The sequence below is a fragment of the Pteronotus mesoamericanus genome, unplaced genomic scaffold (genome assembly GCF_021234165.1).
Source record: "Pteronotus mesoamericanus isolate MK-2021 breed Mesoamerican mustached bat unplaced genomic scaffold, CSHL_Meso_final contig_73, whole genome shotgun sequence".
Taxonomy (NCBI): Eukaryota; Metazoa; Chordata; class Mammalia; order Chiroptera; family Mormoopidae; genus Pteronotus; species Pteronotus mesoamericanus.
In genome coordinates, this window is record NW_026555245.1 from 21,539,088 (window position 1) to 21,660,983 (window position 121,896).

The 121,896-nt window shown below is 40.1% G+C and overlaps 1 protein-coding gene, 2 non-coding genes and 1 pseudogene across 7 annotated transcripts; 3 read left to right on the forward strand and 1 right to left on the reverse strand.

Annotated features, from left to right (window-relative positions):
- The first annotated feature begins 14,241 nt into the window (after positions 1-14,241).
- Positions 14,242-109,849, forward strand: PDCD1LG2 (programmed cell death 1 ligand 2). 5 transcript variants are annotated; one of them, XM_054583095.1, is made up of 6 exons: positions 14,242-14,426; positions 37,438-37,503; positions 42,962-43,261; positions 54,191-54,460; positions 59,980-60,114; positions 109,718-109,849. In XM_054583095.1, exons 1-6 carry the CDS (start codon positions 14,306-14,308, stop codon positions 109,768-109,770), a joined length of 945 nt encoding a protein of 314 aa, XP_054439070.1. In that variant the 5' UTR covers positions 14,242-14,305; the 3' UTR covers positions 109,771-109,849. The 5 variants fall into 5 exon arrangements, with proteins under 5 accessions (XP_054439070.1, XP_054439071.1, XP_054439069.1 ...); XM_054583096.1 differs by lacking the exon at positions 109,718-109,849 and adding an exon at positions 106,539-106,643; XM_054583094.1 differs by lacking the exon at positions 109,718-109,849 and adding an exon at positions 79,493-81,608.
- On the forward strand, positions 15,777-15,847 carry LOC129078530 (small nucleolar RNA SNORD50). Its single transcript, XR_008529979.1, has one exon. It is a non-coding gene; the product is annotated as a small nucleolar RNA SNORD50 (small nucleolar RNA).
- Positions 92,957-93,061, forward strand: LOC129078525 (U6 spliceosomal RNA). The gene has a single exon (XR_008529975.1). It is a non-coding gene; the product is annotated as a U6 spliceosomal RNA (small nuclear RNA).
- LOC129078306 (40S ribosomal protein SA-like) lies at positions 103,844-104,729 on the reverse strand (annotated as a pseudogene).
- Positions 109,850-121,896: the final 12,047 nt, after the last annotated feature.

Sequence of the window (121,896 nt, forward strand, 5' to 3'; positions counted from 1 at the left end):
CAAAAGCCCCTCGTATGTTATATCCTTAGCAGGTTCCTCAAAAGTTAAGTAATATTTATCAGCCATTTGAACTTCCTTAACCTGATTTCCTAGAAAAGCAAGACATTCAGAGAAGTTGTAAGGGCACCGATGATCTAACAAAGAGATCAGCAAATTCTCCCACAGAGTCCCTTCTCAGGCCTGAAAAACTACCTGCCAGCAGAGGAACATGTTCAGACTGGTGGCAGGAACAGCTTCCAACTATTTGCCCTCCACAAACTGATCATTGGCTTAGTGGCACTGCCACAATTAGGTGCTGAGTTGCTACAAAAGCCACATTTATGTAAATCGAGTTGTAACGGGACGTAGCCAGGACCCCCAACCCCGGGGGGTATTTGTGACAGGGTCTAGAGATTGGGGTGTCCAAAAGAAAATATATTCTCCCCACCACAGGGTGGGCTGCCATGGGGGATGGGAGCCTTGAGCAGGGCCATTGAGAGTCAGTTTGCACGTCAATAACAGGACAGCTTCCTTCCTCATATACAAAAAGGGTTATTTTGCATATCACCAAAGCTAATCAAGAAGGTTTAAAAGACTTAATGCAGAATGTAGCTGGGAGAGGGAAGAGGAGAGACAAGGACCTGCTGGACAAAGGGACATAGACTCTGGGAAACAATGTCAAGACCAGACGGGAAGAGGGGAAAAGGGACTCTTGCTAGTGGACCATGAGAAGTTGCCACATGGTTTTGGTTTAAGAACTGGTGACGCAGCAGATAGTGCCTAGAACCGCGAGAGGCCTTCCTAGCCGAGTCCCAGACTTCTGTTCTTTTTCTTCTGAAGGACAGTACCCTTGACTGGCCTGACTGGCCTAACTGGGCAAAGTGGGGGAAGGCAGGACGGTGTGTGTGCTGGTGATTATTTTAAAGGGATTTTGAGGTGTAAGGGTGACATTTAGCCATTAATCAAACCTATATAACTTTTGAATAAATAGTTCCTTTCCTTTTCACCAGACTGCTATTCAGAGCCATAATTTCAAGGGGGGCAGGCAAAGGACCTACAACCAAGGGACTCTGGAGATGGGGGGAGGTCGTTGTTTTGGTAATAGCATCTGGGCAACCCCCCACCATGGGTCCATTTGTTCGGTAACACTGTCATGCCAGCTGACTAACCAGTCTATTTTCCCACAATATGGCTTACTCTACAGGGGCGTGTGTCTTCAGGCACACACCTTCTGATCCAGAGATTCCACTTATAGCAATTTTTCCCAAGGAAATAATTAGACCAAGGTTCAGAACCAACTATACAGGGTCATTCATGGTACCATTGTTTTATAGTATCAAGAATATTGGAAAATAACCTAAGTGGCCATCACTAGGGGATGGCTAAAAATTATGGAATACCCATACAATGAAATACTAATTAGTATTTAGGAAGAATCATGGGATCAATAATTATTTAATGGAAAGATGTCCACACTATCTTTGATGAGTGATAAAAGCAGTTCACTGAGCAGCATTCTGATATAATGACACTTTATTTTTTATTTCTTTATGATTTATTTATTTATGTATTTATGTATTTATTTATTTATTTTTAGAGAAGGCATGGGAAGGAGAGAGGGAGAGAAACATCAATCTGTGAACATCAATTAGTTGCCTCTTGCACACCCCCAATTGGGGATTGCACCCTACAAACTAAGTGTGGGCCCTGACTGGGAATCTAACCTGCGACCTATCAGTTTGTGGGATGATGCCCAACCCACTGAGCCACACCAGTCAGGACAATATAATGACACTTTAAATTGAAGTTGCATTCTATCCAGAGACCAATAGAGAATTATGTTCACTAAAATATTAACAACAGTTATATCTAGGGTTAGTTATTTGGGTAATTTTTCTTTTTCTTTTTTTCTCATTTAAAAATTATTTTATAATAATGCACTGTCATTTTACAATCTGAAAAAAACTAAGCTTTTTACATTTTAATTCTGAGGAGAAAATGAGCTAGGTTTTTTTGGATTTTTTTTTTTTACTTTTTTTATTGAATTTACTGGGTGACATTGGTTAATAAAATTATATAAGTTTTAATTTTATAGTAAATCATCTGTATATTGTACTGTGTATTTACCACTCCAAATTAAGTGTCCTTCCATCACCATTTATCCCCTTTCTTTGAGGTAGATTTTAATCATGTTTTGGGAGTGTAATCTTGTATTGGCCACACCAACCAGGTTATATAGCATGCAAATAATACAATTAATATTTATTGAACACATACTACATGCCAATAGGCCCTGTTCAAGGCACTTTCCCTGCCTGAAATCATATATGATAATGCTGAGACAAGCCTTTTATGATCTATATTTTATAGCTAATGAATGAAAGGCAAGGCTCTCAAGAGCTGGTAAAAGATGGAACAGAGATTGGGGCAGAGGTCCCTGCTCATGACCTCTGTGCTGCTCCACAAACAGTTCACCTTATCCATATCTTCAGGGAGGTATGAGTGGGGCTGAGGGAGCGATGGGACCAGGATTTTATCCTCTCCTTCCTGCCCTTCCAAACGGTTCTTTAGCCTAGCCACTGGCCACCTATTTACTTAACCCCTCTAAGCTTCAGTTTCTCTTTTGTAAAACAGGGAAGTCTTCTCAGGCCACCCGACTTAGAATTAATTAGTCCCCTCTCTACGCCATGCATGGATCTAGTAGCTACTTACTTTGTGGCACTCATATTTGCCCCACTTTCATTACCAACATCTTGTCTCAGGCTGAGAGACGGACCCCAGCGAGCCCAGTGGGATTGTCTTTAGAGTGGCTGGAAGACAGTGGTCACTCTCTGCATCTCCATTTACCACTTTGTACAATAATTCCGTTCATTCGCCATTCCTCCACACTGGACATGAGCACGTCATGGCAGAGACAATGTCTTGTGTCCCTCTGCATTCTGGGTAATAACATTGTTCAGTTAATAAACATCACTTGTGGAGTAACTGGAAATTAAAGCATTGTGGCCTTATGATTCCACAGGACTAGTTAACAAAAGCAATACTTACATATTAATTTCTTTATTTTTTATTTTCTGTATTCTACGACATCTGGCAAGAAGTGTAGAGACATTGCTGTTAAATTAAGAAGTCATTGATTTTTACATATGTCTATGCAAGAAATGTCTAAACCAGTAGAGAATTTTTCTAAGTTCATTTGAGCCAAAATGAGGACAGTTGCCTGGAAGCAAAATCGCAAAAAACTGATGAAATACTCCAGAGAATGGCATTTTGTGGCTTATAACACACATTAGAATGAAAGAAGGAGATAAAAGTAGGGTAACATGAAATCCATAGGTAGTAGATTAAAGGGGTAGGAGAAAGCAAAGTGAAGAAATCTGGAGGGTTGGATAAAACGCAAACTGCAGAGACACATACTGCTTTTACGCAGGCGGGTATAGGGTAGTTAATAATTAACCTTTACAGCACAGAGAGGTGGGATGCAGGGAACCAGGTGACAATGCAAGGTTCTGTGGCAGGTGTGTCCTGAGGGTCTGGGGAAAATGATTACTCTGAAATTTCAAAGGTATGTTATCTGAGATGCAAAAAGACAACAGACAGGCTCAATTAAGGCCAAGACTGACCTTTGTCAAGGAAGATACTGGCCTAGCACGTGACTACCAGCGGCCGCTTTGAGTTAGGACTTTGTATGTTCAGTCCTTCCTATGGGTTACTTTCCGTCTCCTGAGTTGGTAAGGCCTCCATGCAGGCCTCCCCTGAGCTGGTCAGGTCTAGTCAAGTGGCTGCTTTCTCCTCCAAACCTGCATTCTCAGCAACGCGGGCCAACCTGAGGCTCAGCTCATCCTCCATCTGCATGGGAATACGTGGACTTGGGTCCCACCATCCAACAGAGCCATAAACATTTGAGTCCCTCCTCTCCCCTCCCTGAAGTGCCCCAGAGCCCTCAGCCTTCCCCAAAGCAGCTGAAGTTGGGAGAGAGACAGCTTCTTGCCAGTAAGCTAGCCTTTGAATTTAACTCTCAGTTTCACAGGGCCTCCCACCACGAGGCTCAGCAAACAAGTTTCTAATGTTTTTAGCCTACCCAAAGTTCTGTAACCTCAGTGCTGACACCATTATTTCAGCTTTGGAGACCCCTTGACCCATCAGCCACAGCGGCTCTGCATACCTTTGGACTGAGGTGTGGAGCTTGATGCTCCATTGTCATGGTAACAGTCTTCCCTCTCCCACCCAGAGGAGAATGTGCCAGGACCAAAGTACCACCTGGGTGGCCTGTTTCGACCCTACCTTTTGTAGCTCAGCCTCATTAGACACACAGGAGAGTGAGAGACCCTTACTCTCCCTCCGACCCTCACCCCTGCCTAGGTGAGAGCATTTTCTGCCTGGTCGCAGGGGTCTGGTTATTTCCAGGAACCCTCCAGTGAAGGCTCTTGTCCTTTCTCTTTCAGAATGCCGTGTTTCCATCAGCACCTCAGCTTTGTCGCCACAACAGGCAGGCGCTGTGAAGGGTCTGGGATTTCACCCTACTAGCAAGTTAACCAGTTAGCTTAATACTGTTTTGGGATGCAGGCAGAAGACTTTGTTACTCTCAGCAGCAAGCAGCACGAACAGCTCATGATGAGCAGGAGAGGTTTTCTATGTGCCCCAAGTCCCATGGAGGGCATGGAGCTAGGCCTAGCTGGACGCTGAGTGGGATGCCGCAGGTTTGTGACTGAACTGAGTTCAGTGAGCTGTGGAATCTGCCACTTTGATGGTGAGTGGTCAGCAAGGCTGCTCTTTGGTAAGAGAGCTTACTTCATCCCTCAAGGTTGCTCACTGCAAACACAGCGCTGATAAACGGCCCAGGGCAGGAGCAGTCAGGGCCTGCATCCTCGGCCCATCCGGCAAGAAACGACAGGAATGCTCAGTGCCCATGCCGATCGATTCTCTCAACGTGTGTGCTGGTTAAGATGAATTCTCTGATTTCAAGGAAGGAGACATGGGAATACAGATCCACGTGGTTGAAGCAGCTTTCCAGCCCTAAAGCTACTTGAGCTCTGATCCCAACTGGGAAAGCCTAGAGAGGAGCACACTCACCTGCAGCCATTAGGGAAGATCAGATTGGTCCTTGAAAGTTCCCCATTTAAAGGAATTAAACTTCTAGCATCATTCTTAGGGTTTAAGCTATCCTTCTTTTGGAAAAAAAGGTATCGTGAACTATTTGATATGTATGTATAGGAGACCATAGTTATAAGTTTTGAAGCATAATAAAATGAATACCGATGGACCCATCACTAAATTGAAGAATTACAACTCACAATACCCCTGAAGCTATCTGTGGGTTCCTCCCAGCATGCTCAATGAACCCAAACAGCTAAAGCGAGGCTGGAGTTGAGTTCATGGCCCAGAGTCCCGAGGACTGAGGAGGACTCTGCAAACAGAAGAAATGAGCCACTGGCGTGGAAGACAATGCATCTTTTCAGCACTTCAAAGAGCAGATTTTTTAAAATCCCAACTGAACACCATGCATACCATTATCTTTAGCCTACTATAATCTTGGGCTCTTTTCTCCAATATAGAGCGCCTGGATAAAAAGGGTAAATGGAAGAAGTAAAGCAAGAAAGTACAGTGTTGACTTTACAGACAGCCTTGTGGTGACAGGGAACACAAACACTAGAGTAGGCAGTGAAGAGGAGAGGGAAGCAGGCAACTCTGCATTTCTAGGCAGCGGGATAAGCAGCCTGAGTTGGTTCAAGAACCAGCAGTGTCAGAGGACTTTCCCAGGAAGAGCCTTGAATACAAGAGGTAGGGGGATCCCCACAAGTTCACACAGCGGGGCTGCAAGGAAGCTGCAGTGGCCCAGCTCTGGTGCTTGCACTCAGTCACCTTCCCCATCCCCACTCCCTGCGGGTGGCCTCCCCGTGTCCCACACCTGTGATCATTCTCCTGAAGTTCATTTTCTTTATTTTGGTAAAATACGTAAAATATAAAACTCACCGTTTTAAAGTGCACGGTTCAGTGACACTTTTACACATACACTGCTGTGCAGCCATCACCACTATTAAATTCCCTGACATTTTCCTCACCCCAAGAGGAAACTCCGTGCCCATGAAGCAGTCGCCTCCCATCCTCCCTCTTCCCCCCCGGAACTGGCAATCACTGATCTGCTTTCTGTTTCTATGCATTTGCCTGTTCTGGACATTTCATATACATGGATTCATGTAACGTAAGGTCTTTTGTGCCTGACTCCTTTCACATGACATTACCTTTCCAAGGTCCATCTGTATTGTAGCATGTATCAATATGTTACTCCTATTATGGCGAAATAACATCACATGGTATGGATATACCACGTTTTATTTACCCATCTGTTGGTCTGTAGAAATTAAGATTCTTTCCCCCTTTTGGCTATTCAGAATAGTGCTGCCATGGAAATTTTTGTACTGATTTTTGTTTGAACACTTACTTCTCAGTTCTTTTGAATGTATACCGAGAAGTGGCATTGCACGATCATATAATAATTTCCTGTTGAATTTATGGAGGAACCATCAAAATGTTCAAAATGGTACCAGCCTGCTGGTATCTTTCTCTCCAAAGCTGGAACAGATGGAATAAGTTAATTTAACTGCATCATGAAGGACGTCTGGAATCACACCGAGGAGTTAATGAAAATGCCATTTAATTAATTATCAGTATATACTGTATGTTCAGGCATGGTAGGAAATGAAAGTAAAATAATTAATAAAGGCTGTTGGTACCATAAGCACTTACTTCTACAAAGGTAGATGAATGACAAAGACAGGTCAAGCCAGCAAGCCAATCCTTTGCTCCCAGGCCTTCCTTGCCAACAGTGGGTCCAGGAACCTCCCTACACTCAGTTCTCCAAGAGGGACACACTGGTGTTCAGTTTGTTCACAACTTCAATGAGACCAATAAACCTGGTTATTGACTGCCAGATGATTTTCTTTTTCTTTTCCTCCCTCAACTATAATTCTATTTTCATAAACCTGTTCAGGGTGAATTTTAATTCATAGAGAGTTCTTCATTGCTTGGGCAAGAGGGGTCATGCATTTTTGAACTCAGTAAAGCATTTACTGAATGCCTAGTGTATCTCGAGCTTGTAGCACAAAACTATTAAGAAGTTATCCTGTAGCTTTAACAACTATTTGTTTTCTCTAGAAACCTTCATACTATGTACACATGCACACCTCCCACACATTTTTCCTACAAGGATTTCAGGTAGGCTGCTGTTAAGATTTTTAGGCTTCTCACATGTGTCTTGTTTCTACTTCATTTTCTACCCTAAGACAATTGGGAAATCGAGGGCAGCGGGGAGAGGAAGAGTAGCCTCTGTAAACATCCTTAATATTTAACATAAGGGGGAAAATCCCAAGTGTCTCTACTCTTGAATAGATTGACTAAATGCAGAATAACAATGAATCCACATTTTAAGAAATGTTTTAGTTGAAATAATTTTCAATTTGCAGAAAAGTTGCAAAACTAGTACAGAAAGTTTGCATATAGCCTTGACTACCTAACGATTTACAGTGATCAAAACCAGGAGTTGAGCATCAGTACAATACTACTAACTAAATTACTGAGTTTTCTGAAACTTCACTAGTTTTCTCATACTGTCCCTTTTATGTTCCAGGACCCAGTCCAAGATCTTATATTGCACTTAATTGTTGTGTCTCATTAGTGTCCACCAGTCTGTGATATTTGTCCTTCTTTCCTTGGCTTTCATGATAAGTACTTCTGATAAGTACTGGTCAGTTATTTGGAAGTTCTCTCATTTTGGGTTTTCCAATGTTTTCTCATGATTAGACTGAGGTTGTGGTTTTGGGGTTTTTTGGGGTTTTTTTTTTTTTTTGGCATATTGTTCTTAAACCACAGAATGCTGTTGTGTCTTTGTCATTGCACCATATCAAAGGACACCTGATATTATGTCATATTTCTGGTGATGTTAATCTTGATCTCTTCGTTAAGGTGGTGTCCACCAGGTTTCTCCACTGTAAAGTTACTATTTTTTCTTTTCTAACTGGTAAATATCTTTGCGTAGATATTTTGGGACTGTTAATATCTTGCTTCTCTTCAGTCTTTTGCCCACTCATTTTAGCATCTACCAGTGGCATCTTACATGCAACAATTATTGCTGTAATGCTTGCCTACTTGTGATATTTTTATCTCCTTCATTTTATTTATATTTGTTCATTGGAGAAGCTACAACTTCTCCATATATTTATTTATTATACTAGTTATATAAATATGGTGTCATGGACATTTTATTCTACAGGTTATAGTCTAGTACCATCATTATTTATTTTATGGCTTAAATTATTTTGGCTCTCCTTCCAGTTGGCTCCTATGTCCTTTTGACACACCCCTTCTTTTACTGAATTCTCGCTTATTTTCTGTTTTCCTAGGATATTCACATATATTTTCCCTGTCCCAGGCCTCGAATTAACCACTTATTCAAGGGGTTCTGATTCCTTTTGTTAGAAAATGGTATTTAGAAATCAGTGCCTGGGCTCTAGTTTTGCTTATTGCTATGTCCATTTTTCCTAGAACCTCTCAGCAAGGACATGCATATATACCAACCATGCATATTTGTATGCTTATACCTGTTTCTATATCTACCTGTAAGTATACATATTCTAAACCATGATTTCATTCCAATACCTCTGATTCCAATCCAGTATGACATTTCCTTCCAGCCCTTTCCCTTTCTTTTTGCAAGTTCTTCGATACTGAGAAACCTTTTTTAGAGGCCACCTGAATTCCTTGGCTTCTGTTCCATTTCTTGTTCTCTTAGCCATCAGTTTTTATATTTTTAATATAAAAATATTTTTTATTTTATATTTTATATTTTTTATATTTTTGTGCTATTGAAGGTATATCTTCAGGGAAGACTTCTAGAAGTGGGATCGCTGGATCAAAGGCAGGTGCCTCTAGTTTTGTTAAGTATTGCCACATTTCCTTGCCTAGGATGTGACTACCACCATGATCCACTTTTAGTCAGGAATTTTTATGTTCAGACCACCTTATTTGGTCACTTTAGGTCTCTGAGTTTAAGTCCCACTGTAACCAAACAAACTGGGATGTGGCCACATGGCACCTTGACACATGACCCAACAAGTAGTGTTGAAGGAAACAGGTTTTTATTAACAGGGTTCCTACCCCTGGGGGCTGAGCGCACTCCTGCTCAGAGCCCTCCTCTCCCATGACACCCAGCACTTCCCTTGTTTCCCAAAAGGCTACAGGCCAAAACCATGCCCAGAAGTTCCTCACATCCTTATCTGCTCTTAAGCCGGCCATGCAAACTGATCTCCATCCCCTCTGGAAGGTGCCCTTGTGGGTCTCGGAGTCGCCACCTCTCGCAGCAGCCCTCTCCTTCAGGACCGGGGGTGCACTGTTCTCAGCCTCCATGCAGTGGTTCAAGGAAACATATGCCGTGTTACACTGGATCATGGTGGGGTCCAGGGTGACACAGTCCCAAGAGATTGTCTTCTCCATACATCCTTCAGAGAGGTAGAAGTCTGCAACTCAACATTCCCAGTCACAGGTCATCTCCAAGCATCTCCCATGAATCTGTGCTTGGTTAAACAGGTCCCCGCAGCTCCATCAGCTCTACCACAGTATTCTGTAGTCTGACCTTCTCCTCCTGCAGACCTCGTAGTGCCCTCCTGTGTCTCTTTTACTCACTGTGGACCTCCTTTTTTTTGCAGTGGACTCTTCTACACCCTTTCAGCCCACCCTCATTTAAATGCTCAGCCCAGAACTTCCTATGTGACCTCATATTTGGCCCCTCCTATAGTGTATTAATGTCCCTCATTTTTGCCAGCTCTCCCATATATTTTACCTTCTTTTGGCTGCCATCTTTAGTCAGTGCAAGAGTTTCCAGTGACACAGTGGCACCTGGAGTGTCCATCTGCCTCCCCTAGCTATGTCACAAGTCACTATATACTCTTAAAGTTACATACACCTTTCTCCCTGGGTGGCAGTCCTCTTCCCTTCAGGAAAGTCACAGCTATTAACTTGCCATTGCTACGCAAAGTATCTTAAATTCAGTATCATCCACTTCCCTCTTCCCCCAATCAAGGGTTGTGGAGGATACACTCTGCTATTTTCAGGGGACCTCCACTCCATAACACCACTATGTAGACCCCCCACCAAACTTTCACATTTTGTAGGTGACCCTTTTTTGGTCACACATACCACTCAAGCAAAAGGGACAAGGAGATCCTATTTTATGTTCCTTAATTTGAGAAATTCTAGTCATTCTATGTAAATTATAAAATCTCAAACTTTCTTCCTCAGTTCAGGCATTTTACCACCAATGTAACCGCATACTAAAATGCCATTATTTGTCTTTTGGTTCTCTCTTCCCTCCTGCCCTTTTACTCACTTTTCTATATAACAATTAATGTGACCAATGCCATCAAACCCACGGATTCCCAAAGACTGAGCCACAAATTAGGGCATGTTACTTCAGAACCACCTGATCAGAGTTTCAAAAAAAATGCAGATTTCTGGACCCCCCAACCCCTGCCCCCGGAAATTTTGAATCAGGATGTCTGGGGTACTGCCCAGATGTTTCTATGTTTTTAAAGTTCCCCAGGGGATTCTGATGCACAGCCAGGTTTGGGAACCACTGATCTGACCTCAAAACGTGAGTCTGCTGTTTTCTTCTGCTCTTGATGATATTTGAGGAGATGAATTCTCATTCGAGTAAATGTGAGAACTGCTCATTTCTTTTACCGAAGATCAGGTTCTGGTGTTCCCTCTACTTGGACCCAGCAGTGCATCTGCTTCCCCAAATCTTAAGGCCAAAGGACATTGGTTCAGGCTTTAGGAGTTAGATTCCCCTCTTCATTTAGTCCTAGGAACATGTTGTAGTCCTGATCAGCCCTGGTCAGGGAATCCCTGGGTAAAATAGCTATACAATATGGTGATTTATTTTTTACTTTTCAATCCTCACCTGAGGATATGTTTATTGATTTTAGGGGGTGGGGGTGGAGAGAGAGAGAAATATCGATGTGAAAGAAACATTGATTGGTTGCCTCCTGTACACACCCTGTACAAGGATTGAACCCACAACGTTTTGGTGTGCATGACACTCCAACCAACTGAGTCACCCGACCAAGGCATGATACTGTGATTTATAATAAGAAATATATATTTGGTTTTGTCTCTATTTCTGGTACAGAACTCTTAAAGCCCTTGGAACTTCCTAAATGTTGAGAGCTATAAATGTGTCTTTCATTATTTTAATGAGGTAACACAGTTGGACACACCTAAGGTTGGGGACTGGTTGCCAGAAGAACCAACCATGAGATTAGAGGGTAGGCACTTTCAGTTCTAGCCCCCTGACCTCCTGGCAGGGGATAGGGGATGGAGGTTGAGTCAATCACCAATGGCCAATGATTTAATCAGTCATCACTGTTAGTGAAGCTTCCATAAAAACATGAAAGGGTTCAGAGAGCTTCCAGTTTGGGGAATCAGAATACCTCCTTGTACCACTGTGCTGGGCCCAAACTTCGTTGTTTGGGAAGCTCCTTAATTTGGGATAGTGCCTTATGTATCTCTTCATCTGGCTGTTGATTCATATCCTTTATTATCCTTAGTAATAAATCAATAATTTAGTAAGTAAATGGTTTTCCTGAGTTCTGTGAGCTGCTCTAGAACATTAACAGAACCCAAGGATGGAGTTGTGGAAACCTTCCATCTGTAGCTGATCAATCAGAAGCACAGATCACAATCTAGACTTGTGATTGGCATCTGAAGTAGAAAGTGTTATGGGTCTCAAACCTCAACCTGTGGAATCTGATTCTATTTCCAGAAAGATAATATCAGAATTGATTGGAATTGTGAGACACATAACTGGTGTCCAAAAATTGCTTCATTGGTGGTATAGGAAAAATCCACCCCACACACAGACACTGGAGTTGGGTACAGAATTTTTGGCTGGTTCTGGGGATCCTTCGGTCCCAAGTTGCCGGGACCATACCAGGTTCATCTTGCAGTCAGTCCACATGTCTGGGTCCAACAAAGATGAGCCAGGATCAGGAAAAAGAAGAGACTTTGGAAAGCACGTAGCTTATCTGGTGCCTTGGGTCTGCCTTGTTCTTCTCCAACTACCTGAAAAATGAGGTCAGGCCTGGATCAGCATTAAGCAGTAGGTGCATCTCAGGCACTTACACATTTTTTGTGTTTCGGAACTGTCTGAAGGAGCAGAGACCTACTTGGGCATAAGCCATATCTCCACTCAGGGATCTAGATAAATCTGAGGCTAAGACCACAACCCAGAGTGTGGAAGGGACTAGAAAAAGGACCAGGATGCCAGTCTGGGCTGTGTGCTTCTTTCTTCAGTTACTCTCTTAAGAACTCTCGGGGTTACATGGTTAAAGATGATCTCTGCGTTTCCACATACACATGCGCTTCCACAGTTCCATTCTTGTACTTTCTTTCATGTGAAGTAACTAACTTTCTCTTAGATCCACTTCAGATGCCTGAGGAAAAGAATCTGAAAAGCTTGGAGTCAAATGTTCATGGGGTTGTAAGTAAGGTGACAGAGCACAGATATGGCCACTCAAAACCAATTTTATCATCTGGAGAAGTTTCTAGAGAAGAGGGGGATCACTGTGCCCTAACAAGACACAAAGCTATCTTTTTTACCTTGGGTGAGGAGGAAGGGACAGGTGCCTGACCTTGTGCTCAAAACCAGAAGAGCTGCTGCAGTGGCAGAAACCTTCATGACTATGTGAACTATAATTGCAGCCCAGGGCTGTCATCCAGTCCTAGACCCTCACCAGAGGTGTCTGCCTTCCCCCTACTACCTCTTTGAGTCAAGTTTCAGAGTACCTGTCCCCTTTTGAGAGAAGTTTCCCTGCCTTCTCCCTTTGTCCAAAAGGGCACCCTAGAAAGCCAGGCTTCATTCTGCGTGACCCGCCTTCCACAACTGCTCAGTGGGCCAAAGAGCGGTCAATTTATAGGTGGGGTCATACCACAGGAGATGGCTGCTTCAGGTAAATGAGTCAGCAAATCAGATGCTCAAGGCAGAAGCAGTCAGAAGGTTATGAGACTCATCATGGGAGATGTGGTGTTGAGGCAGCAGAAACTCTGAGAAAGCAAAATCAACAAGGAGGGGAAAAAGAGGTTCAGACTAGAGAGAAGGAATGAGGAAATCAGCAGTGAGAGGTAACCAGATGGGAAGTGTAGAGAGAAGTAGAGACAGGGGGAGAGACAGCTCCATGAGGTAGCAAACAAAACAGCTGGTGCTGGTGTTGTCTTGCTTCTGAGGTTGAGATTTCTGGGCCCCATCCATCCTTAAGCCACCAAATTTGTTGGGGAGACTAAGTTCGTTGAAATGTTTTATTTTTTTAGTAACTGTTTTCAACAATATTCTGTTAAACCCCCCAGCCTGTGGGGTAGAGAGTGACTTTCATCATTACCTCAGTTCAGTTTCATAACATGCAGGTCACTTGTAATGGCTCAGTCCCATTCCAGGCTTCCTAATAGCTTCTTGAGACATAATTCACATATCATACAATCCACCCATTTAAAGAGTGCCATTCATTGGTTTATAGTGTCTACATAGAGTTATGCAGTGATGGCAACAATCAATTTAAAAACATTTTCATCATACCAAAAAGAAACCCCATACTCTTTATTAGTCGCCCTTCTGACTCTCCCCATACCTCCAGCCCTAGGAAACCACTAGTTATTTTCTGTCTCTATGGATTTGTCTATTATGGACATTTCATATAAACGGAATAATATAAAATGTGGTCTTTGTGACTGGCTTCTTTCACTCAGCATGATGTTTTCAAGGTTCATCCACATTGTAGCTTGTATAAGCCCTTCATTCCTTTTTAAGGCTGAATTATATTCCACTCTATGGATATACCAAAATTTATTTGTCCATTCGTCTGTTGCTGAAAAGTTTAACTCTTTCTACTTTTTGGCTATTATGAATAATGCTGCTGTAACCATTCGTGTACAGGTTTTCATGGGGACAGGTTTTTTTCCTCCTGGATCTATACCTCAGAGTAGAACGCTGGGTCATACAGTAACTCTATGGTTAACATTTTGGAGAACTGCCAGAGCTCAGTCCCATTTGAAATTCCAGTCATATTTCCTCTTCAGGTCTCCTCATTCTTCTCCCAGAGCTGGCTAAACTTTTGGCTCTGCCCTCTTGGAGTGTGGGAGGGACATATCCCCAGGCTCCACCTGGTTCAGTCTAAAGTCAGTGGCCTGCTGGGACCCATGACTGTACTTCGGACTTCCCTTCCTCTGCTTCATCTGCAGTCACAGAAACTGTCGTGGTCTTCTGAGAGTGCAAGGACCTGGAATGCCCCCATTTTCTTCATTCCTGAAAACAACCCTACAGGACTTTATACCCCCCGCCAGATATATTTCAGTGAACTTCCTCCATTCAGAAACTCAGGCAAGAAGCAGATATTCATCTCTGAGTAAGTACACTCTCAAACTTCAAGGATGTGTATCTAGCACCATCTTCTCCCCAAGACTGAGAGGGACAGAGAACAGTATACATTCCCTCTAGGCCCCCAGAACCTCCTTGTCTCTAATCCCTCTCTTTTATTTTTCACTGTTAAAGGCCACTGGACCAGTTCAACTTCTTCCATCCCTCTCTCTCCTCTACTCTTATTTCCTGGCCCGATCCTATTCCTGGGAGACTCCCCTGAGGAATTAGACCTCACTGAAATTTGAAATTTATGACTTCAGTAACTTTTTTCTCAACACGGAGCTACCTCCCCACTATTCCTTTCCTTTTCGGTAACATAGAGGATGCTGTGTAGGAATCGTACCTAATCAGAAGCTTACATCAATCCATTAGTATTTCAGTAAACCTCCCTTTTCTCCGATTTCCTGAAAGGAAATGAACTACACCTGATCCTCCTTTCTTCTTAAAAACACCCAGCCATCTCAGTTGCTCTGGACTCTATATCCATACCCTCTCTTCCCTCACTTTAAGGACAGGCCATCTTTAGCACGGACTGACTAGGACTCACAGAAGGCCAGTTTTCAGGGTGGCCGCCACGTGGACCCCTCCCTCCCCTAGCTGCGTAGGACTTCCTCCCACCTCTGAATCCCCTACTGCCATTTTCCAGAGAGGGGCCTGCCATCATTCCCTTTCATCACGTTCCAGATGAATGCCTGTCAAAACCTTGGTTCCTGCATTTGGGAAGGTTGCTAAGGGTGGTTCTAGATAAACTGCTAGCGTCTTGTCGTTCTCACCCCTTCTTGAGCTCTTCCTTTTGGCCCATGTTCCAGAACCCTGGGTGCATTTCTTTCTCACTCTTATGCTATGGGATTTTTGTCTTATTTATTCCTTCGTTCGTTCATTTGTTTGTTTGTTTGTTTTTTTCTCTCCTATAAGACCTAACACAGTGGAGTTATTTTTTGGACCTGAAGTAGTTAACACTGATTTAGTATCTGCTATGTGGAAAGCACTGTTCCCAGTGCTTTATGTAAACATTTGCATTACATTGCATTGCATTGCATTGCATACATTGTATTGTATTACATTGCATTTGGAGGAAAATATTCTGGGAAGAAAGTATAGAAATGGTAGGAGTAGTTCTTACCTCACTCTGCCTTGTACTCACAAGGTGATCCTGATTAAGCTGCATAATCCTGGTTAAGCAACATTTTTTTCTATAGAAAGGAAGGGGCCTTGCAAACTGGTTGTATACACTGGTAAGATCATTGTTACACTTAATATAGTGCAATATTTATGACCTAAATTCCAATTTTCCATTATCAGGTATCATCCTACACACTGTTAAAAACGAAATTCATGTTTATGACAATTCTATCCTAAACCTGAATTTCTGTTGAAAAAATTTAATGTGGATTTGGCTTCTGAGATAGCCCATTATAAGGAGAACAGCATTTTTTAAAAATAACTTTTAAGTAGGTTCTGAAAAAGAAATTAAAAATTAAAATTAAACAATTCAACTGAGTAAATCTTAATTGGCTTCTTTGTTCAATCATTCATGAACCCTGCAGTATCCAATTTAGCAAATAGAAAGGGGCTCTGAGGAGGGGTAAGAAATAAAAGATTTTCATGGGCAGGAGGGAGCAGGAACAAAGAAGTTATACTAGATGAGAAAGCAAATTTGTTATGACAAGTTCATTTTCCTTTAGGCCCTAAAGTTAAGGAGATGGCAGGGCCTAGCAGGCAGATTTTCTAAGTAGTGCTAATCAGGCAATTCTTGACTGGTTTAGGATTCTATTTGGAATTATAATTAAGTTAAATCTTGGTTTGGTGACCAGGGCTGGGTGGGGAGGTTGGGGAGAAGGGGTCATAGCCAGTGTTTTGTTTGTTTGTTTCTTCCTTTTATTAATAACTGACATCATTTTGAGCCTGTGTTCCTGTTTTTAGGAACACACACACACACACACACACATACAATTTAGCTATGCCTCTTGGTGATCTTTCATTATGAAGGGAACAAAGCTAAATTAAACTGCAAAGTTCTTTAAATGTTTTCTTGTTGCTATTGTTTAGCAATATAACTATACTTTCCATTACTGATTTTTAAAAATTATTTCCATGTCTTTACAAAAGTAATTTGTGCTCATGGAAAGTTATTTAGAAAATAAAATATAAGCAAAAAGAAGAAACTAAAAAATTGCCTGAAGGTCCTCTACCTAGATGCTTCTGTAACACTTTGGTATCTCCTCCTCCAATATTTTTTCAAAGCATACAGATTCATGAGGCAGGAAAACATGCTGAGATGTTAGTTTGTTTCACTTGGGTCCTGTTGTGAAAACACCTAGGGGCTCGCTGTGAAAACACCCTTGCTCTGAATTCAGTCTTTTTTTCCCAGCCTTCTGTTTATGAAGAAAGAGTCCAGGGGAAAGGGTAGAGTATGGAATGAGCAGGGAAGAGAGGGAACTTACCATATTTTACCATGTATAAGGCGCACCCACATTTTTGGCCTGAGCTTTCAGGGAAAAAGAAACTTCCATTTTAATTTTTTAATTCAATTTTAATTTATTTAGTTAGAAACAAAACCGATTATCATATTCCAGGGTATTGTTTTCAAATAAATATCATTATTGCTTTCTAGAGTTACACTTTTAAAACATACACCTAAATAAAATAATTAAAAACAATTATATAGATACAGAATTAGTACTTCCCATGTATAATGCACATCCTTATTTTTCCCTCAAAAATTTGAGCAGAAATGTGTGCATTATAAACAGCAAAATACAGTAGGTGAGATAGGGAAGGGAAACAGGGACGAGGACATCTCCCTCCTACAGAGGGACAGGCACTCTGGTGAGTGGTATGTGGATCTCATGTAGACAATGAACTCTTAGAGCCACGCAGGGAACATATGCCCATTTCTTAGGCCTCTGTGGTTCCATTCCACAGTGGGGCTTTTCAGTGGTGAGACTAGAAGCCGGTGGCAAGGAGAGGTCAACTCGAATATAGACCTGGACAACCAATTTCATTCCTAATGAGACAGGCTAGTAAGCCAGGACAAATGGAATAGGAAACTGAGACAGTTTCAAGCCCAAGCAGTACAGCCATTTAGTAAATCTCACAATCCTATCTTCTCTAACCAAGGACACTTAAGAATAAATGCCTTACACCTCTCCTCCCCAGCCAGAGGGTAAATAGCTTAAATCACCCTACTCAGGGAGATAGAACACAAAAATCCAATTAGTGTCATTTGTGCCAACCGCCCCCAAGGATGAAGTCAGGGGATAAGTGTCATTTTGATGCAGCACCATAAAGCTAACGAATATCCTATTGAGATCCTCCCCTGGTATCTCCCTTAAACACCCAGCCTTTAAAATCTTTAAGACAAAGGACCTAGTGGGCTCTCCCGCTCCTCTCAGAAGCATGCCCGTGCCTTTCCCTTCCCCTGTTTTCCCCCCAGGGATGCTACCTTTGCCCTCTCCTTCTCCCAAATTCCAAGGGCCCTCTTTTGGTTCTGTAACTTGTTTCCTGAGCCTCTGCAGACCAGTTGGCTCACTTCTACTACCTCTGTAACTTTCTAAATGAACTTTCTCTTATAATTTGAGTTCTTGGCTCTTAATTGATGAACTCAAGAACCGAGGCCCCCGCCTTGCCACTAACACCTGGTGCCATTTCACCACCAATATCACCAATAACACTGCCATCCAGTTCCCCTGGGCTCATAAAAGCGGAGTCAGCAGAGATGGGACTCCAGTGCGCGGACAGAGTATATACTCTAAAACACATTTTTTTTCATGTTTTCTTGTCTTCTCTCCATGTTGCCTCTAAGTCACCTGAAAAAGCAGTGTTCTCTTTTCCCCCTTCTGGTTCTTTTTACTCGATGTCTCAAATGAGTAACATTGAACCTTGTAGTAGCTACAACTGGGAGCGACTGCCTAGATGCCAAGAGTGGGTCTGTCTGTGCAGCTGAGGAAAGATTGCTTCATGGCAACTGTTTCTTTGTATATAAAATTGATAGGGGAACTCAAGAGTTATAGATTTTAGCTGTAGTCATAGTTGATAGGCTTAAGTGATTAATGCCTGTGGAAAGCTGTTATTCCAGGAACTGGAATGCGTGACTCCAACCTTTGTGCCCCAGCAGGTCTGCAAGTGATGGAGATGGTATCTGAATTGTTAATCAACAGGTAAAGAAGTCCTAGGAAAATTGCCCCTGGACTATAACTCTAGAGTGATGGGGTGCAGAGCAGGGGTCCCCTGAAAATAGAGCCTATTTCCCACAAACCTTGATTGGGAGAAGGGGGAAGTGGATGATACAGCCTTTAAGATTCTTTGCATAACAATGGCAAGTTAATAGCCGTGCCTTTCCTGAGGGGAAGAGGGCTGCTACCCAGTGCAAAAAGGGTACAGGACTGCAAGAGCATTCTGTGACTCGTGACATGGCCCGGAGAGCTTATACAGCACCTGCACGAGAGGCAAGGAGCAGATGCCCATCCTGGATGCCCCTGTGTCACTGGAAACTCTTGCTCTGACGAAAGAGGCAGCTGAAAGAAGATAAAAGTTCAGGGGAACTGGCAAAAAGAGTGGACACTAACATATCATAGGAGGGGCCAGATATAATGTCACATAGGTAGTTCTGGGCCGAGCTTTTAAAAATGAGGGTGGGCTGAAAGAGAAGAGAAAGGAGCCTTGTGGCCTGAGAGGGTGTAGACAGGAGTTGGCTACGAGGTCTGAAGTGAGAAAGAGAAGACCGAGGCAGAGCTGATGGAGCTGTCTGTGCAGGGGCCTGCCTAACCAAGCGCGAATTCGTGGGAGATGCTGGAGTTGAACTGTGACTGGGAATGCTGAGCTACTTCTGCTCCTCTGAAGGATGTACAGAGAAGTCACTCTCTTGGGACATGTGCCTCCCTGGACCCCACCATGATCCAGTGTAACACGGCATATGTTTCCCTGAACCACCGCATGGAGGCTGAGAACAGTGCACCCCCAGTCCTGAAGGAGAGGGCTGCTACGAGAGGTGGCGACTCCGAGACCCACAAGGGCACCTTCCAGAGGGGATGGAGATCTGTTTGTATGGCTGGCTTAAGAGCAGATAAGGATGTGAGGAACTTCTGGGCATGGTTTTGGCCTGTAGCCTTTTGGGAAACAAGGGAAGTGCTGGGTGTCATGGGAGAGGAGGGCTCTGAGCAGTGCTCTCAGCCCCCGCCCCCACCCCACCCAGAGGTTGGAACTCTGTTAATGAAAACCTGTTTCCTTCAACACTAATTGTTGGGTCATGTGTCAAGGTGCCATGTAGCCAAGCCCGGGTGTGCTCAGTTACATTATCTGATTAACATTTTTTCCAAACCCCTTACCTACCCCTTCTTCTCCTTATGAAAAGGTTGGCTTGAGAGGAGATATTAAGATGATTTTTGAGGGTGCATAACCCACCATCTTCTCAGCTCACCAGCATCTGAATAAAGTGTCTATAAAGATTCAATCCTTCTCTCTACTTGTTGGTTCTGGTAGTGGTAGGCAGCATGAACGCTAACTTTTCAGGTGTTACAATGGCAACAGTGTGGTAATTGCAGGGGGAAAGGGGTGGGTGGAGTTGGAAGAAGGTTTGGGGGGAGGATAAATGTAGTGGGTTGAATAGCGTTCCCCAAAAATTCATGTCCACCTGGAGCCCAAGAATATGACTTTATTTAGAAGTAGAGTATTTGCAGATGTAATTATTGAAGATGAGGTCATATTGGAATATGGTGGGCACTAATCTAATGGCGGGGGTGCCCTCGTAAGAAGAGGAGAGGACACTCGAAGACACACTCAGGGAAGAAGGTCATGTGAAGATAGTGGAAGAGTGAGTGATGCAGCTGCAAACCAATGAATGCCAAGGCTTAAGGGGAGCCAGCAGAAGCTAGGAAGAGGCAAGTAAGCATTCTTCCCTGGAGCCTTTGGAGGGAGTATGTCCTGGAGACACTTTGATTTCAGCTTTCTAGCCTCTAGCACTGTGAGAGAGCTATGAGGGAACTGTGGGAGCAGCGTCTGTTGTGTTAAGCCACACAGTTTGTGGTCATTTGTTACAGCAGCCATAGGGAACTATTAACAATACCCACGTAAAGTTTCTGGCACACAGCTAGAATGTGCTGTTGTCCTTGCCCTCCTCTTCTTTTCTACTCTTAATTGCACCAGTTCTCCCATGGACACATGTCGAAGGTGAGTCTAACATGAAGCTGCTATGGGAGAAACCTGGTTCTTGCTGGTGCATTAAAGAATTACAGATCAGCAAGTCCATTAGTACGCAAGCAAGGCTTATTAGTGATACATTCTCATGGAAGAGAATGGGCTTTGCTGAGGTAGAGGAGAAGGGAATAGGTTCAAGGCGTGGTAAGGGCAGAAAGAGCAGGGGCGTCAAGAGGCAGGGTGGCAAGAGCATCAGGCTCTTTGTTCTGAGGACTTACATCGTTGGCAGGATGGGGATAAAGAAGTTACATATTGATTGACGGGTAAATGTGGGGCCAGGTTTCCTGAGGGGGACGTGACTACCCAAACTTAGGTATGTGTGCAGGGCTGTTAGCCCTAATCCTTATCTTGCTCCAGACCACATTTGTTCATTTTGTTGTAAAACAGATACATGACCAGAGGCAGTTAATTAAAGTTGGAGCAGTTCCCCAAAGTAATTTATGGGCTCTTTCTGTAGTACATTAGGGACCCCTTTGAAAACAGATAACGACCAGAGGTAGGCAATTAACCAAAGTTGTTTTATGGGCTTTTTCTTTGGGCACTGTGGACCTCCTCTCCTTCCCCCTTTCAGACCTTGGAATGAATACACACTTTCAAGGCTTTGTTTCCAAGATAGAAGAAATGATACATAGAATTTCAAGGACTTCCCTCCTTCCCTGCTAACATAGTGTTTCTTGTAATGTTGGAACACCTGCCAATTTATCAGAACAGGCTCAGGACTGCTGAATTAGTGGGTGAGACATGTCTCCCTTCTCCTCCTTGCCTTGGTTTACTATCCCTTCTACCTAAGTGCTATAAGGCATTTTCTGTCAACCAGGATGCTAGACACTGGACAGCAATAGCATTGCAGTCTGAGTTCTTCCAATAATAACTTCTGCCTCAAAGCAATTGTGAAAGCAAAATCAAAACTCAGTAGGTTGGGCTTCAACTAGTTCCTCATAAACAGTTCCGAGCTAGAATGTCACAATGTCATTTCTTCTCATTTCGTGCACATATGACCACTATCTGATGACTTTCTGTAAGCCATCCTTGTTCCTTATGTGTGTCTGCCAGTTAGAAGGAATCCTGGCTCAGAGTTACTGGTTTTCGCAGTGGTCTAGACAGCAACCTAGGTTTTTTGTTTTTGTTTTGTTTTCTTCTGGCTGTTTGTTTAGTTGGCTTCTAAAAAGGAATCTGATGCAAAGAGCAGCTGTTATTGTTTTCTTTGTCTTTCTTTTTCTTTGCCTGAGGACAAAGTGCCAGGCTGTCCTGTGATTATTGAATGGGTTGGCATTCTCTGGTACTTGGAGTTGGTGTTGTAGAAAATGAAGAGGCTGCCACAGAGGGGTAAGTGTGGATACCCTCTCTCTCCATATCATTGGAGGCAGGAGAAATTCTGCCTCAGACACGGTGCTCTGGAGCAGAAACAAGCTAATTTTCTCCTGTTTCCAAAATAACAGGATTGTTTGTCCTATTCTTGTTGGGTGGTTTTATAAGATGAGCTATTGGGTGGACCAAAAAGTCCTTTTGTTTTCTTCCTGTAAGGTGGCTCTAGTAGCACTTAGTTGTCTTTAACTTCATTTGAAAACATTTTGTTAGCTTGTATTGTGACAGTGGTCATATCAGTGTGCATTTTTATGTATTTATTTTTTAATTCTTCAACTGACTATTTTTTCATACTACCTTCCAGTTATGAAAACATATTTCACATGGTTATAGTAACAGCTACAATACCACCATTTATCTTTATTTTAATTTAACATATTATCAGAAACACTTTTAAGGTCTCATTTTCATAGTGTTATTTTAGTTATTTCTCTTGTGTTTTAAAAAAGTTTGTTTACCAAACCACATTGAATCATTTTTTTGAATTCTGAATAGACCTTTTATTTATTTATTTTTAATTAATTAATTTTTCCAAATACATTTATCTCTGCCTTCCCCCACCACTTTCCCCTGCCCCACCCACCCCCACCTCCCTCCCTCAATCCTTCCCCACTTTGGCTTTGTCCTTGGGTCCTTTATACACGTTCCTTGACTTGACCCTTCCCTTCTCTTTCTATGTCCCACCCTCCTCCTTCCCTCTTGACTCTGTTGGTTTGTTTTTTCTTTCAATGTTGCTGGTTATATTTTCCTTGCTTATTTGTTTTGTTGGTTTGGTTCCACTTATAGGTGAGATCATATGGTATTTTGTAGACTATTTCACAAAAGTGTGATGCGGGGCCTACTAAAAGGCTTATTTTCCTATATAAAATGTTGAGAGAAAGTAACTAAATGAAAGAGAACCACAACTATTTATTGCTTGCCACCTGGGTGCACATTGTAGAAAAGAGATGACAATGGTCTCATTTAAGAGAGGATTGAAATGAGGAAGTCAAGTTTAAGTGAAATTGCCTATTAATAATTCTTCTAACTTTGAAATTCTATGGCTTAATGGAAGAGATAAGAATAAAATAACCAAATGCACAGTAAAAATATTCAATGTGAGCAATAATCACACTGTTGCATTAGGAATCAAATGCTCCTAGACCTGGGTGTTCTCCAAGCTCCCTCCCTCCAAAGCCCAAGATTTTACAAATAAATGAACCATATGCCTTTTGCCATTCCAAACTGGTTTATTCACCTTCAGTACCTAACCTCTCACTATCAGCAGGATCTTGTCTATTGCTTCAAGGGGTCTTCTTCCTGGATTTATTCTGTGTGTGAGCCTTTCCATTAAACTGGAGTTCCTTGTAAGCAACACTCTGTAGGTTCCCTGAATCCCAAGAGCCTAGCACAATGCCTCACAACACACGTAGGTGCTCATTGGGTGCTTGCTGAGTTGTTTAATTAATTGATTTGATGAAATAGCAGGTGAATCTCCAGATGTGAGATATTTGTGTAATATACAGGAGGCAGTTTGGGGTTGATGCTCATGTCTTTGGAGATAGTATTATTGGCCATGCTTCAGAGCTGACTCACTTTACAATGCATTGGACAGTTATCCATAAGTCGTTGTGTGTCACTTTTATTCCACATGGCAATATCTAAATGCACTACGTGCCTTAATTGCTTCATACCTGGGTTACCATGTAATGAGGCAACTACAGCCAGAGCTATTGTCACACCCTGATCTACTGTAGCAGGGTTCCTTTTAGGTCATTTGTGTTCCTCTAATCTTCAAATGACTCACAGAACTGCAGGATAGATAAAGGAATTTGAAAGGTTATCCAGTCTCAATCACCTCAATGCCTTCCAGCTGTCTCTGCCACTTCTAGGGGCTTATTCCCAGTTCTTATTCTCCAGACGTCACTATTATCTTTTCAGGATTTTCCTCCCTTGAGTATGAGACACTGCAAAGGGGAAGCTTCTCATATTCTTAGGACCAGTTTTTAAATTTTTATTCATTGAGAGAGAGAGAGGAAAACATTGATTTTGTTCTTCCACTTATCTTTGCTTTTATTGTATGTGCCCTGACCAGAGAGCAAACCGGCTAACCTTGGCCTATCAGGATGACGCTCTAACCAACTGACCTATATGGCCAGAAGCTTAAGCCCATTTCTTTTCTCCCTTCCCTTGTCTCCTAACTCCTGGGGGCGTTCCTCAGAATTCAGACCTTTTCTTTCTAGTTTCACTTTTTATATTCTCCCCTACAGAGACTTCATTCATTTCCTAATGTCAACTAACATCTGCATATTTTTAAAAGATTTTATTTATTTTTTAGAGGGGGAAAAGGAGGGAGAAAGAGAGAGAATCATTGATGTGAGAGAGAAACATAGTTCAACTGCCTCTCGTACACGCCCTGATTGGGAACTGAACCTGCAACCTAGGAATGTGTCCTCACCTGGAATCAAAATGGTGGCCTTTTGCTTTGTTGGTTGACGCCTAACCAACTGAGCCACACCAGTCAGGGCAACATCTGCATGTTTGAAATAACTTCTTTATCTCTAGCCATGAGTTTTGTCCCAAACTCTACATGTACATTTTTCTTGAATATCTTGCATTACTTCATGACTCAAATCCAACTCATTGTCTTTCCTCTAAATATCAGCTCTTACATCTGATTTTCTTTTTCTTTTTTTTTTTTTGGCAAATGATTTATTTTTTATGTTTTTTAAAATTGTTGTCCACTTATGGTTGTCCTCATTTTCCCCCCATTGCTCTCCCTTGCCATGCCGAACCCCCACTCCCAAAGACAATCCCCTTCCCATTGTCCTTGTTCATGGGTCCTCTGTACATATTCCCCTTCTTTCCCCTGTTATCCCCCTACCCCAACCCTTCTGGTCCCCATCAGTTTGTTCTTTATTTCCATGTCTCTGGTTCTTTTAGTTCATTCATTTGTTTTGTTGATTGGGTTCCACTCATAAGTGAGATTATATGGTATTTATTTTCACCACCTGGCTTATTTCACTTAGCATAATGCTCTCTAGTTCTATCCAAGCTGTTGCGAATGGTCAGAGTTCCTTATTTCTTTCTGCTGCATAGTATTGCGTTGTGTAAATGTACCACAGTTTTTTGATCCACTCATTTACTGATGGGCAGTTAGGCTGCTTCCAACACTTGGCTATTGTAAATAACACTGCACAGTGTTCTTTCGAATTGGTGTTTTGGGATTCTTAGGGTACAATCCCAGCAGTGGAATTGCTTGATCAAAAGGCAGTTCCATTTTTAGTTTTTGGAGGAAATTCCATACTGTTTTCCACAGTGGCTGCACCAGTCTGCATTCCCACCAACAGTGTAGTAGGGTTCCCTTTTCTCCACAACCTTGCCAGCACTTGTTTGTTGATTTGTTAATGATACCCATTCTGACCTGTGTGAAGTGGTATCTCATTGTGATTTTCATTGGCATCTCTCTGATGGCTAATGATGTTGAGCATCTTTTCATATGTCTCTGGGCCTTCTGTATGTCTTCCTTGGTGAAGTGTCTGTTCAGGTCCTATGCCCATTTTATAATTGGACTGTTTATCTTCCTGGTGTGGAGTCATGTTAGTTCTTTGTATATTTTGGAGATCAAACCCTTGTCTGAGGTATCATTGGTAAATATGTTTTCCCATACAGCTGATTACCTTTTTATTTTGCTGATATTTTCTTTAGCTGTGCAGAAGGTTTTTAATTTGATGTAGTCCCATTTTTTTATTCTTTCCTTTATATCTCTTGCCCTAGGGGACATACCAGTGAAAATATTGCTGTCTGGGATATCTGAGAGTTTCCTGACTGTATTCTCCTCTAGGACTTTTATGGTGTCATGATTTATATTTAAGACTTTTATCCATCTTGAGTTTATTTTTGTGTATGGTGTAAGTTGGTAGTTGAGTTTCATTTTTTGCATGTACCTGTCCAGATCACCCAACACCATTTATTGAAGAGGCCATTTTTACTCACTTATGCTCCTGCCCCCTTTGTCAAATATTAATGAATCATAAAGACTTGGGTTTATTTCTGGGCTCTCTATTCTGTTCCATTGATCTATGTGTCTGTTCTTATGCCAGTACCAGACTGTTTTGATTACAGTGGCCTAGTACTGTAGTTTGATATCAGGTCTTGTGATCCCTCCTACTTTGTTCTTTCTCAGAATTGCTGAGGATGTTCAGGGTTGTATATGGCTCCATATAAATTTTTGAAATATTTGTTCTATGTCTGTGAAATATCATTGGCATTTTAATAGGGATTGAATTGAATATATAGATTGCTTTGGGTAGTATGGACATTTTAATGATGTTAATTCTTTAATCCATGAACACTGTATATGCTTCCATTTATTCGTGTCTTTCTTAATTTCTTTCTTCAGTGTTGTGTAGTTTTCTGCATACAGGTCTTTTATTTCTTTCATTAAGTTTATTCCTAGATACTTTACTATTCTTGTTGCTATAGTAAATGGGATGTTATTCCGAGTTCCTGTTTCTGATATTCCATTGTTGGTGTACAAAAATGTCTTTGATTTCTGAATGTCTTTGTATCCTGCCATTTTGCCATATTCACTTATTAGGTTGTATAGTTTTTTGATGGAGTCTATAGGGTGTTCTATGTACACTATCATGTTGTCTGCAAACAATGAGTTTTATTTCCTCCTTTCCAGTTTGGACGCCTTTTATTTCTTTTTCTTGTCTGACCACTGTGGCTAGGACTTCCAATACTATGTTGAATAGAAGTAGTGAAAGAGGACACCTTTGTTTTGCACCTTTTCTTAGGGGAAAAGCTTTTAGTTTTTGCCCGTTGAGTATGATGTTGGCTGTAGGTTTCTCATATATGGCCTTTATTATGTTGAGATATGTTTCCTCTATTTCCACTAGTGTTTTTTATCATAAATTGGTGCTCTACTTTATATATCTCTTTTTCTGCATCTGTTGATATGATCATGTAATTTTTGTTTTTCATTTTATTTATGTGATGTATTATGTTTATTGATTTGTGAATATTGTACCATCCTTGCATCCCTGGGATGAATCCGACTTGATCATGGTGTATGATATTGCTGGATCCAGTTTGCCAATACTTTGTTGAAGATTTTAGCATCTATGTTAATCAGTGATGTTGGCCTACAGTTTTCTTTCTTTCTTGTATCTTTATCTGGTTTAGGGATTAGGATGATGCTGGCCTCATAAAAAGAGTTTGGGAGTCTTCCCTCTTCTTGTTTTTTTTAAAAAAATAGTTTTAGCAGTATAGGGGTTAGCTCTTCCCTAAATATTTGATAAAGTTCTCCTGTGAAGCCATCCAGGGCTTTTGTGTGCCAGGAGTTTTTTGATTACTGGTTCAATTTCACTAGCTGTTATCTGTATTCAGGCTTTCTGCTTCTTCCTGATTCAGTTTTAGAAGATTATATATTTCTAGAAGTTTGTCCATTTCACCCAGGTTTTCAAATTTCTTGGCATATAGTTGTTCGTAGTAATTCCTTAAAATCCTTTGTATTTCTGTGGTATTGGTTGTAATTTCTCCTCTTTCATTTCTGATTTTATTTATTTCGGTCCTCTATATTTTTTCCTTGATGAGTTTGGTTAAAGGCTTGTCAATTTTGTTTATCTTTTCAAAGAACAAGCTCCTGGATTTATGGATCCTTTGAATTATCCTTTAGTCTCTATGTAATCTAATTCTGCTCTGATTTTGATCATTTTCTTCCTTCCACTCTCTCTGGGATATGTTTGTTGTTGTTTCTCCAGTTCTTATAGTTATAGGGTTAGGTTGTTTATTTGAAATTTTTCTCTTTTTTAAGTAGGCCTGCATTGCTATGAACTTCCCTCTCAGGACTGCCTTTGCTGTGTCTCATAGGTTTGGGGCTGTTGTGTGTTCATTTTCATTTGTTTCCAGAAACTTTTTGGTTTCTTCCTTGATCTTCTTGGTCACCCATTAATTGTTTAATAACATGTTATCCAGCCTCTATGAATTTGACTGTTTTTGAGTTTTTTCCTTGAGGCTGGTTTCTAGTTTCAAGTCATTGTGGTCTGAGAAGGTGCTTGATATGATTTCAATTTTTTTGAATTTGTTGAGACTTGTTTTGTGTCCTATCATGTGGTCTATCTGAGAATGTTCCATGTGCATTTGAAAAGAATATATATTTCTGCTTCTCTGGGGTGAAATGTTTTTTATATATCAATTAAGCCCATTTGATCTAGGGTGTCGTTTAGTGCCACAGTATCCTTGTTGATTCTTTGTTTAGAAGATCTAACTATTACAGACACTGCTATCAGTGTGGTGCTGTATATATCTTTCTTGAAGTCTTCCAAGATTGTTCTTACATATTTGGGTGCTCCTATATTGTGTGCATATATGTTTACAGTGTTTATATCTTCTTGATGAATTCTTACCTTCAATATTATGAAGTGACCTTCTCTGTCTCTGTTTATGGCTTTTGTGTTGAAATTTACTTTACCTGATATAAGTATTGCTAACCTGGCTTTTTTTCCTGCCCATTTGCTTGGAATATTTTTTCCAACCCTTCACTTTTAGTCTGTGTAGATCTTTTGTTCTGAGGTAGGTCTCTTGTAGGCAGCTTGTTATGTAGGTCACGTTTTCTTATCCATTCAACTACCTATGTCTTTTGATTGGAGCATTCAATCCATTTACATTTAAGGTTATTATTGATAGGTACTTATTCATTGACATTTTTTTCCCCTTTGTATCTGTGTTCATCTTGCTCTCATTCTTTTTCTTCGTCTTCTTAAAGCAGTCCCTTTAGCATATCTTGCAATGTTGGTTTTATGGAGATGTATTCTTTTAGCCTTCTTTTGTCTGGGAAACTACTTATTTCACCTTCCATTTTAAATGAGAGCCTTGATGGGTGGAGTAGTCGGTTGCAGACCTTTGCTTTTCATTACTTGGAATATTGCTTGCTCTTCCCTTCTGGCTTGTAGCATTTCTGTTGAGAAGTCAGCTGCTAGGCTTATTGGAGCTCTGTTGTATGTTGCTATCTGTTTAGGCCCTTTATGCCTTTTATTTGGTTGTAATTGGGTTTTGGTTGTTGTTGGGTTGTTCTTTAGTGGGTTCTTCCCTCTGGCTGACTGATTGAGAGTCACTTCACCCTCCATGTCTTGTATACTGTTGTACAAGTGCTGCCAGAACAAAAACCAAACAGCCCAGGAAACAGACCCACACCCACAAAGATATCCCCCACCCACAATTACACTATTAATAGCCAATGCACCAATATTAATAAAGTTGTAAAGAGATTAAGACTGTTATAAGAAAGGACAAAGGAATATGGGATGAGTAACTGAAAAAAAAGAGATTTTGTGAGGGTAGGCAGAATAGTGATAATAAGAGTGGGGAATGGTGATAATTAGAGTAGTGAATGGAGACAAGGCAAAGTGGGAAAGAAAATAAAATTTACTTCATAACTAAAAAAGAGAGGAGGGAAGATGTAATGGAGTAAAAAAGGAAGAGTGTATAGTATCTGGTTAAAAGCAAAACTTAAAGAAAGTATATGTATTTGTGTATATCCAGTGAGAGAAAAAACAGACAACCACAATAAAAAATATATATATGAAATAACATGGCCCCAATTGCAAAAATCTCCACCACAGAGATATCAACAACCAATGAGCTAAGATTTATACCATTGGAATGGGAATAAGAGGGCAGATGGAAAGAAGCAAGAGTTTATGGGATGTCTAGAGGAAAGAGAAATTATCTCAGAAGGATAGAGGGAGAAGGAATGTTAAGAGTACAGGATGAAAACCCAGCTAAGATAGGGAAAAAATACTGTTTAAAATGAAAAAAAGAAAGGACAGGAGGAAGGCAAAAGGGAGTAGGAGAGGGGAACAGTGAAATTTGAGATTTGAAATACAAAGATAGTCACTATCTAGACATGAGATTGAAGAACTGTAATAACAACTACCTTTTCCACTACCTGTGAGCAAACTGATAAAGGTGGAGAGAGAATTAGGGTATTAAAGGACAAGAGGGGGAATGTAAGATGACTAATGACAGTCACAAATGGTTTTGAGAGGCTGGAGAGAAGAGCAATAGTAATAATGAGGTATAGAAACAAGTCGTAGCAAGAGAGAAAATAGAATTTAAAACAAATATACAAAGGAGGAGGTAGTATGGAGTAAGAGAAAGAAAAAGCAATATATGAAATTTGAAATAACCTATATTATAAAACCTGGTGACATGCCCAAACTTGAAGGATATGAAATGAATATTAAACAGCTTTGCAGGAGGAGAAAGATAGTGTCTTGCGCCTGCCTCTATTTGCTCTGCAGGGTTTAGTAAATCAGGGCCTCTGAAAATTTTAGATTAAGTTTCTCTCTGAATCTTTTCCTGGGTGGTGGAAAGATCCCCTCAGCTCTACTACTACACAAGGTGGCGGCAGCGTGCTGCCTCTTCTCCCTCTGGTGGTCTTCAGCCTCTGGCCTGCCCGTTCCCACTGTGCTATTTCTGGAGCCCACACCTCCCAGGCTTTGCTTGCTGTCCAGGTAGTTTGCGGGTCCTGAGCCGATCTGCAGCCACCATGACTCTGCAGCCAGCAGTGCTGGGCTGGACAGCAGGGATGGTCCGCCTGGAAAGCCCAGACCGTCAGCCCCTGGGCAGGTGGACGGTTCCTGCATGCGCCTCTGCACTCCCACTGTCTCCTCCGCACTCGCTCTCACTCACAGATGCTTTCGGTTGCTCTCCGCTCTGTGTTCTGACTTTAAATCCGGTCCGTGTCTGAGAGCAGATGAATGGAGCTGCCCGTTACTCGGCCACCATCTAGGATCCTCTGATTTCTTTATACCTCCTTTTCTTTAAGTTTTGCTCCCAATGGCATCAATATTGTCTGGATAGCCTGCTTCAAAACTACAGTCAACTCATTGCTTCTCTTTCTTTCCTGTATGGCAGGCCACTCATCAATTTTTTTGTCCCTGGTCCTGTCAATGTCCTTATTAATTTCTTTTCCATGTCCTCTCCTTAGATGGAAACGTTGCAGGCAGAACTGGACGTTTCTGGACACTGGCTCTGCCAGACCTAGGCAACAACGGTTATGCAAATCCCCACATTGTTCTGTGTTACTAGTAACAAAGTTCCTAAATTATCAAAAGTTTAGCAAACAGCTATAAGGACCTTATAAAGTACAGAGAGCTCTTGTTCTATCAGGGAAACAGAAGTGTACCCATTTAACATACCAGTAATGAGTTAAGTGCTAACCCTAGAGGCGAGCTGCAGACACAATTGAGTCAAAGGAACAGCTTAAGACACTTACGAGAGGCTTATTCACTTGTGATGCATAAAAATGGAGGCTACTTAAGGAGATATTTAAGATACAATACTATTTTTTTAAGCACATGAAGAAACTGAGATAGAGGGAAAATATGGTTAGAAAAAAATGAGATCAGACATGAGAGATCAGAATTCTTAAAGAACTTGTAAGGTCCGTGTCATGAAAAGTGCAAGTATTTTTCTGTGACTAAGGCAAGAGGGGTCAAATCAGGGAAAGTTTCACAAGCCACACTAAGGAGAACTTTACCTTGTAAACAATGGGAGCTATTGAAGTCTTTTTAATAGGAGTGACATGGCCAGATTTGATTGTTCAATATTCAGGAGATTATTCAGTCTGCTAGGTAAAGGGACAATTTATTCAACAAATATTAACAGAGTGTTTACTTGTTGCCAAACAATGTTCTAGGGGCTGAAGGCATAGTAGTAAGCAAAACAGACAAAGATCCTAGATTTAAGTGATTATATTCTTATGAAAGATGGCAGGCAATAATAAACAAATACATCATATAGTATGTTAGATGGTAATGAATACTTTGGAAAAGAGAGACAGATAAGGAGAATTGGGAACGCTGAGGGGTGGTGCTGTTGCACTTTTACATAAGGTAGTCTGAAGCAGAAAGAGCAAAGAAGTGCCTGGTTATAGGGATATATACACTGGCAGAAAGGTTCATTCTTGGGGGATGGATCTGGGAAAGAAGGTACACAGGACTAGAAGTGGGCTTAGGACCACTGGGCAGGAAATTCCAGTGTCCCAAGGACCCAGACTGTGATGAGTAGTGGGGAAAGGTCAAGGGCTCTGCGACACATCCTGGCCCCGCAGACGCCTCACACTGCAGGGAGAAGCATGGCAACGGTGGGGTCCTCTAAGGCAGGGGGCTCAAAACAGTTTTCTCCTGCCTGGGCTTATGGAAGGACTTCAGATTTTACTCTCTGTGAAATATTGAGCCATCAAAAGGTTTTGAGCCACATGATTTTTTTTTTTTTTAAACATTTCTTCTGGCTGCTGCATTGAGAAACTGCAGGAAGGCATGGTTAGAATAACAGCATCTAGTTATCTGGCTACTGCAGTAATCACCACAAGAGATGATAATGGCTTGGGCTGATCTGGAAGCAGTGAGATTCTAGATGCATTTGAAGGAAGGGCCTATAGGATTTGGCAATGAATTGAAAGCAAGTGAGAGAAGGAAGGAATGAAGGATGATGCCAAGGTTTGTGTCCTCCAACTTGACAAGTGGAAGACAGAGCAAAGGGAGGCAAAACCAGAAGGTAACAATGACAGTGATTACCCGTGCTATGGTATAAGGAGAAATGAGAAGGAGCTGAATTAAATGTAATGGCAGGGGGAAGGTGCAAAGGGGAGGCATCATCCAAGAAGTTTCCAGGAAATAGAGTTAACAGGACTGGGGGCTGAACTGGATCTGCAAGATGAGAAATGAGTAGGTTTAAGATGATGCCTAAGATTCTGGCTTGAAGTGGGTGTTATTATTACTGGCATTACAGGAAAATGGGGCACAAAGAGTTTTTATAAACTGTCCAAGGTCTTAGAGGTCAATACAATAATTTCTAGAAACAGGAGTTGAACTCAGATGTATTTGACTTTAGAGTCTGAGCTCTTAACCATTGCATGGGGCATGTCTAGAAGGAAGGAGGCTGCTGGTTGGGAAGTATTTTACAACACTGTCTGTCTCTGTCTCTCAGTGAGCTCAAGCAGGCTGTGTATAAAGAAAGTCCTCTTAGACCGGCAAGGAAGAAGGGGAAGTTAAGGCCAGTGGTTGAGCCAGGAGTCCTTCTGTTGCCCAAACTATATGCTATGTGCTGTGCTTTTGTGCTTTAGAAATAAGAATGCTGGACAAGTCCCAGGCTTGCAGGTGCAGCTAAAGATGATATCTTCTGTGGATATAATAAGGAAGGGGATCTGCAAGTCTAGCTAAGGTGCGCCTTGAGCATTTTCCTATGGAAAGCACTTGATTCTGTTCCTGCCCCTCCTGTAATATCTCCTTTCCTAAATGAAAAGTAAGGATACAGCCTATTGTGGACCTCACATTATATTCCTGTCTAGCAACTGCCTCGTCACTCTTCTCTAAAAGGCAGCCTACATCCTGTTGTCTCCCTATCTTTGCCTGCTCGTTTCCTTTGAATCCACACAGGCTTTTGTCAGCACCAGATCCTCTGTCAGGCTATCTGTGACCTCCCTACTGCTAAGTTCAACTCTCAGGAGCTTTTGAATCAACTGACCACTCTCTTCTTGTAGCTCTTTGTTTGAAACTCTAGGTTTTACTGTTATTTAGCTATGGTAAGACTGACAAGTCAGAAAATAGCTGACACTAAAAAATATTTTTTTAGATTCTTTCCCAAGAGAAGAGGGCCTGCCATACCACAGGGGGCCACACAGGGAAGCATCAGGGTCAGACCAGAGGCAGAGGGAGAAGGGGGAGGTGTGGGCAGGCGCCTTTGTTGTGACTTTCACAGGGAGAAATGGGCAAGGTGGGGAAAGCAGGTTTAGGATTGGCTGGTTTGAATAATTTCAGCAGGCTCTGGGGCATTGGGGGTCTCCCTTATTATCTGGTACCTGAGGTGATTAGGGCAGGTAAGTAGTGGCACAGAGTATGAGAATCCAGTAAAAACGGTGGTTGGAGGTATAGGTTCTGGACTGGTTGGTGCACATTTGAAGAACGAACTTCTTTATGAAGAATTGGTTAATTCTAGGAGGGGCAATCCCTCTAGAATAGTCATATGCCACATATGTCAAAGCATCAGAATACAGAAAATAAAGGACATAATGAATTTGCCCTTTGATATTTACTCTCAATCCTCTTTTGCTACTAGCCTCCTTCTCATCAATGAATGTTGGAAAGCCCCACATCTCAGTCCTTCGACACTTTCTCTTCCCTATTTCTCTTTAGATAATGTCACGCATCCACATGGCTTTAAGTAACACACATTGATGACTCCCAAATTTATATCTCTACCCCCACACTCTCCACCACCTATTACCTGAGTGCCTATTGAACATCTTCATTTGGATGTTCAATAGATATCTCAAATCAAACATATTCCAAACATAATTCTTGATTTCTATTCTCTAAACTTCTTCTCTCTCAGTCTTCCTCATTTAATATATATTTTATTGATTGTCCCATTTTTTACAGTTGTCCCATTTTTTTTCAGTCTTCTTCATTTAAATAAATAGCACCTGCTTTGCCTTAGGACTCAAGCCCTAATCCTAGAAATTTTACTAGGTTTTTCTATTTTTGTCAATCTACGTATCTATCTTGTGAGCAACTCCCATTAGATCTTTTTTGAGAAATATAGATGGAAAGACATTATGTGTTGATGGATTGGAGGACTTAATATTGTTAGATGGCTATATATTTCCAATGGATATACAGACACAGTGAAATTCCTATCAAAATTCCAGCTGCCTGTGTGTGTGCGTGTGTGTTTGTATGTAAATAAATAAGCAGATTCTAAAATTCATATGGAAATGCAAGGAAGCCAGAATAGCCACAAATACATATACATCCCACATGCACACAAACATGAATACAGACACAGGCACACACACACAAAATCTTGAAAAAGGACAAATTTGGAGGTCTTACATTTCTCAATTTCAGAACTTACCATGAAGCTACTATAATCAAGTTTGTGGTAATAAAATAGATATATAATTCACTGGAATAGAATTGAGAGTCCAAAAACAAACCCACACACCTATGGTTAATTGACTTTTGGTAAGAGTGCCAAGACAATTCAATGGAGAATTAATAATCTTTTAAACAAATTTGTGCAGAGGCAATTGAATGTCCACATGCAAAAGAATAAATCTGGAGCCTTACCTCATATCACATACAAAAATTAACTCAAAATACCTCAAAGATCTAAATATAAGAACAAAAGCTATAAAATTCTCAGGAGAAAACACAGATGTAAATCTTTTGTTGCCTTGGATTAGTCAATGGTTTCTTATATATGACAGCTAAAAAGTACAAGAAATAAAAGACAAAATAGATAAATCAACTTCATAAACATGAATTGTGCTTTGAACTTAAATTAAATTAAAACATTTTGGTTTAAAAGGACTTATGTAGAAGCTGAAAAGACAGCCTGCAACCTGGGAGAAAATATTTGCTAACCATATATTTGATAAACAACTTGGCAGTCTCTCAAAACCTTAAACATAGAGTTATTAATACAATTAACCAAGCAACTCTTGTATATAAACCCAAGAGAATAGAAAACATGCCTACACAAAAAGTTGTATATAAATAGAATTATTCAGAATAGCCAACAAGTGGCAACAATCCAAATGTCCATCAACTGTTGAATAAATAAACAAGATGTGGTATAGTCATACAATGAGATATTATTCAACTATAAAAAGGAGTGAAATACTGACTGTGTGCTATAACACAAATGAATCTTGTAAACATTGTGCCTGGTAAAAGAAACCTGACAAAAAAAGGCCACATATTGTATGATTCCGATTATATGAAATATCCTAAATAAGCAAATTGATAGAGATAGAAAGTAGACTAGCAGTTGCCAGGGGTTGGAGAGACAGGGAAGGGGAACTGGGAAGTTTCTGCTAATGAGTGTGGGGTTCCTTTTTGGGCTGATAAAAATGATGTAGAATTAGATAGTGGTCTGGGTTGCACAATTTTGTGAATATACTAAAAACCACTGAATTGTATCATTGAGTCATCTGTGTTTTAAATATATACATGTACATACACACGCACACACACATGTAACTCTATGTCAATTATATTTAAGTAAAGATGTTGAAAAAATTAATAAATTTAAAGGACAAATTATATACATATATGAAACCTTCGACAGACTACTTCTCACCTCTGCTAGCCCCACAACTCTAATCCAAACTATCAACATCTCTGCAAAAATATTCCTCACTGAACATTCTGCTTCTAATCTTGCCCCACCCACTCTTCTTCCCCAAAATAGTCTATTATCTACATCAAATCTGAGTCATCTTTTAAAAATGTAAATAAGCCCTGACCAGCACGGTGTGGCTCAGTTGTTTAAGCATCTTCCAGCAAAGGAAAAGGTTGAAAGTTCAACTCCCCATCAGGACACATGCCTGGGTTGTGGCCCAATCTCCAGCTGGGGGCATGCAAGAGGAAACCAATCAATGTTTCTCTCCCTTTCTTTCTCCCTCCCTTCCCCTTTCTAAAAGTAAATAAATTTTTTAAATCTTTAAAAAAATAAAAATAAAAACGTAACTGAGATTATGCCATTCTGATTCAGATCCTCCACTGGCTTTTCATCGTACTCAGAGCTGCTCCGCTTTTACCTGATTTACATGTATGGCTCCAACCAATTTCCCTTGAAGAAATGGCTCCATGGCTAAGGCAATTTTGAAAGCCTCTTGGAGGACAAAATAGCTGATAGTCATGTATACTGTTCCTTTTTGCCTTCAACTATGAAAAGTCCTTGGGCAGGGAGCCGGGAGGGGGGGGGGCGGCGGGTAAAAAACTAACAGACAAACCTGGGAGCAAAGGTGGAAACGTAGGAAATGAATGAGGACCAAGGCTGGACACCCACTCAACAGAGCCAGTTCTCTGCTCTCTTTCTCACCCTCTTAGTAACAGTAGTTCAAGTGATGGCAAACTTGGTCACAGCACTCAAAAGAGCTTGGCTACTTTACCTGCTCAATCAACTATCAAATATTTATTGGGAACATAGCTCTGTGCTACTTAGCACTATCTTTGAGTGTCTGACGCCTAGAATTCTGGTCCAGCTGGGACGGATGGTATGGACTACTTATTTGACAAACAAGGCTGATTTTTCAGGGGCCTACTACTGAAACTATGGAAGGCTCGGTGGGAGAGACAGAGAGATAACCGCCAGTGTGGGTGAGTCAGAGGCCTGCTTCACAGTCCGTAAAGGCTGTTAGAAAAGGAGGAAGAGCCTCTAATTCAGGCTGATGGAGAGCCTCACTTCCTCTTATCCTATCTTCCCTCTCTTCCAAGGCCCACAGTTTCCCTTTGCAGCTTCATTCCACCAGGGCCCACTGACTCCCCTAAAGATCTGTTTGCAAGTCATTTCCCTGTTTTTATGAGTAAGCAAATCACCAGGTCATGAGATCCAGAAAAGCTTCCAAAGGCCCTGAGGCTTTCAATTGTCTGTTTCAGATCTGATACAGAACATGTTCCTCCTGCTAATTTTGAGCCTGGGGATGCAGCTTCATCAGACAACAGGTAAGAATGGGCAAAGGGAAGTAGAAGTTGAAGCGCTTTTTTTTTCTTTTTTTTTTTTGCATATGGATATTGAGTTGCCCAGCCCCATTTGTTGAAAACACTATCCTTTTTCCATTGAATTGTCTGACCAGTTGTCAAAAAATCAACTGACTATGTTTGTGAAGGTCTGCTTCTGGACTCTCTATTCTCTTCTTTCGACCTTCCACATACATCACACTCTTTTATTATTGTAGCAGTATAGTTTATTTTTTCTTGTAGTTTCTTGTAGTTTTATTTCAAAATCTAGTGACATTTTGTAACCCATCTTGTAATATATTTAAAAGAAAAATATTTATTTTTGTATTTTGTCAGGTCTTGGAGGAAAAAGTAACTCAAATTTTACTCTTTTCATTGATATTTCCTTCTTCAACCTCCAAAGTTGTAAAACCAGGAGGGCACATGCCCATGGTGATGCCTGAGTTCCCTCTGGAGCAGGGACTACACCCTGGCTGACTCCACTTACCCGAAAACTACTTCTGCTGACCCCTGAGATATAAAGCAGGAGAATCAGGGTGGGGAAAGGATTTCTAGGAGATGAGATGTCTCTATGCAGAATACCTACAAAGCAGACTTCTGTCTTCAGAAACTAGCATTTTCTGAAAACTATGGCTGTGTAAAGCAGCCCGTGCCTTTCAAGTGCATTAGGTTGGAAGTGTACACAAGCCTAAGGTTTGGTGTTAAATAGAAAAAGAAGTATAAAATTAGCTTAAAGAGAAAGCTATCTTGAGACGCAATGCAAATGATTTATTTTGTTTTTTTTCCTGGAACTGTGGCTCATGCCGATTTTCACTGATGCCTGATTACAAATAAAAAACAAAGTTACCCTAAGAACTGTCAAAAAGGCTCCAGCATTATCAGTGAACCCTAATCCTATGTATGTTTCACTGGATTATATGGATTCTTATCTTTTTTTAAAATATTTAGATTCAGTGGACCAATATAATATAAAATTATGTATATATTACATAAATTTTTACAAGGCTTGGGGAGCATTACTCAAGGCACCTGCTTTAATTTGGCTAAAGAACCAGTATATATGAATTTCTCATGCCCTGGCCAAGTCCTTTAATCATTTTAATATAGCCAAGGGCCCCAAATGAATGGGGGAAAACTTGTTCTGTCTGCTTAATTTTGTAGTCATAGAAATTTTCCAATTTTCTCCTTTGTTTGATAACTTCAGGAGTTCAATGCTAGGTTGAAGCTTATTTTAGTAATCATGAAGCATATACAATAAAAAAAAATGTCTTTTCCTTAGCATAAAGATGAAAAGTATATTTACCTCATTCATGGATGCAGTGTATGTCAGTGGACATATAGTCATATCTGTAAAGTTGTTAGGAGTATAGGTTTTCAAGTCACAGAGTTGAATTTGAATCCCAACTCTAGGAGCTACCACTCTTTGACCTTGGGCAAGTATATCAATTTTTTTTAAGATCTTATTTATTTATTTTTAGAGAGAGGGGAAGGGAGGGAGAAAGGGGGAGAGAAACATCAGTGTGCGCTTGCTTCTCCCACGTCCTCCAGCAGGGCCCCGGGCTGCAACCCAGGCGTGTGCCCAGATTGGGAATCAAACTGGAGACCCTTCGGTTTGCAGGCTGGCACTCAATCCACTGAGCCACACCAGCCAGGGGGAGTATATCAATTTTTTAAGCCTCAGTTTCCCCATCTGTAAAGGGGATAGTAACTTCTTCCTTGCAGAATTTTGGAAACATCAAATGAGATGCTGATGTAAAAGTTAGCCCTATGTCTGGCTCATTGTGTTTAATAAATGTTAACAATTACTCTCCTTACTATTAAAGGTCCAAATGCAGACCAGTGTATAACTCTGTTTCTCAAATGTTAATGTGCACATGAGTCATGCCAATGATGTTAAGATACAGATTCTGTTCTCTAGGTCTAGGGCTGGGCCTGACATTCTGCATTCTTAACTAGCTCCTAGGTGAAACTGAGGACAACATTTTGAATGGAAAGATGATAAAAGATGTTTGCAAGTGAAGGTGTTTTATTTGTCTAACCAATGGTTCTCAATGTTCTCTACCCATTAGAAGCTTCTAGGGAAATTAAAAACAAATTGATGCTGGCCTCATAAAAGAATTAAAATTTAATTTTAAAGAATCCTAATTGGGGCTAGGGCATTAGTTTGTTTTAAAGCATCCCCAAATAACAATCTTCTAGTTATTCTGAGCTATTCAGATACATGATTCATGTTTGCTAATTGCTCTTTGCTCTGTGAACACTTGCTGAAAAATGGCACCTATCTGAGAGGTAGCATACTTTATCCCTACAACCCCTGTACTCACACACCCTGTACAAGGCAGAGTGGGGAAACAAGCAGAAAACGGATTTTTGCCAAAGGCCCAGACAGTAAAGAGGGGAGTTCTGCTGTGTGCTATGGGGAGTTCCAGAGGAAGTTACAGGCGTTCTTCTCATGAAAGGAAAGCATAAGTGTGATAAATAATTTGTTAAATAAATTCAACAGACACTACCTCCAAAGTCCTCTAATTCTTCTTATAGCTCAGACTCAGCAACTAAGCTTCCTTGCAAGCCCCATTTCTCTTCCCTGTTTCCTGTTTTATTGTGCATATAAAATAAAAGGGAGTACTATGAAGAGAGTAAAAGTAGTGTAAATTTTTGAACCTGGCACATAGAAGATGGTTAATACATATTTGATAAATGAATAAATATTAATCTTCAGAGAAGAGCAAATTTGGTGTGAAGTGGCTCTGTCTATATTTATGTTTATAGACATATATACATATATTTTATTCCTCACCAAAGGTCATGTCCATTAATTCTAGAAAGAGGGGAAGGTAGGGAGAAAAACATCGATGTGGGAAACATCAACTGGTTGCCTCTCACATGCACCCCAACAGGACCAAACCTGCAACCCAGGCATGTGCCCTGACTGGGAGTCAAACCCGTGACCTTTTGGTTTACTGGACCGCACTCCAACAGAGTCACACCAGCTATGGCAGTGCTGTCTTAGTTTTAAGGGGACTCCCTAACTCAAGTATTTGAAGATGATTCTCATCATAAAGGGATATACCTTTAAGAAGGTCTTATTTTGGAGACCTGGGGTGAGAATTATAACAAGTGCTCAGTGGATTCCAGAAAATGGAATCATACAGGAAATTTGGAAGCACAACATCTCTTTTCACATATTTCATCCCAGAATGTTCTCAACCTGGTCAAGCAAATGCAGGTGTGATTAGCATTGTTTTACATAGAAGCACTCATGTTATATAGCCCTGCCTCACTCCTATCCCGCACAAAAGGATGCTGGGTAGATGTAACTTCTTTATGTACTATAGATCTCTGTTACAAAGGCACATTAATGTTCTAGTAATGGTTATAACAGGGTTTGGAGGCAAGATGTAAATTTTTCCATTGTTACTGATAAATCTTAAGTTTGTGGATAGCACTTATAATGAAGTATGCTATGTGGTGATTAAGAATGCCAATTTGTGTGATCTTGGGCAAGTCATATTCTGATTAGAGAAAAACAGAGGTGAATATGATTACACTTGTCTTTTTTTCCTCCGTCTCCCTCTTTCTGTCCTTTATTTTTTGCCAAAACCTTAACTGGAACTTAGTATGTGCTAGGCACTGGAGATATCAAAACAAACTCAACCTGGTCACTGCCTTCAAAGACTTGTAAGCTAGCAGGAGGAAAACCATGGGTAAGAAGAGAATTGCAATGCGAATTATTTAAGCAACTTATAAAAACCCAGAAATTACTTATACCATGAAACCTTTTGCCTAGGATGGTCAGGGAATGAATGAGTTTTCCTGGTTAAAAACATACTGTGGTTAATAAAGAATGGCCAAGCATTCCATATACAGATTACCACTTTCCCAAGGATTAAAACAGGGTACAAAAGAAAGGAACCAGTGTTTGCTGACCACCTACTACCAGCCAAAATAAGGTACTTCATATGTGCCATTTCTCTTAGTTTTTACAATACTGGGAAGTAGATGTTAATCCTGTGCTTTTACAGATTAAGAGACAGACTCATAAAGGTTAAATAACAAGGTCAAGATCAAAGGGCTCAAGATTCCAATACAGTCAGAATTTGAACCCAGGTTCATCTGTCACCAAATCCAATGCTCTTTTCATACCACATTTTATATGGAAACAACTCCTTGAATAGTATATGCTTGGAAGCCTCCCCAAATATTTGTTGTAAGGTCAGTTTGACGGATTAAATTAATGAATGGATGCAGCAAGCTCTACTGAACATAACTTGATCTAATCTTTGTCATGATTCAGAAGCTAGTTCAGGATCTTGCTTCTCATCCCCAGTTGGAATGACTATCCATTCATTAATGATGGAAACAGCATAATTTTCTACAGTTTCTCACGCTTGATTTGTGCATGTGCTGCCTTCATTAGCTTCCTATGTTTGCCTCCGTTTTACATTATTTTTATTTGTAAAATTCTTTAAATCAATGCAGCTTTTCTTTTCTTGAACAAAGTGATATGCTCTGTGGTAAATGGAAAACCAGTATCATTGGCACTGGTACATAGAGGATAAGAGCCAATATAAATGCAGTGGAAGTAAAGTGGTGTCATTAAAATCTACTCAGATACTATTATCTGCCTGGGAGCTTCCTGTTTTATTAAAAAGAAAAATATTCATTGTTAGAGATAGGAGACTCTGGTTGCAAATTTTGTGTAATTTCAAAGATTGAAATAAAACTGAAGAGGAAATAAATTCCTCTCTGAATAATCCAACTCCTTTCAGACCCTCATTCTACTCCACCTAAAATCATTTTTCATGTTTCTGCTAATATGTGCTTGGCATGCAGTAGGTACACACTTAATATTAGTTCTATTCTTCCTTTCTCCTTGTTGATAGAAAATAATCTTCTATGGTGGACTTGTATGATGTGGTGGTTAAGAGCAACTGGGACTTAGCAATACCTGGGTCTGTTCCTTGGCTGTGCAATCTTAGGCAAGTTGCTTAACCTTTCTGTGTCTGTTTCCTTTTTTAAAGAAGAGGATGGTTCTACTTCACTGATTTCCTAGGAAGACTAACTGAGATCATGTGTTAGCAGAGGCCTAACATGTAGTAAGAACTCAACATGTGACAGTTGTTATTATTACAGTCACTGGTGAAAGGTAGGTTATATATTGCAGGGAATTTGATCCACATGAAAACAAATGAGCCTGGATGACAGGTGGTAGGAGAGTGATCAGCTTTACGTACAGGTGGGGCGTGTTGAGGGAAAAGAACTATTTCAGAGCAGTGGATCAAGATTTCCACTCTTGCCCAGACTGGATGGGGAAAGGAGAGAAAAGAGCCCAAGTGATGTCCAGATAATGACAGGTATTTTCTAGAAAACAGGGGTGCTCCCACTCTGTACAGGACTGAAATGTGAAGGCAGACAATGGGAGAACATCCTGTTTTCTGTTCAGCTTTATTCACAGTGACGGTCCCTAAGGATCTGTACATAGTAGAACACGGCAGCAATGTGACCCTGGAGTGTGATTTTTACTCTGGAAATAATCTGGAAATTGAACATGTAACAGCCGCTTTGCAAAAGGTGGAAAACAACACATCTTCGCACAGTGCCACTTTACTGAAGGAGGAGCTGCCGCGGGGGAAGGCCTTATTCCACTTCTCCCAAGTGCAAGTGAGCGATGCGGGGAAATACCGCTGCGTGATCGGCTACGCAACCTCCTGGGACTACAAGTACCTGACTCTAAAAGTCAAAGGTGAGTAGTTTCAGGGACTGGTATCCGTGGAAGCACGGCTCCGACAAGGACCTACAGCGCGCTCAAGCAAATGCTGGGAGGATGGTTATAAAGGGACAGAGCTATCGCAAAGAAATGTGCCCATTCAGAAATAATTTCTGAAAAATGAGTATAAAGCAGCTGAGGTAAGGGCAGACGGGGGCAGGAGTTGCAGAAATAAACGGGGCTAGAGGGAGCCGGGAAATTAGACCTTGAAAGATGGGAGGGTGCCAAAGATTGGCTGTGCCTAATTCACAGTTTTTGCGAGGAACAATGCTAACTTGATTGAGCAACTCTTTCAGAACGACTTATTCCTCCAGTCCAGAGTTATTTAAACTATGGCTTGCCATCCGCTTATGGATTGAAATATCAGTTTAGTGAGTAACAAATCAGGTGGATGTTTTTCCCAAATAAAATGAAGAAAATAAGTATAATAAAATATATCCAGAAGGTATCACATAGTAGGGCTGAGTATTGTTTTGCAAAACTCTTGTTTCATAGGGTGTGTGTATGTTGGCTCATGGTGTAAAATATTTTCTCATTGAAGGGAGGCCCTAATAGAGTGAGCAGGTGATAATAAAAGAAAAAGTAATTTGTGCCATATAAATCATAAAGCTTTCAAAGAATGAAATGCATTACTTTCACGACCACCAACTTATTCTTATGAGCAAATTCCTTAGCCCTTATTGCTACAAAAAAAAATGAAAAATAGAAATAGAATTGATGCTAATCTTCTCTCATTTCAACAATAAGTCATATGCATCCTCAGATTCATGAACAAATAGAAAAAAAGCCCCATTCATCCTGTTAAAATATATTTCAAGTAAACTTTTATTGTTTGTTTAGTAATTATCAATATTCATATTTTGTTTTGATTTTACATGTGCTAATAATAATGGAAACTAGATTTCAAAGCAGAAGAAAGCTTTGAATGCTTAAAGTTTAAGGTCACAAGAAAAAAATTAATTTCAATAGCCATATATATTTTATTGCTGCAAATAACATGGAATAATCAATACAAGAGCTTTAAAACACATTACATTAGGATAAAATCCCATAGAAAAAGTGGAATGGGAACTGGGATTCAAGGAATAAAAAGAAACAAAGTAAAGCTCTGACCACTAGGGAAGAATTTTTGTATATATTTTTCAATGGATGGTGGTGTGTATAAAAAGCACCTTCTTTGAAATCTAGATGACATTGGATGCATATGTAAGAGTGAAATAATTGTTTTACTGAAAATATAAATGTTTCTGACTTGCTAAATATCATATATTTTCCAACCTAGAAACATGAAAAACATTAATCAATTTAATATGAGAGAGGGTGCATACTGAATCACAATCCTTTTAGGAGGAATAAAAGCAAAAACAAACAAACAAACAATCAAATTGAAGACCAACAAAGTATATTACCCTGATCAGGGATCTCTGAATGAAGCAGGGGGAGATCCGGGGCCCCATTTAGGGTTTGCCTAAATGAAATAGGGCTAAAGGAAAGATGAGCTTTTTTTCTTAAAATGCCTGCGTTAATAAATCTTGAAAACAGGTAGAGTGAAAAGAGAACTGATTAACTGATTTTAAAAGCATAGGGGGAAAAATATTAGGTAGAATTGCTAGAGTCCAGGGAGTGAGTATCAGGAGACTGCAGCTTCTGAAAAGCCAGGTTGCAACTGCAAAACTATGAGTAGTCTGTCTAAGGAAGGGCATGGAGCATGGCTGAGGAAAAGAGTGCAGTGGTCCTGAGAGACTGGGAGAGCCCAGGAACTGCCCACAGGTTAAGGACTGGCCTGTAAAGGATCCCTGACAGACACAGCAAGTACTAGGAATGGAAGGACCAAACCAACCCGAAGGCCTGGGCAAAGCCTAAGGATGAGGATGGAGTGAGCTGAGACTTACAATCCAAACTAACAAGTCCCAAGAAACAGAGAGTGCAAACTTTAGCAAGTGGAGGAAGGAGGCAGCATGGCTTCCATTCTTCCTTTAAAGAGAAATTGTTTTCACCCTAAGTAGGGAAGACAAAGGGCACAAGGGGAAACAACCCAAGAGAAGGATGTGGTAGTGAGAGGATAACTGATTTTAGTCTGTAGGCCCAGGCAAAGCATTTGCTGAAAAAACTTACTGATGGGACTTTGCTCTTGGAATTTTTCCTCCATTGCAGAAACAGAAGTGAAAAAGGAAAGAAACAATCAATTTCTAAAGCAGGAACAACTCCTGGGAATTATAAGCTGTTTAACTGGATGTTCCTCTCCAGGCCTTCTAACAGGCAAATTGAGAGTAACCTGCCCGGATTCTCTAAGGCCAAGGCATGCAGATCTACATTTTTTTTAAAACCTTAGTAACTGTCATTATGATGATAAAGCAGATAATACTATGTACAGCTTAATCTTTATTTCAGAGCTGCTAGAATTGCCAGTAACATCTGAATAGTATAGTCAGAGAAAACAGAAACCATTTAAACCAGTAGAAATTTAAATCAAGTAATAGTAATTATTTTCATGGACTAGACTAAGAAGCCAACCTGGGAACAGGGAGGCAAATCAGCAGTTAGCAATAGCAGGAAGCTGCTACCACTGCAGGCTGGAGGGAAAACGGGAAGGCAGAGTTAATGGAGCCCAGAGCAGAGTCACATGACAGACATGGGACTCCCAGTGGTCCTGTCCAGTGGTAGCTGGAGCCAGGGAAGAGAGGTAGCTGTAACTGGAGAGCCCATTATAGCATGGAGCATATGAGAGAAATACCCTAACTTTTCCCTCTTTCTTGCCCTACAATCTTCCCACCACGCTCCTATTGGCTGTCAGAAACCTGGAATATACAGCTAGTAGGTGTCAGCCTTCCTGCAGTAATAAGCGAAGTAAAATTGAGGGATGAATCTGAGCACAAATATGACCAGGACCCACACAGCACACACCTTTTTCATAAAGTAGTAAAATGTGGGCCGAATAATATATAGTTAACTGTAAGTATAATAGGTTGAACAACTAGTAGTTGTTGACTCAGGGCCAACAAATGGTGATTGGTGATCTTAGTCACCTGGAGATAATCTCCAATTGTCAAGAGGTCTCTTAAAGCCAACCAAGCTGGGTAGTAGTTCATTCATTTAACAAAATTGATCTTATGACCTTTGGCTGTGTTAAAACTCTGTGTTGGGCCTAAAGTGTGCTCAGCACATTAGTCACACTACACTTTGTACTGTTTAGATAATATCTGGAATATAGGTTATGTTACATTGGGAAAAATAAAGTGAGTCCAAAGACTGGTGACTAGAACTAGGTTAGGCAATTATGTCCTGTGAAAATAAATGAAAGTAGACATGATTTGACTTCTGGTCAAGTTGGCAACATAAGTAAACATTTCTCACCATCTTGCACAACCACCTCAAAATTACAGCTAAAGTATAGAACAACCATCACCCAAAACCATCAGAAATCAAGTTGCATGACAACTATGGAATTAAAGAAACCATATCCATCTAGACTGGTAGGAGGGGCACAGATGTGGAACAGATTGGTCCCACATCCACATGTGGTGGATACAAATTCAGGAGGGACATCTTAGGAGCAAGGAATCCCAGCACCACACCGTGCTCTCCAGCCCAGGATTCCAGTGCCGAGGAGATAAGTCCCCATAACTCCTGGCTGCAAAAACCAGTGGGGATTGAGTTGGCGGAAGAAGTTCCTGGAGTCCCAAGCAGTATGTCTTAAAGAACCCACACACAGACTTACTCAGACTCACTCCTTATGGGCTCTAGCACTGTGGTAGCAAATTGAAAGACATTAGTGGCATATAGGGAGGAACTAAAGTGTCTGGCACCAAGGAGAAGGCTGGGGGACAGCGTTTACACAGACAGAAAGGTGGGCAAAAGCCATTGTCCCTTTTCTGAACCCTTCCCTCCCCACCCCCTAGCAGAACCACAGAGCTGGCAGGCGGGTGCCATATCTGAGATTCCATCAACCTGGCTAACAGTGTTTGCACTATCCTGGAGATCCCCTGAGATTCCATCCCACCCAACTTATGGGCCCAACCAAGCTGTTAACAGTGACTTTTCCATATGAATGACTAGTCTTGGCTCATGCCTCACAACTTCTAAAATCTCTCTAACAAGCCACAGACAGCCTCAGTGAGCCCCCAGCCCCTGTACCACCTGCTAAGTGGCTCCGGGCCTGGCACTAGCAGCAGCCAGACTCGATTCACAGCTTGGCTTTGCCTGGAAATCTCTAAGCCCAGAACAAGTAGTAGCCATCTCAGACTGCTTTATAGCTCATGCAGGCTGGCCCTGGACAGAACACAAGTGGGGGCTGACGTTGGCCTTCACCACCCAGGAAACCCCAGAGCATGCACACCCACTGGACAGTTACAGACCATGTCAAGAGTACCACCACCCTGATCCTGCACAGCTGATCCTCTACAGAGGTCGGAGGCTGGTAGTCAGTAGACACAGCCAGTCCTTGCAGCTGACTGGCCTGGGTAAATCCCTCCTATTAACGTGCCAACAGCAATCAAGGCTCAACGACAAGAGGAGGATGTACTCAGCCTCACACCTTGAGTATCTAGCTTGGGTGGTAGGGGACACTGTGCCACTGCACCCTACAGGATGCCGACTACATTGGGCCACACTACCAAGACAAGGAGTCAAAGCAGCTCTCCCTAATACATAGAAACAAACACAGGGAGGCTGCCAAGATGAGGAGACAAAGAAACATGGCCCAAATGAAAGAACAGATCAAAACTCCAGAAAAAGAGCTAAACAAAATGCACAGTTTATAACACTGGTTATAAGGATGCTACAGGAACTTAGTATCCTCAGCAGCGTAAAATAGATCCAGTCAGAAATGAAGGATACACGAATTGAAATAAAGAACAATTTACAAGGAAACAACAGTAGAGTAGATGAAGCCAAGAATCAAATCAATGATATGGAACATAAGGAAGCAAAAAACAACCAATCAGAACAAGAAGAAAAAGGAATCCAAAAAAGTGAGGATAATGTAAGCATCCTCTGTTACAACTTCAAGCATTTCAGCATTCACATCATAAGGGTGCCAGAAAGAGAAAAGAAAGAGCAAGAAACTAGAAATCTATTTTTAAAAATAATGAAAGAAAATTTCCTTAATTTGGTGAAAGAAATAGGTGCACAAGTCCAGGAAGCACAGGGAGTCCCACAGAAGATGGATGAGAAGAGGCCCACTCCAAAATTCACCATAACTAGAATGCCAAAGGTTAAAAACAAAGAATCTTACAAGCAGCCAGAGAAAAGCAGTTATCTACAGGGGAGTTTCCAAAAGACTGTCAGCTAATTTCGCAAAAGAAACTGCAGTCTAGAAGCTTCCTGGACTTGTGTATCTATTTCTTTCGCCAAATTAAGGAAATTTTCTTTCATTATTTTTAAAAATAGATTTCCAGTTTCTTGCTCTTTCTTTTCTCTTTCTGGAACCCTTATGATGTGAATGCTGAAATGCTTGAAGTTGTAACAGAGGCTGCTTACAGAGAAGAAATATACAAAGTCATGAAAGGCAGGGACCTTCAGCCAAGATTGCTCTATCCAGCATAGTTATCACTTAGAATCAAAGGGAAGATAAAGAGTTTCCCGGACAAGAAAAAAATAAAGGAGTTCATCATCACCAAACCATTATTATATGAAATGTTAAAGGGACTTATTTAAGATCAAAACTATGAACTATAAAGAGGCAAAAATATATAGCTATCAACAATTCAATCTGATAAAAAAACTAAGCAAACAAGAGCACAGACAAAATCATGGATACAGAGAGAGTTTTGGTGGTTGCCAGAAGAAAAGGAGGTGTGGAGGAATAGGTGAGGAGGTGAGGGGATTAAGAAGTATAAATAAGTAGTTACAGAATAGCCATGGGGATATAAAGTACAGCATAGGAAATGGAGTAGCCAAAGAATTTATACGCATGACCCATGGACATGAACAATGGTGATGGGATTGCCTGAGGGAGTGGGGGATTGCTGGGTGGAGGGGGGCAAATGAGGAAAAACTGGGACAAATATAATAGCATAGTCAATAAAATATAATTTAAAAAGTAGTTCTGGCTAATAATCTACAACAGGAAAAAGTTCACAAGAATTTTGCCTTTTTGCCTTTAATTTTCTCATTTGTTTGTTTTGTTGATTAGGTTCCACTTATAGGTGAGATCATATGGTATTTGTCTTTCACCACCTAGCTTATTTCATTTAGCACAATGCTCTCCAATTCCATCCATGCTGTTGTGAAGGGTAGGAGCTCCTTTCTTTCTGCTATGTAGTATTCCTTTGGGTAAATGTGCCACAGTTTGATCCACTCATTTCCTGATGGGCACTTAGGCTGTCTCCAGCACTTGGCTATTGTAAATAACATTGCTATGAACTTGGGGGTGCATATAGGTTCTTTTGAATTGGTGATTCAGGATTCTGAGGGTATAGTCCCAGTAGTGAGATTGCTGAATCAAAAAGCATTTCCATCTTTAGCTTTTTTGAGGAAATTCCATACTGTTTTCCACAGTGGCTGCACCAGTCTGCCTTCCCACCAACAGTGCACTAGGGTTCCCTTTTCTCCACAACTGCACCAGCACTTGTTTGTTGATTTATTAATGATAGCCCTTCTGACTGGTATGAAGTGGTATCTCATTGTTGTTTTAATTTGCATCTTTCTAATGGCTAGTGATGTTGAGCATTTTTTCATGTGTCTATGGGCCCTCTGTTTAATGACTAAATAGTTAGTTGCTTCCAAGAGTTGCAAGTAAACCTTGAAATATGACTTCTTCCTGAAGGAGAGGCCATGTGCAGAAATTTTCAGAATATCCCATACTTCTTACAGCATTGTTTTATTTCATCTCAATCAAAGCTGCTTAAACAACCGTACGTTACTTACTGGCTTTTATTTCATTTGGTGATTTCCCTTGATAATACAAAATCAACAGAGTTTTTTAACTATTCCTCTAAATGTCTGAGTTCGAACTATCAAGTCAGACATAGAAAAACAAAAACTGTATCATCTCATTTTTATGTGGAGTCTAAAAACCAGCTAAACAGCCAATCAACCAACTACTGTCCCCCACCTCATAGATACAGAGAACAAATTGGTGGTTGCCAGAGGTGGGAAATGGGGAAAGGGGGGTCAAAAGATACAAACTGCCAGTTATAAAATAAGTAAGTAATGGGGATGTAATGTAAAACATGGTGACTATAGTTAATAATGCTGCATTGTATACCTGAAAGTCGCTAAGAGGGTAAGTCATAATAATTTCATCGCAAGAAAAAAAATGACTGATGATGGATATTAACTAGACTTATTATGGTGATCATTTCACTATATATGAATATCACATCATTATGTTGTATACCTGAAACTATTATAATGTTATATGTAAATTATATTTCAATGAAAAATAAAAAATACTATTTCAAAAATAAAGAAAGTAGACATGTTTTATTGAAGGGTATAAAGACTATATGGAGTCTCACCAATTATTTTCAAATACCTGAAGGATTGCCTTCTCACATGGACAAGGTAATAATAATTACTAATGTTTTAATTGAGTATTTACTATGTTTTAGGCACATAGCTCATTTTATCATTCTAACACTCCTGTTAAGGATAAGTACCATTTTACCTATATTATAAATGAAAAACCTGAAGGCTCAACAGGTCATGTAACCAGCCAATGGCCCAAATCTTCCAGACTCTGAAGCCAATGTTCTCAACTGCTATGTTTACCATATGTTGTTTTACTAAACCAGACAAGAACCAATGGTTGAAGCTACCAAGAGGCAAAATTTGACTTGGCATAAGGATGATTTTTCCAATGAAAGTTTAACTTTTTGTTGTCTAATCATGGCATTAACTACTTCTGGAATTAGGAGCTTCCATTCATAGATGTACTTAATGAAAAGTCAGTTATATAGCAAGTTACTAATATTAGAAAAGAATTATTATTAAAGATAAAAAGGGACATTTCATAATGATAAAAAATCAATTCGACAGGAAGAGATAACAATCCTAAGTGTATGTACATCTAACAACACAGCTTCAAAATATATAAAACAAAAGTTGACAGGCCTAAATAAGAGAAATAAACAAAGCCACAATCATTTTGAAGACTTCAACTCATCTCTATTATAATTGAACAAACAAAAAAAAGACAATACAAAAGTTGAACAACACAGCTGTATTGACCTATTCGACATACATAAAACTTATACCCAACCACTACAGAATATACATTATTTCCAAGTGCATGTGAAACAACTATCAAGGTATTTATCTAGCAAAGTGCTAAAGATCTTTCTCATTGAGCAGGAAGTTGGGCTAGTTTAATTTTAAAACCACTCCCACCTCTGAAATTCTAAAATTTACTCATCTCTTCCTAAGAATATTACCCTCAATCTAGCTTCCCTATTGTGTGTTGCTAATAATGATTCCATTTCAGCCACTTCCCAAATACAAAAGAAGATGTGGAGATAGCTTTAGGTTGTATAAATGTAGGTGTGGTCTCCTGTCCCTACCCCAAACCTTGTTTATTCTTTTAGTTGAACATCTCTCCCACCTGCTTTCTCATTTATATATCCCCAAGTTCAAGCCTTAGCCCAGCTCCTGGTTCCTGACCCTCCTATCTCTGAAATCACCTTTCAACTTGGCCACAAGATTAGCTTATCCCAAGGTACCCTGCGGGACCAGACCAGAGCTTCACCCACAAAACGCAACTCCTACGAATCCATTTATTCTCCTCCATCCCCCTCAAAGTCTGCACAGCTTCAGAAATAACCTACAATATAATAGAATAAAATGATTATTGTTCCAAGGGGGACAATAACAAATAACAAATAACAAAAAATAAGAGAAAATCACTCAGAATGCATGACTGAGATACTGTTCATACTATTGCTAGAGATAGACAAAATTTGGCTCCAAGGAGACTGGTGAGTCTGGCCAGTTCAAGTCCTTCAGTAGGCTGGTTCAGAACCTGATCCTCCTCATGTACTAGTTCAGGGCACTCCCAGTCCAGGAAAACATACCCTTCTTCTATATTGTTCTATTACCAGAATTGCAGTTTTACATAGAGAATCATCCCCTGTTGATGATTCCAATGTAGAATTCAGAATGTTGTAGCAGTGAAGGGGATGAGTTCAAGTCCGCCTCCCCATCCACCCCAGTTCAGCTGTTTTTTATTTACAAAATAAGAATATGAACTTTACCTACCTCATAGGGCCCTTGTGTAGTTTAAATGACCTAATGTATGTTAACAGGAGGGAGTCAGGTTTTAGAACCAGTCACCCCTGCTCCTCTCCAAGTTCTAGACTAAGTAAACTATATATGCACAAGAATCAATACCAAATAGAAAATGAACTCCATTTTTTAAATTAATAACAGAATGAACACAAGATTTTACCCTTTCCCTGCTCCCAATTTTGAAGCTTCTCTGGTAATTACACTGGAGAACAAGACTTAGAATAGGGGCCTCTTATTTATTGTTCCTTCATCGTGACTTAGGAGTCCAGGTTTGCAGATCAGGCCCTGAGGTCACTCCATCCATCCAGCCTCACAGATAAGATCTGCCCCACCTACCCATTCACCAGCAGGAGCTGGAAACTGTGAGCTGGGAAGATGTCAAGAGCTTTTTGAGGCAGGCAGGCAGCCCAGCAGGCTCAGCTAAGTCTGCTTTGCCATACGGAGACAAGAACTTCAACAGAGGGCCACAGGTTTTTGACACCATTTGAAGGTGCAGTCACCTTGCTCTCCAGTGACTCACGCATGACCCAGTGAGTGTCTTTGGCTATAACTAGTCAAATTAGAAACTCATAATATAGGGACACACAGGGGAGGTGCTTAATGGGCAGAAACTGGAGAGGAGCATGAACATTCCTCCTCCACAGTATGTAAAAGCACAGGGTATGAAGCTTAGAACCCAGAAAACAGTAAGTCATACATATTTTTCCCCCTACATGGCTTTTTATCACTATTTTAATGTAAATTTGCTTCTCAAAGTTTATGCCCATTTATACTCCCAACAATTTAAGGAAAAAAAAGTTTCATCACACAGGTCATTTATCTATCTTTACTGCAAAGGTCGTATTGAAATTCTGTTTCTTGGGGAAATATTTTCTGCTTAATAAAAGGTAGTGATCATTCCCTCTCCCCTTCTCCAAAAATCAACAGGTTACTTTCCACACTCTCTGGTATCTGCATATCTTAATACTCATTTATTTTTAGCTGTCATCTAAGATAACTGGACAATTTGTCTTTGTGTCCTTGTTCTCATGTCACCTGAGTCTATTTTAGATCTGTTTTCTAGAAGGCAGGCAGGGAGCCATACTGGATTCACTCACTCAGCATATACTGCACAAAACTCTGTGTGTGTGTGTGTGTGTGTGTGTGTGTGTGTGTGTTAGAGAGACATAAATAACAAATACACCCAATTTTTGACTATTTATACACAAAATCTTGGCCTTTATTTTTTCTCTTCCTAATCTGAAAGAGAACAGAAGCAAGGGGGAAGTGGAAAGAAAATTTCCTCCTGAAGATATAAGGAAAGAAACTCTAAAGTGAGATATGGCGTTAGCTAGTAATTGTATTTATGAATCCTCTTTCTTTAGTTTTTAATTGTGAGATAATGTGCAGTAACATAGGAGTCCACAGAAAGTGGTAGAATAAAGTACTGTTGAGATTTAAAACCAAATTTCTGTTGTGCAAATATAGGCTCCACTAGTTTACTAGCCCTATGATCCTCAGTTACCTCCAGCAAAAACTAGGAATATCAGCAATGCCATTTTTGTTGTAAGAATTAAGTAATTCAATGTCTGTAGAATAGCATAACATCTGAGCCAAAAGAAATGTTTTTAAAAATTAAATTACAGAGCTCTACAGGAATCAGAAAAAAAAGACATTTATTTTTCTTCTTCTATTTTCCAGCTTCCTACAAGAAAATAAACACTCATACTGTTTCGGTCCCAGGGACAGATGAGATAGAGCTCACCTGCCAAGCTAAAGGTTATCCCCTGGCAGAAGTATCCTGGTCAAATGTCAATTTTTCTGCCAACACAAGCCACACGGAGACTTCTGATGGCCTCTACCAGGTCACCAGTGTTCTGCGCCTAAAGTCACCCGCTAGCAGAAACTTCAGCTGTGAGTTCTGGAACGCTAACGTGAAGGAGCTTACGTCAGCCATCATTGCCCTTCGAGGTAAGAGCTGCCAGCCCTTCCTAACTCTATCGGTCAGGGTCCAGGTGAGAAATAGAGGACACATTCAGAATAAGTAATTTGAAGAGCATGTAATGAAGGGACTATTTATGAATTTTGTGGTCAGGATTTAGAGAAACTACTGAGGTTCGTGACAGACCCTGGGACTTCTACCATGGGGAGCCATTATCACTGTTGGAGAGGTGACTGAAACCTAGAGAAAGGAGCTAGGAGAAAGCACTGCTTGACAGGAACTGTGGCCTGCAGTAGAAGGGTGCTGCTGCCCACAGCAACTCCAGAGGGTGGGAGCTGGTGTATGAATACCTCAACCTCACTCACCTCCCACCCTCTGATCCCCTCCTGGTGCCCGCCATTGGCTGGACCCAGCTGGGGGTCAGAGAACAAGGAAGTCCCCTGGTAAGTCCATAAAGATCAACCCCTCAGAGCTCAGAACAGAGTGTTGAACTATAGATAATGGATCAGAACAGGAAACAAAATATTCAGCACAAAAGCTTATCACTGTGACTCAGGCACAATGACTTAAGTCAGCAGGATGAATATCATTTGTTGGCTTTGCCGCCAGCTACATGGTTTGGGAGTTTTACAGGAAAACCAGCCTCTTCAAAATATCCTGCAGAGTTTTCACTGGCTATGCTGAATCCATACTTTTGAACTTTGTACACTAGCAAAATGTCAGATTTTGGAAGTCTGACCATTTTTTTATGTACCAAGTAAGAACATTTATTTGCCAAACAAGAACAACTAACTTCTAGTATCACAATCATCTCATTTTAACACCAAGTACATATGTCTCCTATTGCTCCTGTAAAAAAATTACTGCAAACTTTGTGGGCTTAGGATGGCACAAATCTATTAATTCACACTTCTGGGAGTCAGAAGTCTGAAAAGGGCTTCACCAGGTTCAAACCAAAGTGTCAAGAGGATGGACAGCAGAAACTCTAAGGGAGAATTCATTTTCTTGGTTTTTCCACCCTTTAGTGGCCCCTGGCACCCCTTGGCTCATGGACCCTCCCTCCGCTTTCAAAGCCAGCAGATGCATTATGCAGACCTCTGCTTCTGCCATCACATCTCCTCCTCTAACTTCTTGCCTCCCTTTTCTACCTCTTGGGGACCTTTGTGTCTACAGCAGATGCTGGCCTCCTACCTCAACTCAATAATTCAGGATACTTTACCCATTTCAAGTTACTTAATATAATCACAGCTCCAAAGTCCTTTCGTGATATAGGGTAACATAGTCACAGGTCTCAGGGATTAGAACATGGACACCATTGAGGGGAGCCATTATTCTATCATACAGACAAAGAATATCATCTCAGGATAAAGAACAGTCCCTCATGCTGAATAGTTTGACTTTATAAAACGTTCACTATGCTCTTATATTTTTCTTTGTCTTAGACAAAACAGAGACTATGAGAAGGACTTGTTGGCATGCAAGTATTTAGCTAGTGATTCCAAGGAGTAGAAATGAGATGTTTGGGGGGAAAAAGGAAAAGCAAATGTAAGGCTACATTATTAAAGTTGATGTGGGCATCAGGAGCTCAAATGTTCAAGGACTCCCTAGTTAAGTGTAGGCCAACACTTTAGGTGAAATGCAGTTTTCTAGAAGGACACTATATAAGAATTTCCCCAAAGAAATACAGGCCTGGGTAAGATGAATTTGGAAGTGACTAGAATCTGCCCTTTACACCACTGATTACATCAGTGTCTTTCTTCGTGGTAGAGAAGTGGAAGGGCAGACTGATCATTTCTCTGGAAGCCTTCAAGCTATGAGAAGTTAAAAATGAACTAAAGTGACCCCTCTCTGCCTGGGAGCCAACATAGCTGACTGAATAGTCAACAGTTGTGGGAAGGGCCTATAGGCTCAGCATCGAAGCTTGTGATATGGCTCATGAATGCAACCAGCAGGGAGATGGAGAAATCTTTGTGCAATTCAAGTGCTCAGCCTAGTTTTACCCGTCCTTCCCAGCTCTACATTTACCCTACTACCCCCTGACATGGACCCTCTGCTGCAGTCAGCTCCCCTTCCTCACCACATACCCTTTGAACTTGCTTGACCCTCTCCCACCTCCATGACTTCATTGCTCAGGTACTTTCTGCCACATAAAATGTCATTATTCACCTGCTCAAGCCCAGCCTCTCCTGGGGGCACCTCAGATAACTGTAGGATACAAGCAGACTTCACTCATCTCGCCACCTAAGACCGATTGTACCACTTCTTTGTTTGCCTGTGACTGTACATATCTCTTCTCTTTCATTGCTATTTTATTTTCCTGGTATTTTAATTGTTCACATGAGTCTTCTTTATACTCAGACTTAAGCAAAAGCAGGGTGCTCTGTTCATAATAAGTGCTCAGTAATTGTCAGATTAAGGGGTTGAAAACTTAGTCTTAGATGATCCCAGACTCATTACCCCAGCGGCCAGGTGTGTGTGGACAGTCAGGTCCAAGAAGCCAAATGATGCCATAGCTTATGGTACAAGTACCACAAAATACAACAAAATAACCAAAAGTCATACATCCTCCCACACATGGGTTCCTAGCTTCTATTTCTCAAAAGCATCGTGAGCTGTCCTATGACTATTCCCTTTGTATTGTTTCTTATAAGTTGAGCAGCTCACTGCTGATTTCTCTGACCCACCACAAGCTTCTTTGGAAGTCAATGAATCAAACAAATACAGTAATGAAATTCTGGGGGTGGGAGGTGCTCCCAGAACTCTAGGATAATGACTGAACATCCTAACTTTCAACCAGGAATTAAGGAGCAGTGAGACAGTTTTCCTTTTGAATCAGAGTTTCTTCTGCTCTGTCAGGTGTTGCATTTTCATTAGGAAATATAGTGGGACTAGAGCACAGACCCTTACACGGCTGCCAGAGAAGCCCTCCCAGGAGGCCCGGCAGTGACTCTGGCAGTGCTCAAGCATCTGCGCTCTGAAGTCAGATGGACTTTTATTTCAAATCCCCTCTGCTACCTACAAACTTTAAGAACTTGAGCCAACCTAGAAGTGTCTCCTCTCTCTCATTTGTAGAACGAGTGTAAATAATGGTAGCTACCTTATAGCACTATGGTGAAGATTAAATGAAATACACTTATAAAGTCCTTAGCATTCAGAAAGGATAGAAACAGGAAAAAAATATGGCACCTTTAGCAAGAGACATGGCTTCCTTGTGAGTGGATAGGACTGTGGATAAGGATAAAACAGATAGCTGTCCCATTACAGCATCATATCATTGTTATGTAACATGCAAGTATTAGAAAACAATTTAGAAGAGCCTGTATTAGGACACTGGCTAAAAGACTGTAACAGATGGTGACTCTAAAATGACAAAAGTTATTTCTCTGTCATGCAATATTCAGAGAGAAGGTGGCTCAGAGCAGGTAACTGGCTGTATTCCATAAAGTCACCCAGTGCTCAGGTTCTTTCCATCTTGCTCTGTCATTTTTCCCAGGTGTTATCCTTATTGAATTGCCAAAGCCAAGTCACTGCCACATCCATGTTTCAGCCTTCAGAAAAGAAAAAGAAACATATTGAATGTTTTAAGGCCAAGGCTCAGAAAACCGATTCTCTTGGCTTAAAGTTAATTTACATGTCTGGTCACACTAACTATACAGGGGAGGCTTAGAATGTAGTTTCTGAGAAACCATGTGTCCAGCTAACACCTAGCTAAGACTGGGGAAGAAAAGGAGAGTGGATTTAAGAAATAAGCAGCAGTCTGCCACAGGGTAACCAATGGCAAGGAAGATTGGGTTAGATGCACTAAACAGATGGTGGTCAATTCAGCCCAGCAAATCCTCATGATACCATTCATTTAGTTGGTTCTTGGCTTTAAGGGGATTCAGAAGTTACTTAGATAAACTCTTTGCACATCAAATACTTACAATCTAAGCAGACTGATATCCTTTTGGATGTTTAACATTAGAAAGTCTTCAGGGATGAGTCAATTTTTATATGCTCAGAGGACTATGAGGGAGCCTGGACAGAACAAGTATTTGCATAAAGGCATGGAGGTAGGGACCTCTCCTGTCATGAGAACAGTGAGGGACCCAGGACTCCTTGACTCATGGCACTACCTGCAGCAAGTGCTTAAATAGCACTTCCTAGAAGTGAAGAAGAAGACTATAATTGTTATTGGTTATTCATTGAGGGATGGTAACTAGACTTACTTTAGTAATCGGTTCACAATATGTACAAACGTCGAATCATTATGTTGTACACCTGAAGCAAATATAATGTTGTATTGTCAGTTATACCTCAGTAAAAAAAATTTTTTTTAAAGTCTGTGTTATCCAATGTGTTGATAAGTCAGTATTCTTCCTCCTTTTCCTCCTTAGTGTTCACTACACTCTTTTGGATAAAAACAAGTATCGGTTGGGCCTAAGCTTTGGATCAGAGAGATCTGAGTTTGCAATCCTGGCTTTGCCACTTGCTTAATAGTGATGGCCTTAGATAGACTATTTAGCATCTTTGAGCTTTACTTTCTCAACTCTAAGATGAGGGGCTCAAATTAAATGATGCCTACTCTCTCCTCAGCTAAAACTGTCTATGGTGCTCAGAAGGCACTATGTTGGGGGAGGGAGGGGCAAGGCAATTGGCAGGACTGAGCCTTTCCTCCTGAGCAGTTTTGCCAGGTATTTCTAGAGCCAGGCTGTTATGTTTACTCTGTATAAGTTACTCCATGAGGCAAAATTCAGGCTTTTGGAAAAGGCCCAGCTCATCTTGGGTCCCCTTCCATCTCCCTGTAGTGATTCCCCCTCCAGCCCTGTCCTTTGTCAGCCTGGGGTCCTCATTCTAACCTTTAGATATCCAGAGCTCTCCTTTACCAGGTTTTCCGCAGGCTGCAAAATTACTCTTCTCATCCACCTCTCTACTAAACTCATCTTTCCCTCAGTGCCAGGACCTCGATTAGCTGTAACAAGGAAAAGGACTAGTTACTGTAATTCACAATGACTGGATTTTGTATATTAACACTATCTATAATATCTTATTTTGTTTAAAAGGACCCTGTGAGTTCTCAAAATTGAATAACTAATGCTTAAGATTCTAAGCACTATAAATACTTGACAGAGGACGGGGAAGACAGTTTTGGGCTGAGAGACTATCCAACTGAAAAGAGGGAGACGATAGATAGATAGATAGATAGATAGATAGATAGATAGATAGATAGATAGAATATGATAGATGTGTCAAAATGATGCAAAGCATGGACTCTATAACCAGACAGCCTGATTGCATATCAGCTCTGCCACTTACTGTATAACTTTGGGGAAGTTTTCTAGGCCTCACTTTCTTTACCAATAAATGAGGGTCATAGCAGAGCCTTCCTCATTAGTGGCTGTGAGGAGTAAGTGATCTAATACATACAATGCCCCTAGGACAGTACCTAGCATGAAGTAAGCACCCAATGTAAGTTGGCCCTGTTGTTTATAAACCACTCAGAAGGCGAACTTGTTCGTTTACCTCTAAGCTACGACGTACTTGATTCTGGTGCTTTTCTTTCACCCAGGTGATACGGAATCCAACGTCCCTCCACCTTTGCTGCGTCACATTTTCATCCCTTCCTTTATCATTGTTTTAACAGTCATAGTTACAATGATAATCCTAAGAAAACAACTCAGCAAAAAGCTTTGTTCAACAAAAGGTAAGCGACTTTATTCATGGTAACCATATGGACTGGGTGTCTGTTTTGTCAGTCTCTGCTTTGCACCACAGGCCTACTGTGTCCCAGTTTCACACTAAATCCACTCAGTGCTTATGAATTACTTTGGGTTTGTTTTGATTATATCTTTTTTTCCTCAGAAGAAAATGGCTCTAGTCTTCAGTGAGCTAAAACCCTTACACTGCTTATTCTTAAATTGAATGTCTTGTTCCTATGGTGGAAATTGTTTGCTTCGTTCTTTGAGTTGAGAAGTGCCATCTGCCCTGCAAGACTGGTGTTATTCTGGCAATGTTAGACAGCTATGTGGTCAGAGTTCACTGGTGGGAGGATGCCAGGATGCTTTCTGATGATACCTACTGTCCTCACCTCTTCTTTCCTCATTCTGGGTATGAGCTGGGCTATGGCCTCTCCCTACCTCCAGGAATCGGACTCTCCTAGTTAGGTAAGAAAAGTGTGTGAGGCCATTTGGGGATGGGAAAGCACCTGTTTGGCGGTGCCCTGAGGTCTATCAGCAGCTGCCCACTCCTATTGCACCAACGGGGACAGAGCATGCCTGCAGCCTTTGGGTCCTGGCCCAAATATTGGCAGTCCTATCCGGTGCTTTCCTAAATTGTCCCTTTATCAGCACCCAATGAGCTCCTCCCAAGATTGACACATGGCTTTGTCTTTATTTATTTTTATTTATTTACTTATTTATTTTTAAATTATATTTTATTGATTATGCTATTACAGTTGTCCTGACTTTTTCCCCTTTGCTCACCCTCAACCCAGCACCCTCCACTCCCTCAAGGCAATCCCCACACCATTGTTCATGTCCATGGGTCATGCGAATAAGTTCTTTGGCTACTCCATTTCCTATACTGTATTTTACATCCCCATGCCTATTCTGTAACTACTTATTTGTACTTCTTAATCCCCTCATCTCTTCACCCATTCCTGCATACTCCCTTCCCATTTGACAACCATCAAAACATTCTCTATATGCATTATTCTGTCTCTATTCTTGTTTCCTTAGTTTGGTTTTTAGATCAGTTGTTGACAGGTATGTTTTTATTGCCATTTTGTTGTTCATAGTTATGATCTTCATTTTTTTCTTAAATAATTTCTTTTAACATTTCATATAATAATGGTTTAGTGATGACAAACTCCTTTAGTTTTTTCTTGTCTGGGAAGCTCTTTCTCTGCCCTTTGATTCTAAATGATAGCTTTGCTGGATAGAGCTATCTTGGTTATACGTCTTAGCTTTTCATGACTTTGAATATTTCTTGCCAGTGCCTTCTAGCCTAAAAAGTTTCTTTTGAGAGAAATCAGCTGATGGTCTTATGGGAACTCCCCTGTAAGTAACTAACTGCTTTTCTCTTGGTGCTTCTAAGATCCTCTCTTTATCTTTAACCTTTGGCATTCTAATTATGATGTGTCTTGGAGTGGGTCTCTTCACATCCATATTTTCTGGGACTCTCTGTGCTTTTGGACTTGCATGCCTATTTCCTTCATCAAATTAGGGGAGTTTTCTTACATTATTTTTTCAAATTTCTTTGAAAGAGTTCAAATTTCTTACTCTTTCTCTTTTCCTTCTGGTACCCCTACAACGCAAATGTTGGAGCTCTTCAATTTATCCCAGAGTCTGCTTACGCTGTCCTCATTTTTTTGGTCGGGGGATTCTTTATTCTTCTTGTCCTGATTGGTTGTTTTTTGCTTCCTTATGTTCCAAATCATTGAGTTTATTCTTAGCCTCATCCACTCTACTGTTGTTTCCCTGTAAATTGTTCTTTATTTCAATTCATGTATCCTTTGTTTCTGACTGGATCTATTTTATGCTGCTGAGGATACTAAGTTCCTTTAGCATCTTTATAACCAGTATTTTAAACTGTGCATCTGATAGATTGCTTATCTCCATTTTGTTTAGCTCTTTTTCTGGAGTTTTGATCTGTTCTTTCATTTGGGCCATGTGTTTTTGTCTCCTTACCTCGGCAGCCTCCTTGTGTTTTTTTTCTGTGTATTATTAGTTAGGGCTGCTAAGACTCCGTATCTTGGCAGTGTATCCTAAAGTAGTAGGTGTTCTTTAGGGTCCAGTGGCACAGCCTCCCCTATCACCCAAGCTGGGTACTTGAGATGTGCCCTTTGTGTGGGCTGAGTACACTCTCCTCTTGTAGTTGAGCCTTGATTGCTGTTGGCAGATCAATAGGAGGGATTTACCCAGGCCAGTCAGCTCCAAGGATTGATTGTGACCACTTACCACCAAACTTTGTCCTCCATGGAGGATCAGCTGTGCAGGGGTATGGCGGTGGTGCTCTGATGTGGTCTGTAGCTATCCACTGGGTACACAAGCCCTGGGGTTTCCCTGGTGGTGCACGACAAAGTCAGCCCCTGCCTATGTTTTGCCCAGGGTCTCCCTTCCTGAGCTATAAAGCAGTCTGAGATGGCTGCTGCTTATGCTGGGCTTATAGATCTCCCGGTGAAGCCAAGATGTGAATCTAGGCTGGCTGCTGCTAGAGCTGGGCCTGGGGCTCACTGAGGCCAACCGTTGTGTGTTTGAGAGGATTTAGGAAGTTGTAAATCATGAACCAACACCAGCCATTCATATGGAAAAACAGCTTGGCTGGAGTGGAATCTCTGGGGATCTCCAAGGCAGGTCAAACAGTGTTAGCCAGGTTGATGGAGTCTCATATATGGCACCAGCTTGCTGTGTCCATGGGGGCAGGATTTAAAAAAGGGACAATGGCCTCTGTTCACCTTGATGCCAGACACTTCAGTTTCTCCCAGTATACCACTGGTGCCTGTCAAGTTGCTACCTAGGTGCTGGAGCTCAGAGGGAGTGAATCTGTGTATTGAGTTCCTTCCACCAACTCAATCCCTACAGAGTTTTTGCAGCCAGAAGTTGTGGGGACTTATCTTCCTGGCACTGGAACCCTGGACTGAGAGGCCTGGGACTCTTCACTCCCAAGATATCCCCCCCGAATTTTTATCCACCACATGTGGGTGTGGGACCAGCCTGTTTCGTGTCTGCGCTCCTCCTACCAATGTGGATGGATGTGGTTTTTTTAATTCCGTAGTTGTCAGACTTCTTTTCAACTCAATTTCTGATGGTTCTGCCTGATGGTTGTTCTATATTTTAGTTGAAATTTTGATATGGTTGTGCGAAGAGGCCAGCCATGTCTGCCTATATCATCAACTTGACTGGAAGTTGGCTTTGTCTTTAAAAAAAGAAATGACCTCTGGGAATAACTCAGTAGGAATTTGAAGTGGTCACTGTTTCAGGATTAGGGGGTGTTTAGCTGGTTGTTTTTCTACTTTTATATTCTAACTTCTATATTCTCATCTGCCACAAAATATTGTCATACTCTACTTTTGCCCATTGCTCTATGTAGGTGGGCATTAGCTTGGGCAATAACCACAAATCTCCCCACTGTTGAACCCAAGGAACTATTGTCAAAAGAATGGGAAGGGAAGAAGAAGGGGAAAAAACAGAGAAGAAAGGAGGAAGATAGAGAGAGAGAAATTACAGAAGTGGAGGTCAAGGGCACTTCACTCTAAATGAGGAATCCCAAGGTCATGGACAGAACTTTGACTAAACAGAATCACTTCTGCAAATATATGACCTCAAAGAGTCATAGCAAATGCAGCTCATTAGACTCTTATCTTCTGACATTCTTCTCTTGTGCTAGACCCTTTTCAGTTAATTTCACAAAAACTGCTTGAAGCAAGGAATAGTGTCTACTTCGTAGATGAAGACACTGAAACTCAGAAAATATTTCTAAAGTTATATAGGTGGGGCTTGAACACAGGTCTGACTCCAAAATTTGTGCCCTTTTGCTGCAAAAGCATTTAATAAAAATTGGCTCAGTCTGAATACATTTTATATTATACATTACCTTTGGGCAATGAAAAGAGAGAGACTCAACCTAGAGTAACTGAGTGACTTGTTCACTGACTTGCTGGGCTGATGGCAAAGCCAAGAGTAGAATCCAGTACCAGTTACAAGATATTGAGACCAGATCTCTAGAACAAGTCTCTAGATCTCTATTCTTTCACCATTCTCTATGATGAAGAACCAGCTTTGGTTTTTCAAATTTCTAAAATGTTAGAATCAATATATTATAATATAGGGTGAGGAAAAAGTAGGTTTAGAGTTACTTGTATGGAAAATAACACAAAAATTTAATAAATAATAATACAAGAATTACCTCTGTGTTCCACATACAACTGTAAACCTGCTCTTGTCACACCTGGTATATACTGAAAACAAATTACTAAAAAATGAAATGAAAAGAACAAAGACAAAAAACAATAAGCCCAATTTTTACTGGATTTAATAAATATACTATGACATTTTAGTAAACATGACCAGAAAAAAATATAACATAGTAAAATAATTACTATGAAAACTTTTTAAATGTTCGTACTCTATCTATATGCTTAGCTCATTGAGGACTGATCAACTGTTCCTACCAACACTAGCCTGTAGATTACACTTTCAATGGCGCTGTCCTAAAAGATTGATCAAGGACTTTACAGAGATTTAAACCAAAGGCCAATATGGCAGTTTATGGTGCAAAAGAACTGCAGAGAATGGCAGCACTGACTGGAGGCATTAAAGAGGCCTTCGCTGAAACTCCAACGTTCCAGGGCAATACTTATACATTAATCTTTGGGCTCCTTTCTAATACAAACCTTCTTGGAGGAGACTGCAATGCTGAATTAGAGGCCCAACACGGTCGCAAGGAGAGTTACTAAAATCTGGTACACTGAACAAAAGCAGAATTAAGGATGGGTTGAATTTGGGAACCCAGGCAAGTGCAGAAGATGGACATTAAGCCCTGGATGAAAATAAAGGTGCGAGAGAACATGTGAAATCAGGGACTGAGAAAGCTAAAGAGGGAAACAGCGATGAGCAGCATCCCATTATGTGAAATTTTGTTTCTGCCCCCTGAGTCACTTTGGACTAGTATCAGTCATTTGCACTTTAGTGCAAATTAATTGATCAGAACTTCTGCTCTGTATAGGACAGCAGAAGGAAGTAGCAATAATACTGAAACAGAAGACAGCGAGATAATTCTGGAAATAGACATTTCCTGGACTGGATACCCAAATTAGCAGTTACTCAGCCTCTGAGTGCCTGGGGGCCTTTTTTGTTCACAATCTTGCCTAAGAGTATGGTTTTACAGTATACATTATTCAGGCTGAGGTCTCAAGCTACAGCAGATATTTGGACTTCTATATGTGGATTTATTTGGATTTACTCTTTATAAATAATTTTCTTATTTTTAAATTACTACTGATGTACAATATTCTATTAGTTTCTGGTGTACAGCTCAGTCATTAGACATTTATATCACTTACAAAATGATCACCCCCACAAATCTAGTACCCATCTGACACCATACATAGGTATTACAATATTATTAACTATATTCCCTATGCTGTACCCTACATCTACCAATTTGTACTTCTTAATCCCTTCACCTTTTTGAACCATTCCCAAACACCCCTCCCATCTACCAATTGTCAAAATGTGATTTGTATATGTGAGTCTGTTTCTGGTCTGCTTGTTCATTATTTTGCTTTTCAGATTCCATACATAAGTGAAATCATATGGCATTTGTCTTTCTCCCTCTGATTATATCACTCAACACAATATCCTCTAAGTCTGTCTATGTTGTTGGAATTGGCAAGATTTCATTCTTTTTTTTATGGCTGAGTCATAATTCATTGTATATATGTACTACTTCTTTATCCATTTATTTATTGATGGATACTTAGGTTTCTTCTATATCTTGGCTAGTGTAAATAATACTGCAATGAACGTATGTATACATATGTCTTTTTAATGTATTGTTTTGGATTTCCTGGGACAAATACCCAGAAATGGAACTGCTGGAGTTTTTTGGTCTCATGATAGACTTTGTTTTAAAGTCTATTTGGCCTGGTGTAAATATTGGTATCCCAGATTTTTTTCATTTCCATTTTTATGAAATCTTTCCCATCCCTTTACTTTCAGTCTGTATGTCTTTCAGTCTGAAGTGAGTCTCTCATAGACAGCATATGTAAGGGTCTTATTTTATTTTCCATTGAGCCACCATGTGTCTTTTGATTAAAGCATTTAATCCATTTGTATTTAATGTATTTATTGATAGATACATATTTATTACCATTTTATTATTTATATTTTTATCATTTTTTTTTCTTCTTAAAGAAGACCCTTTAACATTTCTTGTAATACTGGTTTGGTAGTGATGAACTCCTTTAGCTTTTTCTTGTCTGGAAAGTTCTTTATCTGTCCTTCGATTCTAAATGATAGTTTTGCTGGGTAGAGTAATCTTAGTTGTAGGTCCTTGCTTTTCATCACTGAGTATTTTGTGCCAATCCCTTCTGGCCTGCAAAGTTTCTTTTGAGAAGTCAGCTGACAGTCTTATGGAAGTTCCCTTGTAGGAACTAACTGCTTTTCTTTTGCTGCTTTTAAGACTCTCTCTTTTTCTTTAACCTCTGGCATATTAATTATGATGTGTCTTGGTGTGAACCTCTTTGGGTTCATCTTGTTTGAGACTCTCTGGGTTTCCTGGCCTTGTATGTCTATTTCCTTTGCCAGGCTAGGGAAATTTTCCATCATTATTTCTTCAAATAGGTTTTAATTTCTTGTTCTTTCTTTTCTAGCACCCCCGTGATATGTATATTGGTAAGCTTGAAGTTGCTCCTTAAACTAGCCTCATACTTTTGGATTATTTTTCTTTTGCTGTTCTGATTGGGTGTTTTCTGCTTCCTTATCTTCCAAATTTCTACTTTGATCCTCTACTTTATCTACTCTACTGTTGATTCCTTGGAGTATTTTATTTAGTTTAATTATTATATTCTCCATTTCTGACTGGTTCTTTTTTATATTGTCTATCTCCATTTTTATGTTTCCCTTTTTTGTAGCTGAAGTTCTCACGAAGTTCCAAAGCATGATCTAAGACAGGCCATTTATATGGAAAAACCACTGGAAATGGCTTGGGTAGGCCTGCAAGTTGGGTGGGCCAGAGTTTTAGGGAATCACCACAGCAGGGTGAACAGTGTTAGCCAGGCTGATGGAGACTCAGATATAGCACCTGACTGCTGGCGCTGTGTGTGTGTGTGTGTGTGTGTGTGTGTGTGTAGTTGGGGAGGGTCAGCAAAGGAACAATGGCCTCTGCTAGTACTTTTGCTTGGGAGAAGGTTGCCCCTCCAGCTCTCACCTGGGTGCCAGATAGTTTAGTTACTCTTCATATGTCCCTGGTATCTTTCACGCTGCTGTACCACTGGAACTCAGAGGGAGTGAGTCCAAGTTCATGCATGGCCCTTTAAGAGGAATGCCTGCAACTCCAGGAGCCCCCTGTTTCACTCAGCCACAATTCCTGCTGATTTTCACAGCCAGAAGTTATAGGGAATTCTCTTCCTGACACTAGAACCCTGAGATGGAGATCTTGGTGTGGGGCTAAGATTCCTCACTCTTCATGGTGGACCTGAGCAATGAGAGCCTTCTGATTTTTATCCACCACACATGGGGGTCTGACCAGCCAGTTCTGCATCTCTTTCCCTCCTACGAGTCTCACTGTGGCTTCTTCTTTATATCCTTAATTATAGGGCTTCTCTTCAGTAAGATTTCAGGTGGTTCTCAATGATGGTTGTTCTGTAGTTCAGTAGTAATTTTGATGTGGTTGCGAGAGGATGTTGGTACAGTGTTTACCTCTGCCACCATCTTGACTGCTGGTCTGTTTTTAATTTACTTTTTGTTCTGCCTCTCTTGGCCTACAGACAGAACAATTGTGTCATTAGTTTTATTCCATCACTGGGATTTTCCTTTTTCAGACACAACAAAAAGATATGTCACCACAAACAGGAGTGAAGTGAATGGAGTTGTGAGTAGTACTGAATAGTTTAGACCTGTACAAAGTTTTCCTGTTCAGTGACATTTCAGCTAGTTGTTCTTGCAAACTTGCATTGTTCCATATCTTTCTTGGAGAACAAAGATGGTATCTGCTGCTCAGCTATAGAACAATTATATAGCTTTGGTCTGTCTATGTAGCTAAGGACTCCTAGAACACTGCACAGGACAAGCGAGGTCACATATTTAGAAATATAGTCAAAATTTAACACCGAGGGGAAGATATTCAGCTGTGATGCAACCAACAACTATTGTTTTTGCAATAATTATTAAGTACATTGGTGGGGGCTGTGGATCAAGGGTAATGCTAAGGGAATATAAGTTTCTTCATGAGGCTGACAGACTTGGAGCTAGAATTTGTAGAAGAAAAAAGATGTGATCTGCAGGTCAGGAGAAGTACGTTACTGAAATCATTCAGGCTGGTTGGGTGAAAAGCTTGGACTGTGGAAAAGCAGTGTGCTAGGGACTGACAGTCCTGGGCCATGTTGTGAAATGAGTGTTTTTAGCTTTCGTGGGAAAGTTGCCTATCCTTTTGTAATCTAAAAATCACATGTTGTGACACATGAATTCATGAGTTCACCAAAATGATGATAGCGAATCATAGAAATTTCTAAATAACTTTGTATCAGCTACTCAGAATATTTAGAATTATTCACTTTAGAATTTTGCTTAATATATCCCCAAAATTCCAGAGGCACCAATTATGAAAACAACCCTAGAAAATCTTCAGATAACAGGGTCTGTGTCTGGTTTAAATGTAAGATATGCCCGCTCAAAGGCACAAAATAGGACTCCAAGGAGTGAAATTGGCCTGTATATCCTGCCTATCTCTCACCACTTCCCTGAAAGCCATTTGTAAAAATACATACTATCACTGTATACTCATCCCTGTGCACAGAAATGTGGAAACAATTGCAGCATAGGTCTGGGCTTGAGGTCCAACTACACTGAACTCTGAATCAGCAACAAAATTTTCTTGGCTCAGAGAAATTTCAATATTGGCAGTTCTGACTGAAACATCCATTTCCTAGGGAAAAAAAAATCTTTCATTCCTGTAAATTGGTCTATTTGGCCTTTAGTTAGTTTCTATTGGAGAGGCCCCAGTATTTGCCTTAGTTTCATTAGCTTAAAGTCTTTGTATAAGTGACTCCTTCAGCTGTTCAGCATAAGGAAGAAATAGTGAAAGGCCTGAGAGGAGAGATGGTAAACTCAGATGCCCACCAGGGCCAGGCAAATGATGAAATGAATAGAAAAGGCCTAGTATAATCAAACAGGGAGTAGTGGGGGCAGCAACAAATTGGAGAGATTATTCCCTGTCAATTTATCACTAGCCTAACATTGCTGGAGAAGATACAAATTCAGACTTTTATATAAAGTGTCCTAGTTATTAAATGCTGGCTTTAAGTATTTCAAATACCAAACAAACCAAATAAAATGTGTGTATGGCTAATTGGTCCTGTCAATGACTAGTCCACAGTGTCTCTCCCAGAGAGAAAATAGTTAGGAAAGAGCTTAGGATTTGAGTGATAAAGGCAGAGCATCTATCTGAGGAATTGAGAAATGCTCGAAGGCTTGCTGCCATCCTAAATGTTCCACCCTATAGCCTGCCACACGATGTAAATATTGCACTATTATAGTGTCACTTCTTTGGATTAACAGGATATCATAACCATTTTTAAACAGTGCAGCTCCTTATAAACGGAAAAATTGCACACTCTCTTTTAATGGTATAAACAATTGAAAATAAAGTAACTATCTTAATAAAAAGGCAAATTAAAGAAATAGGACTAATTCCAGCCCCGCTTCGACCAATTATAGTCGTCCCCTGTACTTTCCAACCCGGAGAAGTGAGAGTCTGAGGGGTGAGAGAGTAATGTCTCCCCTCTCGACCTCACTTACTTGAGAACATGTAGTGTGATGTAAAGAGGTCAGGACCACTTATATAGACATCATAGAAATCACACATAGGAATATTCCTGGCATTGTATGTATAATAACAACAAATTAGAAATAATCAAATATGAATCAATAAGAGAAAAGATGAATAAGAAGACCATACAATGATTAAAATGAAAGCACCAAAACCAGAAGTATTTTTGAGATGGATAAATCTGAATAATATAATTTTGAGAGGAAAGATAGATTTCAGAAAGATATAAGCAACGTATGACCTATTATAGAAATTTTTAAACACATGCAAGCAACTGCTAAGCTATGTTTATGGAAACAGTCATGTGAAGTAAGAGTACAAAAACAGCACAGACACGATAAACACCACATTTAACATCTTAAACTGGGTGATGAGTATACAGATGTTCCATTGTATTATTCTCTATATTTTGGTTTATGCCTGGAATATTTATTTTTACTAAAAAACAGGTCATAACTAAAATTCAAGAGATTTAGATTCAAGTTTTTCTGTGAGCTAGATACATAATCTTAAGTTCCACCTCCTCTCTGGGCTTTAGTTCTGTCATCTGTAAATTAAGAAAGTTAGGTCAAATTCAGAAGGACAAACAGGCCTCATGAGGATGGTTTGGGAGGCCATTTCTGGGTGGGGAATGAATTGAATGATGTCTCTCTTGCGTGCAGGATGGAGAGAAGTCATGGACCTTGGCCATATATTTGCCAAATATGAAGTAGATGCTCTTTTAAAAAATGCTTATGTGTTTATCTGTTCTACATGTTTTAGTTGCATTTGAAGTTATTTTTTGATTTATTCTAGTCTTTGTAATCATGATTAAAGCTACATAAAATATAAAAATTGACTAATAGTCAATAGCAATGGAGTACTAAAGGAAAAAATGGCCCATTTTTACTTAGCATAAGGTTTTATGGTTTGTTGAGACAAATAACAATGTGTTAGATTTCAGCAGATACTATTTAAATTCCTCCTCTATGAAGTTGCTCACCAGCAATTTGCTCTTTATCGAGAACTAATTTAACATTTTGGATAATATCCCCTGGGAACAAGAGGGATCAGGATGTGGAGATATTGACTTTGGGAATGGAAAGAGGATAGATCTGGGGCCCAGTGTTCGGACAGCCAAGGAAACCTGGTCCCTGTTGTTGGAAATGATGGGCACTTCAGATTTCTCCAGAGAAACAGAACTGCTAGGAGACTGGCAAGTATGGAATCTGGAGGGCAGGCTGGCAGGCTGGCGATTCAGGTAAAAGGTGAAGGTGCAATTTGGAGTCCAAAATAAAGAGGTCAGATGAACAATCTGGGAACTCTGTATTCGGTCTTGAGGCAGAATTCCTTCTTTTCTGAAAAACCTCTGTTCTTAAGTTCTTCAACTGATTGAACAAGGCCCACCCATATTATGGAAGGTAATCTGTTTTATTTGAAGTCAACTGACAGTAAATATTAAACACATCTACAAAATACCTTCATAGCAACATCCAGAGTAGTTTTTGACCTGCAACTGAGCACCATAGTTTGGTTAAATTAACACATAAAATTAACTATTGGTGAGGGGGCACCAACAGATGAGGGGGCACTCTTGGCTGGAGTAAGTCAATTGGTTGCACCTCTCTGACCCTTTAAAATAGAGTTATGTTACCATCTATTATTTGGTCACTGGAGTTGTCCAAGAGGCTAGAGCTTTGTCTAATACCTGTTTACTCATGAACATACTACCCCAGATTTACATGCAAACTGTTTAAGGTTTTTTGTTTATTTTAACAAGATTTTTTCTCAGCTCACTGCTTCTCAATCTTTCAGCAACAAAAGGCCATCTGTGGTATCAGAATCAATGACTTTACAAATTTTTAATTAATGAATATCTGAGTAAATCTAGAGGGGAAAACATAAAACAATATTGTAGGCAAAATTGCTTGATAAAAGCAAATGGAAGATTTTGGAAATGACATCAGTAGATGATGAAGAGATTATGTGAGCTAGGTGTGACTTACCTAATATCTTGGTTTCTTGCTAATACTCACGCCACATGCAGACTCTCTCTCACAGCTTTCAGGCTCTCCATAATTCTGTTCCCATAAGGTGCTCATTTCCACCTTTGTGACTTTGCTCACATTGTGTCTTCTGCTGGCAATGCCTTCCCCATTCCTTCTTGCTTACCCAATTTCAAACTCCTGGCAGGGTCTTTGAAATAAAATAATAATATTATTATTCCCAACCACTGTTCTAAATACTTCAGAGGTACTAACTCATTTAATCCTCACAGTAACCCTATGACGTATATGTACCCCTCAACCCACAATTTTATAGATGAGGAAATACTTCTGCAAGGTCCTATGGCTAGTAAATACAAGGGCCAGTAAATGGGCCCAGCTACCTAGGTCCAGAGCCCGCACCTTATATACTACACTCCACTCCCTTGCTTAATCTGTCAGACACTCTCCCCAACCCACCCCTCTTTATTTTCCCTCTGCAATTGTGTACACATTGTATACACATTATTTTCTCACTCTTTCCATGCATCCATATTTTATGTCTACCTGGTCAAGGTAATGAAGTAAGATATTGAGGCTAATGCAAGCACTGGGCATTTGATGTTTGTCTTAATGTCCATTTGTCTGTGCTTCATTTAGTTTATTCTGTGATAAATTTTTAAAAAGGAAACTGATTTGGACCAAATTTGGCTCACTATGAGAAGATAAATCTTTTTTAATCTTAGTTGTGTCTGCCAGCTCAAAAAAGAATAACATATAATGATTTTTAGAACATTTTAAAAATTATACATATATTTTTCTGAGTATAAAAATAGAAAGTATAAAGAAATTAAAAATAATTTATAACCCATTGCCTGGAGATTACCATGGTTAATATTTAACATTGCTATTTAATTTCTAACATTTTTCACATTTAAATTTTTTACAAAATTAAATTATAATATCTGTACCTTGGGGTTTTTTTTTACTTAATTTATGTTATTAGTATTACCTACCTAGTAAAAATATAATTAATGGCTCTATGATATTTTATTGTATACAGGTATCAGGATTTACCTAACTCCTTATTATTGGATATTTAATACCTACCTCATTGAGTTATTTCATATTTTGGTTATTTAAACATTATCACAATTAATAGTCTTATATATAAATCTTTATGTGCAACTAGGAATGATTATTACCATATGATAAAACCTAAGATGTAGAATCACTGGGATAAAGGTATAGGCTCAAAAGGTATTGCTGAATTGCCCTCTAAAAAGTTGTACCTATTTATACTAGCAACATATGAAAGGACTAGTTTTATCAGTTGTCCTAATGCTGGGTATTATTATTGTTTTTAAATTTTACTAATTTGAAAATTGAAAATTGTAAGTCAATTGTATGTTATTTTAATTTGCATTTTAAAATTATTAGTGAGAAAAAACATTTTTCATATATTTATAGGTTTTACCTTCCTTTGGGAATTGCCTATGAATATCTTTTGTATATTTTTTTATTATGCCTTTCCTTACGGTTAACATTAACCCATTGCCTGCTGTATGTTTTATAAGTTTTTCTCTGACCAATCATTTACTTTTAAATAGTTTTTTCTTATCCTGAGAAAACAGGTATTAGATTTAGTAAAATTGGATTCATGGGACCAGGTTATAAACATTAATGTCCTGCATGACATATATTTATTAAAAGAAAATAAATGTATTAATTATAGTATCTTTGCTGGGTAAAAAGCTTACTTGAGTAACATCTGCAGTTTCCAAAGTACTAAATTATAAATTTCTAGAAAGCAGACAAGGGTCTTTCTCTTTCTTTGAAAGCCCATTACATCTTAGGAAGTATTGTACTTTCATTAAGCACCTATTAAATGAGCGTCAGCCAGAGTTAACTCTGCTATTCATTGACAAGTATCAACTAAAAAGAAGCCAATAGTTTTCGTAAAAAAAGTCTTATTGAAACAAAGCCATGCTCATTGTTTCTATATTGACCACCCCTACAATGTTCACACCCTTTCCCCTGCCTTTACTGGCAGAGTTGAACAATTCCAATAGAGACCATATATATAGCCCATAAAGTCTAAATTTTTTACAGTCTGGCCCTTTACAGAGAGAGTTTGCTGACTCCTGACCTAGAGGTCCTCCCTGGCTTTCTACCTTCTCCCATAGTCAACGTACTTGTTTCTGTACTAAATGATCTAATGCCATCCCACTCCTACGTTAGCTCCATGAAGCCTGAGGATAGAGCCCCACTAGGAAGCACTTAGGCCCAGCCAGCTCAGGGCTCTCAATCTCCCATTCCCATTCTGCCATTACAGCTCTGCCTCACCTGCAAACACTATGTTGGGACAGTGTTGAGTTCCAGGCTGTTCAGGAGCCATTGAGGGCCCTCACTTTCTTACTTAGCATCGCTTTGGGAGATGGAATCTTAGGACCCGCCCAGAACATGTCCGTCACACTTCTAATAAGACTTTATTCAGATATTTTCCCTTTCTACTTAGGCAGAGAAGGGCTTGCTTGTTTTGCTTCACTGACCAGAGACTGAAGTGAGTTGTGATTATCGTGGGTGTGCCCAGAAGGGCTCAGAAACTGAAACAACAGCTGCTCACAGCTGGGTTTTCCACTCCATGGCTCTGCTACTAATTTTCTGAGCAACTCTGGAAAAGGTACTGCCTGTTCTTATTCTTGTGTGAAGATGGGCCTTCGAGACTTTAATATTATAAAATAAGAAGACTTAGGTCAGACTAAGTGTGACCAAAGAGATAGCTTGTTATCTCTTCTCCTTCTCCTTCATAGATGTGGTGGCCATTACTATTATTTCACATATTTCCTGGAACTCTTGCTTTTGTGTACATAATAAGTTTGTACTTCTCTACAATTAATTGGTAGTTAAGTGTGGTCATGTGACTTGCTTTAGTCAACTAAATGCAAGCATAAGTGATGCGTGTTACTTCTGGGTAAAAGATATAAGAGCTAGTGTGTGCTTTGCCATATTTTCTTTTTTCATCTGGCATGGTAACAAGCAACATTTGAGCTAGTGATTGCTACATCAGCCTGGGTCTCTGAGTAACTATAAGTAACAGAGCCCCCTGCTGAGCTGCAATGGACATGGAACATGAGCAAGAATATAGCTTTGTTTATTATATTGGAGTTGTTTGCCATTGCAACATAATCTAGTCTACCCTAATATAACTGGAACTTCTACTCAATAGACCATATGCTACCATTTAAAATTCTGTTTTTGAGGACTAATAATATGGGGAAATGCTTTCTATATAATAAAAAGAAAAAGTAAGGTACGAAAATATATTTACCATGTTATTAATGCTCCATTTAAAAAATGGTTTTACTATACCTACCACACCGCCTTTCTCCCCAAAGGGTGAAACAAAAACATTAAAATACCCATAACTATTATCTTTACTTTATGGAACCATGTATTGTTTTCTTCTTATGTGTCCTGAACTTTCTCTGAAGTTTAATACATCTTTAACTGTTCCAATGTATCACTTTTAATTACCCAGGGATGCTTACTAGATAAAGAATTAATTTTCTGAAGCCCTTTTACTACTTCTCCCACCCCCTGCTCACCGTTCTATATCCCAATAGTCAAATGCATTACATAAGACTCTTCATTGGGCCCTTGTCAACCCTAAGGAGGGAAATACTATATGCCCTTTCAATGACACCTACCAATATCTTAGTTGCCTTTCAGAGATTCTTAGCCCAGCCAACCTGGAAGGGATGAATAGGTACTGCAAGGATGTAAAACATGAGGTGACTTGCACAAGGTCATCTTATAACTTAGTGGTAGAACTAAGGTCACCTGAGTCCTTGTTTATGGCACACTGTCCTTTCCTTTTGTGTAAATTCTTCTTGCAGCTAACCTCACGCACTTGTGTTACTGTTTGGGCTCATGGCTTCTTGCTTTTATACAAGCAACCAAGCTGTCAACCAGTAAAATTATAGTCATGGATTCTGATGCCATAGGTATATTCCATGCTGCCTTTTAAAAATATTTACTCTAGTCATCAAGTTGTGGTTTGTTAGAGCTTACAAGCCTGACTTCCTCATTTTAGAGATAGTGAGATTGAGTCTAAGGGATGTTAAGAAAAACACAGAATTTCCTGACAAGAGGAGGGCATAAGTAGACGTGCTTTGTCTCCTTGTGCAACCATAAGAAGGATCACAAATAACCTCAAAACAAGAAACACCCAGAATTTCCAGAAAATCAAACTGTATGGAAATCTGACATCCAAAGATTTAAAGAAGCCATATTCATCTTAACCAGTAGGGGGGCGGGGACGGGGAGCTGAGGTGGAAAGGACACGGTGTGGTGGGGGCAAGGCTGTGGCAGCAAGGCTGTGGCTGCAAGGCAGTGGCCAGCAGAACAGGCAGTCCCACATTCACGAGTCGTAGATAAAAATCAGGAGGGATACCTTGGGAGCAAGTGATCCCAGCCCCAAGCCAGTCTGCACAGCCCAGGGTTCCACTGCCAGGAAAATAAAGCTTCATAACTTATGGCTGTAAAAAACACTGGGGGTTGGAGCTGCAGAAGAAACTGCCAGTCTCTCAGGAGAGTCCATTTAAAGGGTCCATTCAGTCCTGAAATGTATGCAAACCCACTCACTTTGGGAACCACCACCAGGGCAATAGCTAGAAGGGTGCCAGTCACATATGAGAAGTGGGCGAAGTGAATGGAAACGGGGCTGGTGCCCAGCAATCCTCCAGCAGCCAGGCAGCTGCATTGTCTTCTTCCCAACCCCTCCCTCACATACAGAGCCACAAAGTGGTGAAGTAGGTTGCCCAACCCTGACAAATACCTGAGGCTCTGCCCTATACAACTTAGCAGGTGCTAAGACACGGAGGCAAAGCAGCTCTACCTAATACACAGAAACAAACACAGGGAGGCTGCCAAATTGAGGAGACAAAGAAATATGGCCCAAAATGAAAGAAGAGGGAAAAAAAAACCCAGAAAAGGAACAAAATAAAACAGAGATAGCCAACCTATCAGATGCAGAATTCAAAACACTGGTGATAAGGATGCTCAGAGAACTTAATGAGTATGGCAAACACATAAAGAAAAAAGTGAAGGCTACACTAAGTGAAATGCAGAAAAATCCACAGGGAACCAACAGTGAAAGGAAGGAAGCCAGGGTTCAAGTCAATGATTTGGAACATAAGGAAGAAATAAACAATCAACCAGAACAGAATGAAGAAACAAGAGTTCGAAAAACATGAGGAGAGAATAAGAAGAGTCTGGGACATCTCCAAAAGGGCCAACATCTGAATCATAGGGATGCCAGAAGGAGAAGAGGAGGAGTAAGAAATTAAAAACTGATTTGCAAAAGGAATCGACATACAAGTCCAGCAATCACAGAGAGTCCCAACAAGATGGATTCAGAGAGGCCCACTCCAAGACACATCATAATTATGATGCAAAAGTTTAAAAATAAAGGAAGAATCTTAAAAGCAGCAAGAGAAAAGCAGGGAGTTACCTACAAATGAGTTCCCATAAAACTATTAGTTGATTTCTCAAAAGAAATTTCACAGGCAAGAAGAAACTAGCAGGAAGTATTCAAAGTGATGAAAAACAAAAACTTACAACCAAGATTACTCTACCTAGCAAAGCTGTCATTTAGAATGGAAGGACAGATTAAGTGCTTCCCAGACAAGAAAAAACTAAAGGAGTTCATCATCACCAAACCATCATTATATGAAATGTTGAAGGGACTTATTTAAGAAATAGAAGAAGATCAAAACTATGAACATTAAAATGACAACAAACTCACAGCTATCAACAACTGAATCTAAAAAACAAAAACAAAGACAAACTAAGCAAAAACTAGAACAGGAACAGTATCATAGATAATGGAGATCATTTGGAGGGTTATCAGTGGAAAGGGGGAAGGAGGAGAATGGGGAAAAATGTACAGGGAATAAGAAGCATAACTGGTAGGCACAAAATAGACAGGGGGAGGTTGACAATAGTATAGGAAATGGAGAAGCCAAAGAACTTATATGTATAACCCATGGATATGAACTAAGAGGGGGATTGCTGGAAGGAAGGAGGAACCAGGCAGAGGAAGATAAAGGGGGAAAAATTGGGACAACTGTAATAGCCTAATCAATAAACTATACTTTAAAGGAAAAGGAAAAGGAAAACACAATGTCTTGCTATTCCCTCTATAGTGCTACTCACTCATTCATTCATTCATCCACTCTCAAACATGTATTAAGTATCTGCTGTTTTCAAGATTCTATGTCAGGTAGACTGTTTGGGAATTTTAAGAGTAAATTAAGTACAACATTAATCATCCAAGATCCATACAATTGAGTATTGGAGATAAGGTACTCAAAAAACTGTTCTTATTGGCCTAAGTTAAAATTAAAATAAAAGACTTTAGCTTTCTATGTATCTCCCAGCAATTGATCCAGTCTCTGTGTTGCTTTGTTTGTTTGTTTGTTTGTTTGTTTGCACGAGCCTTTTGTCTAGATAGAGGGGACATAGGAGATAAGGCTGAGAGGCAGGGAGACATGGGGGATCTGCAGGAAAAGGCATGTGATCCCAGTTGGAAAAGAGCTAGGTGTAACACTAGAGGAAAGACTTCTGGGGACATATTATGAGCCATGGATTTCAGTCAAAGGAGATTAGATTTTACTCATTGGGTGTGGATGTCTTGGTCAGGTCTCAGCAGGAAATCGAGGGCTTACACAGCAGGGGTGACAAAGCAATTTTACAAGTTTTTACTATTTACAAAGACATGAGTAGGGTTTGGCAAGGTCAGCAAAAGATATTAAACACTCTGGAATTAACAAAAGCAGGAAACACTTAACCATCCCTAGGCCTGAAGGGGAAAAAGAAGGGTGCGGTTACCAGAACTCTGGTGAGGATAGCAAGAGGACAGGGACACCCAAAAAGGAACTATGGCCTTTAACAGAGGGATAAACTCAACCTGCAACCTGTCTGGGAGGTCGCTGAGGAATACATACCCCAACCTCCCTCTGCCACCCACTGTGATCCCCTTTCTGTCCTAGGCTACTAGGGGAAAGAGAGCCCAGTGACACAGTCCACAATGTCATCCTCCTGGGACATGAGCAGGATAGGGCAGGGTGGAGATGGAGTCTCTGGGAACAAACAGAAATATCTGGCACAGTGAGGAACTATAAATGATTCTGAATAGGGGAGACCCGTGAACTATGTTTCAGTAGCACTGAGCCATCTGCAGTCCAGAGAATGGAGTGAAGAAGGCTCTTGCTATCGGTCTGGAGAGAGAGGTCAAAGACTTAGGGCAATGGCGGCGGTTGTGGGCGGGGAGGGGGGGGGAGGGGGGCGGGGGGGCGGGGGCGGGGGGCGGGGGGCGGGGGGGGCGGGGGCGGGGGGCGGCGGGTAGAAAGAAAGGTTTTGAACCAAGCTGCCTCCAAATAGATGAGGTGTGGTATTTTTTTTTTCCCTTCAAGTAGTTTCTCACTCACTCCAATCTGTGTTTGAGAAGTTCTTTATTTTCTTATTAGAAAAGTGATTTTCCTGTTCGTGGACTTTTCTCCTCAGATTTGAACATGTGTGTCCAGAGCCGAGGTGAGTTGATGGGACATCCTCAAGAAGTTTCTGGATCCTGAATGAGAATCCCTTGGCCCACAGAGCTTGTTTATAGTGTTCAAATGCATTGTATGACCCAGCACTTTAATCCGGTGACTGCAAAAAGGCTAATTAGCCCCTGGCCACAGTGTGCTGAGAGGGAGTCGGGCAGCCCACCCCCTCGCGGATCCGGCTCTCACCTCAGCAGTCTGTGACTGAGCAAGCACGGCGGCACTTTAGAAAATGACCGCATTGGATCCTGGACCCCAGTGAATGTCCCAAGGCTCCTTCTTGCTTTCAGACTGAAGAGTTCTAAAGTGATTTCCAGAAGAAGAGATAAGTGGAAATTTTAGTTACGGAAAGAGACGGATGGCCAAGAGTTATTTTTATCTATTGTTCCCTCTGTATACTGGGAAAGCCTATTGAGACTATCAACTCACAGACTGCGCTTTACACAAAATCAAGCCATAATTTACATGTTTTATGGTTTACTAGAATCTTGAATGTATTTGGGTTCTAATTAACAGGGAGCATGTAAGTACACAGAAGGCCCAGCTACAAATTGTGGAGAAATGTCATAGTTAAAAATTTTGGCATGCAGTTATGTTGCAAAGATCTCAGATGAGTAGCCATAATTGGTCAAATCCCCAAACAAACGCTTATTTCCTGGCCCTCTATATGATTTTATTTTTTTTAAGTGTCAAATCATATTTTATTTTTAAGGTTTAATATTTAAGTGCTTTTTAAATTTTAAAATAGTTTTAAACTTATCCCAAATTTCTCAGTATACAAAGATTTTTTTTTTTCCTGAGCCATTCAGAAATATCAGCACTGGTTGAGTTAGTGTGCATTCCTGACAACAAAAAACATTCTCCCTTGTAACCACAAGATTACCATCTATTGGGGTATATGATTTTAAACTTGCCCTTTAGTGGCTCAGTTTCCATGTCTGTGATACCAACTAGTCATCGCCTTTGATTGTTGGCACTATAGAAATCCTGTGGGATCCCATTATGTATATGACAAGGTGGGGTGGGGGGTGGGTAAATGGGCCCACCAGCAACAGTTTAATCATGTTACATTTGATCTCTGTGATGGGGCCATGAAACACAAGGCATTAGTTGACCCATGAACCATCCAAATAGAAATGTAAATGTAAGTGTAAATATAAATATAAATATAAATATAAATATAAATATAAATACAAATACAAAAACACTCACATATGCGTATAACAGTCTTTGGTCAGTAGGCCTAAAGCAAGTTCTTAAACTGGTGCTCAGACTAAGGAGAATTTGGAGTTAAGGGGAATGAAGGGTGTGAAAGAATAGCGGTTTGATCTCCAAAATATATAAAGAACTCACATGACTCCACTCCAAGAAGACAAACAATCCAATTAAAAAATGGACAAAGGACCTGAACAGACACTTGTACAAGGAGGACATACACAGGGCCCAGAGACATATGAAAGGATGCTCAGCATCACTAGCCATCAGAGAAATGTGAATTAAAACAACAATGAGATACCACCTCACACCGGTCAGAATGGCCATCATAAACAGATCAACAAACAGCAGGTGCTGGCGAGGCTGTGGAGAAAAGGGAACCCTAGTCCACTGTTGGTGGGAATGCAGACTGGTGTAGCCACTGTGGAAAGCAGTGTGGAATTTCCTCAAGAAGCTAAAAATGGAACTGCCTTTTGTCCCAGTGATTCCACTGCTTGGATTATACCCTAAGAATCTCAAAATGCCAATTCAAAAGAATCTACGCACCCCAATGTTCATAGCAGCACAATTTACAATAGCCAAGTGTTGGAAACAACCTAAATGCCCATCAGGAGATGAGTGGATCAATAAACTGTGGTACATTTACACAATGGAATACTACGCAGCAGAAAGAAAAAAAGAACTACTACCCTTCGTGACAGCATGGATGGAACTAGAGAGCATTATGCTAAGTGAAATAAGCCAGGGGACAAAAGACAAATATCATATGATCTCACCTATAAGTGGAATCTAATCAACAAAACAAATAAGCAAGGAAAATATGACCAGCAACATTGAAAGAAAAAGGAAATGAACAGAGTCAAGAGGGAAGGAGGGAGGGGTGGGCAGGGAAAGGGAAGGGAAGGGAAGAGTGAAGTCAAGGAACATGTATAAAGGACCCATGGACAAAGCCAAAGTGGGGAAGGATTGAGGGAAGGAGGTGGGGGATGGGGACAGGGGAAAGTGGTTGTGGGAAGGTGTAGACAAATGTATTTAAACAAAAAATTTTTTAAAAAATGAGTAAAAGACAACTTATATAACACCTCAGTTCCTCCACTCCCTGTCTGTACAGATCAAAGAATACCTTTGATCTGTTTATTTTTCAAAGTGTTTCAGATATTCTACTTTTGGCTAAGTGCCCATCCAGGGCCCGTCCAGATCAGTACGTTTAATATTCCATCAGGCTGGTTGGCTCCTATAGGTTTGAAAGCCTTTCACTTGACTTTCTCTTCATAACGGTGGGGTCCCAGAGCTGTTCCCCAGGTTCTCTGTGTTGGTCTAATGTCCTTGCTGGTAGAGCAGCATCTCTTAATGCTGTAGAGATCAGGGCAGGTAGACAAGGCCTTCTCCCTGGGGAAGCAAGCCCATCTATTCTGAATCCTACCTCCCCCTTGATATGTGGTTAGCATGCTAAATACTTGGGTGGTAGTGTTTAATTTAGGAACCCAATAGCATCATGGTTTCTGTCAAAATTCCACCATTTTTGATCCTAGATTGGGGCAATTCTCTAGAACACCAAATAGTGAGAGGGATCCTCCCCAGATCCAACATCCTGAAATTCATGCTTCTTCAGGAAAGAAGATTATAAAGTAGTGAGTCCTAGTGTTAGAAATGTTCTATACCAGTGGTCCCCAACTTTTTGGCACCAGGGACCAGTTTTGTGGAAGAGGGAGCAGGGGGCAACATGAGGCAGAACTCAGGCAAGCTTTGTCCGTGGCCCGGGGGTTGGGGACCCCAGTTCTATACTACAGCATGCTCTCATAGTGTCTAACAATTATCAAGTACTTACTATATGCCCAATATTATTTAGTACTTTGTATATATTATTGGAATGAATTCTACCTAAACCCTCTGAAAAAGGTACTATTTATGTCTCCATTTTAAAGATAAGGAAACTGAGGCACAGAGAGATTAAGAAATGTATTAAGGCTGCCTGTTTAATTTGGAAGAGATAGAGCTAATACAATGAAATCATGTTCATTGTACTGGTAATGTGTCCGGATTTCCTACCAAGTAGAACTTTACTGATTACGTATATCCTGTGATTTCTTTTGCTAGTCAAGGATTCGCTTTACTCTTACTCAATCCAGAGAGGCACTATAGGAGGCGGGATGGAGTGAGGCTCTGTCCTCAGAGATTCCAACCCCATTTTGAATATATATGAGTTATGCAACTTTGGATATCTCAGTCAATCTCTCTAAGCATCAGATTCCTTATCTAAAAAATGAACAAAAAGAGTATTCAGCACCTTCCTTTATGAGGCACTCACTGTGTGTGACAGACAGTAAATATCTGATAAATATGTGGTTAGCATGCTAAGTACTTGGGTGGTAGTGTTTAATCTTAGGGGAGGGGTGTAATAAGGGAACTAAATGGTAATGGAAAAAATACAATAAGATTAAATTTTTTAAAAAATCAAGTGCCATTGATAATCCATGCCAGCTACTATACTTTGCTAAATAGGCAGTGCCTGGACCCTATCAGAGCTGCGGAATGTTTCTCCTAAATCCTACTCCTAAGGGATTTCCAAGGAATTTCCATCCAAAAGATACCAGCATCACTTTCTCATCCCATGTACAAGTTCTCCTTTATACAGAACACCTCCTTTCTGGGACCTCATTTCTCCCTGGCAAAATTCTATCCATCCTTCCAATGCCAGTTCTGCCAGTGAATATTTTCTGATTTTCCCCAACTGAATATGAACTCTTGTTTTGGGCACAGTAGTGTTTTCTTTGTTCCTCTCTGGAGCAGCTGTCTTTCTCAGTTTTGAGTCACATGCATTTAAGCATATATTTGGTTTCCCCCTTAGACTGTAAACTCCTGGAAAGCAGGGAGATTGTGGGATTTTGTTATTCCTGGAACATCCTGTGTGTGATAGATACCTCATGCATGATTGGCTATGAGAATCATTACAATATTGAGGAGAATGCTACACTTTTTATGATCTCAACATGATTGGTTAAAATGTATATAAATGGCCATCTTTAAAATAAAAGAACTAGATGAATTTTAAGTCTTAAAAAAAAAGTACCTTTTACAGAGGAAGCAAAAACAGTATTTGGGAGAGTTTGAGGAATTGAGAAAGACCAAACAAACAAAAATCACCTATGATCTCATTATCCAAGCAAACATATTTTCACTTTTGCTGTCAACATTTGCTCTTCATCCAGACATGTACAAAATTTCAGCTATAGCTGTAGCAAGTAATTTTCTATCCTCTTTTCAAATTTGTTACTGTATCATAAGTTCACACCTATGTTGCTGACTGGTCTTCCTAATTATCACCTTTAATGATTCATGACGATGAAATGGAATTGGGCCCAAACTCTACTTATCACCGGGCCACTATAAGCTATTATCCCCTTATCTGTGGAAGAGATGTTCCAAGATGCCCAGTGGATGCCTGAAACCACAAATAGTGCTTATATATACTGTCCTATTTTTTTTCCTACACAAACACAACTATGATGAAGTTTAATTTATAAAATAGGCACAATAAGAGGAACAACAATAACTAATAGTAAGATGGCAGCCTAAGATGGGAAACACAGCTCACCTCCTCACACAACCATACTAAAATTACAACTAAACTACAGGACAACCATTATTCAGAATCACCAGATATCAAGCTGAATGGAAGTCCTATAGCTACAGAATTAAAGAAGAAACCACACTGAGACTGGTAAGAGGGAGTGGAACACGCTGGTCCCACATCGATGTGTGGCAGGTAAAAATCAGGAGGAATGTCTAAGGAGTGAGAAGTCCACAACAGGCACCCCCATCCTAGGGGTCCAGTGCCAGGAAGATAAGTCCCTATAACTTCTGGCTATAAAAAACAGTGGGGATTGAGGCTGTGGAAGACAGAAACTACTGGACTCCTTGGCAGTTCCTCTTAAAGGGCCCATGTTCAGACTTACTTGGACTCAGTCCTTCTGAGCTACAGCACCAGGGCAGCAGCTTGAAAGGCACTAGCGGTACATGAGGAAAAACTAAAGTGTCTGGCATCAGGGCAAGAGCTGGGGGACAGCTTTCTCCCAGACAGAACTGCTGGCAGAAGCCATTTTTCTTTCTCTGAGCCATCCCACAACACACAGAGCTAGCAGGCGGGTGCCATATCTGAGTCTCCATCAACTTGGCTCACACCATTTGCCCAACTCTAGTGATTCCCTGAGGCTCTACTCTACCCAATTTTCAGGCAAACCCAAGCTGTTTCCAGTGGCTTTTCCATACAAATGGTTTGACTTGGCTCATGCTTCAGATTTTCCTAAATCCTCTCAGACAAGAAGCATCTAACCTCAGCAAGCCCCATACCTCTTGATAAGTGGCCCCAGGCCAGGCAATTGAAGCAGGTAGCATGGCCCTCAGCTTGGCCCTCACTTGGGCCACATCCAAACCCAGTACAAGTAGCAGATATTTGCAGACTGCTTTGTATCTTATGCCAGGTGGACCCAGACAGAACACAAGCAGGGGATGACCGTGGTCTGCACCTCCCAAGGAGCCCCAGATCCAGCATACCCAGTGGACAGCAAAAGACCATGTGGGAGTGACACCACTCAATCACTTCCACAGGTGACACACTCAAGAGGTAGACTCAGCAAGCACCAGAGCCCAGCTGAAATAAGTCTTGCTCTGGAGGGTGGGTCTCTGGACAGTTGATTTTCCACAGTGGTCAGATGTTGGTGATCAATGGTCACAGCCAGTCCTTGCAGCTGATTGGCCTGGGAAAATCACTCCCATTGACCTGCCAACAGCAATCAAGTCTTGACTACAAGAGGAGGATGTACTCAGCCCACACAGTGAGTGCACCTCAAGTACCCAGCTTGTGGGATAAGGGAGGCTTTGCTACTGAACTCTATAGAAGGATGCCTACTATATTAGACCACCCTACCAAGCCAGGGAGTCCTGGCAGCTCTACCTAATACATAGAAACAAACACAGGGAGGCTGCCAAGATGAGGAGACAAAGAAACATGGCCCAAATGAAAAAACAGATCAAAACTCCAGAAAAAAAAAGCAAACAAAATTTAGACAAACAATGTACTAGACAGAGTTCAAAACACTGGTTATAAGGATGCTCAGAGATCTCAGGGGAAGAGCAGATGAACTCAGAGAGAACTTCAACAGTATAAAAAGGACATGGAAACTGTGAAAAAGAACCAGTCAGAAATGAAGGATTCACTCACTGAAATGAAGAACAATTTACAGGGAAACACCAGTAAAGTGGATGAAGCTGAGAACCAAATCAGTGATTTGAAATATAAAAAAGCAAAAAATACCTAATCAGAACAACAACAAAAAGAATCCAAAAAACATGAGGGTAGTGTAAGGAGCGTCTGGGACAACTTCAAGAATACCAACGTGTACATCACTGGGGTACTGAAATGGGACAAGAGAGCACAAGAAATTGAAGGCCTGTTTGAAAAAATAATGATAGAAAACTTCCCTAATATGGTGAAGAAAATAGATATACAAGCCCAGGAAGCACAGAGAGTCCCAAACAAGATGAACCCAAAAGGGCCCATACATCATAATAAAATTTCAAAGTTTAAAGACAAAGAGAGAATCTTAAAAGCAGCAGAGAAAAGCAGTTAGTTACCTCAAGGTAGCTTCCATAAGGCTGTCAGTTGATTTCTCAAAAGAAACTTTGCATGCTAGTAAAAATATTGGCAAAAAATATTCAAAGTGAAAAGAGCAAGGACTTACAGCCAAGATTACTCTACCCAGCAAAGCTATTGTTTAGAATCAAAGGGCATCTGAGAGTTTCCTGCCAGTGTTCTCCTCTAGGACTTTTATGGTGTTACAACTTATATTTAAGTCTTTTAACCAACAATACAAAGATGCAAGGGAAATAAGACCAGCAACACTGAAAGGAAAAGAAATCAACAGAGACAAGAGGGAAGGAGGGAAGAGGGGTGGGGAAAAGGAAGGGAAGGGGAAAGTCAAGGAACATATAGCAAGGTCTCATGGACAAAACCAGAGGGGAAGAGCTGAGGGAGGGAAGAAAGGAGGGGACAAGGGAAAGTGGTGGGGGGTAGGCAGAGACAAATGTATTTGAAAAAATAAATTAAAATAAAATTTAAAAAAAAAGAAAGAAAAAGAATCAAAGGGCAGATACAGAACTTCCCAGACAAGAAAAAGCTAAAGGAGTTCATCATCACCAAACCATTATTATATGAAATGTTAAAGGGATTTATTTAAGAAAAACAAGATCAAAACTGTGAACAATAAAATGGCAATAAATAAATATCAATAAATCAAAATAAGCAAACACGCAGGACAGAAATAGAATCATAGACACAGAAAATGTTTTGATGGTTAACAGATGGAAGTGGGGGCCAGGGGAATGGGCAAAAAATGTGAAGGGATAAGAAGCACAAACTCATAGTTAAAGAATAATCATGGGATGCAAAGCACAGCATAGGAAATAGAGTAGCCAAAGAACATATATGCATGACCCATGGACATGGTCAATGGTGTGGGGATTGCCTGAGGAAATGGTGGGGCTGGGTAGAGAGGGGCAAATGGGAAAAAATTGGGACGACTGTAATAGTATAATCAGAACAATTATAACAGTACACTCTAATAAAATTTATTTGAATGTGGTCTCTCTCAAATTATCTTATTGTTCTCTACTCATTTTTTCACTTAAAGGAAGCATTGTACACAATTTGTTTGGCATATACTAATTTCCAGCATCATTACTCTTATTCTTGGCCCATTATTAGGTAAAATAAGGTTACTTGAACACAGTCACTGAGATACTGTGACAGTCAATCTGATAACTGAGATGGCTACTAAGTGACAAATCAGCAGGAAGCAAATACAACATGATTACAGTGGACAAAGGGTCAATGGGGAGGACAAGAAACAGCAGGTCAGTGTGAGATTTTATCACAGTACTCACAAGGGCTCACAATTGAAAACTTATGAAGTGTTTATGTCTGAAGTTTTCCATTTAATATTTTCATACCACAGTTCACTGCAGGGAAGTAAAACTACAGATAAGGGGGGTATCGTAAGCCTCTATTTTGACCAGCGGACCACAGCGGCATTTGGGGTTCCTAAACATTAATGTCATTTCAGAGTAATGTTTAGGAATCCCTGAAAAGTCTGTCTTTCCATCTTTCCCAATGTACAGACACCTTAGTAAATGACTTCAAGCCCCTTTGGGGATGGCTTGGAAGAAGATCTACCATAACTATTTGTGGCATTGTTGCAGGGTCCTTTCTCAAGAGGTTCTATTTTTCCCTTCAACCAGGAGCTTCAGATCTGTGAACTGATAAGGTCCAGGAATCGAAAAAGCTATGATTCTCAGCTGTGGGGCTCAAGTCAGATTTCTATTATACAGATCAAATAATGCTTTGGTAGTCTGGCCATAGTTTAATTCTTAGAGTCAACTACCAACAGAGATCCCTTTGAGTAAAAAATTCTGATTGCCACTCTGGGATTACATCATACCCACTGAAATCAGGAAGCCCATCTCAGTAGCAGCATTTCCCACTATCATCCTTGGCCTACAGAAAACAGCCACTCGGAGGTGTTTAAGATTGCTTGGCTCCCTCACTAATGCATTTCTCAATGCTTTAGTGAAGGGAATATTCCTTGAACACTTTCAGAGCCGAGTGGGATGAGGAAAGATGCCAAGGTTGTCCATGTACTCAAAAGGGTGGGTACTTATACCTCTCTAACCCTTTAGAATTGTTCCTGTACATCACGTTAGAGAAATTCTGTCCATTGAACATCATAGAATGTAGCCTATGGTTGAACACAGGTTTCAGACAACTAAGCCAATAGAGCCACTCGTAGCTATTCGAGCTAATACATATGTTTCAGCTAGCTCTTGCTTTATAACAGAGCTTAGTGGTTTATGTTTATCATATATGTTTTTATGATTTTACGGGTAAACAATTTGTACTGGGCTCAGCTGATGCAAGTTATTTTTGCTTTACATGATGTCAGCTGGGCTCACTTATGCATTTGCAGTCAGTTTACAGATTGACTGAAGGATGCTGGTCTTAGGTGACTCACATGTCTTGGATTTGGTGCAAGCTACTGGTTGGGCCATGTGTATCCATTAGATTAGTCCATGTCTCTTCAACATGAAAGCTGATCCATAAATGGCACAAAAGAGGGCAAGCCCCAGTGTGCAAGTGCTTTTCAGGTTTCTGTTTGCATCACATTTGCTAATGTCTCATTGGCCAAAGATAGTCAGAGAGCCAGGGGAGAGCCAAAGTGGCATGATTCCCTGGGGACTATTACTATAACAATCTGTCATAGCATTAAGCCTAAAAATCTATGGAAGTTTTATTAGATCTAGGCTATCTAAATTTGGCTCCAACCCCATGTTCTGTTCTAAGGGTATCTAATACCCTTAGAATCCATCTGCATATATATGAGCTAGGTTTCTTCTAATATAAATTTAAGAAAGGAGAGAGATAAGGGAGGAAAGAAGAGGAAGGGCCTAGTTAAAGAACAAGTATAAATGACCCATGGACATGGACAACAGGGTGGGGATTGACTGTGGGAGTGGGGGATGGGTGGGGCAGGAGAGAGAAATGGGGGAAACTTGGGACAACTATTCTAGAACACCACCACGAAATAATAATAATAAAATAAAAAATTAAATTTGTAGGAGAAAAAACATACTGTAATTCTTTTGGAGCAAAAGTCTTTTACCCCTTAACCATATTTTGCCCTTGTCCCCCAAAATATGCTGAGATCTGACCCTAGATAAATCCTGAAGGCCATGAGAGTTAGGTCTGCCTTCATGATTACAGGGTGGCTATCAGTAGTTACGAAACCTTCCATGTTCAAATCCACCAAAAAACAAACAACAAAAAAATAAACAGAGCACTTTTCCAGGGTTCCAAGGAAAAAAATCCCAAGATGTACTCGGACAAGCTTATGTCTTGTGCCCTTTCCTAAACCAATCACCAAAAAAAAAGAAAGAATATGCGAGTGATGTCTTAAGTTTGGAGCTCCATTTTGGACATTTGAACTGCAAGTGGAATGTCTGATAGTCCCCAAGTAGGAATGGATGCTGGAGAGGCAGACGCCAATGTCCACTACCAACACCATTAATTTAATTAGTCAACAGCTGATGAGCTCTTACTATACACAACGCTCTGTTAGGGGCTATGTAGGGACTTTATCTTCAAGGAGTTAACAACTACCCAGGGAAACCAAAACTGAGTGCAGCCCTGGTGTGTGCAAAATGTTGGGACAGATGCATAAGCATCAAAGTGATAACCTTTATGCTGAGGTGCTCAAAGTGTCAAAATATACTTAGGGACTTTTCCTGGAATGTAGAGCATTGGATGTCAGGAGCCTATTCTTTTTAAAAAATCACTATCAGATAAGACCCATGAGCAAAAATACTTCCTAATTTGAGATAAAATGTCACATTTTCAGAAGTTAATCATCCCATTTTTTCTGATAATATACTTCTGACTATTGTGGCATGTAGGTGTGTTAAAGTTCTAGGAAGGGTTGTCTAACATTCCCCCTTGTGCTGAGCTTGAAATATCAGATTGCCTATGTCATATTACCAGTAGCCATCCTGAGGTTAATTAAGGTTTTCATTATAGCTAACTTTCATACCATGTGCCAGATGTTGTTCTAGTTGATCTCATTTAAACTTCACAATTCAATAAAATAGGGGCCATTATTGTTTCCATTTTACATGTAAGCAAACTAAGGCCTAGTGAAATTTGAAAAATTGCTCATGTCACATAGCAGAACTAGTCTTAACAGTTCTGCAAGCCAGCCATGTGACAAGAAGTCAGATCCTAGACCTGTGACACAGTCAAGCTCTTGTCATATGGTATTTTTAACTTATGTATATGTTCGGTTTTCTCCAAAAGCCTGTGAGGTGCCGGGGAGCAGAAGGGGATTTTTATTTATTTATGTAGTTCCAGAACCTAATACAAGGATTGGTACATATAAAATGCTTAATAAGCCCTGGTTGGTGTGGCTCAGTGGATTGAGCGCTGGCCTGAGAACCAAAGGGTCTCCATGTCAATTCTCAGTCAGGACACATGTCTGGGGTGCAGGCCACATCCCCAGTAGGGCGCACATAAGAGGCAACTACACATTGATGTTTCTCTCCCCCTCTTTCTCCCTCCCTTCCCCTCTCTCTAAAAATAAATAAATAAAAATCTTTTTAAAAAAGAAAATGCTTAACAAATATTGTGGAATTGAATTGAAGACTTCAGTCTAGGAAAAGGTGGTCAGTATGGAAAAATGTGTTAGTGAATCCCAAGCCTGTCCAAAGCAGAGGGGTCCCTAGCCCATGCATTCCTACCACCTGTCAGGCCTACCACTCCAGTGGCAATGAATGCATCAGATTCACACAGCTGGATGCTATCAGTCATTGAAATCATTACAGCCACTGTCCCCACTCCCTGCCCCATCCTAAGTCTATGGCTACCGAGAACCCGATTATAATTTTACCTCTCATATAGACTTTTCTATGGGAATAGCATGTTCTGAAACAAGTTCTGATCTGCAGGTTAATGGTATTTTATTTTTTACGGTAGGGAATTGTTTTCAAAGTTTGGTTAGCACCATCCATGTTTTTAGTCTAATTCTGAGTATACAGAATCAAATTTCTGAACTTCTAAAACAAGACCTTGGTGATACCAATAAGAAATTGTTTCTTTTAAGAGTGCTTATGGTGCTTCCTCTAACATCGTGTCTAACTGTGCATTCTCAGCAGCAGGGTCCTTTTAGGAGAAGTAAACTCAAAGAGAGTAGCATGTTTTCTGCTTAGTTCCATTTGTTCTATAAAAATAGAATTCCATGGTAAAACAGAGCAGCTGCAAGAAATACAGAGGAAGCAACTAATGCCTGGAATTTTGAGTAGTTCAGATCAAGGAGAAATGGAATCAGGCCACTAATCAAAACAGGCAGCTTCCCAACATCTCAGTTCTCCTTGCTTTAAATTTCAAAAAATCAAATACCAAACTTACAGGTAATTTAAAATTTAAATCAAAGAAAGCACAAATGGGTCTTTGCAATCATTACAATGTCAAAGCTTGTAAAATCATAACAGAACATGTTGTTAAATTGGTAGACTCATAAATTCTTAGTGGTCATGTAAATCAGTACATACAATTATTTTGGAGGGTGATTTGTCTATAGATAAGAGGCCATATGATTTGTCATACCATTTTTTCAAGTAATTATACTTATGTAAATCTAGTCTAAGGAAATAATCAAAAGAATATAGAAAGAGCTAACAACATGGAAAGGTCCATTGAACATATAAATATATGATTTTAAAAAAGAAAGCTTTGATATAACTATGAATGAAAAAAGCAAGGTACAAAAAATGAGCTAAAAAAAAATGCTTTGATATGTTGCAAGACCCATGTCAAGCTTCATACTTTTACCTCAAAATACCACTCCAAGATTTTTCTATGGAAATCTATAGACTAATGTGAAACATGTATTATATGAAAAATAATACATTAATTACAGTATTATCTAGATGGCCTCAAACTGGAAATAACCTGTCAAACAAAATGAAAGTGAATTAGTCAGTGATTTATATTTGCATTACCCTACTATCTAGCCATAAAATGACAGCTATGAAGATTATAGAAGTATGAAATCATTGCTATGATATAATTTTAAGTGAAAAAAATAGTTTCTATATATTGAGCACTTACTCTGAGTTTATCACTGTATCATCAGTTTACATACATTATCTCTTTTCATGCTCACAGAACCCAGTGGGTAGGAATAAGAAATTTGTACAGATGAGAAAAGTGAGACAAAGTTGCTCAGTAATTTTCCCAAGTCCACACAGTGGAGCCCAGATTCAAACCTAAGCTAACTGATATCAAAGGCATTTCTCTGTATCTGAAATTCTATAAAACCCCTAGACCCCTGAGGACAATAAGCAAAGGGAAGGGGTGGGGGAGAGAATCAGAATAGGACAATGATGTGAGTGGTCTTATAATAATTGTTTGCTTTTGATAATAATGTTAAGTCCAAATAAATAAATAAATAAAGAAGAAGAGAAAACTGAGAAGAGGACAAAAGGCTGGAAAGAAGTGCACTAAATTTTAATGACTTTGTTAAAGTAGTGGGGTGGTATATAATTTTTCCTTTTTTTCTATTAAGATTTTTTGTAATCTATAGGACTTTTGTAAGATATTATTTTAACTGCTTGCTTGGACAGGACATAAGCCAAAATTGGAAGGATACACAGAAGATTGGCATGGTCCCTGCTGAAGGATGGCATGCAAATTCATGAACCATTCCATATTAAATATATGTATGCATGTTGTTTTAAGTATTTGCCCTCTGTGACATGAAAACTAGAGCTCTGTAAAGCTAATTGATCAATAAAACACTGTGATGTTCTGAAACAGCAATGGTACTCCTGGCAATATAAGTGTTATTAGGAATATGAATATCGTTTCTTTAAAAAATTTTGGGAATTAGTTCTACAGCCTTTTTTTTTTTTTTACACTTTTAGAAAAAAACCTAAAAGCTCATATTCTTTCATTTTTTTTCTTCCTCTCCTTTGCTTTCTCAACTGTACAGTTAGAATGGTCATAACAGTAACCGTGAGATAATGAGGAATTTTCATTTTGTTTGTATGCTTCCCATATTTGAAAGTTTTAAAAGCACATTTAACATTTTAAACCTGAAAAATAATGTTTAAACTTAATGTCTTAAATTATCTTAATTTAAGTTGCAAAGCTGATTTAATATTTTGAAACTTTAGGGTTGTATTCTTTGTCTATTGAAAATCAAAAGTCACCCCAATATCAAATATAGTGGTATTTTGGCCAACATTTTAATAAGTACAGCCCGTGTTTTTTCCCTTGTCCGGTGCAAAGTTTCACGTGTGCTTTCAGGGGACTCTGAAGAGATACTAAAAGACAAGCTTACTAAGTGAAAGTTTGAAAAATCACTGGGGTTGCCAGCGTCCTGCCCGCTTTATCAAACGTCACCTCAGCTTCTGCATGCAACGCATGACTGGGCTGCGGTAGGGCATGTGACGCACATGTGATAGGATGAGCCACTCACTTCTGTTCAAGTAGTGCTCTGGGGAGTTGTACTCAAGAACTAACCTACTGAAAGCAGAAAATTCAAGGGTGGGGAAGGAAAAGGTTTTTCCAAAACGCAAAAGCTTTTCTTAGTTTTCTAAAATGAAGCTAAGGAAAGAGCAGGGGGTGGGGGGTTCTGGACTATGGCCTTTGGAAGCTGCTAGGGAAAATGTCAGTCTCGCAGGCAATTACCATTCCCAAGAGGCAAAACAAAAAGCTCAAGCCCAGGCTGACAAAGACTCTGTTTTTATGAGTGTTCACCACTGAGATGGTGGTGGTGGGCTTGGGGAGGGGGACCATCATTGGATTATCCCAACAGCATCTCCTCCCTTTCAAGGCTGTAGTGGGGAAAGGTCCCCAGGGGTTGTCAGAGTCTGTCTGGGGACTTTGAACCCCCATTTAATACTGTGTGAGATGTGAAGGATACAAGCCTCTATTAGATATGCTCCAGCTTGAGGAATTTATAGGGAGCTGTAAAAATACAGTATACATAGGAAAAGTGTATACAAAATAAGGCATACAATTAAGTGTCTGATGAATGGAAACAGAAAATAAGACTCAAAGGAATTCAGAGTGGGTGGGAGCAGGGAGGGAATGAGAGATGCCATGGGCCTGGGAGATTTTCAGGGATGAGTAGAAAGTAGATAAGGGCAGGGCTGATATTCAAAAACGTCGCCATCCTGCCTGGCAGTGGCATTGGCTGACCAGAATGGACACTAAATCCAAATGCTGGGGAATCTCCTGGAAGCTTCTTGCTGAGCCTGGAGTTACTCCTAAGTTGTTAGGTTATGGGACACTCAGGGAGCCCTTTAGGAGGGACAAGTCTTAGAAGGTGGCAGAATGGTGAAGCACTCAGGGTGTTTGGGGCTGTGGTTATTTTCTATCCAGTTCAATCTGCCACAATGATGCCAGTGAGGATCTGTTGAAAATCAGCCTTGAATAAAGGCAAATGGTATTAACAAGAACATTTAAAACATGCTTTTGTATATGGTATTTCATTTGATCTACATATCGTCATTCTGTCTACCTGTCTGTCTAACTGGTCGTCTATCTATCTGTGTGTCTCTCTGTGAATGTATTTGTCTCTCTGTTTTTCTGCCTGTCTATCCATGAGAGAATTAAAACATAGTAAAGGTACAGAGGTGAGAATGAAGGCAACCTTCCTCTATTTTTCATTCAGTTATTTAGTCATTTCTCTAACAAACTAAGTGTCCCTGGGTGTTGGACACTCAGCTGGGCACTGAATTGAGGAGCCTGCCCACGGTTGGTATTGTCACATGGGAACTGAGTGTTGTGCAACAAGCCCTGATGTATATCCAGGTCCAAAACTGAAAATGGCAACAGAAGGAAACAAGAAAACCATAATCTGAGTGTCGATCTATGTTAAGGGTCAGAAGGGGTAGGTCCAACAGGAAGGCAGAGCAGATCAGAAACCTGGATTCAGTGTTGAGTCAGGAACTGATGGGCTAACAGACATTGCACACAGCAGTAAGGAGGTACATCAGGCGTAAATTACTTGCACTCAACATTAGTAACGAATCATCACTATCATTTAGATTTCTGTGGCAAGTTAAAATTTGCAAAGCATTTTCAGATGTCCTCTTACACCACTTGATTCTTACTAATACCTCGTAAAGGGAGTAGGGCAAATGTTCTCATTTTACAAATAAGGAAATGGGTTTAGAGAAGTAACTCTATGGGAGAAGATGTGGGCCTATCTTCATAAATAGCATTACCAGCTTGGTAGCTCTGGGAGATGTTACAAGCACAGAATCTCCTCCCTTTCAGGGCTGCATTGGGGGAAGGGCCCCAGGATCTATCAGAGTCTTGATTTTTATCACAGCACCTAACAAAGGGTTTCATTTATGTACAGTGTCAAAGTTAACGTGATTGGGAGATGAGGTCAGGCTGACAAAGCAACTATTAAAAAGTTGTCTTGTTTCTGTTTACCTCTCGCTTCCTAGTGACTGGGATGAAGACATAGTAGATTAGCTTGTACTATCTCAAGATGAATAAAGCAGGAAGAATATTCAGTTAGGTATATGAGAGTGTTCTAAGAGCCCAGGTGGAGTCTCTAGGTCAAGACCAAGAAGATAGAAAACAAAGTCTTGCTTTTGATTCACATACCTAAGATGGAAGAAGCTTGTTTTGTTAGGAGTTAATAGGAAAAGGGGACTTAATATAAAATAATACAAGTGATATCATACTCATAAACTACAAATGGAACATAAATACAAATGCAGGTTGAATTGAAACCCAATTTCTAAAAAATGGAGAACTTCTCCACCACGGAGAGTAGGATACTGTTCAGAAGTGGGAGCAAACAGTCTTGCTGTACCTACTATGTCTAGACCAGCCTGTATGTGTTGCGGGGAGGGCCACACGGGGCGCTCCTGGATCTGAGGGTCACTGTCCAGAGCCAGCTGAGGAGGGGGCGGGGCTCTGAATCCCGCAGAGCCCATCCCGGGGGTGTCACAGATGGGGGAATAAACACGAGTCATTGCAAACACTTCTCTGTCTGCCAGGAGAGGGGACATGGCTCTTCCCTCTAGGGGAGAAGGCCCCAGCCCCACTGTCCAAACGCGTTTATTTGAACCATATGCACTGGGATATACAACAAAGCTCATCAATCAAAGTCAAAAGGCTATGTTTACAGAAAATAAATAGAGATCATAGATAACAATTGGAGGAACACAGGAGATCTGCCTCAGGTCAGGGTCTATGAATAATGTAAATCTGCTTTCCAGTATGAGCCGGTTATCATCGTTTTTTGAGGGAAGATGAAAGCATGCTTAGAGGAACTTACTTCTAGGCCTGATTGTCCCCCAGGAACCGCCCGATTCAGTTTTGGGGCTGTATCTACCTTTGGTATTGTTTCAAGCCTGAGCCAGGTGGGCAGGGCAGAGCCACCAAGAGACAAGGAGACTTCTTTCAGATAGAATGAGGACTCAGGCCAAGTCCAAGCTGAGCTGAGGGGTGCGGGCCTTTTTGCCCTTTCTCCATGTCTCCCAAGTCCTTGTCTGCTGCTCATACTGGCCGTGTGTGTCTTAGGCCATCCCTCCTTGTGAGGAATCTTACCCGTCATTGACTACCAACCATCACAGGGCCAAGCAGGGTGATGTGAGGGAGGCAGGGGCTGCACCCTTGCCAGGGGGACAGGTTTTGTCTCCTCAGTGGCCTGTTTTCCTTGATTATTTCCAGCCTTGGGGCCCTCCTGCCTGTTGGAGGGGCTACAGTTTCTGAAACAAGATGGGATGGTTCCCAACATGTATATAGAGTATTTTGTTCTATCCTGAGCCCCACTTGCTAATTGGGACATCGATAAGTGGGAACAGATCTGGGGGAGGCATGCAAGATGGTGATGGGGCTGGAAACCATCATAGACTAAGAATATCTGAAGAAGCTAGGTACATTTCACCTAGAGAAGAATGATTAAGGCAAGACATGAAAGCTGAAGTCAATGGGTACACATTAAATTGAAGTAGAGTTTTGCCCAAGAACTGGAAATAAATCACTAACAATTAGAGCTATTCATCAAAGGTTAATCTCCTGGTTGCTGAAAATACAGGGGTGGGCAAAAGCAGATTAATTTACCAGCCATCATTTCCTAAAAGATAAATCATAAGGATATAAAATAATAACAAATAATAAGACAAATAATAGAAATGAATAATACAATAATTAATATATAAGTAATAATACAAGAATAAACTGTGTTTCTCATACCATTGTAATCCTACTTTTGCCCACCCCTGTATTCATGCAGCATGGAATTGTCAGGTATTCATCCCTTAGGAAGTAAACCTTTACCTCCTTCTGGTTCAGGCTCTTCTTGAAGACCATAGCAGCTTGCATGGCGTCCTGAGTGTCACCCCAGGCACCTGGGGAAGGCATCTGCACGTCCTGGAAGAGAATGCAGCCACTGGGCTGGTTTTGCTGCCTTAAGAGATGGTTGGTGTCCTTGAGCTTCTTCTCTGCCAACTCGAGGATAAAGTAGCCCACACTCTTCAGAGCCACATCACCTTGGTGGAAATAGAAGCCCAGAGAGAGGTAGGAGTAGAAGGCCTGCAGAGGCAGGTTGGCCAGGTGGTTGACAGCAGCCTCCACCTTGGTGGAATAGTTCTGATGAATGTGGGAGCTCATGGTTGTTCAGGAATAGGAAGTTAAGGCCAAAGGCCAGTGTTGGCTGGTCTCAGAGGCTGAGGACGGCTGGGGTGGTTCAGGCAGTGACTGGAAAAGATGTTGAAGGGAGGTTGGAGGCTGGAAGAGGCATCCTTTGGTCTTTTCCATCCAAACATTGCTGAAGCAAGAGACAGATGTGGCGAACTGCCAAGGGCACTGACAAGATTTTTCTTTATAGAAGGAAAATTTTACTTTTAGGAAGTTTTTATGTGTTTAATTCCTTTGTTTTTTAATTATTGAAGTAACATTGCTTAGTAACATTATATAAGTTTAAGATTTACAACATTGTCATTTGAAATCTGTATACACTATAGTGTGTTCACCACCATAAGTCTAGTTTCCATCAGTCACTGTACATTTAACTGCCTTTACCTATTTTTCCCTCCTTTTACCCACTTTCCTTGTAGTAACTGCCATTGTATTGTCTGTATCTATGTGTTTGTTTTTGTTTTGTTTGTTTCTTTTTTGTTTTATATTTCATATGTGAATGAAATTATATGTTTTTTTGTCATTATCCATCTGACTATTTCACTAATAACCTCAAGGTCCATCCATGTTGTCACAAGTGGCAATATTTCATCTTTTGATGGCTGAGAAGTATTCCATGTGCATGTGTATATATTTCTCCCTGAAACAGTTTGTCTCATGCATGAATTTTAAAATTTAAAAAAAAGTAATAGATTTTTTAATCATATAAATGTAAAACCAAAATTCTAATCTAGAATGGGAAGGCTGAGACAATTCATTTATTCATTCACCGAACAAACATTTATTGAACATCTGCATTCACACAAGGCACTGTACATAAAAGGCACCAATTCTGTAAAATGGTTGTTTACTGTGAATAGAATTGTAACCCTGCAACTGGGTTCCCTTGGGGTCATGGTCAATGGACTCTTGTCTGTGGAAAAATTGATACTTCCCATGTGGCAGCCGGATAGGGACTGAGGGGAGATACCCTTCCCATGACAGGGTAGGGAAAGCTTTGGAGGGCCTAGTTTGATGTTCTTTTCTGCATTATCTCATTCTGTTATTCCCACATCTCCTTCAGTAAAATTGCGTTAAATGTGACAGTGTGTTTTCTGTTGTGAGGAATTATAAGATGTGCTACCACTGGGGCCCCGGGGGTTGCCTGGGGAATCCCCAGAAATCATTGGGGAGGAGAAGTGGAGGCCAGCTTTCTTGCAGTTAGTGAGGGGATGCGACTCAGAGTTATCTGGATATTAATTAGAAGTGTGACCCTTTGAAGGCTGGACATCTCTGTTACTTGCTTGTGCTTGTGTGGGGCTTGAATGATCCTCACAAAGCAACAGCACAGTATCCAAGGGATCAAGCTAGAGCAGGTCACTTCCCACAAATGTGAATAATACTAAAAATGCAAGTTATTTCACGTAACTGGGAAAAAACATCCTGAACCAGCTGACTCGAATGGATTACAGATTGCCAGTCCAAGGTTATTTCCCTTGATTCCTATCTTTTCCTTCCTTATCTGCCACCCACACTTCTCCCAAGTTCTCTCTTGGGCCCTGATGCCCAAGTGAAAGCAAAGAAGAAATTAACACATATGGAAATCTGCTGTGCTAAACACTGTGTGGGCTGCTCTGCATAAATTATTTTATTTAACACCTTACAATGACTTGGTGAGATAGGTAGGATTCTCCCCAGTGTTCTAATGACAAATGGAAGCTGAGTCCTATGTCCAGAGTAATATAGCCAGTAAGTAGGTAAAGTCCTGGGGTCCTAATGCAGATTTATCTAACTCCAAAGCTCTTTACAAAAATCTCAGAGGAAAATGTATTTTAAGGTTAGGCTAAGAAAAACATAAGTAATCATAAGTAACTGCCTATCAGTGGATGCTGACTTTCAATTGTAACTGAAACCAGCACTGCAGGGCCCTCAGGTGAAGATACTTCCTCTCTACCTAGAAAACTGCCACAAAGAAAAAAAAGAAGTAAAAGGCAGCTGAGGGCAATACATGGCCAAATCAACCCAGCATTCTCAGTTGATAGGAGTAAAAGGGCCATATTTCTCTGTCCCGAGGAATCAAACAGTTGCCTAGAGGTTGACAGAAATACGCGGTTTCAAACCCAACTTGTTTTGTACATCTGACCTTATAGTTTATACTTAAAAGATATATCCCCCGCTCATGCAAAAATCATGTTTACATATAAAGGAACATCTGTGGTCTACAGTTTGGTCCTTTTATGAAGGACTGGCCAAGTAGGGCCCTACAGACCAATAACAGTTTGTGGGTTAGTACAAACACAGATCACACTTGAGAAGCACTAATACTGCTTCCCTTCCCGATGCGGCAGCTTTATGGTGGGTTACTCCTAAAACAAATCAAACCATTTGACCCTCAACGAGGTCTCAACCTATCAATTGATTTCAATTTTTCTTTCCTCTTTCTCTGTCTTTTTTAAAAAATTCAAACATCTTACAGGCCTGTTTAAAACAGTCTTTAATTACTGCAGACTTTCTGAAGGAAATGAGAGAGATTAGAGGTCTTGATTTTATGTTCTTTCCAATGATTTCTGTGTAACTCTGATTAAGACTGTTATTTTTTGTCGTCTCAAAGATTAAAGTTACCTCTGACAGCACTAGAGTAGAAGCTCAATATTTACATGTTTCTTCTCCTGATTTTTTCCCTTTCTCGATCTGCCAAATGATTCACATTTTTAGAGGAAACATGCCAGTGGAAATAAGATAGAGAGAACACATAAGCAGAGTTACCAACTCCTGGTAGGCATCTAAATTGGTCTCTTTTCAGTCTTCTTGTAGAATGTGATTTAAAAGCCAAACCAGCCACCACCATACCACATTCTGCATCTTCTCTTTGTCACCCCTGTTTTGTGGTAACATCATTTTCTATCATAGAGTGATGATATCAGTACAACCTTAAAGGTTTTCTGTGCTGAATTACCAGAAACAGTTTGGGGGAATGATGTCACTTCTCTTTTGTTTCCTCTCCCCTGAAGGTCCCTTCCATGTAACTCAAACTTACTCTTCAACCCAGTCTTTTTTTGAAGGGAAATTAGACAGTGGTTCATAGAAAGACACCCCAGCTTTGACGTTAGTGGCTCATCAGAACCAGAGTCAGTCTCTCGCTCAGTCAAGTTCAGTAATGACCTTCCACAGGTGTTGAAGCCTCACTTGAACCTGCACCCCCCTTAGGATTCCCCTTGGAGAAAAAGAATCAGGGAAGTTACATATGCAGAGAGCTGAGCAGAGAACAGGAACTCCAGAGTCTTCCATCTTCAACTGTTCCTACAGCTGTGACGAGCTGCCTAGGGCTGAAGAAGGAGATCTAGCTGAGGAGGGACTGTGGCTTTTAAAGGCTTTGGAGATGTCTGGGGATCTCTCAGAAGAACTGAAGAAAGGTCTGTAGAAAACCCTGCAGTTACTAGGAAAATGCAGATATTGTGCCTGACAGACAGTAGGTGCTCAATATATACATTAAATAACTGAATGGTTGAATGAATGAAAGAGCAGAAGGGAAGAAGCAGGAAAGATGAGGGTGAAGCAGGGCTGCATACAGATGACACTCACCTTCCTTTATTTCTGGGATCTTTTTTAGGGTTGTTTCCAAGTTTTCCATTTGCTCCAGGATGATGTCCAGCCACCACCTCCAAATTAACAGCTTTTTGACCATTTCACCCTTCCAATCTTAGTGATTGCTAGTCTAGGAGTTCTATACCTCCCAGGTGGAGGCTCAAGATAAGCAAGCCTGGAGAGTAAGAAAAAAAGAGAGAGTACCCTTGCCGGCGTGGCTCAGTTGGAGTGTTGTCCTGTACAGCAGGGTGCATGCCTAGATTGTGGGTTTGGTCCCTGGTCAGGGCACGTGCAGGAGGCAACATATTGATGTTTTTCTCTTGCATCGATGTTTCTCTCCCTCTCTCTCTTCCTCCCTTTCCCTCTCTGTACAATCAACAAGCATGTCCTTGGGTAAGGATAAAAAAGGAGAGAGAGAGAGACAGAAGGAAAGAGCAAGCAGAGAAGTCTGCATTCTCATCCTTCCATTTTAATTTGCTGGTGGTTATGGGCAAGTTAACTTCTTCACCCCTCTGTTTCCCGACTGTGAATTATAGGTAATATCACTGCAGCACCCTGAAGGTAAATCTATTGATGGTAAATTTGTGAAAGTATAAGAAAAATACCATGTTTGGTAATATCTAACAAATATGCCTTCAGAACAACCTCTTAGTTCTCATCAGCTCTTACCTAAACCAGTGCTACTCAGACTTTAACATGCCAATGACACTGCCAGAGAGCTAATTAAAAGGCGGGTTTGATTCTGAAGGTCATGGGTGGGGCCTAGGATTTTATGCTTCTAACAAGTTGCCTGATAATACCAAAGCTGCTCTACAGAGCTATACTTTCAATAGCAAGTACATAGAGTGTAGGTCCTAGATCATTGCTATAGTATCTTCCAGCTTTAAGTGACTTGCGGAGCCCCAGACATGTCATGTTCTTCAACCTGTGTGGCTTTATATATCTCCTCTCTCCCCTCCACCCTCTGTCACAGGATAAGCTCCTCCATGTCTTAGCTCATTTTACCTCAGCTCCACGTAACCTTCCCTGACTCCCCATCCTACAAGGCTATCAGGCCCTCTCTCCTAGGTGCTAATCACACTGTATCACATAATATGCTATTTACATGTCCAGTGTCATAGCATAGGGTTGCTTAGGTTATGCCCTACACAAGCGTCCCTGGCCAAGGAGGCAAGAGGGGCCTGAAATCCATCCTGCTCTCCACTTACCAGGTTGGAGCTGTGGCGCAGAACTGCCTCCACCAGGAGTAAGGGTTGGCTTTTTCTAATTCGCACAAAGATGTCATATGGGCTGATTACCTGTCTTTTCTACCAGATGTGGGGTCCTTGAGGAAGGAATCAAGTCACATCCATCTTTATCATTCCACCTCCTAGTACAATGCCTGTCAATGAAATGTTTGAATAAATAAATGATGACAGAAAAGAATGAAGAGCCACTGAGAGATAATAATTTCATTCAGTTCTAAAGGTAATTTAACTGAATTTAAGCAAGAGGCCTGGGATCTGCTAATGTGCTGATGAAAAGCAAGGTCCTCAAAGCCTCATTTTACCAAAAGTACTCTCACAGGTATGAGTGAAAAGGGGTGTAAAGGCTATAGTCAGCACCTGTTGGAGACTCATCGGAACTAGCAAAAAAAAGAACGCCCAGAATCAACACCAAATTGTCATGTCTTCTCAGATCTAGAGGAAGATGAAGGAGACTGAGAATTTTACTTGGTCAGAAGACTTATAAGCCACTGAAAGCAGCAGTTCCTATAGTAAAAACATCCTGAAAACAGGAAGAGGTGATGACAAAACCATGAATTTACCTAGAGGGGTGGAAGTCAGACACAAAACAATATTCAGGGTAGTGAAAGTGAGGTTCCCACGACTGCTAAGAGCCTACACTTGGCTGAAAAAAGCCCAAATAAAGAAGTCTTGATATAATATTTTGTATTATATTTATTAGGGTGACATTGGTTAATAATATTATATAAGTTTCAGGTGTACAATTCCATAGTACATTGCTGTATATTGTATTGTGTGCTCACCACCCAGTCTGGTCTCCTTCTATCACCCCATATTTAACCTTCTTTACCCCCTTCTCCCTCCCCTCACCCATCCCCCTTTCCCTCTGGTAACCGCCCTTCTGTTGTCTATGTCTATGAATTTGTTTGTTTGTTCATCTGTTGCTTTCTGCTTTATATCCAATTTTTTTTTAAAGAAACTGTTCATTTTCTGTCAACCTCATTTCCATTCTGTTAAGAATTCATGGAAAAACAGCTTAAGACCACCCAATGGTTGTTCCTACCCATTCAGTGGCCTGTGCAGTGGGGGCTGCAGACCAGTCTTCAGTGGCGGACTAAGCGTCCCAGTCTCCAGTAGGAAACTGCTGAACAGGCACAGAGGGCACCTGCAAGTCTTCAGACCAGTCAGCAACTTTAGGCTGAAGGGCAGTGAACTTGAGAGCCGGAGCAGTCAATTCACCCTGAAATGCCTCCTTAGTCACAGCCTTTTCAGCCACAGCCTGCTCTTCCTTCTCAATCTCTTCAGGATCTCTATAGAAGTAGAGATCAGGCGTGACCTCCATGGGTGTTCACGGGAGATGGTGCCACACATGCATAGAACTTCCCAGGCCTGCATCCACCACATCAGACCGACTGAGTGAGACCCACTGTTTTTGCAAGAAATTGCAATGTCTACATACCACAGAGAAGAGTCTGTGTTACATAGAGCAATGGTAGGCAGGTTAACATAAGATGCCTCAGTGAGAGGCTGATGGTCAGCCCTGGGATCCGTAACCACCAGAAATCTCAGCTCCCAGAAGGCTGCCTGGATCTTGTTGGGGAAGATTCCAGGAGTCAAGCAGTCAGGACAAGTGGCTCCCGTGGCAGCAGCAAACTTCAGCACAGCTCGCTGGCCAGCATTCCTGGATGATTATGACACTGACATCATGCAGGGTGTTCAAAGGCAACAATGGCACGAGCTGCCAGCCGAAGCTTCCTCCAGGTTCCCTTCAGACTTAGGTGGTTGATGCCGTCACTTTTCCTTCGATAGATGTGCTGTTCCGTTTGGAAGTCAAGGTTGGTACCACCTATGTGGGTTCCTGCTGCAAGGAATTTGAGAACATCCTCCTCCTGCATTTGCAGAATATCAAGGCCTCCAGACATTGTGCAAGTTTCTCTTTCATTTACGTGGGAACCGAGAACAAGCCCATATGGGCCCCTTCCTGGATAGTGCAGAAAGCTATATCTGATCTTTTAAATGGAATTTATTTGATCTGCTTTGCAAGAGTTCCTCAGTAGTTCCCACATGAGTGTCTCTCTGACAAGACTATTAGATCCCAGAAGTTAGACTGAGACACCTTTTAACTTCCTGGGACTGTGTGATGCTCTGCAAAATGAATTAGGTATTGGATTTGCAGGGAGTCTACCGCTGTCATTGATGATAAAATAAGGAAGTGCAAAGTGCTAGTAATCCTCTACCAAAGTATCCAGAATTTCACTGTGGGACTATAACAGAGATTCCTCTGAGAAGCCTTGTTACCTTGAAAAAATCCAAACTCTCCTTTGCCTTTTACATTATGTTTTTATTAAGGCCAGTTTCTGAAGCTAAGCCTGTGGCTCTGCAGTAAGGGGAACTGAGAATCTTGAATACTGTATGCTATCATGTGACTTCAGGATAAAACATTATTAAAAACAAAACTTAAACTAAACACACGCACACACACAGTAGGGTAAGATCTCCAAATTTCCATTTATTTCTTACCAGAATTTAATTTCAGATTTTTATCACCTTAAGCCACTACAGGAAACAGTTAATAAGAGTTTGAGAAGTGCTTTGGGCCTGATCTTTCATCTAAAGAAACTTTCTAGTCTAGTTATCTAAAACCAGCTTTGTAATCATAATGATGAGTAATTATTTAAAAGAAGAGAAATAAGATCTTTTTGACCCATCATTATCATGAGACTTAACGTTAATAACTGCCCAGGACTTATGGCCTATACTGGAGGCAAGAACTGGATAATTGCAAAGTTCCCTCTTTGAAAGTCAATAAAAAAAATGCTGACTTCATGAACTTACAGGCTATGCTCTTACACTCTGAGGGTCAATGGAATTGGGTAAGAGAAATAATCTGGAAATCTTAAATGTCAAATTAAAAAAATAAGGAAATATGTGAATATTGGTCATTACTTTCAGTGGATAGTCTGTCCCATAATTTTTTTTTCATACAGGTTGAAAAGGTTTTGACACATTTATTTGCTGTTTCTGCACCTTGGAGGAAAGCTAAAAGCACCTTCTCAGATACTGGTTGGCACCAATAAAACAATCCCATTCTGGAAAGTAAGAGAAATCACAGAACATCATTTATCTAGCAATTCAGATGTATCCCTTTGAAAAAAATTGACTCTGGAAATATGATTACTTAGAACATCAGTTAGAAGCCATTTCTCCTGAGTGTCCATAACATTTTTTCCCCTTCTTATCCAGCTCTTCTTTCCTGACTTCTTTACCTGGTTCTCCCAAGAAGTAGAAGTGATCTAAATGTCTTACTCTATGATAAGGAATTTCTTTGAAGCTATATAATAACAACAACAATAATAACCAACTCATAATGTTTTTACCAGGTGTTAGGAACTATTCTTTGTGCTTTACAACTATTCACTCATTTAATCTTCATAGTAAAGTCTCACAGTCCTCCTGTGAGCTAGATAGCATTACTATCCCCATTTTCCATATGAAGAACAGGGAGTAATTTGCCCAGACTCACAGAGCTAGTAAGTGGCAAAGCCATGGTAGGAACTGGGCAGTATGTCTCAGAGTCTATACCTCCAACCACTATACTCAGTTGTCTCATCTAGCAATCTGTTTGCCCAGGTGAAAAATCATATTGATTCCTCCTCCTCCAATTTATCCACTTGAGTAACTAAATGATAGGTTTAATGAGGCTGCATTCTCTAACAACTCCCATTCCAAAGGTCCACTGGAGAAGCTGGCTTTTTGCCCATGAAGCTTTGTTCACTGCCTATTTGAAGAGGCGTAATGGAGACTAACACTGTAACTGTGGCACCAGGGAGAAGAAGGTGAGCTTTCTTGTTCATGTAACATGAAGCGTCTCTTAGGGTCAGGAGTTTTCTTCCTCCTCCCTTCAGTGACACCAGCTAGAGGTGAGAAGGTCTCCTGGGTACTAGCTTCACAAGATCTGCCTCAAACAAAGACAGGTGATGTGCTCCAGATACAGCAATTTCTTGCCTCAACCTTAGTGCTAACTGCATGTTTCATCTACAGGAAAAATTTAGGAAAATGAGAAGGAATTATGAACATTTTGCTACTTGGTGACATAGATAAATTTCATTAGCTTTCATTTTTTCAGTTGGGAGTGGATCGGACATGATTAAAACAAAGAAAGAAACCCTCAATTATCATATTACTAATTCTGTTCTTTGGATGAGGCAACATAAAATCTTGGGATAATAGAGCTGGAACATCATTTCACACATATTACAGATAAGGAAACTGAGACCCAATGGTACTCATAGTGTGCTCATGATAACACAGCTCATTTTTTACTTTAAAAAATATATATATATAAAATTTCCTTTTGGCTTTTTTTTTTAAAGACAAAAATAAAAATTAATTAGCCTGTGCCCTCTAGAAATGGCTCAGAGAATAAGGCTCATGACACAAGTCAGTATTTTATTTCTTTACACAAAGGAAGCTGTAGTTACCACCCCCAACCCCAAAAGGGGTCATTCTACAGCCTAGGGCTCACATATTGGCATGAAAATGGTCTTTGGTCTCTTGCCCATCACTGGCTGGTCCTTTAGGATCTGTTGGGCCTTATTGCCCTTGGCGGGACACACAGATGCTCCCACAAAGGTCCTCTCTTTTGATCACAGGTCTGTCACAAGGGATTTTGCCACTGCTCTTGCCCAAATGTTCATGCCGAAGGCAACTGCCATAGACATCTATCCATGTCTCTCCCATCAAAAGTCTTATCCTCTTTAGATTAGTGCAAAGTGCAATCAGATGTCAACTCTTATGGATCCTACCGTAAATTTGTTCCTCCTAATTCCCTACCCATGCCAGTCTCATGCATTTTCCCTTCTCCTCAGGGACAGGCCACTTATTTTCTTCTTCTCCAAAACTCCGGTTCGTAGCCTCCCAGAGACTTCCAAAGCGAAGGCTGTAATGCTTCTCTGAGACTGGGAAACCCTGACTTCCAGGACAAAAACCTGGGTTTATACTCACTTTCAAGGGATGTGTAGAGCAGAAAACAAGATCTCTGAACCAATTATTTGTATAACTGTGTATTTAATGTGTGACTCTCTCCAGATTATAAATGCCACCTATTGAGGATTAGGATTAAGTTAAGGTAACAGTTACATTTAGGATCCTTCCATTTTGTTCCTTTTTTTGCATCCCTTGTGCCAGCTCAAGTCCTGGTAAATAAAGGTCATTCAATATATATTGGCAGAAGGAAGAAAAGGAGAGAGCAGGGAAGAGAGGGAGAGAAGAAGGAAAGGAAAGAAGGCTAAGACTAACGACAATGGCCCATAGAAATAACAAGAGTCTCAGAGGAAATTAAAAAAAAAAAAAAAGGAATGGAAATGAAGTTGAGAACTATTAAGAAGAAATAATGTATAGGGCTTGATAACAATTTTACCATTAAAGATGTAAAAGACAGCAGTCAAAGACAATTCTGAAATTTTAAAAATTGACTAACCTAAATATGATGGGAGAAGATTGGGTTTGGTTTTGTTGATAAAGACAGTGGATGGTGGAGGGCGTGTGAACAGTGAGTCTTGATCGGAATCTGGAAGATATCTGGGGAGGATGCCCAGCAGGCAGATTGATATGTGGGTCTCACTATTTTAGGTACATAGACTGGTTTAGGTGAACCAGAAAACCAAAATGGAATTGTGAAGTGGACAAAGTTACCTTTAGGAACTCCTTTTTATTTTAGAATTACTTTTGGTCCCCAGTTCCCTAATTTTTACCCAGATTTCTTCATTCACATTTGCTCATACAAAACAATCAAGTTAATAGTCAAGTTAATAATAGATCAGGAACCATACGCTGGAACTGTGGCTTTAGAATCCATTCTTGTAATCACCCTGAGAATGAAGGTATAAGGGTAGAAATTAAAGAAGAGTGGAAGTGTGCAGTAAATTTTGTGGGAGGACCCTCAGCAAGATTCAGATCCGTTGTGCAAATCACTGTGATGACAGGTCCTCTGCAAGGAATTGACCAGACAACTTGATCTCTTTCATTTTCAGCCTAAATATCTATTCATAGGAGACTGACTAAAAAAGAATTGTATATCCATAAAATGGAATATAATGCAGCTATGAAAAAGAATAAGGTAAATCTCTATAAACTAGAGTGATTTTGAATGTGTGTGTGTGTATAAAGATTGTATTTATTTATTTTTAGAGAGGGGGGAAGGGAGGGAGAAAGAGAGGAATAAAAACATTGATTGGTTGCCTCTTACATGTACCCCAATGGGGGACCAAACCCGCAACCCAGCCTTGTGCCCTGACCAGGAATCAAATCAGCAAACTTTTGCTTTGCGGGACGATGCCCAACCAACTAAACCACACTGGTCAGGGCTCTAGGATATATTATTACATAGAAAAAAAACAAAACAAAAAACACTTCAGTGCTTACCTGGGTATATAGTATGCTATAATTTGAGTAAATAAGGGTAATAGGAATACATATATTTCTTTATGCTTGTATGTGAATACACACAGGAAGCCTATGGAATTTGTTTAGGAAAACTGGGTGGATAGGGGCAGAGAAATGAGGAGGGGGTCTCTACCAGTTAGGAGCCCAGCAGGAAATAAAGAGCACCCTCAAAAAGTTAACGCAAAGTAGTTTAATGAAAGAATGACTTACAAAGTTGTGGACAGGCCTTAGGTGCCCAGCAAAGGGTGGTGATGTGCTCACCCTGGGGCTAGCTACAGTGGGGAATAAGTGCAACTCCTAGGCCCTCAGGGACAAAATAAATGGTTAACTAAACCCAAAGAGAGAGCTGTAGGTATAGAAGGGGCCACTGGACAAAGCCACAGCCTTCTCTAAATGAACCCGCAGCCAGCAGGGAAGGAGCTGGGGAAATAAGTACCCTGACCAGCCCTTCTCCTCCTGCCCTCAGGTCTCTTGCCGGTGCTGCTCCGTGGGCCAACCCTACCAGAAGCCCAGGCTTGACGCTGTCAGTGCCGCCTTGGATATGAGCCTCTCTGGGCCCAAGTGGATCTGGAGGGCAGACAGAGAATATCTACTGAAGAGGCTGTAACACCCTTTTTACCTTGTAAATTTAGAATTATGTGAATAAATAACATTTTAAAAGTGGTCAATTTTGCACACACAGTAAAAAAAGTTTACAAATAAAATATAAAAGAAGAGGTTAAAGCAAATGGTCTCTGTCTCTCTTGCCAAAGTCTCCTTTTTTTAAAGCCTGTTTTTCACCAAATCACAATCCATGGCTCCACCTAGTGTCACAAGTGTGCCTCACTGATTTAGGAGTACAGTCAATCCAGGGGAGTCCTGAGACTTGAACACTCTCTTCCCCAAAGTAAGAGTGGAAATTCACTTAAATTCAATTTTGAACTAAGTAGTTATGATTTTTCCTCGTATTTCAAACTGCTCAGTAAACTTAGAGGTAAACAGCCTGTGATCTAAGACTGTAAATCCTCCATTAGCCCACTCTTGAGCTTGTCACTACCTTGTTCCTAAGACCTTAATGCAGTGATTCTCAGCTCTTGCTACAAAATAATACCCTCTGGGGAGTTTCACGAAACTCCTACAGGAGATTCTCACTTAATTTGTCTGAGATGGCACTCAGGCATCGATTTTTTTGTAGTCTCCCCTCCCCCTGGTGGTTGTAACGAGCAGCCAAGACTGGGAGTCCCTGCTTTCATGATTCCTTGTTGCCTACTCGGTGCGTTTCCCTCACTGCTCGGGATGTGCTCCCTTCGCTTTAGACAAACTAGATCAGACATTTTTCCACTCTCTGTGCCTTGCTCAGGCTACACTCTCCACACGGCTCCTGCCTTCAGTGCTTTGCCCCCGCCTCCATCTGAGCTGCCGACTTCTCCAGACCCTGCTTAGGGCCACCTCCTCTGAGAATTCCCTGGTGCTTCACTCCCACACAGATGTTTCTTTTTCCGTAGAACACCTAGAAATTTAAAAAATGACTTTTATGATTTTTTTCTTAATTGAAAGTTTTTGCAGTGATGGAGCATTCTTCTTAATATAAAATTGAAAAACAATCAGAAAGTCTGGTATTTCTGTGAGGAAAATGAATACTCCCTGTACGATAAGGGTGTAAATTGGTATAATGACTTTAAGGCAAATCTGGCACTGGGTGTCAAAATGCATTCTGTTTGACCCAGCAGTTCTACTCCTGGGAATTTATCCTACCCATACAATCACACATGTGGACAAAATCCTTGTAAAGGAAATACTCATTGCAGCATTGTTCATAATACCAAAATATGGGAAATAACTAAAATGTCTCATTACTAGAGGACTGGTTTAATGTCATGGTACAATACATTTATACAATAGAATGCTGGTAAATCCACAAAAAATGAGTTATATCTATGGATGCAGATATAGAGCAATTCTAAGATATACTGTTAAGTAGAAAAAAGATCCAATACAATGTTATAGAATGTTCTCATTTTTTTTTTTTACAAAAGAATAAATGTGTATTAATCTATGTTTGCAAATGCGTTGACTATCTTTGGAAGGATACACAAGCAACTGTTAACCAGGACTGACTCTAGAAAAGCAAACTACAAGCGATGGGTCTGGGGTGGCAAAATAACAAAAGACAAATTTTTAAAATCTCTCATATATTTGAAAATACTGAAACATGCTTATGTTTTATAATTCATGCATCAAAAAAGAAATATAGTAAAAGTTTAAAATACTATAAACTGAATGATGATAAAAAATACTACCTACATTATCCTGTAGGATACAGTTAAAATAATTCTTTAAGAGAAATTTATTAATTTAAGTGCTTATTTTAGACACGAAGAAAGGTTGAAAATTAGTGAGCTATGTGTTCAATTTAAGAAATTGGAAAAGACAATAGAAAAAAACAAGTAGAAAGAAGTAGATAATAAAGATAAACAAAGAAGTTTATGAAAAATTAAAGATATAAAAGAGAAAATGCATAAAATTTCAGTTTTATAAGTAAAGGAATCTTTGCTGAGAATAAGAAAGAAAAAGAGAGAAAATACAAACAAGCAATATTAGAAGTGAAAGGGACATAATTAAAGAGAAGACAAAGTATTTTCAAGTTATCAATTTAGGTCAATCATTTGAAAACTTAAGTGAAATGGACAAATTTCTATAAAAATATAACATCAAAGCTTATTCAAAAATAGAGAACCTGAATTGTCTTATAACTACCAAAGAAATGTCATCAATACTTTAAAGTCTTCCCACAAAGGATATTTTTACAATAACTTATACCAGGCTTTTAAGGAAGAGAACATTCTCATATTTAAAACTGTCTCAAAGAATAGAAAAAGAGGGACTATGATGTAATTCATTCTATGAGATCAATATAACCTTTATATCAAAACCAATAAAGGGGCAGAACAATAAAGAAACATTACAGGCCAAAAGAATCTCAATAAAAAACAGCTACAAAATGCAAATGACATGCTAATAAAAACAAACACCAAAAGTTTATTTTTAAAAGACAATAGATCATAAGCAAGTTGGATTTATCCAGAACTATAAGGGTAGTTAAATACTAGAAAATATATAAATATAATTTACTACATTAATGGATTAAAGAGGAAAAACATATGATCATCTCAGAAGATGCAGCAACCAATACTCCCAGTGATTAAAGAGAGAGAGAGAGAGAGAGAGAGAGAGAAGCAGATCCTAAAAATTCAGGAACAAGATAAAGACCCCATTACTTCTATTAAACATTTTTCTGGATTTCCTAACAAGTGCCGTCAGACAACGAGAAGAAGTAACAAAGAACAAAACTGGGGAAAAGTAGTAAAGTGTAGAATACTCTTTATTCATAAAGGTTTAATTGTCTACATGGAAAGTCCTAAAGAATCTACAGGCAAATGACTGGTAATGATAACAGAGCTCAGCAACATGGCAGAAAGGGAACACTAATACAGACAATCAAATGTATTTCTAAGTACTGGTAATAGTTAGAAAACATAATTTTGTTCTTTTTTCTCAGGATTGCTTTGGCTATCCTGGGTCTTTGTGGTTCTATATAAATCTAATGTGTCTTTTTTTTATTGTTCTATTTCTTTGACAAATGCCATTGGGGTTTTTACGGGAACTGCATTAAATCTGTGTATTGTTTTAGATAATATAGCCATTTTAACTATGTTGTTTCTTTCAACCCATGAACTTGGAATATCTTTCCATTTATTTGTGTCTTCAATTTCTTTTAATAATGTCTTGTAGTTTTCAGTGCATAGGACCTTCACATCCTATGTTAAGCTTATTCCAAGGTATTTTATTCTTTTTGTCACAATTGCAAAAAAATTTTTTTTAATTTCTTTTTCTGAAAGTTCATTGTTAGTATACAGGAACATGATGGGGGTTTGTTTTTTTTTACATTTTGTATCCTGCAACTATGCTGTATCTGTTTATTGTTTCTAGTAGCTCTTCAGTGGAATCTTTAGGGTATTCTACATCACACTTGCTGACTTTAAATTATACTACAAAGCTACAATAATCAAGACAATATGGCACTCTCAGAAAAATGGGCACATAAGCCAAAGGAACAGAATTGAGAGCCCAGAAATAAACTCATGTGTATATGGGCAATTAATTTTTGACAAAGGAGTCAAAAACATAATGGAGAAGAGAAAGCTTCTTCAATAAATGGTGCTTGGAAAATTGGAAAGCCACATGCAAAAAGACCCCCAAAAACTAGTCTTCTGTTTGACACAATACACAAAAATTGACTCAGAATGGAGCCAAGACCTATATAACACCTGAAACAATGAAGTACACAGAGGAAAACACAGGTATTAAATGTATGGACCTTGGTATCAAAGAAGATTTTATGAATTTTTTAAATTATATCTTATTGATTATGCTTTTACAGTTGTCCCAATATTTCCCCACTTTGTCCCCTTCCACCTAGCAACCCCATTCTCTCAGGCAATCTCCACAACATTGTTCATGTTCATAGGTCATGTATATAAGTTCTCTGGCTACTCCATTTCCTATAATTGTAGTTTACACCCCCATGGCTATTCTGTAACTGCCTATTTTTACTTCTTAATCCCCTCACCTATCTACCAATTCCACCACACCTGCCTGCCGTTTGGCAACCATCAAAATGCTCTGCATATCCACGATTCTGTTTCTGTTCTTGTTTAGTTTGGTTTTTAGAGTCAATTGTTGATAGATTTGTATTTTTTTGCCATTTTGTTGTTCATAGTTTTGATCTTGTTTATCATAAAGAAGTCCCTTTAACATTTCATATTATAATGATTTGGTGATGATGAACTCCTTTAGTTTTTTCTTATCTGGGAAGGCCTTTATCTGTCCTTTGATTCTAAATGGTAACTTTGCCGAATAGAGCAATCTTGGCTGTAGGTCCCTTTTTTCATGACTTTGAATATTTCTTCAGTCCTTCTAGCCTGCAAAGTTTCTTTTGAGACATCAGCTGACAGTCTAATGGGAACTCCCCTGTAGGTAACTAACTGCTTTTCTCTTGCTGCTTTAAAGATTCTCCTTATCTTTATCCTTTGACATTTTAATTATGATGTGGCTAGGAGTGGGCCTCTATGCATCCATCTTGTTTGGGACTCTCTGTGCTTCCTGGATTTGCATTTCTATTTCATCCATCAAATTAAGAAGTTTTCTTTCATTATTTTTTCAAATAGATTTCCAATTTCTTGCTCTTTCTCTTCCCCTCCTGGCACCCCTATCATGTGAATGTTGGCCTTCTTAAAGTTGTCTCAGTGGCTGCTCATACTATCCTCATTTTTTTGGATTCTTTTTTCTTTTTCTTGTTCTGATCTGTTGTTTTTTGCTTCCTTATGTTCCAAATAATTGATCTGATTCTTGGCTTCTTCCACTCTACTGCTGTTTCCCTATAAATTGTTTCTATTTCAACTAGTGTATCCTTTGTTTCCAACTGGATCTTTCTTATGCCATTGAAGTCCTCACTGAATTCTTGAGCATCCTTATAGCCAGTGTTTTGAATTCTGCATCTGATAGATTGCTTATTTCCATTTTGTTTAGTTGTTTTTCTGGAGTTTTGATCTGTTCTTTCATTTGGGCCATGTTTCTTTGTGTTCTCATTTTGGCAGGTCCCCCGACCTCTGTGTTATTTTCTATGTATTAGGTAGAGCCTGCTATGACTCTGTTCTTGGTAGCATGGCCTAATGTAATAGGTGTCCTGTAGGGTCCAGTGACACAGCCTCCCATCACCCAAGCTGGTGCACCCTTCATGTGGGCTGAGTACACCCTCCTCTTGTAATTGAGCCTTGATTGCTCTTGGCAGGTAAATTGGAGGGATTTACTGAGGCCAATCAGTTACCAGGACTGGCTGTGTCCACTGACCACCAACCTCCATCCTCTGAGAAGGATCAGCTGTACAGGGGCAGGGTGGTGGTGCTCTAGCATGGTCTGTTGCTGTCCGCTGGCTGCACAGGCTCTGGAGTTTCCCAGGTGGTGCAGGTCAAGGTCAGCCCCCACCTGTGTTCTGCCTGGGACCACCATGCATAAGCTATAAAGCAATCTGAGATGGCTGCTACTATGCTGGACTTGGAGGTTCCTAGGCAAAGACAAGCTGTAAATCTAGGCAGGCTGTTGCTAGTGCTGGGCTTCCGTCCACTTAGCAAGATGTATGGGGTCTGCGGGCCCACTGAGGCCAGCTATTGCTTGTTTCAGGGGATTTAGGAAGTTGTGAAGCATGAGCCAAGACAAATCATTATTATGGAAAAGCTACTGTTAACAGTTTAAGTGGGTCTATAAATTGGGTGGGATGGAATCTCAGGGCCTCTCCCGGGTGGAGCAAACAGTATTAGCCAGGTTGATGAAGTCTCAGTTATTGTACCCACCTGCTGGCTCTGTGGTTCTGTGTGGGAAGGGTTCAGAAAAGAGACAATGGCCTCTGCCTGCCATTCTGTCTGGGAGAAAACTGTCCCCTGCTCTTGCCCTGATGCCAGGCACTTCAGTTCCTCATTGTGCCATTCAAGCTGCTCCCCTGGTGCTGGAACTCAGAGGGATTGGGTCTGAGTAAGTCTGTGTGTATTCCTTAAGAACTGCTTGGAATTCCAGAAACTTCTTGCACCAACTCAATTTTCTGGTTTTTGCAGCCAGAAGTTATGAGTATTTATTTTTCTGGAACTGGAAGCCGGGGTTGGGAGGCATGGTGTGGGGCTGGATCTCCTTGCTCCTGAGATATCCCTCCTGAATTTGGGACCAGTCTGTTCTGCAACTCCACCCCTCCTACCAGTATGGATGGTTGTGGATTCTTTAGTTCCGTAGTTGTCAGACCTCCATTCAACTTGATTTCTGAAGGTTTTGAGTAATAGTTGTTCTATTGTTTAGTTGTGACTTTGATGTGGTTTTGAGAAGAGGTGAGCCATGTTTACCTATGCCACCATCTTGACCCGAAGTCCTACATCACTCAGATTTTGTGCATTTGACCTCAAAGGTAAGGGCAACAAAAGTAAAAATAAGTGAGTGGGACTATGTCAAACTAAAAAGTTCTGTACAGCAAAAGTAACCATCAACAAAACAAAAAGGCAACCAACTAAATGGGAGAAGATATTTTCAAACAATACCTCTGATAAAGGTCCTATATCCAAAATATATAAAAAACTCACATAACTCAACAACAAAGAAAAACAAACAATCCAATTGAGAAACGGGCAGAGGACTTGAGTAGACACTTTTCCCAAAAAGACATACAAATGGTCAACAGATTTATGAAAAGGTGCTCAACTTCACTAGCTATAAGGGAAATGCAAATCAAAACCATAATGTGATACTACCTCACTCCTTTAGAATGGCTATTATCAACATCAAGAAGAGTGTTGGAGAGGATATGGAGGAAACAGATCCCTCATATACTGCAGGTGGGATTTTAAATTAGTACAGCCACTATGAAAAACAGTATGGAGGTTCCTCAAGAAAGTAAAAATAGAGCTACCATATGACTCAGCAATCCCTCTTCTGGGTACTTATCTGAAAAATTTGAACACATTTATTCATAAATATATGTGTACCCCTATGTTCATTGCAACATTATTTGTGGTAGCCAAAACATGGAAACAACCTACGTGTTTTTTGATGGGACTAAATAAAGTAGGTGTGGTGCATATATACTGGAATACTACTCAGACATTAAAAAAAAGATAAAATACTGCCATTTACAACAATATGGATGGATCTTGAAAGCACTGTGTTGAGCAAAATAAGTCAGACAAAAAAGCTGAAGACCATACAGTTTCACTTATATGTGGGATATAAAACAGAAAGCAACAAATGAACAAACAAAAACTCATAGGCACAGCAAACATTATGGTGGTTACCAGAGGGGAAGTGGGTTGGTGAAAAGTTGAAGAGGTTAAAAGAGGTCAAATATATGGTGATAGAAGGAGATTAGACTTTGGGTGGTGAGTGTACAATGCGATATACAGATGATATATTATAGAATCATCCACTTGAAATTTATATAATCTTATTAACCAATGTTATCCCAATAAATTTAATTCAAAAATCATACTTTGGAAAAAACCTTCTGCTTACCAGAGCAATTAAAATAATAAGCTACATCAAATGAAAGCTGCTTAAGATTTATGTGAAATAAATTATAAAACTTTATTTGATAAACAACAAAGAATACTTATTACAGAAATAAATGATAGACTGTTTAATAAAAAGACTATTGTAAATTTGCCGGTTCTCCCCAATTTGATCTATAGATTCAATGTAATTTAATTCCAAATCTCAATGAGTTTTTCCCCCCAAAATTGATAAGCTGATTCCAAAATTTGTATAGATGAACAAAGATCAAAATATAACTAATACTTTTTTGGAAAAGAATAAGTTAAGAAGACTTCAATTATATTGAGTTGGCTGAAAAGTTCATTTGTTTTTTTCTGTAAGATCTCTCGTAGCGCTTAGTTGTATTTAACTTCATTTGAAACAATTTTGTTAAATTGATTGGTGACAGCTGTGATACTGGCATTCATTTAAAAAAATATAAAAGTTGGTGAATATTTGTGTAGCCATTTTAATATTGAAGATGAAAGAAAATAAGCAACATTTTTGGTATGTTATGCTTTATTATCTCAAGAAAGGTAAAAACAATAATTGAAACACAAAAAAAGATTGTGCAGTGTATGGAAAAGGTGCTGTGACTAATTGAATGTGTCAAAAGTAGTTTGCAAAGTTTCATCCTGGAGATTCCTCACTGGATGATGCTTATGGTCAGGTGGACCAGTTGAAGTTGATAGTGATCAAATCGAGACATTTACTGAGAACAATCAATGTTCTTCCACGTGGGAGATAGCCAACATACTCAAAATATCCAAATCAATAAAGTTATTGGTGAAAATGAAAACTGTGTCGTATATTTTACAGAAAATACTAAGTGGACTTTTTGTCTAACCCAATGAAATTATATTAATAAAGAAAGTGTGGTAATGATGTTGTGATAGGCAAATGACAGAGGTTCTGGAAACAGTTCCACATATTATATGGACATAATATATGACAAAAAAGGTTTTAGATACACCATAGAAGGAAAGGATTAGTCAATAAGAGGTATGGGGACAATATAGGGAAGAAATGAAATTGGATTCCTACCTTACAGAATATGTACGAAGTCAGTTCTAGATGTATTAAAGACTTTGGTGTAACAGCTGATATTTTTAAACATCTAAAAATATAGGACAGTATCTTTATATCTTTGAAGTAGAAAAGAATTTCTTAAACAAAACACAAATAAAACATATCTAAAACTGAAAAGATTGAGAAATTTTACCATAGTAAAATTAATGATTTCTATTCTTCAAAAGACCCCATCAAAGATTTAGTAGTCATGAACCTATATATTTACAAAATGTATAACAAGTGGTGTACTAGTAAGTGTTTAAAAACTAGCATTCCAGAGGGAAAAGCCATGATTTGTAGGGTTTGGTCATTTCCATCAGGGAAATACTCCCATCAAGGCCTATATCAATCTGCCAACATATGGTCACTAAACCATATGTGAGGGAGAGATGCACAAAATCACTTTTGTGAGACTGTACTAATCAGCTCCAGCTCACTGCTGCATATAACCTGGAAGGGTTTGTTTCCAAAATATTTAAATAACTCCTTCTGTATATCCAAACAATGCCATAGAGAAATGGGTAAAAGGCATTTTGCAGAAGGGAAAATATGAAGAATGGAAGTACATATAAAAAGATTCTCCATCTTCATTAGTAATTAAATAAATGTTAATATTTTAATGAGAAACCACATTATAGTCTTTAGAGGGGCTAAAATTAAGAAGTATTACTACACTATGTAATTGCAAAGACTTGGATCAAGGGGAACTCTTTTAAGAAGTTAAATGCTGGTGTAAGTATAAATTGACACAACCACTTTGAAATAGAATTTGGCATTATATTATAAAGTTGAACATTTGAATACCCTACCATCCAGCAATGTGTGTGTGTGTGTGTGTGTGTGTGTGTGTGTCTATTTTTAAAGATTTTATTTATTTATTTTTAGAGAGGGGAAGTGAGGGAGAAAGAGAGGGAAACATCAATATGTGGTTCTATTTCTTGCCCCCCATCTGGGGACTTAGCCTGCAACCCAGGCATGTGCTCTACACTGGGAATCGAATTAGCAACCCTTTGGTTTGCAGGAAAGCACTCAATCCACTGAGCCACACCAGCTAGGGCTCTTAGGTATATATTGTAGAGGAATTTATGCATAAGTGCACCAGAAAACACAAACAATGTTTACAATGGCATTTTTGTAATAGTAAAAACCAAAACCCCCCAAGAAAACCAACCCAACCCAAATATATCAGTCAGGGTTTGTTAAGAGAGGCAGAACTACTATGGGGAAAAAGAAAAAACCAATAAGGGATTTATTATAGGGAATTGGCTACATGCCATTACGGAAGCTGGTTATACCGCCTGTGTGAGGCTGTTGTTTCTGTCTCCAGTGCTAGAGTTAAAAGTCCACAGGATAAGCAGTCCGGATGTGAAGTGGGGTAAGCAAGGACACACTGGAACCCACAAGGACAGACTGGAATCTGCATTAGTCTCTCAGTACTTCTAAATTTCTAGTGCCATTCATGGAATTAAACTTAAGTATGCCTGACCCAAGAGCTGGAGAAGCTGAAGCAGATTTGAAAGGACCTGGAGGAAGTGTGGCCCTGCGCAGACCTCTGTGTAAGGACACATAGCCTCTCCTTCATTTCTCCCTTCTGTAATGGGCACACAATGCCTCTTGTCTTTTTACATGAGGAGTCTAAGAGGCCCAGAGAAGTGAAGTGACCTATAATCTATTTTAAAGACAGATTCCTATGCACCCGAAACTTCTGAAGAGAGTCCGTGTCCATATTTTGGTTATTCCTCTTCTCCAAGGGACATTCCTGACCCATGTACGTGTGACTGTTACCTCTGATGATATCACATAAGAAGGTTTAGGTAGCTCTTCATGTCACTGCAACTAGAAGTGATTTTCAGACTGATTTCTTCCTGACTCTTTATTATGTAATCTTATCTAAACTTGAGCACTATATCCAAATACTCATTTTATGTAAATATGAATTGTTGGCTTTGAGCTAAGGCCAAGTTCTCTATCCTCTATCAAAATCTAGTACAAAATTATCCATGGTTACTCTGTATCGAGTAGTGTAAGGGGGTGAGAGGAGCACTCTTTGGCCAAAGAGAGTAAGTTCTTAAACTTCATTTCTCTATTTTTGGCTACTAATCCACGATGAAGTTTAAATCCATAACCAAACAAAGCAATAAAGTTAAAATTATTTAATTATAAGTCTTTGTTGATGGGTTTATTTTGAGCAATAATAATATAACAAAGTTCCAGTACTGGGAAAGAGTTTGGCTAATTTTCTCAAGAACATAACAGCGACATGTAACTTGAAGTGAGTTTTTCTCTTTCTGTACCTAAAAACATTGGGCCAAGAGTAATTAATTAGAGTTTAATGCAATTTTGTATTAGATGTTTTGATGTGGCTTTAGACTTTAAAAAATACTTTAATCAGTTCAGTGAGTGAAAAATCTAGTTTTATAAAATAACAAATTGGAAGAGAGTGATTTAAATATGCACTTTTTTCTCTGCAAAACTATTTGTCATAAAAATCTTTATATGGTGAGTTCCAATAATTACTTTAAAACATGACTCATAGTCCTATTTTTCAAGAATGTGTTTTTTACAAAGTGAGATGTATTTGTACTTCTTTCATTTCTACTTAAGTCACTCTTTTTACTACTTTACTTTGACTTTATTTCTAAGATTATTTACAGCAAAATGCTCCACCGCCCACATTTTTATAAATATTGAGCTTATTCTGATAGGGTCATTATTCAGAGACCTTAAAGGATAGGCAAACTTCCTCCTGCAAGTCATCATTAAAACTACCAATTAACTGAGCATGAGACGGTTCCACATAGAGACTATAACCTGCTTTGACTTCCTTTACTCTTTCGGGTTTAGACCTGAAGAGTAGTCTAGGTATATGCAGCTGGGCTGTGGGTACCTGCCACAAATTGGGTCCTCTGGGAAGTCGACTCTGAGGCAGCGATTAGGGAACAGGAAGTTTATTAGGAAGTGCTCTTGGGATCAAGCTTGTCCTGGCTAAGGCCAGTAACAAAGAGAACAGTGCCCTTCACCCCAGCACAAGGGGAAGATGAATCTAAGGTGATAGAAGATCCAGCTATTCCTCTCTGTGTGGTGATTCTCCTTTGACACCAATTTGGGGGGATATGTGCCTATTTTAATTAAGGCTACACTTTTTTTTTCAAATCAAGGGCCTGTAAATATTAGCAGCTAAACATTTTTAAAAATTTGCATTTGAATTATAATCCTATCAGGGAGTGATTTCGAAAAATACTGCATTGTACTGAAATAAACTACATATTTATTCTAGAGAACTGAAAAAGTAGTGTGTTCTAGTTTTTTGGAAAACATGGTAAGTTTTTCCCTCAAAGTTTTCTTTTGCTGTTGTCTAAAGGGCTTCCCATGCCCACTGCATCACTTCCCAAAACCTGTTCTTGCTATTAGTTACATAGAGATGCTTAGCAACAAAGATAAACCTAAGCAGGACCCACCCAGCTTTTATAT

Excerpts from the sequence above, each read along its gene's own strand:
- PDCD1LG2 (XM_054583094.1), top strand. The coding sequence starts at position 14,306 with ATGCCCCCATTTTCTTCATTCCTGAAAACAACCCTACAGGACTTTATA. Across the intron at positions 37,504-42,961 it reads GCAGCTTCATCAGACAACAG|CTTTATTCACAGTGACGGTC; the intron begins GTAAGAATGGGC and ends TTTTCTGTTCAG. Across the intron at positions 54,461-59,979 it reads AGCCATCATTGCCCTTCGAG|GTGATACGGAATCCAACGTC; the intron begins GTAAGAGCTGCC and ends TCTTTCACCCAG.